The sequence below is a fragment of the Anabrus simplex genome, chromosome 2 (assembly GCF_040414725.1).
Source record: "Anabrus simplex isolate iqAnaSimp1 chromosome 2, ASM4041472v1, whole genome shotgun sequence".
Taxonomy (NCBI): Eukaryota; Metazoa; Arthropoda; class Insecta; order Orthoptera; family Tettigoniidae; genus Anabrus; species Anabrus simplex.
In genome coordinates this window covers 1,032,233,750-1,032,364,918 of record NC_090266.1, presented here as the reverse complement: position 1 = coordinate 1,032,364,918, position 131,169 = coordinate 1,032,233,750, and the positions used below count along the sequence as shown (strand labels likewise).

General features: G+C 41.8%; 1 protein-coding gene across 1 annotated transcript; it reads left to right on the top strand.

Annotated features, from left to right (window-relative positions):
* Window positions 1-21,709: 21,709 nt before the first annotated feature.
* On the top strand, window positions 21,710-111,538 carry LOC136863765 (ionotropic receptor 21a). The gene is made up of 6 exons (XM_067140118.2): window positions 21,710-21,836; window positions 50,125-50,273; window positions 62,293-62,710; window positions 79,193-79,479; window positions 87,364-87,723; window positions 110,824-111,538. Exons 2-6 carry the CDS (start codon window positions 50,128-50,130, stop codon window positions 111,536-111,538), a joined length of 1,926 nt encoding a protein of 641 aa, XP_066996219.2. The 5' UTR covers window positions 21,710-21,836; window positions 50,125-50,127.
* Window positions 111,539-131,169: the final 19,631 nt, after the last annotated feature.

Sequence of the window (131,169 nt, the reverse complement as noted above, 5' to 3'; positions counted from 1 at the left end):
CGTGATGATTTACGGAAACGGAAACTGAATGAAAAACTCGTCCGGCACATCCTAACGGACGACCAGAAAGAGGAAAGACTAAGAATTTCTGTGGAACTACTGGATAGAGCCAGACGTGATCCCACATTTCCAACAAATATTATTTTTGGGGATGAAAGTTGGTGTTACCAGTATGAGCCCCACATGAAACGTCAAAGTGCTGAATGGCGGAGTCCTGGATCACCAGCCTTGAAAAAAGCCAAATGTCAACCTTTGTGAACAAAGACAATGTTGATTGCATTCTTTGACAGTAAAGGGTTAGTTCACCATGAGTACGTTCTACTAGGTGAAACATTGAACCAAACTCTTTACATCAAAATCTTGAAACGTTTGCGACAAGCAATTCGACGTCACTGCCGTGGTTTGTGGCAGTCGCAGAACTGGTTCTTACTGCACGACAATGCAAGACCTCGCACTGCTTTATCTGTTACGAAGTATCTGGCCAGACATTCTGTCACTGTCGTCCCACATCCACCATATTCGCCCAACCTCTCGCCTTGCAATTTTTTCTTGTTTCCACGAGTGAAATTGAGACTAAAAGGGAAGCTTCATCAAGATATCGCAGATATCCAATGGGCTGTGACACATTAGCTTACAAGCATCGCAGTTGACAATTTCCCTGCTTGCTTCCAAGACCTCCAGAAATGCTGGCCGTTATGTATAGATAGCTAAGGGGTCTCCTTCGACAGGAGCAAAGATCATTACTTGGTAAGTGCAACTTTTCTACTTTTTACGACCTCAGTCCTGGAACTTTTCTGACAAAAGTAATTGGGCTTATCACAATGCGTTGGATATTATAAAATTGCTATTAATATTTCCGCAGCACATGATGTAGAAAGTGGCAGCATCACAGTCTGCTGCCAATCTGATGTTGTATGTAATGATATACCATTAAATTCCATTGCGGCCTTCTGTGAAGTTGTATTGAAATCATTGCTCTTATAAATATAATTTTGCACAACATTTATGATGCTTAAAGTGGATGGACCGGTCTTGGCCCTTGATATAATGTTGTAGTATTGAAAAGCAATACTGGCAATAGCACAGCATCTCTTTGTTGTTCTATAAATACCTCTCTAATAATAGTTTCTATGGCTACTGGTGCGGCAGGTACGGGCTAGGAAAAGCGGCGGCCCGAAGGGGCTGGATAAAGGTCGTATTAAGCGAAAGATACCATCATCAATTTACAAAGAGATCTCGCCAAGCTTCTTTAATTACAAGTTCGAAAACTTTAACTCCTTTAAGAACATCAAATAACAACAATTTACAATTAAGAAGATAATACCCGTATATACATTCAAAATTATTACAAAATACTAAAGAGGGAGCCAGCCCTCCTTATCAGGTACAAGTTCACATGCATACGTGAAGGGTTTTGCATTGCAACTTCCCGAACATAAGCCGGGGATCAATAAGAAATATGAAAGACCTTCAAATATTACGATAAGATTGAGGATAAATTAAACATGGCCTTCCAATATCTTAACCAATGCAACGCCCGAAGGCACACAGAAAATTCGTAGTGGATTACAATAACGTAGAAAAGCAACACCTACTTAACCCCACTATGGAATGTTTCGGCCATGAAAGTACTTTCTTTAAGTTGAATCAAACACATCTACTAGAAGTCTTAAATGAAGATTAAATCCAAAGCACAAGGTTCCTACCATTACACAGTGACAAATCTCGTGTTTACCTCAGGCACCTACCTAAATTTCAACATCTTTAAGGGGACAGTACAATAACAAGATCCCTCTCTCTCTCTTACCTCCGCGCTAGCGTGCCGGGTTCGACGGGCTAGAAGGCAAGCCCGGGAGATAACAGACTGCACTCAGTGCGAACAGCAGAATCACCCGGCCAGCCGAGGACAACGACCGCGAGCCGAGCAGCGGTCACGTGGACCGAAACTCCCCTCTAGAAGAGAGGGGAGTTGGAGAGGGGCGCGAAGCGAGAGAGAGAGAGAGAGCTCGGAAGGGAGGTAGGACTCTTCAGGGTGAGAAAACTTCTACATTTCCCTGAAGACATGCGGAACGGGCAGAAGGACATTTATTCCATAAGAGGGGCAAGGATAGAAAATAAAATACATGTAAATACATCAAATTACACAATACATAATACAGCTTGCAAGCACACACAATGTAAAAACACTGAAGAAAGATAGTCCGGAGTTGGGGGGGGGGAATCACAGTTTACACGGTCCAGACCCTCCCCGCCTTAAAGCCGACGCCGGAGAAGATGAAAGTATACTTTAAAGATAAAATATAAATGCAGTTCTTCTTAAAGGAGTTTCATGCCGTTGGAAAATTTTCCTGGTTCAAGGAGCACACATTCCCAAAATCACTTCAAAATTTCAAATTCAAATTTGAATAGAAATGCACATAAATAGGTTCTGTGCCTTAAAAAAAATCTCCTGTTACTAGGAGCAGACTTTAGTAGAATAACAAGTGGACTCGGAAGAAGGAATTTGAGCCACACAGAAAGTTCATAAGCGGCACGGGAACTTGGCGAATAAGTTACAGCGACGAATTTCCCACTCGGTCCTTCACATTGCTAGGTCGCAGCAGGTGAGCAACCAGAAAGAGTTCTGCACCATAAGAACAGATAGGCACGAAGATAGGGGCTCCGAAGGCTTAACATGGTCCATGAGGAGCCGAAAAACAGGTCACAGCCAGGGCAAGACGTACCAACAGCTCCACCGAGGGGCCCTTTCAGAGAGCTCGGCAACAGGATGCACCAAATGACTGGAAAAATTACAGAGCCAACAGAAGTCTGTCTCTTTGCACTTTTCAAGGAAGGACCGGGGGTAGGTCGACAACGCCAGGCCGCATAAGGACCCGGCAGCAGCGCGGAGGTATGCCGGGAGACAAAGGAAGGGAGGGAGAGAAAGGCTGGAAGGGGCGTGAGGTAAAAGGAAATACAAGAACAATTAATCAAAAGATACCATTTAACAATGGTAAACATTTTAAAATACAACAAGATATCATCCTTAACTAAGGAAACCCTCCACAAGTAATTCGAAGCGAGGCGAACTTTGTGCAAATGGCACCAACAATTTAGGCAGGCTTGACTTGAGAGAGGTGGACTCGAAACACCCACTCTGCCACGGGGTCCCTCAGGAGCAATGTGACAGGAGTCAAAAATTTAATGACAGTACAAGGCCCCCAAAAGCGGGGGGAGAGCTTACTCGAAGGTACAAAATTCTTCACAAAAACCTTATCACCGACGGCCAGGCTGACAGGTTTTCGCCCCTGATTGTAACGTTGCTGCTTCCTTAAATTAAAGACCTTAAGGTTAGCCATAGCACGTTTCCACGTAGCCCTAACATTAGGAGGATCGATATTCTCCGGCAACAGATCATTTATATTCCACAAATTTGACAAGGGTGAGTTAGGTATGAAACCAAACATGAGAGAGAAGGGGGAGGACTTATGCGCCTCATGAACAGCGGTATTGAAAGCATAGGTTAACCAAGAAACAGTCGTATCCCACCTCCAAATATCTTCATGATGGAAGGCGATAAGCGCGGAGCGCAAATTACGGTTTACCCTCTCCACTTACGACGGCTGAGGATAGTAAGCAGAGGTTGTAACGTGAGAGATAGAAAGGCTGAAACAGAATTTTTTAAAGCAATTGGACGTAAAAGCCCTCGCATTATCGGGAACTAAAACTTGACAAGGCCCAAACGTAGAAAAAATGCTTTTCAAACACCTTACCGTGGTGTCAGCAGTAGCAAGCTTGGTAGGAAACATCCAGGTAAAGCGAGTGAAAGCATCAACACAAACAAGAATGAACCTATTACCATCCCCTTTCGATTTGGGGAGGGGCCCAACATAGTCTATAAACATACGCTGCATAGGTCGAGTAGCTTGAGAAGAAGATAGAAATCTGACCTTAGTATTCAGCGGTGGCTTGCTAATTTTACAAAGCTTGCAAGCTCTAACCAATTCGCGCACTTCACCATCCAATCCCTTCCAAATGAAATTCTTACGGATTTTCTCTCTTGTTTTAAACACCCCAAGATGGCCCGCAAGGGGGGACTCATGAAAATATTTAAAAATCATGGGCACGAGAACGGCATGTACCACCACCTTCATCCTTTTATCATGGCGAGCCGTACAACACAGGACTCCGTTCCGTAACTCGTAGGGAGCAACAGGTTTACCTAGCTCTAAATCTTGGATGATGGGTCCCAAGTAAGGGTCTCCTCTTTGAATTTTTCCAATGTCATGATACAGTATGGGGGTATCTGACAGAAACGCCGCAGAAATCGGCATGGCAAGGGACTCAACAACAAAGGGTTGATCATCTTGAACCTCCTCGGGAGAGTACATACGGCTTAAAGAATCAGCCAAAATATTATCCGACCCCCGGATGTGGCGCACTTTGAACTGAAAGGCAGAGATCCTGATCTCCCACCGGGCCAAACGGCCAGTTCTTCGGGGACGACCCAGAACCCAGCTCAACGCCTGGTTGTCCGTTTCAAGTTGGAATTTAACGTGCTCTAAATACATCTGGAACTTCTCGAGGGCAAATAACACGGCTAAACCTTCAAGCTCGTACACCGAGTATTTCGATTCCAGGGCGGACAAGGTCCTGGATGCATAGGCAATCAGGCGTCTGCCAAATTCTGCCTCCTGTAACAACACCGCGGCGACAGCGGATGCAGAAGCATCAGTTTGGACTATAAACGGTTTAGAAAAATCGGGCATGGCAAGAATAGGCGCGTTGGAGATGGCCAACTTAAGATCTTCAAAGGCGGCCTGCTGAGAGGGTCCCCAATCAAATTTAACCCCTTTCCGACGCAAGGAGTTAAGCGGGCTGGCACGCTTAGCGAAGTCCGGAATGAACTTGCGAAAAAACCTAAACATGAAATTGTCATTTACCTCCAACATATGTTGTTCGCCAGCTATAGATTTTTCTACAGGTACGGTACCATCAGTACGTTCTTCTGGCTGGGACTGTTCAGTATCCGTAGTATGTTCACTGTGATCACTTTCACAGTCCGAGTGACTGGTTTTGCCCTCGAGTTGATCACTAGGAATTTCATCAAACCAAGCTAAAATGTCACGACTTGAAGCCATTGTCACGCACTAATTACACAACACATGAATACAATAAGTTGCAAAAAAACTGTTTCAAGTATGAAACATCATACAACAATAGCAAAACTATTACACACACAAATTAGTGCTTACGTGACTGGCCGCGCGTGAAGCAAAATGCTCACCCTTGACGGTCGTTGATAATTCCTCCCTCCCTGTTCCCTTCTCATGGTCACAGATGTGTGTTTCAATGCATCTGTCCTCTCAAAACTGCAGTGCGAAGCTACACCAGGGCTCAATTTCGAAACCATACACTGTTTAAAAGGGCAGATGATTTTCAATGACCGTGAGCATTTTGCTCATATAGCGACCACTGGCGGGTTAATTAAGGCCACGGCTGCTTCCTTCCAACTCCTAGGCCTTTCCTATTCCATTGTCGCCGTAAGACCTATCTGTGTCTGTGCGACGTAAAGCCACTAGCAACAACATTTGGTGTTGGTAAGCTATATCTAGAAAGCCTGCTCCTCCTCTCTTTAGCCTAAACCAATATTATATTAATTTCAAAATTATATCTACTTTTATTCTAATATCCATAAGCAGTAATCTTACACCACTATTTGCTGCACATCTTGGTAAACCTGTAATTGATTATGTTAATAAATTTACTTGTGATTGAATCAAGCATTGTGCTTTCCTTGTTTCTTTTTCTGTGCCTGTATTTCAGAATCGTAAACTTTTTAGATTTGACCACAACACTGAATACATTTCTTTGCATCCTAAAATCAATATGAGGCTTTCTATTGTCTAATATTCATATACTAGCTAGAGCTGCTTCTCCAATCATTTTTGCCCTCTTGACACGTTCAGCCCATTTTTGGTTTCCTGACATAATTCCGAAATATTCTATCTTATCAACTATATCCAGATTTACTCCTTTGAGATAACATTTTTGCTAATTTGTTCCCCATTTTACGAACCATTACTCTGGTTTTGTGTGTTAATTTTCATATTCCACATCTTTCTGTTCACAGAATCAAATGTTTTTTCTAAGTCTATTGATGTTATATTGAGCTCACCTTCTTTTTGCTTTACATACAGTAGTTGTCAGTAAGAGTTTTTACAGTAAAAACATTACTTGATATTCTTCTCTCTCTTCTGAAACTGTAACCGGACTTTGCTTAATTAAACAAGTAAAATAATAATAAAGAAATTTTAAATACAGTAAAAGAAAAACTTAAGGTTGCAGCAAAAGCATCGCAGCACAAAACGTAAACAAATAAGTTAGTAAACATGACAACTACAGAATGGATGTGGAAGGTAACCCTAAGAGGTATTGGAACATAGCCTTTTGCAAAGAAAGAAAACAGAGAGGGTAATTGCCCTTGCATTACACGTATTTATTTTAAAAGGAAACTAAGCAAAAACTCAAGATAGAAATTTGGACATTAAATGCAATTTAGAATTGTTAAAACCCCATCATAAAATAAAAATGAAACACTGTAAAATACACTGAAACTAACGGCAGGATGTAGACAGCGGAAGGAACCCTACGAGGTTGTGGATCGAAAAACGTTTGTGACTGAAACTTCGACCAAAGAATAATTTAGTTATTATCTATGTATAGTAAATACTTATTTATTATAAAAACATCAAAACAGGAAATAGGGAACACTACCCGTAACATAAACAGAAAATAGAAAACAAACCCTCATGTAATTAATTTGCAGTCTTACAATCTTTCCAGTACTGAGCTTCATGTAAAATACTTTTAATGTGAAGCGACTACCTTCACCACACAAATAAAAATACAGGTCATAGGAAAACGTTTTATAATGAAGCAGAATTACTGGGGTCAGTCTTAATGAAAAATGAATTTATGTTACAAAGCTGTTAGAAAAAGCATACCTCGTGCCGACGTGAACATGGATGTAAACCGTGTTTTAAAGCCCTGAAACCAACCGTTATGGAGATATTGGCACCACACTACCCCTATTCTTGGAATCGGATAAAGAAATGAACTGCCGTAACCATGGCAACGTCAGCTCAAGGATTCTACATGCCAGTAAATGTACCAACAAAAGGCTGATGTATTCAAACACCTTCAAATACCACTGGACTGAACCAGGATCAAACCTGCCAATTTGGGCCAGAAGGCCAGCCCTGAACTGTCTCAGCCATTCAGCTGCTCCAGCAGAAAGAAGTGCAGTATATAACTTGGGCAGATTTTCAGACATTCACATGATACATCCCTTGAAGAAATAACAAAATATATACATCATTATCTTCTCGACTGCTAGGATACTACGGGAAATCCCTCCTCGACACTAGCCGAGCTTGTACGAAATTACTTGAGATAGAGCAAGGTCCATTGTCTCCGACTTGTAGAACAGCATGACTCACTACAGACAATTGAATGAAAGAATAACTGTCCACCCGCCAGGCAGACAGTAGGTGATGCATATACTAGCAAACATGCAGTAAAGGAAATCATCACTAGGTCACCACATAAGTGGTAGATCTGTTATAGCATTACTGATTGCTCTTGAATAATAAAGTTCACGAGTCTGTAGTAGCAATTAAAGCAAGTTCAGGCACACAAACGGTGACGCAAATTTCAAACACAGATTTTCCGTCCAAAATCATAATAAGGGTTTCAGTTTTAATGCCACAACTATTATATGAAAAGTATAAATTGTGCAACATTTTCTATACCACCTGCATCCACAACCATTGCTATTGGCTTGAAATTCAAAATACAGATTCACTCCTGTAATTCAACACAGATAGGTGTCACTGCCAACAACAACTCAATTTAAAAAACTCCTGAACACGTTATGCCTCTGTTCACTTGGCAGATATGCTGTAAGCAAACCAATGGTGATAGATGTGCACACACACATGCACTGCTAATCAAAGTCTTATGCCTTATGCTGTAAAAAAATTTGCAGCAGTTTGTAGCAAGTAACTATGCTGCTTGCAACAAAACAGCATCGTGTTGCAGTGAGCTACAGTGAAGCAGTTAGCAACTTGTCTCTGATGCATATGAGAAAGTTCTGGTGGTAATGATGTGAAAGACTCTCATATAGTAGTATACAACATTACATACCGGTATTAGATATTTTAATATAACATCAGCCAGAAAGGGAAAAAGAGGACTGAATGATTTGGCTGAGTAGGACAGGTCATATAGCTGTAAGCTTGCATTCAAGAGGTGAAGAACTTGAGCTCTAATTATTCAATAGTTCCTTATTTTCACTCCTGGAAAGTGCCAGGTCTGTACCTTAATTATAGCCAGGGCCACTATCTTCCCAGTCTTAGCCCTTCCCATCACATTGTTGCAAAAATTCTACAATTGTTGGTGTGATGTTAAATACAGAGTTGATACAGTTAACTGTCAAGCATTCAAAAGGGGATGGATGGAATCTGTAATTATAGTGAGAGAGGATTTAGTGGCCACAGTGGGGTTATAAAATGTACAGGCCTGGTTTTACTCTACATCTAAGAATGGACTGGTGTATAAATAAATTCAGAAGGTCTCTATACTGAAAAGCAGTACAAGATCTGTAGACCTGTGATTACTTCGAAAGTGTATCATATTTCAATGGAACCATTGTTGGTATGGATGTTTTGGGGAATTAGGAGATAGTTGTGCTATTTGCTATTGCTGCTTTGCTTGTAATAATAATGTTGCAGGGATATGGAAGTGAATCCTATGTAGAAGAATTGCCATTCTTTGCAATGGAGTTTGTAGATGACATTTTTGGATGAACAGTCTCTTGAACTTCAGATGGGAGTTTTATTATTGTGAGATAAAAATGAAACTGTTTTAAAAACGTTCATAGTATATACAGTTGTATCAACCACAATACAAAGTGGTAGGGCTAAGACTAAATATTTGTTTAATTGGCTTTGCAACAGGCTGTGATCTGCTCACGGCAGTCTCGTTCTTGGTGATAACACCATTTGATCACAACAACCACTCACAGAGTTTGTGAATTTAAAACAAAATTGTAAACCTAAATATTGATACATGGTTACTATCTCCTCAAGAGGAAGTTATTGCAAGGGTGATATAATTTGTCAAAAGGAAATTCAACTTAGCCAAGGTAAACTCGTGCTCATAGTTGTTCCTAAACAGACTGTTGAACCATTATTCCTTTGTTTGTGTGGCTCACCAATATTGATCAATTTTCAATTCCCTAATTACAGATGATTTCTGTACCTTGAATCTTGTATATGTCTGTTGATATCCATTTGAAGTCCCTAAAGACGTCCACTTTTAGCCGGCTGACTGCAGCGACTTCAGTTTGCATTTTCCTGGTTCGTTTTCCTTGCCTTCTCAGGTTTTATATTTTCTCTGGGATTGCTTTTTACGGTCCAGAGGTGAAGATTGTGGACCTTATTAATGAAGGAGCATGTTAATACTATAAGAGAGTTTAATCTCATTTTAAATGGGCCTTAATTTGTCTGCCCACTTCTGCCACGATATTTCTCTATTTGTTGGTGCAGCGATGTAAATTAGCATTATATTTAATTTTTGGTCTGGCTCTATTCTTCTTATTTGTTAGGGTGTGTTTTCTTTCTTTCTCAGCTCCTAGAACATACCTAGTATTTGTTGACTGCCTTGGTTATATTATTTACATTTTATTTCTTCACAGAGTCACATATGTACCTTAATGTTTGTTTATTTGCATATGATTATATTTCTCAAGCGAGCATTAGCTTCCAAGCTCATGGGGAGGAGGAAAGTGATGTTGGTGGAATTATGCTTGAGGAAGTGGAATGGATGGCAAATAAACTCCATTGTCATAAAGCAGCAGGAATAGATGAAATTAGACCTGAAATGGTGAAGTATAGTGGGAAGGCAGGGATGAAATGGCTTCATAGAGTAGTAAAATTAGCATGGAGTGTTGGTAAGGTACCTATGCTGACGACTTGGTCTTAATGGCAGATTGTGCCGAAAGCCTGCAGTGTAATATCTTGGAACTTGAAAATAGGTGCAATGAGTATGGTATGAAAATTAGCCTCTCAAAGACTAAGTTGATGTCAGTAGGTAAGAAATTCAACAGATTTGAATGTCAAATTGGTGATACAAAGCTAGAACAGGTGGTTAATTTCAAGTATTTAGGTTGTGTGTTCTCCCAGGATGGTAATATAGTGAGAGAGATTGAATCAAGGTGTCGTAAAGCTAATGCAGTGAGCTCACAGTTGCGATCAACAGTATTCTGTAAGAAGGAAGTCAGCTCCCAGACGAAACTATCTTTACATCGGTCTGTTTTCAGACCAACTTTGCTTTACGGGAGCGAAAGCTGGGTGGACTCAGGATATCTTATTCATAAGTTAGAAGTAACAGACATGAAAGTAGCAAGAATGATTGCTGGTACAAACAGGTGGGAACAATGGCAGGATGGTACTCGGAATGAGGAGATAAAGGCTAATTTGGGAAAGAACTCGATGGATGAAGCTGTACGCATAAACCGGCTTCGGTGGTGGGGTCATGTGAGGGGAATAGAGGAGGATAGGTTACCTAGGAGAATAATGGACTCTGCTATGGAGGGTAAGAGAAGTAGAGGTAGACCAAGACGACGATGGTTGGACTCGGTTTCTAACGATTTAAAGATAAGAGGTATAGAACTAAATGAGGCCACAACACTAGTTGCAAATCGAGGATTGTGGCGACGTTTAGTAAATTCACAGAGGCTTGCAGACTGAATGCTGAAAGGCATAACAGTCTAATGATTATGTATGTATGTATTTATGTATGTATGTATGTATGTAGAGTTCACCAAAATGGATCCTTCAGAATTTACATTATAGCGCGATTTTGATATCTTTTAAAACTTAACCTCATTAATAATAGAAGAAAGGAATTTCATCGAAAACAATTTGGGTTCTATGGAATTCACCAAAACACAAAACACAATAACATAACGCACGTTAAATAAAACATGACAGGTTTCCCTTAGTATACAATTCATTTCTGAAATAATACATACAGTATTTACATGTAAATATGCACTGATCACTTCACTGTCACATAGTCGTCGTCTTCTATTGTCGATTGGATTAACCTTAATGACAATGGTCAGTATCTGTAATGTCGTTTAAATAAATATTCTGCACTTGATAGCAATAACCATAACACTTCATTTAGCATAATGGAAGAATAATCATTTCATCATGTAGATTCTACAATAACGAACCCACTAGCTCCATTAGAGCCGTCTTTCGCACCCAACCATGTATTATTTCTGTAGAATACTACTACTTCTAGACCAAACCAAACCCCACAGTGCAACGGCCCCGAAGGGCCTTAGCCTACCAAGTGACCGCTGCTCGGCTGCAGATTACGAAGTGTCGTGAGATTGTCACGACGACTCCTCTCGGCCGTTATTCTTATTTTCTAGACGGGGACTACTATTACTATCACTCAGGGGCGTATTCTCCTTGAATGCAAGGCGTTCATTGCATGCGTTATGATAACACAAAGAACTGTCTGATTTACGATTTTAGGTTGTTTCAGGTCAAATATTAACGATTTCATCTCTCAGAAGTTCAAAAGGTCCGCGTAACTGTACTAGTTCCGTTGCTTGATTACGTGTGGTGCTGGTGTAGTCTCGCCGTCTACTCCACTCTCGGAAGAAAGAGACAGCAAATGGAGGAGTTAACGACGTAAGGCATTCAATCTTAAAATTGCATTCAGTGGCAGACGTAGTTCTGAAACCCTCCGAACGATGTCGCTACAATTGAAACTTGGTCAGAATTTGTCACCCCATACCCGTGCTACCCTCTGCCATCTGTTAGCAACTTGGAGAAAGTCGACATGTTTACAGCGAACGGGACACACAGATTACCCCCTAGCGAGAACCCAACGTGACGAAACTGACCAATGCCACTGGGGTGACTTATCTCCAGTGCTTGAGTTGTGGCTAACTAGTGAGTTAATTCATTGTGTGTTTTGCTGATTAGTGAGTTCATTCTGTGTGTGCTGTTCCTGTGCTATTCGTCGTTTTCGGAGTTTTATTATATTTTGCGCAATGTGGTATTAACGATGGATGAGTCTAAAACGGATATAATTGTAAATCAGTTTGAAAAGCCATTTACTGGCCGTTGGTTCGATGAAAAGATGCAAATAGTTAAAGCCGCGAGACTTCTACCTTCCCTCGTAAATTTCTTCTTCTTCTCCTTAATCTGCTTACCCTCCAGGGTTGGCTTTTCCCTCGGACTCAGCGAGGGATCCCTCCTCTACAGCCTCAAGGGCAGTGTCCTGGAGCTTCAGACTCTGGGTCGGGGTATACAACTGGGGAGGATGACCAGTACCTTGCCCAGGCTGCCTCACCTGCTATGCTGAACAGGGGCCTTGCGGGGGATGGGAAGATTGGAAGGGATAGACAAGGAAGAGGGAAGGAAGCGGCCGTGGCCTGAAGTTAGGTACCATCCCGGCATTTGCCTGGAGGAGAAGTGGGAAACCACTTCGAGGATGGCTGAGGTGGGAATCGAACCCACCTCTACTCAGTTGACCTCCCGAGGCTGAGTGGACCCCGTTCCAGCCCTCGTACCACTTTTCAAATTTCGTGGCAGAGCCGGGAAGCGAACCCGGGCCTCCGGGGGTGGCAGCTAATTACATTAACTACTACACCACAGAGGCGGACCCTCGTAAATTTAAAAAGATAAAAAGAATTGTGTACGCACGTTCAATCCAGAAACTTACAGTAAAACTGTTTGGCTCGAGTTCACCTACATGTAATTAGGGTGAGTAGAATTGAAATTTACTTAATACATTGTGTTAACTGCATGGTTACTAGTTGCATGCCTCAGTGGAGATTCCAGGATACGCCACTGCTATCACTACCACTTCTTCTTCATTTACTTGAATAGTGTCACACAACGTCGGGTAGCATCACGATGAACTAACTCTAAATAATAATATTATTTGTTCTTACGTCCCACTAACTTCATTTACGGTTTTCGGAGACGCCGAGGTCCCAGAAGTTTGTCCCGCGGGCGTTCTTTTAAGTGCCGGTAAATCTACCAACTGATGGCTGCTGTATTTGGGCACCTTAAAATACCGGTACCACCGGACTGAGCCAGGACCAAACCTGCCAACTATATTGAATATTTATACATTTGTTAATTCATTTGTTGTTAACATTAAATTCTTAAGAAATGCTGGTTTTCTTCCCTTAGAATCCATCACCCGGTATGATTATACCTTTACCAACCCTAATCCATTTTCCAAAACAATTAGGCTAGTCCTATAATCGGACTCATTATTTTCCGGTATGAATGAAGACCTCTTCCACTGATACTTGAACAATGAAAGTCTATAACAGCGATCTTGAATTATGGGTAGAAGACCGACGGTCGTCCTCCTTATATACTGTAGATAATGGAGACGTCTTCTTTCTCCACCAATTAATCCTGACTCCGTATCTTGTGTAATATGTTTAAAAATAACTATGTCATCACGCTGATGAGACACACATGACTGAAAATAAGTTATATTCATTATGGTGCAATATTTCGAAATGTTTTCTGACTCTCTGTACCACCTTGTACAATGAATTACATGAATCAAATATAGAATACCTTCCAGCTTCATATAATTAAAATTACTGATTAATAATAATAATAATAATAATAATAATAATAATAATAATAATAATAATAATAATAATAATAATGCGTTGTATGAATACATCGCAGATGTGCGATATATGTACAATAACATCGTACTGAAATGGCTGTTGGGTACGTGCCCTTCGCTGTCATTCAGAAAAGATTGCAGAAGATGTCATTTTTTAAACTCTAGAGCTAGGTTGTGAGAGGCGGCCATTGGTGGGTTTCGTTCTCGTTTTGGGCCACAAGTTTGTGCCCTTAGCCCATGCGTCATCACACCCAGAACTCGGTCAGCCCTTTTGCCACGCCGGTTGTAAGACAGCAGTGAGTTGAGGTTGACATTGCGTGAATAATGGCCGAGTAGTAAGCTGTGGATATGAGGTGCCAGGCATCTGTTCCTACAGATGTGTGATTTTGCTGAGCCAATACGACTAAGACAGTTTGCTACAGTAAAATTTAGTAATCTTAAATAATTTAAAACAAAAGTCATAAGAAGTCGTTTTCGTGTTTCAGATTCACGCAGTGAAAGTAATGTTTATTATTATTATTATTATTATTATTATTATTATTATTATTATTATTATTATTATTATTATTATTTTATTTATTTTATTTATTTTTATGTTTATGTTTCATACTTACTGAAGGGAATGATATTATTATTATTATTATTATTATTATTATTATTATTATTATTATTATTGTTACGGGGGCTACCCGTGGAACAGAAAGAGGTTAAAGAAGGTGCGGGTGTTGAATGGATCTAACTACCACATCAAAATTGAATTAAAACTTTAGCAAAGGTTATACTTCTTTAGAATTTCAAAAATTAACAAATAACAACATGACAGGTACAATTGGCAATCTTGAAACAAGTCTTGGACAATCCAAGATTATTGAATACCGTATTTACAGATTTGGGGCTTCAAGCCCTTAGTCTACAATTCCGAGCAACGAGCTCAATTTTACAAAATTTTCGATTCAAAATGAGAAAATAATTTAGTCCAGGGCAGAAATCCCCTAATTCAAGAGCACTTGCTCCCAAAATGACAGTGTCAAGCCTTCCAGAGGCACCCTTCACAATTACAAAATTTTGAAAAGAGCTAACAGGCTCTCAGTTTTTTCCAGCCTACTCAAGGCAACATTACATGAAAATCTGACAATCTCTGGCCTCTCAAGGCACTATTTACAAGTTGAAATATTTTCTTTACACAGGGGTATCTAGTACCCAAACTACTGGGCCTTTGCGAAAAAAGAAGAGGTTAAATAAACGGCCCGAATACAAACTGAATGGAGGTGAACACTGCGCTCCAGATAATGAAATGTAAAATCCTACAGGGTTCTCGGCCGATGAAACAGGGGTTCTTCCCAAACTACTGAGGTGGCTCGCATGGAAATCACTTTAACACATTACAGGAAGAAAACAGTTACCGTAAACGTAGTCACCTCAAACCAAGATGAAGGGGAGCTCGAGAGGGTAACTCACTCTCTATCCCCGATTTGCAGTTAAAACTTTAGCCGAAAGAAGATTTACATTTTAGAAAGTTTTGTTACATAATTAAAGATTCGGACCTTCCCCTCGGATTAATAGGCGGATACAGCAAGAAAGATAGAATTTATGTGGCCATTACCTTGTAGATGTTCTGCTGGCCGAAGAAAGAGGCACCCCGCCTCCTGTCTTAACACACACACTTAGAAAGACGGCGATCAATTGACAAGGAGACATGAAAAGCAGCAGTTTATATACCCTCAGGGAAGGTTCGAGAGGATTCTGGGCTAAACCGTACACACCATCTCAATTTTATTGGTTAAACTCAAAAGTTACCCTCAAAATCGAACAAGAAGCCTGTGATAGGTTGAAAATTAATTACAGAAATTTTTCATTGGCCAGATTCAAAACTGGCGGAATGAGACTGAAGTGTTGCAAACCTAGAGTTAAAAAAAAATGAAAGTTGAGAGAACCTATAAACACAAAATTTCTTTCAATAACAACTTTCTTTACTTTCAACCAGACTGCATGATTATAGTTTTTTGAGTAGTGTCATCTGTGGAAAAATGTCCAAACTTCGTGATGTATAGCAAAACAAAACAAGGAGAAATTCCATCAGTTTAGGAAACTTCACAAAAACGCAATTACTTAATATTTCTGTAGTGACATCTTCTGATTAAAGTTCCAAGTTCATGTAGTATCAGTTCACCTTTTGATCAATAGAGGAGTTTATTAAGGCGCTGATTTTGAATGAGCGGTGTAGAGGTGTACCTCCCGGTACAGTAATAATAATAATAATAATAATAATAATAATAATAATAACAACAATTATACAGCAATATTATTATTATTATTTAAATACAACATATGCTTAAATATATCAAATGCAAACTTCTGTCTATCATTTCGTTACCCTATCGTTATTGTATAAAAATGTACGGAAAACATAAGTTTTACGTTCGGACATAGTCGTGCGGACGCCAAAGTACACAGTATAGGGGCCGATGACCTTCGATGTTAGGCCCCTTAAAACAGCAAGCATCATCATCATCAACATACACAGTACTTGTACTGCTATGCTTTGCCTCTACTCACTGAACCTGCTGTTGTGTCATCTGTCGTGAACTTTCACGCTTGCATTGTATGTGTTGTGATGGCATTTGAGCTTGCCATAACTGATCTAGAGAAATGAGTACATTCTGTGCCTTAGACCTCCATTAATGTTGCTTAACTCTTTTTGGTTACAGCCAAGAACAAGGCCACCTGGTGTGCTAAGTTTGTAGTGGAATTATTTTGCATCCATAGTTCATTATCTTTCTTTAATAAGCACGCCCTCTACTTATCGTATCCGTCGTAATATTGGGCACGCTATCGTGTGTGTTCAACCAAGTAGCCTCTCCACAGTGATTTTTATAAATACTTAAAGACTGCAATGAGTTACCTGGTCTTCCGTATATTAAGTATTTAACTTCACTTAAGACCTTAGCATGCGAACTGGCTGACAGTGGAGTGTTTTGTATTCCTTAGAAATAATAGATCACCTTTTATTGGGTTCTGTCCGCCTGCATGCTATTTATTCTCCTTCAGACTGTGTTTCTGTTTGTGCACACCCAGAACATGAAGAAACTTGAAGCTTGGTGTTCGTTATCTAAACTTATTTTGCTATATTTTTTTCTATCTTCTGCTATGTTTACAAGAATAGCTTCCAGATCAAGCAACGGAGCAACAACTGGAAGGAAATGGCGGTAAGGGATCACAAAAGGACGCGGAAAAGTTTCACCAACATGCTTGGTTCTAAACTGGCGTCGCGAGGTATATAAATATAACGGAATTGTACTTTGTAGCGAAATATCTTTGTGAATTAAACATTATTAGATCCGCTGAAGGCCACTGAGTAAGTTGAAATACATTAAAACTGTTAAAATATCGTGTCATTCCACAGACTTTTACCTAATATTTCCACCAGTGGATCCTGGGGCTCCCTTTGCTATTATTGGAAGCGATTGCCTTAGAGTACTTCCACTTCCTTCGCCGATGCTTGGTCGTCACATCTTGTTAATTCACCGGATAGTGACACCGGAACTCATCAAGCTGCGTCTGTTCCTATGTAAGGCGCGGTATTGATAGGTGTCTGTTGATCCATATCAGGAGCGGCACGATCAGCTGCTTGCAGTGGGTTTAAAATGCCCGTGGGAGCGCCGATTCCAGTGTAATAATAGCCGAAAAACATGATAGAAACTTTGAATCAGCCTTGAAGAAAGCTAGAGCGTTTCGGACCCGGCTGGAGGAGGATGAGGATGAGGAGGAGGAGGATTGAACGGACGTTTACGGTACGAACAGTCCGGTGCCAAAACGGGTTGGCTCCATTTACATAAACTTGTGGGAAACAACAAAGAACTTCCCAGAAAATTAAAATGATAACTACATCTTTTGTTCTTTTCCAGTGCACATAATAATTACGTAGACTTCTTATTGCAGCATCTACTAACGTATCACAATCATAAATTTATATGGCTAAAATATAAACACAAGTTGGAACTGCCCCTTTTTGTACTGCCACAGGACAGAATATAACACATTTTCACTGATTGCGCTGTTTATTCTACTAATAGTTTGAACTACAAGGTGAAAGAAACAGTACATAATCAGCATAGTTAAGTGTCATATACAGTAATGGTAATCGTTATACCCCAACCGGCAAGTCACACATAACGTTCTTCACTCACACTTATCATTTTCGTTTACGGAGGGAGGTGGTGTCACTGTTGTCTTCTAAAGAACTAAGGACACTGTAAAAAGGAAGTTCATTTGGAGACAGAAGGAAAGAAAGAAAGAAGGAATAGGAGTTTCAGTACACCGACAGGTGGCTTATATGTGCTCATTAACACGCGTTGTTCAGTTAATATATTTACATTTACCGGTATTCAAAAAATGGCGCAACAGCCCCCGGAGGGCCATGTCCTACCAAGCGACCACTGCTCAGCCCGAATGCCTGCAGATTACGCGGTGTCATGTGCTCAGCACGACGAATCCTCTCGGCCGTTATTCTTGGCTTTCTAGACCGGGGCCGCCATCTCACCGTCAGATAGCTCCTCGATTGTAATCACGTATGCTGACTGGACCTCGAACCAGCCCTCAGATACAGGTAAAAATCCCTGACCTGGCCGGGAATCGAAGCCGGGGCATCCGGGTAAGAGGCAGGCACGCTACCCCTACACCGCGAGGCCGGTATTTACCGGTATTAATAATGCCTAATTATCTAGAAGGCAGAGACTTCCGACGTACTTGTTCACGAGTGCAAATTTGCTGGCAAGGAGGCCTTCAGGTAGACGGATCACGGATTATTTTCCATCCTTATTCCTGTTGTACACCTTAAAATACGTATTTCTTTCAGTTCAGTGCTTCACAAGAAATATTGTTAAATCTTGTGAAAGATTGTTCAACATTCTAAAGCTGCAGTTGCGGTTCTTGTACTAACAGTGTGATATGTTCTTAAAAAGAAGAGAAACGAGCAATAAAGCATAATTTGCACGGGGAGAGATTAACGTGGTTTCCTTGAGCATAATTTTTGCAATATATTTACTGTCGTAATATCATTTTCAGATGTTATATTGCATTTACTCACATGAATTGAATAAAAATTACAGCACTGCAGCGGGAATGCATGTCTTATTACATGAAAATCTACTAATAATTCGTCATAAATTGAAAATTCGTGATAATGCTTAGGTATAGGTTACCGCACGGTCTTCTTTTCTTCTTCTTCTTTATCTACCTCTTTTTACCACATCTGACGCCAACCCTATATGGAGGGAGGTAATCACTATTGCGTGTTTCTGTGGTGGTTGGTAGTGTAGTGTGTTGTCTGAATATGAAGAGGAAACACAAACACCCAGTCCCCGGGCCAGAAGAATTAATCAGAGGCGATGAAAATCCCCGACCCAGCCGGGAATCGAACCCGGTACCCTCTGAGCCGAAGGCCTCAACGCTGTGTAGGTTACCATACGGTAATACACATAAAAGGTGTTCACTCCCTTGAGATATTTCTCTTGCAATCTCCTCGTACGCTGTTGTTTTCTTAATTTTATTGTGGTACTTACTGAGCCCACTGAATATAGGCAGGGATGTGCCTCGTACGTAGCAGTTAATACTGAACCTGTACTCTACTACCACTGACGCGGGCAATCTCTTCGCAGGCGATCGTTAGCATTTACAGGCTTGTACAGACGTGCACATTAATGGTATCCCGACATAAACAATCAACACTGCCCCACTCCAGTACTGAAAAGAAGAGGAGAGAGTGAAGGGGTAGTGTTGAAGGCCAATCCAGTACAAAACATGGGGGAAGGGAGAGAAGGGGTAGTGTCGAAGGCACAATGACCCACCTTCTCGCTTAACGCATTGCTGCATGGCCTGCATGCAGACAGCCCGCTACAAGACTTCGTTGTGATCGAAATGGGCACAGTGGCGGATGTATTGAAGTACAGCATTAGGTTACCTACTCGTCCGGCCCCACGGTGTACGGGGTAACGCGTCCGGCCGCCCTGGGTTCGATTCCCGGCGGGTCAGGGGGTTTAAATTGTAAATGATTATATCCCTGGCCTGGGGACTGCGTGTTTGTGTTGTCCTTAACGTTTCTCACATTCAACACTCAACACTTCCGCAATTCCAATTACATGCAGGTTCGTATATTGTGCAAGCATGGGCAAAAGAACTCTATAGTTCGACGCCCCGAACAAATAGCATTTTAACATAAAAAAATTAAAAAGTAACCTACTCTGTTAATTACAGTATTAAGAGGTAAAGGAGGTTTTTAACCGAAAAGTATTTTATACTAGTTAGGAATATTTTGTAGCTGCGTTATATCGGGTCTACCAATCCTTCTTCACCTCGTTCTTGCCATATTTCTATCCATCTCCAAACTGTCTTAAGACTGCATGGTATTGCTTGTGCTATTGCTTGGGACCATGTGAGCCTCCCACATGCCAATAATATGTTACAGTATAACGCCGGAATACACACACTGTGTATTCAGCACTACCTGTCCACTCTCTTCCCCTCCTTTTCAGTACTGGAGTGGCCTTCAACACTATCCCTTCACTCTCTCCCCTCCTTTTCAGTACTGGAGTGGGGCAGTGTTGATTGTTTATGTCGGGACACCATTAATGTGCGTGCGTGTACTTGGTCCACTGATAGCGTTAGAGTTTCAACTATTCATTTAGGCTATGTATATCGGTCGCTGAAGGACGAGCAAACTTTCCCTGCAAGGAGCACTTTAGTGATTTTCCTTACGTGTTACATTGTGGTTTTTCAATTAATTCGGGGTTCTTAAACACAATAAAGCAATTGAGCTTGTGGCCCTCTTAACTATCAGTTGCTGTGTTTTATAACCGTGTTAGAGGGGTAATATCACCTCCGGCGAGGATAGAAGGGGAGTCGTCTACCTGCTTGCGTCCGCATGACTACGCTCAGTTCCGAAAGCATCGCGTTAGTGTGTTGTCGGGCACACGGTGTTCCACCGCAGGCAATGTTTTCCGTTTGGACAGTACCGTGCTGCACCAATAGCAGGAGCTCTCTCTGTGGATCAATGTGTAGAGTGTCAACCTCCGGATCCCAACATAGCGGGTTCAAACCCGGCAGAGGTGGTCGGATTTTTGAAGGGTGGATAAAAGTCCATTCTGCACTCCATCTCGTAAGATGTCGTCATGTAAAAGAACTCTGGTGACATGTCATAATGGTACAAGTAACAAGATGGCAGACGGTTCCTACAAGCATGATTGTGTTTTCGTTATCAAGCCATACCTCCGTCAAAAGTCATGGGAATTCAATTTTGTATGATTTATTTTGTGGCAATAGTTTGACAAAATTAATTAATATCATCACTTTCCGTGATCCTAAATTTCATATAGTACTTCGAAGTTTCTCGTGGTTGGTCGACTCAATATCTTTCTGATATCAATCAAAGATTGGAGAAATTCATTGTGTTTTGAATATTCATATTTGTAATGGTAGAGGATTTATACTAACATTTTTCTGTATTTGTTAAGACTCGCAAACTTGGCTGAGGCAATACAAGATAAGGGCAACTTAGAAGACCTCGAACGCATTTTAATTGAAATTATTGGGCCACTTTTAATTGATCTCAACTGCCTGGCAATTAATCCCATTTCAGGGACACCAAAATATTGCGCGAGGCATTGTATTTCCTTAGCTTATTCGCTTTGCACGGACCTCCTCAGCAGATAGCCAGGTTGTTATTTTTATGCTTGGATGTTTTTTAAAAATATCTTCACTTTCCGTGACTCTAAATTTCATATAGTACCTAGAAGTTTCTCGTGGTTGGTCGACTCAGTATCTTTCTGATATAAATCAAAGACAGGAGAAATTCATTGTGTTTTGAATATTCATATTTGTAATGGTAGAGACTTTATACTAACAGTTTTTTTCTGTATTTATTAAGACTCACAAACTTGGCTGAAGAAATACAAGAGAAGGGCAACTTAGAAGACCTCGAACGCATTTTAATTGAAATTATTGGGCCACTTTTAATTGATCTCAACTGCCTGGCAATAATAAGTGATCACTTTCATCAAGATATATTTAAAGCAGTCTTATTCTCAAGACATCACTTTCCTCCATTCTTCAAGGTAAGATTCCAAATTATTTGTGCCGTGTTTACTGTCATCACTTGTGTGTGTGTGTGTGTGTGTGTGTGTGTGTGTGTGCCTCATTCATTTAATAACATTTTAGTTTAGACTAGTTACACTACACTTGACGTGCGAACCCTCTGGCCCGTATGCCGGAGTTGTTCCTTGCACACGTAGAAATGTAATTATTCGCGAACTGTTAGAGTTACGAAGAAAATACAAATGGAACTTTTCGTAGGAAATTATAATTTTAAATCCTGCATATATGCTTCTTCATTGAGACTGTTATCAGTTTACCCGTCCTTTCGGTTTTTATCGGATTAAGGATGCAATAATACTGTAATGTGTTGGCGGGGTGGCAAATAAAGACACAGCACTGGCAGCGTATACTCCAAGATTTACTGACTAACAGTAGTTGCTTATACGACTACTCAGGCGCACAATCACACCATTTCGCGCTCTCTCTTTACTCTCACTGCTCGGCCACATTAATTGTTCATTGTATCGCTTACAAACTAGGACAGCCACGCGACACACTCTTCCACAACTGACATTTATGGTCTAAACCAGTTCCAAATTTATTATCGCTGTCACTATCACAGCCATTCATTTCACAGACCGCGCACAGCAGTCTGACAGTCTCGTATGACGTACACTGCCCGTTCACTCCCAACAGTCTTTGTTCATAGTCCCTTGCAGAACCCACGTCGGACTCTCCCACGCTGCATCAGACACAATGTTCGCTTCACAGCAGCAGGGCCGAGAGACTCAACTCCTTGACAGCAGACAGACAAATAGACCACCCAGTTCCATGGACAGAACATTCACAGAGAATGACACACCGACTGCCTTCTCAACTCAGGCTCGAATTGTCTCTGTCCACTGACTGAACCAGTGATCCACAGTGGCACTCATCGACAGCACTCACTGCCAGATTACTGACTGCACTGCCCAACTGTCTGGCCCGCCTTAAATAGGGGTCCAGTGGTTCCAGAACTGTCCGGAGGCTAGATACGCCCAGAAATCTCTCGGCCTCCTATCATCTCAATGTTTCACGTAATCGCCAGAGGCTCCCTGGGAAACTCCAGAGAGAGAGAGAGAGAGAGAGAGAGGCCGACACATGCCTCCTTCCTGGAGTAGACGCGCAGACAGTGGTCAATAGCCTAGTTCCACTCGGCTGGGAATCAGCATGGCAGACACCGTCCTAATACAACGAAGATATTTTTCCTCGAAAACTGCTAGAGATATCATGCTCAGGAAGTTATTCGTAGAAAATTAAATTTTAAGTGGACTTGGTCGACTCCTTCGTTAATGGAGCTAGCAGTTCAGGCAGCGTATTTACTTTTAAAGGTCCCGAAATCACAGTTTTCCTGACTTGCTCTACTTCTTTTTAAACTGCCTGCTTCCCAAATAAGTCAACATAATTGTATAGCCTAAATATATCTGGAATTGTGAAAGAATGAATAAAGACGGTTGAATTGTTGCCGATATTAATTTTCACATACAAACGCACTTGTGAACTTTCCATCTTTATAATATTAATATAGATTGTACTACATAGGCAAGTCAATAAGTACCTGAAATTTTGATCCAATTGTCCTTAGGTTTGCTCTATGGCGTTCTGTACTCACCAGCCGCTAGATGGCACCGTTGTCTACGTCAGTGGTAGGTTTCAGCGTTATCTGATCAGTACAGCTTGCGCTGTTGCTATGTAAAGATGGCCGCGCCTCTCTCTGTTTGCACCAAGGATGAACAGCGTTCCGTAGTCCGGTTTTTTTTTGTGGTCTGAGTGTGTACTAGAAGCGGAAATTCATAGAAAACTTTCAGCACAATACGGGGACAATATTTTTCCACAGGGAAGTATTTACCAGTGGATTGAACAGTTCAAAACGGGTCGCACGAGCGTGAAGGATGAGTAAAGATCCGGGCGTCCATCTGCAGCCGTAACTGATGTCGATACTGAGCAAGTGCGTGATATAATCCTGAATAACAGACGAGTGACTGCTGACGACGTGGCAAACCATATGCACATTAGCCATGGTTCTGCATAGGATATGATGCATAACAGGTTTAACTTTCACGTAGTCTGTTCGAGATGGGTTCCAAAACAACTAACTGAAGAGCAGAAGCGCAATCGTGTGAGAATCTGTCAGCACCTTCTGAATCGTCATAATAACGAAGGTAAAACGTTTCTGAAAGGGATCATCACAGAAGATGAAACATGCGTTCACCACTTCGAACCAGAGGGCAAACGTCAGAGCATGTATTGGAAGCATCCCGTATCCACAGTCAAAAATAAATTCAAGAGTCAACCTTTTTAAGGAAGAGTGATGCTCACGGTGTTTTGGGACTCTCAAGGGCCAATCCTGGAACATTACCAGGAAGATGGGGAAACAGTAAACAATGAACGTTACAGTGATATGCTGGTAAACAATCTGAAACCTGCAATTCGCAACAAACGGAGAGGTCGATTGTCGGAAGGAGGTCTTTTGTTGCATGACAATGCGCGTCCACATACCGCCACCGAAACCGCTCAAACTCTTTAGATGCCGCGTTTCGAGGTGTTGGAGCATCCTGCGTACACTCCCGATCTCGCCCCGTCGGATTGCCATCTGTTTGGTCCACTTAAAATCCTCTAAGAGGCCGTCGATTCACCTTCGATTGACAGGTGAAGGACGCGGTGCATACGTGGCTTGCTGCGCGGCCAAAAACAGTTTTTTTTGCAGAGGGTATCAGAAAACTTGTGAAACGGTGGACCATATGCATTGAAAAGCAGGGTGACGGTTGAAAAATAATATCTTTAAAAAGTGTGTACTCTTTTTGTAATAAATTGTAAAAATTGATTGCCAATACTTATTGACTTGCCCTCGTAGTTCTTGGACTAGTACAGTATTACATTTCATTAACCTTATCAAAACGTGGCCCTATAGTCATTGCCCCCAGCCAGTGGCAAGAGCTTATGGTGATAATTTAAAAAAAAATCTTATTCATTTTATTAATTTGTGGTGTTTTGTCTTTACAGTTTTGCTACAAATTCTCACTAATTTCTAGCTGGTTTTCGGGTAAAACTATTGAGTAATGACTGGATTGTAACTGAATAATTAATAATCATTAGGTAACACTTAAGTTCAAAACTTCAGTGCCAAATGAAAACATTTATTCACATTTGTTATCAAACGTATTAATCAACCGCCACGAAATTGCAACATACAAGAGGTAGTGTCATTTTTCATATTACAACTAAACTGTATTTAGAGAAAAATCTCTCGCTGTCATCATTTGATACCCGCAACCAGAGGCTTTGAAGGGACTTTAGACAGAAAAGATGGCACGAATCACGTTTCGCTTTCAGTGCTAACGGTGCTGTTACAGTATCAAATTTATTATCTTTGTCGTGGCTTAACTGTTCAGCATTGCTACAAAGTTCTTTGTAACAAAGAAGCAAATCAAAATTATTAAAACCTCTTTTGAATGTATTTCATTTGTTGAACTCTGCTATGACATTTAAATCACCGATGCTTGATTTGGTAAATAATCTTGAAGGGTCAAAGAAATGATGTAAAGCTTTAATTTCTGTTACACCATCAAAGTCCTTCATCACTATCGAATCCAGTTTAGATATAGTCATACGACAACAGGCTTTAGAATTATTTTCTAGTTGGTTTTTAGCACCTAATGCCATGCTTTCTACAAATACTATTATTCTGTTTCTAAAGTGGCCATTATATAATGTTTCACACTTGGTTTTGAATGAACTAATTCGAGAATTAATAAAGAAAAGTGTGGGGCTTTTCTTTAGAGTGAAATTCCAAGATATCAGTTGACACTAACGGCAATCGTGAGAAAAAATATTGCTTGTATCTTTACAATTTCACGGTGTTTAGCATCATTCAAATAAGTATCTAATACATTTTATGCAGTAACTGAAGGACTTTCTTTCTTAGAAAAGAAATCATCTATTACATCTAAGCATTGAAGGGACATAAGTTCCTAAGGTATTCCATCTAATGAAGCCAGCTAGACCAGCGTATCAGTATAGGCAGTGGGATGGTTATCAATGATGCATTATTTATTTTCATTTTTTTAAACTTTCATGCATATCTTAACACGTTCTTCAGCCCGGACGAAACAATGTTCAGCTCTTTGAATATTTTTCTGCTATATTATATTCTCCTAACGAATTGAACTTAGGGCATCAACAGGGGTAACCATACAAATGATCCCCAATTACTACTTTAAGAGACTTTTCACATTTCAGCGCTTAAGGCTCACTGTTAGTACAAATAGCATTGAAATCAATATTGAAGATATATAAAGTCTATAAAACTGCCTCCGATGTTGTTGTTGCTGCTTATAAGGAACTGCAGGACCCTAGATATAACTGCTGGCAAATTTCAGCATCTTAAGTTCCTAAAGTACAGTGAAAACGCAGTTACCACTGCGTTCTGTTCTTTCATCGCAAAATACATAAATTGGCTTAGCAGCAAGTCAGTCCTTCAATCAATCAATCAATCAATCAATCAATCAATCAATCAATCAATCAATCAATCAATCAATCAATCAATCAATCAATCAATCAATCAATCAATCAATCAATCAATCAATCAATCAATCAATACTGATCTGCATTTAGGACAGTCGCCCTGGATCTTGATTCCTAGCCTTTTCCTAAATGATTTCAAAGAAATTGGAAATTTATTGAACATCTCCCTTGGTAAATTATTTCAATCCCTAACTCCTCTTCCTATAAATGAATATTTGCCCCAGTTTGTCCTCTTGAATTCAAACTTTATCTTCATATTGTGATCTTTCCTACTTTTATAAACGCCACTCAAACTTATTCGTCTACTAATGTCATTCCACACCATCTCTCCGCTGACAGCTCGGAACATACCACTTAGTCGAGCAGCTCTCCTTCTTTCTCTCAGTTCTTCCCAGCCCAAACTTTGCAACATTTTTGTAACGCTACTCTTTTGTCGGAAATCACCCAGAACAAATCGAGCTGCTTTTCAGTGGATTTTTTCCAGTTCTTGAATCAGGTAATCCTGGTGAGGGTCCCATACACTGGAACCATACTCTAGTTGGGGTCTTACCAGAGACTTAATATACCCTCTCCTTTACATCCTTATTACAACCCCTAAACACTCTTATAACCATGTGCAGAGATCTGTACCCTTTATTTACAATCCCATTTATGTGATTACCTCAATGAAGATCTTTCCTTATATTAACACCTACAATGATCACCAAAAGAAACTTTCACCCCATCAACGCAGTAATTAAAACTGAGAGGTCTTTTCCTATTTGTGAAACTCACAACCTGATTTTAACCCCGTTTATCATTATACCATTGCCTCCTGTCCATCTCACAACATTTTTGAGGTCACGTTGCAGTTGCTCACAATCTTGTAACTTATTTATTACTCTGTAGAGAACAACATCATCCGCAAAAAGCCTTACCTCTGATTCCACTCCTTTACTCATATCATTTATATATATAAGAAAACATAAAGGTCTGATAATACTGCCTTGAGGAATTCTCCTCTTAATTATTACAGGGTCAGATAAAGCTTCAACTCTAATTCTCTGAGATCTATTTTCTAGAAATATAGCAACCCATTCAGTCACTCTTTTGTCTAGTCCAATTGCACTCATTTTTGCCAGTAATCTCCCATGATCCACCCTATCAAATGCTTTAGACAGGTCAATCGCGATACAGTCCATTTGACTTCCTGAATCCAAGATATCTGCTATATCTTGCTGGAATCCTACAAGTTGGGCTTCAGTGGAATAACCTTTCCTAAAACCAAACTGCCTTCTATCGAACCAGTTATTAGTTTCACAAGCATGTCTAATATAATCAGAAAGAATGCCTTCCCAAAGCTTACATAAAATGCATGTCAAACTTCTCTCTCTCATTCTCCTCAACCTGATGGTTGGTGGGTAGCATGACTGTCCTCGTTCAAAGACCTTCTATCCTGAGCCAGCTGCTTGATTAGTTGATGTGGACGTCGCCCTTTAATGCCATCGAGGAACCCTGCTCTTGGTCGTCCTCTTCTAGTCTTTCCTTCCAGTTTCCCTTCAAGCAGTGTGGTGCAGCATGATGAGTGTCGGAGTAAATGACCTATCCAACTACATCTTCTTTTCGCGATCTTTTTCTCTAGACTGATGGTTTCTTCAGCTCTCTTGAGAACTTCTTCATTTGTTAGCCTGTGAGTCCAGAGAATTCGTAACATTCGACGCCAGCACCACATTTCAAATGAATTTATTCTTTTCATATCAGCCTCTAATAGAGTCCAGGTTTCAGAGCCATAGGTCGCAATGCTCCAAATGAAGCTCTTAATGAAATGCTTTCTTACTGGTAGGGATATTGCCTTGGAGGTCAATAGGCTTTTTTATTTTTATTGAAAGCTTCTTTAGCCTGGGCTATTCGAGAACAGACGTCCTTTTCACACCTCCCATCAGATGTAATGATGCTTCCCAAGTAACTGAACTGATTTACTCGAGTCAATTTTTCTCCTTCCAACCAAACATTAACATTCTGTTTACCATCCGGAGTACATTTCATTTGGTTTTGGTTTTGTTAACCTTCAAACTTACTGGCCTGTAATTTTCAGCTTTATGTCTATCACCCTTTCCTTTATACACAGGGGCTACTATATCAACTCTCCATTCATCTGGTATAGCTCCTCTGACCAAACAATAATCAGATAAGTACTTCAGATATGGTACTATATCCCAACCCATTGTCTTTAGTATATCCCCTGAAATCTTATCAATTCCAGCCGCTTTTCTAGTTTTCAACTTTTATATCTTATTGTAAATGTCATTGTTATCATATGTAAATTTTAATACTTCTTTAGTATTAGTCTCCTCCTCTATCTGGACATTATCCTTGTGACCAACACTCTTTACATACTGCTGACTGAATACTTCTGCCTTTTGAATATCCTCACATACACACTCCCCTTGTTCATTAATTATTCCTGGAATGTCCTTCTTGGAACCTGTTTCTGCCTTAAAATACCTATACATACCCTTCCATTTTTCACTAAAATTTGTATGACTGCGAATTATGCTTGCCATCATGTTATCCTTAGCTGCCTTCTTTGCTAGATTCAATTTTCTAGTAAGTTCCTTCAAATTCTCCTTACTTCCACAGCCATTTCTAACTCTATTTCTTTCCAGTCTGCACCTCCTTCTTAGTCTCTTTATTTCTCTATTATAATAAGGTGGGTATTTGCCATTCCTTACCTCCTTTAAAGGTACAAACCTGTTTTCACATTCCTCAACAATTCCTTTAAACCCATCCCAGAGTCTGTTTACATTCTTATTTACCGTTTTCCACCGATCATAGTTACTTTTTAGAAACTGCCTCATGCCTGCTTTATCAGCCATATGGTACTGCCTAATAGTCCTACTTTTAAGACCTTCCTTTCTATCACATTTATTTTTAACTACGACAAAAACAGCTTCATGATCACTAATACCATCTATTACTTCAGTTTCTCTATAGAGCTACTCTGGTTTTATCAGCACGACATCCAGGATATTTTTCCCTCTGGTTGGTTCCATCACTTTCTGAATCAGCTGTTCTTCTCATATTAACTTATTTGCCATTTGTTGGTCATGCTTCCTGTTATTCGCATTTCCTTCCCAATTGACATCTGGCAAATTCAGATCTCCCGCTACAATCACATTTCTTTCCTTGTCGTTTCCTACATAGCTGATTATCTTATCAAATAATTCTGAATCCGTGTCAGTGCTACCCTTTCCCGGTCTGTACACTCCGAATATATCAAGTTGCCTATCATCTTTAGAAATGGGCCTTACACCTAGAATTTCATGTGTCTCATCTTTAACTTTTTCGTAGCTTACAAATTCTTCCTTCACCAGAATGAATACTCCCCCTCCCACCATTCCTATCCTATCTCTACGATACACACTCCAGTTCCGTGAGAAAATTTTTGCATCCATTATATCATTTCTCAGCCATGATTCAACTCCTATTACAATATCTGGTGTATATATATATATATTGTGACCGTTCGTGGACGCCGTGGTTTGTAGATAACCATGAACTATCAAATTATTTGCCGACTAGTATTCAGAAGGTTCGCATGATACTCCACTCAGGGCATGGCCCTTCGAAGAGTATTCGGTCACATTCAGATAACGACGACTGAGCTATAGATACTGCCAATCATAAAATGTAAATTATACACTAAGGCAAAGTTTTCAAATAAATCGCAACAGAAATTGGAAGGATCACATTTTAATTTAAAAAAATCAATTGATTGAATATGAACAACTGAAATGAACAACGTAAAATAAATCATATGCATTCATTAACATTAACTAAGGACCGAGTCCATCTTGCATTGTCCATCATAAACCGGAAACAATTATTTAACATAAATTCACAGAAACGTAGAATCTTATGGATATATCAAAGTCTATCGGGTCATATTATGTCATTCACTCGTCGTCGCAAATGTTAATTGTACCTGTCCACTCCGCCTTGCCTTTCATAGTTATCATTGTTCCTATCTGACTAACTAAATATCAGTTAACTTGAACCCCCCAACAGATTTCAGCATTTATAAATGATCACACATAGCAACACAATACACATAAATGAGTAAAATGCACGTCGTTTCCACCCATCGAGCTGTTGGCTGCACCTGAAATGAATCTTTATCTACTGGCATGAAAATATAAGTTGGTACAGTCTGGACTGCGTCGAGGTCTGCCTTCACCATCAGCTGAAATGCTACTACAGCATGAATCTACTACAAGCATCTACTACATGTACATCGATCGCAATAGGTGATTCTGATCTTAAACATAACTATCATTGAATTGCATTTTAAGACCCTAACCGTGCGCACATTCCAACATTTCGTTACTTGCAACTACGAATCTTAATTTATTAATTCATGTACTTGATGACTCTCTTCAATACCAATGCCTAACGCTGGACTAGCTTGTTCAATCATCTCACAAAATATGCGGCGGAAATTCTATTAACAACACCATTAACAACTTAACACGTCTCGAAACTCAATATAATTCGACACGCAAACCATAAAAATCAACCTAAATTATCTCGTGTCCGCCACGCTTTATGACGACCCTACGTTCGTCATCACATTGTATACCGCACAAATCATCACATCCTAACTGCACAAGCAATATTAAGGAAGAGCCTTATCAACATTATACATGAACATTACCTAATACACCTTAATGAACATCCATATCACATCATGGGAATTATACCAAGATCACGCACCAATATTTCACACACACTGTCACACTGCAACTTACCTGTAGTAAATGATATTATTTTTGTTTCACAGCGATAAATAATACGGACACAACGCAGTAAAACGTCTCATCCACGGTAATTGACGGCATACACTATTTACCCACGTATGATCAATCGCAACCCGACAAATACAACCGAAAATCTGTTAGATCGTTCAAGTTAACACACCCTTGTCACCTACGTGACATTGACAAAAGGACTAACGCTACTAAAGCATTCTAGGAAAGCAAAAGATAGACAAGTACAATAACTTATCTGGCTTCTTCATGGTAATTCCGCAGCGGTTTAATCATCATTTTTGTAATTCCGTCCATTCCGGCAGAGGCCTGAGTCCGCCAGGGCACTATATTGGTTTAGCACTTCATGTTGTTCATTTACATTCCCTGGTCAGATAGTGATTTAACATCTCCGGCCGCCACCTGAAACTTGTACAATATCATTAGGAATACAATTTCACACTAATTGTATTTTCACTATTCCAGTTTGATACTGGCCTGAGGAAACATATAATTCGAGGTTTGCAAATGATTTTGGCTATTATATAACTTATATCTGGGCTTATTCTTTATGTTTATCAATTACAGAACCAGATCCTTAAGCTTGCTTCTATTATCTTCCTTCATACAGTAATCAGTAAGTAAAACACGAACTCCTTCCATTATTATTTACAATAATAATAAGTTGCTTTCCATAAGCAGAGAAATCCTATGCTAGCTATACATGTGTTTTTGACATTTGAGGAACTGAATAACAACTCTAACCTTCATCATAGAAGTTGCTAAAGGAAAACACACACTATTGTTCTTCTTCTTACTATGAAACACGTCAGCACGGGCCCATTAGATGATTTGCCATATGAAGTTTCATGCTAATCCATGGCCCCCTTATACAACTTCAAACTAGATATCATGTCTAGCCACATTCTTCTCAGCTGATGCTGACATTGTACTGAGCTCTTGCTTGTAAATAAAGCTGATCTTGACGTAATTCGACATGTACCACGGGGTCTTGAGTTCGATCCACCGGCTCTCATCCATTATGTCTATTCTACACTTACGAGTTGTATCGGTTCTTTTTATCAATATGCGCGTAAGCCGCATATTGACACGTTACACCTTTTTCCAAGTCATTGATACACATTTCATTTCACTTATGACTTTCAATGACCGGCCGACATATTGCTACAGGTCATTGAAAGGTCATATTCCCCCTCTACTTGGAGAAGAAATTTCGAACATGGGGAGAAATTTCTTATTATATCAGTCTTTGACTGGCTAAATCCTTCCTTTCTTAAAATATCAATACTTCCAAGCCTCATTTCCGAACAACTCGTGCTTATCACTCAGATCAAAACCCGTGTATTTATTTGCTACGTCTCATCATTCATCTTCAGAAGTATGCATTGGTATCAGCTTTATGAACATCTACTTCCTCGCTCGTGAGATCGTTTCCACTCAAGGTATCGTCTGTTATATCGTCCTCAAAAACGAGATTATTACATTATGTTGAATCCTATCCATTACCAAAAATGGATGTTCGAATGTAACTTTGCCAATCTCAACTGGAATGAACGTCTGCATCTTACAATTGGCAACCTTATCTGGAATAATCCCTCTTATCTTTATGTTGGCTACTGGCATTATGGGGACTCGTGCTCTGCGTTGGAGTTCTGTTAATAATACCTTTGAAATAATACTAATACTGGCGCCTGTATCCAACAACGAGTAAATTTTAATACCTAATATTGTGACCCATATGACCGGAAGTCCTCTTTTAATTTCAGATTCGCCCAATTGGCGGTCTTCCAACAACTCTTCGGGTTCAAATTCCCAAGATTCTATGTTTCCAATCACCCCTTCACGTTGCTCATTCAGTTGCTGCTTGAAATCTATCTTATTCTCCTTAAATTCTAATTTGGCGTTTTTTTTTCACCCCATTCCTCTCGTGGGAGTTATCATCAAATGAGGTTGCATTAGGATTAAGCATCCGGTCTGCAGCATCTTTTCTTTGTTGCCGCTGATACTCGAGACTCGACGCACCAATGCAATCTGCGTTCATCTCTTGACTCCTTATCGCTTCTTCCCAACGTTTAGTCTCTTGTTGGCGTTTTAATTCTTCTACGTATTTCCTCTTTTCTTGGTCAACGTCTCCTTCTTGATTTTCACTTCTATATCCTATCCTTCCTTGACTTCTATTCCTCCGGTACGGCCATCTATCTCGTTGGTAACCCCAACGTGTTCCTCTTCTAAACCGTGGATATCTTCCATTACCATTCTGACATGATGTCCATCTCCGGTCGCGTTGGTTGTCTTCTGAATTATCATGTCTCTCCTGCTTCTCTCTCCTCATGCAGTAGCATTGATTATTCCCCCGACATTCATTTTCCTGTTCCACTGTTGTTGCGACGTTTACCACTGGATCTACATGCCTTATTATTCTATTTCCGACTTGCGTGTTTGTGCTGTCAAGCTGCCTCAAAATTGCCTCTGCTTGCACCGCGGACTGTACGTTCGCTGTTGTCATCAACCGTTGAACATCAGGTGGAAATTGTTTAATTATGGCTCGCACCATTTCGAGTTCTGTTGGGGGTGAGTCAAGCTCTTTCAAACGGTGGAACTGCATGGTAAAATAGTCCGAGAAACAACTCGGTCCGCTGAGAGAATATTTTTTTGAATACAGCTCCAATCTGACATTTTGTTGAACGTCAATTCCCCAAAAACGTTCTAAGAACGCGCTCTTAAATCCGGCGTAGTCTTCAAAAATGTACCTGAACGCTTTGTACCATATCAGTGGTGCTCCGTCCAAATGTCGTTCCACTGCCTTTAATTGCCTCTCCGGCATTATTTTTGCCTCGCGGAAATACTCTTCGATTTCTCGAATGAACCCTCGAGGAGTCATTCCCGACTTTATATTTCCGGTGAACTTTTTTGGTCTATCTTCGTTTGTGCGTATTACATTTATTATTTGGGTTCCGTTCGCTGTATGCGCAACACTATTCTCACTACTGTCGGTGTTATATACCGGTATTTCAAACTGATAGTCTAGCTCAGTTTTCCTTTCATTATCGACCGATGACTGTTTCTCCAAAGTCGTCAACACAAGTTTCTTGGTTGTTTCAGAATCAATCCTCATATTCTGGATGTTCTTCTGTACATTTTCCAACTCGTCACTTAATTTCTTTATCTGCTGATCCGTTTGGGTCCTGTTTCTATCTGTCTCATCAATAATGGACTGAAATTTACTATTAATGTGTTCTTTCGCCGTATCCATCTCCTCATGAACTCCTCTATTGATTTCTTCAATATTTTCAGTCACTTTCCTAAACTTATCGTCCCAACTAGTATCCGATTCGATAATTTTCCCTTGCATAATAATTACTTCTTCTTTTAATTCATTAATATCACGGTCAACTTGTGTTTGAATATCGTTCACGTTGACCTTCAATTCAGCTTGAAGTTCGGTGAACCTCTCGTTAATCTCTTTTCTATTCTCATTTATTGCTACTGTCACCTCACTTCTCAAGCTTTTCATGTCCTCCTGTATGTCCGCCTGTATTTCGGCTATTCGCGACCCTAGTGCTGATATTTCTTCCTGCATCACCCTTGAGTTCTGCATGACTAATTCTGAAACAACACGCTGATTCTCTTTAATCTCTCTACTGGTCTCCTCCTGCCTTTCTCGTATTTCTCTTCGCATCTCATTTGCCACTGCTTCCTGTGACTCTCTAACCTCCTTTCGCATTTCAATAGCTGCCATTTCCTGTGACTCTCTAATTTCTTTTCGCACCTCATTAGCGGTCATCTCCTGTGATTCTCTAATTTCTTTTCGCATTTCGCTCGCCGACATTTCCTGCGATTCTCTAATTTCTTTTAATGCGACTCCCTGCGACTCTCTAATTTCTTTCCGCATTTCATTAACGGTCGTTTCCTGGGATTCCTGTACTTTCGTCAATCTACCCGCCAACTCTTCTAGCAGTAACTTTACTTGCGCTAATGACGCCATCACTAATAACACTGATATTCAAGCAGTAAATGTCTTTATCCTACGTTCCTCAAATATCACCTAACCTATCACTATTGCTTTAGCAGCCACAAAATTCACTGATTAAGCCCTGACGAGCCCAAGCTCATACCGAAATGACCGAATAATTACCATACTCACATGAATGAACGAATAATCTGACCCTGATTAATTTATCCTTCCAACTTCTCATTGCCAAACTAAGTCTTTACCATCATCGCTCCGTTGCCTACTATACGCATCATCATCGAGCGGACAAAATACATCATTATTTTCGTTCAATGCCTCGCGATTGACAATCAAAATATAATATATTAACCTGCTCACTCGTCAATACTCAGCCCAACGGTGGGCGACCAAAAACACTAATACACTATGTGACCGTTCGTGGACGCCGTGGTTTGTAGATAACCATGAACTATCAAATTATTTGCCGACTAGTATTCAGAAGGTTCGCATGATACTCCACTCAGGGCATGGCCCTTCGAAGAGTATTCGGTCACATTCAGATAACGACGACTGAGCTATAGATACTGCCAATCATAAAATGTAAATTATACACTAAGGCAAAGTTTTCAAATAAATCGCAACAGAAATTGGAAGGATCACATTTTAATTTAAAAAAATCAATTGATTGAATATGAACAACTGAAATGAACAACGTAAAATAAATCATATGCATTCATTAACATTAACTAAGGACCGAGTCCATCTTGCATTGTCCATCATAAACCGGAAACAATTATTTAACATAAATTCACAGAAACGTAGAATCTTATGGATATATCAAAGTCTATCGGGTCATATTATGTCATTCACTCGTCGTCGCAAATGTTAATTGTACCTGTCCACTCCGCCTTGCCTTTCATAGTTATCATTGTTCCTATCTGACTAACTAAATATCAGTTAACTTGAACCCCCCAACAGATTTCAGCATTTATAAATGATCACACATAGCAACACAATACACATAAATGAGTAAAATGCACGTCGTTTCCACCCATCGAGCTGTTGGCTGCACCTGAAATGAATCTTTATCTACTGGCATGAAAATATAAGTTGGTACAGTCTGGACTGCGTCGAGGTCTGCCTTCACCATCAGCTGAAATGCTACTACAGCATGAATCTACTACAAGCATCTACTACATGTACATCGATCGCAATAGGTGATTCTGATCTTAAACATAACTATCATTGAATTGCATTTTAAGACCCTAACCGTGCGCACATTCCAACATTTCGTTACTTGCAACTACGAATCTTAATTTATTAATTCATGTACTTGATGACTCTCTTCAATACCAATGCCTAACGCTGGACTAGCTTGTTCAATCATCTCACAAAATATGCGGCGGAAATTCTATTAACAACACCATTAACAACTTAACACGTCTCGAAACTCAATATAATTCGACACGCAAACCATAAAAATCAACCTAAATTATCTCGTGTCCGCCACGCTTTATGACGACCCTACGTTCGTCATCACATTGTATACCGCACAAATCATCACATCCTAACTGCACAAGCAATATTAAGGAAGAGCCTTATCAACATTATACATGAACATTACCTAATACACCTTAATGAACATCCATATCACATCATGGGAATTATACCAAGATCACGCACCAATATTTCACACACACTGTCACACTGCAACTTACCTGTAGTAAATGATATTATTTTTGTTTCACAGCGATAAATAATACGGACACAACGCAGTAAAACGTCTCATCCACGGTAATTGACGGCATACACTATTTACCCACGTATGATCAATCGCAACCCGACAAATACAACCGAAAATCTGTTAGATCGTTCAAGTTAACACACCCTTGTCACCTACGTGACATTGACAAAAGGACTAACGCTACTAAAGCATTCTAGGAAAGCAAAAGATAGACAAGTACAATAACTTATCTGGCTTCTTCATGGTAATTCCGCAGCGGTTTAATCATCATTTTTGTAATTCCGTCCATTCCGGCAGAGGCCTGAGTCCGCCAGGGCACTATATTGGTTTAGCACTTCATGTTGTTCATTTACATTCCCTGGTCAGATAGTGATTTAACATCTCCGGCCGCCACCTGAAACTTGTACAATATCATTAGGAATACAATTTCACACTAATTGTATTTTCACTATTCCAGTTTGATACTGGCCTGAGGAAACATATAATTCGAGGTTTGCAAATGATTTTGGCTATTATATAACTTATATCTGGGCTTATTCTTTATGTTTATCAATTACAGAACCAGATCCTTAAGCTTGCTTCTATTATCTTCCTTCATACAGTAATCAGTAAGTAAAACACGAACTCCTTCCATTATTATTTACAATAATAATAAGTTGCTTTCCATAAGCAGAGAAATCCTATGCTAGCTATACATGTGTTTTTGACATTTGAGGAACTGAATAACAACTCTAACCTTCATCATAGAAGTTGCTAAAGGAAAACACACACTATTGTTCTTCTTCTTACTATGAAACACGTCAGCACGGGCCCATTAGATGATTTGCCATATGAAGTTTCATGCTAATCCATGGCCCCCTTATACAACTTCAAACTAGATATCATGTCTAGCCACATTCTTCTCAGCTGATGCTGACATTGTACTGAGCTCTTGCTTGTAAATAAAGCTGATCTTGACGTAATTCGACATGTACCACGGGGTCTTGAGTTCGATCCACCGGCTCTCATCCATTATGTCTATTCTACACTTACGAGTTGTATCGGTTCTTTTTATCAATATGCGCGTAAGCCGCATATTGACACGTTACACCTTTTTCCAAGTCATTGATACACATTTCATTTCACTTATGACTTTCAATGACCGGCCGACATATTGCTACAGGTCATTGAAAGGTCATAATATATATTTATTAAATTACTCAATTCTATTCCTTTGTTTACAATACTTCTACAGTTCAACACTAACAATTTAATGTCATCCGTACTTGATTTCCAGTTCCCTGTTCCCTTATCACCGCTCCTTAGGCCACCACGTTTCCCTGAATCTACCTCCTTATTACCCTTCCAAACAAATTTCCGAACTTATACGTACCACTGCGGTTTAAGTGAAGGCCATCTGAGCGCAGATCCCTATCTCCTACCCCCCATTAGGATCTATAAATTTCACTCCCAGTTTCCCACATACCCACTTCATAGTCTCATTTAAATCCCCATTCACCCTCCAGTTAGTATCCCTCCTACACAGTATTCCACTAATAACAATCTCCGCTTTCTTAAACTTCACCCGTGCTGCATTTACCTGATCCCACACATCTCCTACTATGTTGGTACTTATATCAGCTTGCCTTACGTTGTTGGTACCAACGTGAAACACTACCACCTTCTCCTTCCTCTCCTCCCTCTCTTCTACTTTCCTCAACATCTGCCTCAACCTAATTCCTGGATAACATTCTATCCTGGTTCCCTTTCCTCCACACACTTTCCCCACGTGTCTAGCGATGGAATTCCCCATGACCAGAGCCTCAACCCTACCCATCTCATTTGATCCCCTCCCCTTCTGGTCAGGCTTGATTATCCGTCTCCAGGTCGAATTTGACATGTTCCAGATAGAGACGGAACTTTTCTAAGGCAAATAAGACTGCCAAACCCTCGAGCTCATAGATGGAATACTTGGCTTCTTGAGCCGATAGAGTCCTAGATGCATAGGGGATGGGTCGCCTCCCTAGTTCAGTCTCTTGAAGAAGGACTGCAGCTACCGCTGACGACGACGCGTCGGTTTGGACGATGAATTTCTTCGAGAAATCTGGCATCGCAAGGACAGGGGCATTACAGAGAGCTAATTTCAGGTCTTCAAAAGCGGCCTGTTGAGAAGGCCCCCACTCGAATTTGACGCCTTTCCTACGGAGTAAGTTCAAGGGCGCCGCTCTATTAGCGAAATTTGGAATAAACTTCCTGAAGAAATTCACCATACCAATGAACCTGGCGATACCTTTGATGTCCTTAGGAGGTTTAAAATCACGGATGGCCTGTGTTCTAGAATGATCGACTGCAACACCATCAGGTGACACAATATGCCCTAGGAATGACATGGAGGGCTTAGCAAAGGCAACCTTGGACAACTTCACAGTTAACCCAGCCTTACGAAGGCGATTGAGAACTTCTCGCAGATGATCTAGATGTTCTTCGAACGTCTCCGAAAATACGACGACATAATCAAGATAGTGATACAAGTACTCAAATTTGATGTCGGAGAAGACCCTATCTAGCAGTCTAGTGAGTACAGCTGCTCCCGTGGGGAGCCCGAAAGGCACGCGGTTGTATTCATACAAATTCCAATCCGTGGCAAACGCTGTAAGGTGTTTAGACTCTTCGGCTAGGGGAATTTGATTGTAGGCCTGATTCAGGTCCAAGATAGTAAAGAACTTGGCCTTACGAAACTATGAAAAACAAGAATGAAGGGCGGGAAGGGGCACAGATTGTAACACCACCTTCCGATTGAGAGCCCTATAATCAATGACAGGCCTGAAGCCCCCTTGGGGTTTCGGGACTAGAAAAATAGGTGAAGAATACGCCGACTTAGAGGGCCGAATAATACCATCCTTCAAAATTTGATCAATGATTTCCTTCAGAGCCTTCATTTTAGGTGGAGACAGCCTATATGGTGGAAAACGGACAGGAATCGAATCCGTGACCTCAATTCTGTATTCGATCAGGTCAGTAACACCAAGAGTATCCGAGAACACCTCTGGAAACGACTGACACAACTTGCGAATACTATCAGCCTGCTCCTCAGGTAGATGTCTAAAGTCTAACAACATCTCATCCTGGGTAGGCGAAATAGAGGAACATGATACAGAATTACACTTTAACAAGGGGATTTTACAATTGGAAGCAAATTTGAATGTGCACGACTTACTCTGAAGGTCGAGCACTAGACCGGAGTGAGAAATGAAGTCAGCTCCCAATATTATGGGGCAAGACAAGTGCTTGGCCACAAACAATTTAATTTTCCATGTAAATTTAAAAATACGAATTTTGACACTTAAAGAACCTAGAATTTCTAATGGAGATGAATTAGCCGAAACATATTGGACCGAAGACGAACAATAGTCAGGAAGCTTACAAACAGATTTCAATTTTGAATACCATTCAGTCGAAATAATAGAACAAACACTGCCTGAATCTAATAGAGCTGTTACAGGTTCATTATTTAACTCAATTTTGAGAAAAGGTACGGGTGCGGTGGAGTCCGCCGCAATCCTAAGACATTCTTTGGGGCATTCAAAAGATGAATTTGAAGACTGAATTTTCCCTGATTTTTCGACCTGTTTACCGGGAGCTGAGCCTTGGGAAGCTGAATTAGTCGACTCAGCCGAAGCCGCTAGTCACTTATTATTAGTGACATTGGTGGAAGTTGCACCAGAAGTTGAGCAGGAGGGGGTGCTATTTGAATTTGGGCAATTCTTGGCGATATGTGAGAAAGCCCCACATTTAAAACAGCCTTGTGATGAGCCAGCTCCATTATTTGCCCTACTAGATTTGATCAATGGGCACTTGTTCCGAAGATGGTCAGGCGACCCGCAAGCATAACCTTTACGAGGTGTGACTGGTCGGCGAGGTGGAGGCCGAGGATTACTAAAAGAAGGAGGGGGTTCTTTCGCGACACGCAAGGAATCGGCGTATCTGACTCCTTCCGCTGAGACGGCCAATGCTTCAAGTTCAGAGAAGGTTTGCGGGCACGCCGTGAAACACAAATATGACCTATAGGATGGTGAGATACCTTCCACAATAGCTTGTACAATCTGATCCTCAGGGAAGTGAAGCGCAAACGACCCAGTATAGAACTTAATATCTTGGATGAAATCTGCCAAGTTTTCATCCAACCGTTGTACACGATAATAGTACTTCTGAATAAGTGAAGACCTTGCCCTAGCCGGAATGAAGTTAGCTAGCAAGTGGGCGTGGAAATCTTCAATAGATGATTGTTCCGCTATTGCTCTAACAATTTTGTCCGAGAGAACACCGATTGCATAGGGATAAATTATCTGCAAAATTTGACACGGAGAAAGAGAAAAAACAAGTGCATGGTCCTGAAACTCAACTAAAAACCTTAAGAATGAAATTACTTCACTAGTGGTATTAACAGAAAACTTAGAGATACCTCTGAGCAACATTGCTAATGGATGAGGCAAGCTGCTGAACCCAGGTGACATAGTAGGTAAAGGTTTAAGTGGCAAAGACTTAATTCAGAACGTACATTATTCAACGAGGTACGGCGTTCAGACTCGTTGTCCAATGGGGCAGAGATTGTTTGAGTTCCAACGGTTTTCCTATTGACTTCTCCCTTAGGAGGCTCTTCCTCGCTACCTACATTCACCGGGGTGGGTTGATCAGTTTTGGGAGGAACTTCTCCAGTTAACAATTGGGTAACCTTACTGGACAATTCAGAAAGATTTTCAAGAACCATACTAGCTTCCTTCCTCTGAACGTCATTCAACTTCAGAGACAACAGATCGTTAACTCTATTAGAAAAATGAAATAACCTGGCTTGCACACGTTTAATTTGATTAGGAGAAGGATCATTTTCTTCAAAAAAACTAACTACAGATGCTAGCTCAGTAGTATTGTCAGTGATCGTGGAAAGAGAGTCGTCAATTTCTTTCTCTCCCAAAGTGGGGATGGAAATGGGCAAATCAAGGGACTCTCTAAGCTTATTTGTGTCTACCGCAACCGTGCCTCCAGATTGCACATTTCTAATAGTTAATTCATAGATCAACTCCTCCTTGCGCAAATAGTTAAGATGGAGAACATCGCGAGGGCCGGGCATGATGACAGAACAATTTTGAAAAAAGAAAAATAAAAAAATTCCAGCAACTGAGAAAATTGTTAGAGTTCGGATCAAAGCAATGTTTAGCCGTCAAAAGGGGCTAAATTGAGACCCATTCAACCACGCTCTGCTACCACTTGTTCCGAGGTATCTGTGGAACAGCAGAGGTGAAAGAAGGTGCGGGGGTGAACAGGTCTCAGAATACGAAATTAAAGTTAAGATAAAATTTAACAAGGTTATATTTTCTTAGCAAAATCAAGAAATAACAAGAATGGCAGGTACAGAGTAGCAAGGTAACAAATGTACAATTACAGTATTCACAGGATTTGGGCTTCGAGCCCCGGACTCACAATTCTTGAGCAATTAGCCCAACTTTACCCAACAAACAAGATTCGACAAAGGGGCAGAAGACTCCAATCATGTTCAGAAGCACTTGCTCCCAATTACAAGGTAAAGCCTCCTCGAGGCACCCAAAATCAATTTCAAAAGAGCGATCCGCTCTCAAAGTTTAAGCCTAACAAAGGCCACACCAAACTCAACTTTCAAGCTGTCCTCCAAGGACATAGACACAGGGGTAAAAAGATACCCAACCTACTGAGGCCTATTAAGTGTAGAAACAGAAATATTACATGGCCTCGACAATATCAATTTGAGAGGAGGCGAAGCTGCACTCCTAATACATTTTGTTTAAAACCTACTTGGCACTAGGCCGTTAATGCAAGGGCTAATCCCATACTAAAGAGGTGATTTATATGAGAAGACAATTTACATTACGCTAGACAGGAAGAAACGGTTGAGAAAATAAGTTCACCTCGAAGCAAAATGAGTGGGAGCTCGAGAGGGTTAAGCACTCTCTATCCCAATTTGTAGTTAAAACAGAAAGAATAGATACCGAGGGTCTTTACATTTTAAAGGAAATTTACATGGAAAAGGCTTCGGACCTGCCCCGAGAGTTAAACTGCTGAGCTAGCAAGAAAAGAAGTTATTAAACGGCCATTACCTTGTGGATGAACTGCTGCCCGAAGAAAGAGGCGCTTCCCGCCCCCTGCTACGTACTTTACACACTGAAAGATGGTACTGAAGTGGCGCGGAGACCCGAAAATCAGCAGTTTATATACTCTCGCGGAAAGTTCGAGGCGTTTCAGGAATGAGAACACCCTCCCACAAGAATTTTATTGGTTAGGGTTAAGCAACATATCCAAGTTGAAGAAGATACACCTGATTGGTCATAAATTAATTAAAGAAATTCGGGATTGGCTAAATTCAAAACAAGGGGAAAGAAAGGGTTAATATTGCCAACTTAAACAATGACTGAAAGAAATTTAACAAAGAACAAACTTATGAATTCAAAATTTCTCCAAAAACATAGTTCTTTCACTTCGCACTAGGGTGCACAATTGTAGTTCTTCAGTAGTGCCATCTGGAAGAGAATGTCCACACTTCTTACTACAGGCAAAACAAAAATACATCGAAAACAACCCAGTTCAGAAACTTCAACATTTCCAAGTAGTGACATCTTCTGAGAAACTTGAAAATTAACACAGTAGATAAAGTTCAGGCTTCCTCCAGTAGGGGAGTTTCAACTGGCGCAAAGTTTGAATTAGCGACGTGGAGGTGTACCACCCGGTACAAAAGTAACCATAATTAAATTATGCGTAAACTCAAAGCTTGGGAGAGGGAATAGCTTCCCTAAGTTACGGCAATGAATGCATTTATTGTCACTTCTTATAATAAGTAAATTTTTAAATCACAAAATCTAGTTTCATAAAATCAAGCAAGCATGTTTAAACATTGTAGTTGTCTGAATGTACTTCATTATGTGATTTAAACACGTCTCATATTTCAACGTTTATACAATCATTACATCACGCAGATGTTAAAATGGTCGAATAATGTTCTACTTCTAACAAATAAGCCAACGGCCATAGCCGTGTTGAAACACCGGATCCCGTGAGATCTCCGAAGTTAAGCAACATTGGGCGTGGTCAGGAGTTGGATGGGTTGCCACGTGCTGTTGGTTGGGTGTAAGGGAATGGAGGAGCGGAAAGGTACTGGCTACCCTACCGCACGTAAACTCCGGCTCAGGAACACCTCTGCGGAGGTTCGGTCTTGCCTTCGGGCAGAATAACCCTTACCTACCTAACAAATAAGATTATCTTAGGAATAATTAGCAATATTAATAGTCTTAACGTGATGAACATTTCTGCTGTTTGCATAATAAATTCCATTTTGTCAACTTGAACATTTTTTCTGCGTTTGAAGCGAACCCTCAATTCTCAGTTGTTTCTTAGGCGCATTACTTGCTTTAACCGCATTCTGCATTCGCTTTATATGACCCTTGGCTTTTATGTGCTTTTCAAAAGCATCACACCTTTTCCATTCTTGTGTCGCAGTTTTTACTAAACAAAAAGTATTAGCGCTTAGACCTATTCTCAGCATTGTTCAACACATGAATTCGCACTGATTTCACTATGCCTTCTCACATTTAATTTTCATATGAGCACACTATCTCACTTCTAACCAGTTACAGTATTCTCTAGTCTGGAAACTAAACAACTTTTTTTCAAAGATTCGCAGGAGAGGTCAAATCCTAGCAATTTTCAAAAATATCCTTTTCCAAAGTAGAATACAGGAGGTAACCGAAACAGCAGATAACAGTCCTAAAATCAGTCTCACAAAAGTAGCAGGAGGCAGGAAAAGTCAAGCAAAATATCTATCACCATCTGTTAACCATTGAACAGCAAGAGACGTGTTCAGTGACGTACGTGTGTTCCAACCTACAGCTTAGGTCCTTCACCACAATTTCAAAAACAAGTATATATTCGTTGAGTTGCCAATATACAAAGAGCCTTAAGTCCATTATAATTTTTTCACAAACAAAGAAAAACGTGTCTTTTTTATGTGCAAGAGATAGGATCACAATTCTTTCAGCATAAAATGAGAAAAAAAATTGATTTTAAATTCATGCGTGAGAGAAATAAAATTCCTATGATTCTCTAGATATTTAAATGTTTAGTTTGGACATAAGGCATTTTGCTACATTGCATTGTACATACGGTTATTTGGAACAGTAAACAGCTTAATGTAATTAATGGCATATGCTAGAGTACTTGGGAACATAAACTTAGGTGGACTGGAGGAAGGAAGAAAAACTTTAAAAAAATTGAATTACTATATATTATTTCCATTTGTTTTATTCTGTTTACATTTCCGTTATTTTGTGACAGAAAAACAAAACAATATTTCACATGTTTCACAGATTTTCTGTTTGACCAACAGACCTATACGTTTGTCCGTCTCCCGTTCGGTATTAAGACAGTTTCTTCGTACATTTAATTTAATATGTCAAGTTTCAGCGGATCTAGTTGTCATTCTTCAGGCTGTAATAAAAGTATATGACAGGGTACTGAGGGAAAAGCTGTTCACCATACCGGGGGACTATGGGATAAAGGGTAGATTATTAAAATCAATCAGGGGTGTTTATGTTGACAATTGATCTGCAGTGAGAATTGATGGGAGAATGAGTTCTTGGTTCAGGGTACTTACAGGGGATAGATAAGGCTTCACCTTTGTTTTTCGAAGTTTACATGGATCATCTACTGAAAGGTATAAAATGGCAGGGAGGGATTCAGTTAGGTTGAAATGCAGTAAGCAGTCTGGCCTATGCTGACAACTTGGTCTTAATGGCAGATTGTGCCGAAAGCCTACAGTCTAGTATCTTGGAACTTGAAAATAGGTGCAATGAGTATGGTGAGAAAATTAGCCTTTTGAAGACAAAATTGATGTCAGCAGGTAAGAAATCCAGCAGAATTGAATGTCAGATTGGTGACACAAAGCTGGAACAGGTAGGTAATTTCAAGTATTTAGGATGTGTGTTCTCCTAGGATGGTAATATATAGTAAGCGTGATTGAATCAAGGCGCAATAAAGCTAATGCTTTGAGCTCGCAGTTGCGATCAGCAGTATTCTGTAAGAAGGAAGTCAGCTCCCAGATGAAGCTATCTTTACATCGGTCTGTTTTCAGACCAACTTTGCTTTACGGGAGCGAACACTGGGTGGACTCAGGATATCTCATTCTGAAGGTAGAAGTAACAGACATGAAAGTAGCAAGAATGACTGCTGGTTCGAACAGGTGGGAACAATGGCAGGATGGTACTCGGAATGAGGAGATAAAGGCTAATTTAGGAATGAACTCTATGGATGAAGCTGTACGCATAAGCCAGCTTCGGTGGAGGGGTTATGTGAGGCGAATGGAGGAGGATAAGTTACCTGGGATAATAATTGACTGTGTTATGGAGGGTTAGTGAAGTAGAGGGCGACCAAGGCGACGATGGTTAGACTCAGTTTCTAACGATTTAAAGATAAGGGGTATAGAACTAAATGAGGCCACAGCACAAGTTGCAAATAGACGATTTTGGTGACGTTTAGTAAATTCACAGAGGCTTGCAGACTGAACGCTGAAAGGCATAACAGTCTGTAATGATAATGTATGTATGTATGTATGTATGTATGTATGTATGTATGTATGTATGTATGTATGTATGTATGTATGTATGTATTTGCTTTCTATTTATTTGGTCATTAATTTCAAGAACAGGAGCAAAAATAACTTTCGTAAATATAATGGTGTTTGCTGCATTTCCACTAGTATATAGAGGCTTATGGATATGGCCATAATGGTACCTGCATCTCTCTTTAGTGATATGCAGCAAGCTTGACAGTGGACATACGGGTCTCTGCAGCAGTCCATGATTTTTAACCTATGAAATACGCAACGTAGAAGGCATTTTTAAGCTCTAAATGATGTGAAGGAGGAAATGGTGGTCTTATCTCAATGTTCAATTTTTGTGGACCTAATGCTCTTTGCATATTGACAACTCAGTTATTACTTCTGACTTAATGGAATCTAACGCTAATGTTTAACTGAATATTTATTTGCAAATTGTTCTTTCATCCCAATATGAACCGATTGCTGTTGTAGTAGAAAGGTTCCTTGGCGATTTTATCGTTTTAATCCTTTGATAGCGAGGACAAAGTAATTCACACACCAAGATAGGTTAGTTTCATTGGGTACAGCACATAGTGGCTTCCTCTTATGGATTCGAGTGAAATGAAATGGCGTATGGCTTTTAGTGCCGGGAGTATCCGAGGACAAGTTCGGCTCGCCAGACGCAGGCCCTTTGACTTAACGCCGTAGGCGACCTGCGCGTCGTGATGAGGACACGTAGAGTACACTCAGCCCACGTGCCAGAGGAATTAACCAATTAGGTTAAAATTCCCGGGAATCGAACCCGAAGATGAAGACGACACATACACCCAGTCCCCGTGCGAGAGGAATTAACCAATTAGGTTAAAATTCCCGGGAATCGAACCCGATGATGAAGATGACACATACACCCAGTCCCTGTGGCAGAGGAATTAACCAATTAGGTTAAAATTCCCGGAAATCGAATCCGGGATCCCTGTGACCAAAGGCCAGCACGCTAACCATTTAGCCATGGAGCCGGACAGGGATTCGAGTAATCTATCACTATGGACTAGATCAAACCAAACCCCACGGCACTTAACGACCTTGAAAGGGCCTTGGCCTGCCCAGCGACCGCTGCTCAGTCCAAAGGCCTGCAGATTACGAGGGGTCGTGTGGTCTCCACGCCGACGCCACACTGGTCTGCGGTGACTATAACTGACAGAACAGAAGCGTGACTCATCGGAGAACACGACGTTCCGCCATTCCCTCATCCAAGTCGCTCTAGCCCGGCACCATGCCAGGCGTGCACGTCTATGCTGTGGAGTCAATGGTAGTCTTCTGAGCGGACACCGGGAGTGCAGGCCTCCTTCAACCAATCGACGGGAAATTGTTCTGGTCGATATTGGAACAGCCAGGGTGTCTTGCACATGCTGAAGAATGGCGGTTGACGTGGCGTGCGGGGCTGCCACCGCTTGGCGGCGGATGCGCCGATCCTCGCGTGCTGACGTCACTCGGGCTGCACCTGGACCCCTCGCACGTGCCACATGTCCCTGCGCCAACCATCTTCGCCACAGGCGATTTGACGAAGCGACCAACCTGCCCTTCTCAACCCGATCACCATACCCCTCGTAAAGTCGTCTGTCTGCTGGAAATGCCTCCGTTGACGGCGGCCTGGCATTCTTAGCTATACACGTGTCCTGGGGCACACGACAACACGTTCTACAATGACTGTCGGCTGAGAAATCACGGTACGAAGTGGGCCATTCGCCAACGCCGTGTCCCATTTATCGTTCGCTACGTGCGCAGCACAGCGGCGCATTTCACATCATGAGCATACCTCAGTTACGTCAGTCTACCCTGCAATTGGCATAAAGTTCTGACCACTCCTTCTTGGTGTTGCATTTGCTCTGTCAGTCAGTGTATATAATATCCTAATAGCACTCTGCATGGAAATGGTCAGAAGATCATATCACAAGGAAATAGTTTTTTTAATTTTATTTTTTACACTTTGTTCGTAGAGGAATTGGCATTTGGCTGCATGTATCAGCAGTTATCGGATTTGTGTTGAGTGTAACACGGCACAGTTGTAGTCAATGCTTGCCCTTGCCATCTCTCGGAACATCGCGACATGCTCTTCGCAAAAGGCCTGCACCAAATTATTAAAAAATAATTACAGCAGTGAAAATTGATACCAAAATATTATATTTTAGTTAGAAAATTATACTTTCTTGATTGTAGTGTGCGTGAGATCGTATTATGCACAAATTTTGTTTTATCACTTAACTTTTTCACATATTTATTCGACAACAATATATAATTCCAACAGTAACTTGGTGTAGTAACAATTAGTCAACTCAGTTTCGAGCGAGCTCTCTTTGGTGTACTTATACCATCAATAAGCTTATCAGTTGTGCGGTTAGATATTTTTCAAACTTTATCTGAACATTTTTTCATTGAATTTTGTTAGCATATTTTTCTGGGTTACAATCGAATAAATTATTATAATTGTGACTTCAGTATCGGTTACAGAGTATAGTTCTGTAGTTACTGAAAAATAAAACCAATTTAAGTACGAATATTATCTACCTGGTGTACGGTTGCATTGGCAGTTCAGCTGCTTAGCCGTTAAACCACGGGGCAGTTAAATAAAAACTTATTAAAACATTATTTTTTAATAATCTTCCAATAGTGAACAATCCCTTTGTTCATATAATTTGACAATATATTGTATTAGTTCTACTTTCTGTAATTACATTTATATTGGTTTTTGATAGGTTTTACATTGCATTTGAGGGGGCCGGAATTTTTATTTTTATTTTGACAAGCGGGGCCCTGTCACATTCGTTATGCCCCTGCACAGTGGGTGCTATGGAGGCTGGCATGTATCGTTCGCCAGGCATTCGCCAAACCCAAACCTTTCCATCTGACTGCCGCATGGTGTAGCACCATTCATTTCTCCAAATTACTCGTCTCCAGTCATCCACGGACCAATGGCAGCGGTCTTGACACCACCAGCGTTCACCGGCAGTCTTTGGGAAGGTGATTGAGCCTCGAACCCCAGTCTTCTTATCTCCTGGCGCACAGTCAAGGGGCTGACTGCACAATTAGTGGCAACGCGGATCTGTCGGGCGATTGTGTCACATGATGTCATGCGACTTTCCCGTACCACCTTCTTCAACGGTCGATCTTCCTTGTCGGTGAACACACGTGGCCTACCCGGCCAAGGATTTCTTGTGATTGTGTCTTCACAATCGCGTACAATTACAGTCGACATTGGCAACTCCTCTTGAGTTCAAAAAAATAATTTTCAGCATAGTTTCTTCCTCAGTTTATCTTGAACTTAAGTACTGAGTTTCACAAATTTACGTGCCGCTGTCTTTCCGTGATGCTGTTGAGCAGAGCCGTTCGAAATGGCAATCCTGTTGTCATAAAGCGATACTGTTTTCTTAGCATGGAATCACCTATAGTTTACGTGTACGAAGGGGTGTCTGGAACACTTCTGCTCAGGCAATGTGTGTACTTTTTCCCCCTTGAATCCTAATGGAGCTAAGAAGCATTTTGTTATTAAGAAAAGAAGATCCCTTCTTACTTATTTGCTGAAGATTAACTGTAGTTTTATGTATAATAATGACCGGAAAGATTAACTGACTATTTACTCTTTCCTTCATAGTTAATGGTGTCGGAAAATGAAGATCTTCTAGAGCCAAACTATAAAACTTTAAGTGTCGTTGAAAAAGTCAGGCACTGTGGTTGCCAAATTTACATTATTCTGATATCGAACGGGTGGCAGCTGTCTCGGCTTCTGAGATACGGAGACAGGTAAGAAAAATTACACCTTTTTAAAATATATACATAATATTTTAGCTCTATTCTTCCATTACGGTTGAATACTGTATAATAGAATAGACTATTTCCGATTCAAGGATATCCCGACAGTATTCCCTTACTACAATCTTAGCTGGAAATATATTTCAGTGTTAAAACATGATGCAACTGCTAAAAATGTTACTTTTACAAATTAATTGTCGTTTAAAAATGGGAAATGTTTCTTTCTGCCAGTTTTGTGTGTATACTGTTTACGGACCACTAAATGTCAGGCAGATTACATCACTTGAAAACAAATTTTATAGGACCATCACATGCTAAATCCGAATCCTGTTTAGAGGAAGTCAAAGTTTGGAATTCATGAATTTCTTGGTAATAAAGTGAATCTTTTAACAATAAATTTTCTGACTTAAGAGTAAGAAAATAAAGTCTAAACGTTTATTTTCGATTTCTGAGTACGCAACATAATTATTCATAATACATGGACATACTGTACTCTGAGAGTTTGCTTAGAATGCGTATAGTGTCGGAAATAAATCATAAACACTTTTAAAAAAGGCAAAAAAAAAGGGAGATCTGGCTCCTACACAATGTGCAGAACACTGACCAGTATGAGGGTGGAAGTATCACGGTTCAAGACTAATCTGCAGAAATAGAAGTTCGGAGGGAGGAAAGAATGAAGGAAAGGAAAGGGAAAGGAAAGGAAAAGGAAAGGAAAATGAAGTGGAGAGAAGGTAAGAGATTACATACAAATATTTTTTTACTTGGCAGGTTCGATCCCGGCTCAGTCTGGTGGTATTTCAAAGTACTCAAACATGCCAGTCTAGGGTCGTTAGATACCTTCACGTAAAATAATTCCTGCGACTGAAATTTCGACACATCGATGTCTCAAAAAACCGTATAAAAGTAGTTACTTCAAAGTAAATTCAGTCTCTTTCCATTTCTTTTTTCCAATTTATTATGGTCGATTCGTGATGGAGAAATAGATTAATTTTATACCTGAATGCCCTTCCTCGTACAAACTCTGTGTGGAGGAATATTACTGCGTGTTTTTGTGGTGGTTGGTAGTGTGATTTGTTGTTGTGAAGATGAAGATACATGTACTATTTGTGTTAAGACGAACACAAATACCCAGTCACCGAGTCGAAGGAGTTAACCACACTCAGTTGAAATCTCCGGCCGGGACAGGAATCGAACCCTGGGCCACCTAAGCCGAAGGATAGAACGCTGATCATTCAGCCAAGGAGCTGGTCATTAGGGTACATCCAAAGGCATTATTCATATCACTTATCTTACTAGCGTTTTTATTTCTATTAACACTTGAAAAGATGGCACCTTTTCTCCCTGTAAGCTAAAATTCAGTTCATTTTACACCCTGAAGTATCTGTTAAATACGTCAACTTTATAAACGATGAGAAATCATTGAAGTAATCTTCCAGGTGAACTTTGGGCTATATTAACAATAACTATAATTCATTACGCGGTTCAAAAATGCGATTTAAGAATTTGATTGCCACTTAATTTGTGCACGCATCATTTGTCCATACAAAATTTCAAGTGTCGGATAATGAGTTGGCTAGACTAATTACTGTGTACCATAGTAATAATTTCTTCAATATTTTGTTCACATATTCAAGTAAATATCTATACAGCTATGTGTGTTTGCTTCCACGTGGGTAAAATCCCCATTCCGGCCGGTAATCAAACCTAGGGCTCTTAGGGCCGCTACGCCGTCCATTCAGCTAAGGAATCGAACATAAAGAAAGGGATTATGTACGTGATTAAGTGTCAGACATGGCCAGGAGTCTTAATTTCACTTCACGATAGAAGCCTATCATAAATAAATAAATAAATAAATAAATAAATAAATAAATAAATAAATAAATAAATAAATAAATAAATAAATAAATAAATAAAATTTCGTCAGGTTCAGTTCGATCGAGTGATTGCCCAGTCGAGGCGGTAAAGACGCGCTTAAAAGGTAGGTTCGATGCCCCAATTGGGAAGTTAAAAGAAACAGAAACAATATTTCTACTTTTGGAGATGCACATCAGTCTGAGGTACACTCAGATGTACCAATTTAATTTGTGGGGGCAAAGTTGGCCGGGCATGGAGCTAATCACTCTTTCCCACTTAGTGGGCCAGTGCAAGAGTGTCGACCTGTGGATCCCAAGATTATGGTTTCAAACCCAGCAAAAGTAGTCGGTTTTCTGAAGGAAGAAAGAAGTCCATTCGGCACTCCTTGTACGATGTCGGTGTGTGCGGGGGTCACTGCTGACATATTCGATGTTTACCCAGCAAAAGTTTTTTTACTAGTTGCTTTACGTCGCACCGACACAGATAGGTCTTATGGCGACGATGGGACAGGGAAGGGCTAGGAGTGGGAAGGAAGCGGCCGTAGCCTTAATTAAGGTACAGCCCCATCATTTGCCTGGTGTGAAAATGGGAAACCACGGAAAACCATTTCAGGGCTGCCGACAGTGGGGTTCGAACCTACTATCTCCCGAATACTGGATACTGGCCGCACTTAAGCGACTGCAGCTATCGAGCTCGGTCCCAGCAAAAGTAACTAAGCCATAAATCACCCAACAGAGTTCCGTTTTTTGGCCATCTGATAGAGTAAAACATAATGTCAAAATTGTCGCACACGCAGCCTAAATGACGAAAATAAAAATGCCTCCACACGGCAGCCGAGGCCATACGATTTTATTTTTTTCTTACAACTTGCTTTACGTCGTACCCGCACAGATGGGTCTTATAGCGACGATGGAATAGGGAAGGACAAGGAGTAAGAAGGAGGTGACCGTGGCCTTAATTAAGACACAGCCGCAGCATTTGCCTGGTGTGAAAATGGGAAATTACGGAAAACCATCTTGAGGGCTGTCGACAGAAGAGTTCAAACTCACTGTCTCCTGAATGCAAGCTCACAGCTGCACGCTCCTAACCGCACGGCCAATTTGCTTACTCATACAATTATTACTGTTCCGGGGTATCTGTGGAACGCAGAGGTGATGAAAGAAGGTGCGGCTTGAATGGGTCTAACTACAATATCAAAATTAATTTAAAAGTCACACTGAAGGTTATATTTTCAGAACTTCAAACTTAACAATTTTTCATAACAATGAAACATCCGGTAGAGTGATAATCTTAAAAACAATCTAGGAAAAGACAAGATAAGTGGTCTTAACAGATCATGGGCTTCAAGCCCCTCGCTTTACAATTCTTGAGCTCCCAGCTCAAATTTACAATTTAAAAAAAACTTTAGTAAAGGGCAGAAATCCCCTAATTCACAGAGCACTTGCTCCCTAAATACAATTTCTAGCCCTCTAGAGGCACTCTTTACAATTACAAAATTTGAAAAAGAGCTTACAGGCTCTCAGGTCTCCCAGCCTACTCAAGGCAACATCAGCTTACAATCCCTGGCCTCTCAAGGCACAACTTACAATTTGAAAATGATTTATACAGGGGTATTTAATAACCCAGCTACGGGTCCTTCATGAGAACAGAACAGGGTAGGTAACTGGTCCAAACAAAAAATGAATGGAGGCGCACACTGCGCTCCAAGATACAGAACACTTAAAAACGTAAAGGGTTCTAGGCCGATGAAACAGGGGCAATTCCCAAACTACTCAGGTGACTCGTATAGAAATTACTTCATCACAATACAGAATGAAAAACAGTTATAAAACGTAGTCATCTCAAACCAAGATGAAGGGGAGCTCGAGAGGGTAATTCACTCTCTATCCCCTATTTACAGTTAAAGATTTTATGAAGGTTTTACATTAGCCGGAAGAAAGATACATTTTAGAAAAGCTTGTTACATAACTAAAGAGTCGGACCTTTCCCGCGGGTTAAACTGCGGAGGTAGCAAGAAAGAAGAAAGTTATGTGGCCATTACCTTGTAGATGTTCTAGCTGCTGACGAGAGAGGCCGCCCGCCTCCTGCTTAACACACACACACACACTCAGATAGACGTCGATAAATTGGCCAAGAAACGTGAAAAGCTGCAGGGAAGGTCCGAGATCATTCAAGACAAAACCAGCCACACCCTCTCAATTTTATTGGTTAAATTCAAAAGTAACACTCAAAATCGAACAAGAAACCTGTGATAGGTTGAAAATTAATTACAGAAATTTTTCATTGGCCAGATTCAAAACTGGCAGAAGAAAAAGGAAATATTGCCAACCCAAAAATAAATGAACATCAGTCAGTTAAGAAACCTAGAAATACAAACATTCTTTAAATTATAAGTTCTTGCACTTTGCACCAGGGTGCATGATCATAGTTTCTTGGTAGTGTCATCTGTGGAAAAGTGTCCAAACCTCTTGATGAATGGCAAACAAAACAAGGAGAAATTCACTCAGGTTAGGCAACTGCACAATAACAAAAATTACATAATATTTCGGTGGTGACATCTTCTGATTAAAGTTCCAAGTTGGTGTAGTTTCAGTTTCACTGTTTTAATCAATAGAGGAGTTCATTAAGGCGCTAGTTTTGAATGCGCGGCGTTGAGGTGTACCTCCCGATACAGACCTCCCCCACCAAATGTCCTTCCTTGGGGTGACAGAAGAATTTTGAGAGAACATTTTCAGTTGAAGAGAGAAAAAATATCTAAGTTTTTTTAAGTTGATCGATAGAAAGTTGTTTAACTTCAGCTTTAGAGTGCCCTTGTTGTTGTAGAAAATTAAATACATGTTGATAGATATGACGGCCAGGCCTGCCGCCGCTTGCCGATACCCAGTTGAGGTCGCCCGGACCCCCCGAGTACTCTGAGATACATCTCTCACGTTACTATGAGAGGGGTAGTCGTGGTGATGGTCGCCGCAGATTAGAAGTATATGTACAGTCCCCAGATGAGTTGGCGGTAGGGAAACCGCACTTCAGCCTTTGCCGGGAGATGGACTCCGGCGCGCCGTTCACAAGGAGTCTTCACGGGAGTGGAGTGGGCCCTTACCCCACTTCAGTTGCAGTACGGCGGCGAACGGCTGAGGGGGCACTGAAACAGTGAGATCTAGGCGACAGAGAAGTGTTGTTGGAGACTTGAGAGTACGATCTTTATTGGCGGTGCAGAGGGGCGGGCGGCGTGGAAGGTGCTTTAGTGCCAATGGTGCGGAGATGCAGGAGACGGGGCTTGGTAATGGCCACTAAGGAACTGACAGCAGGAAAACCAGAGGGGAGGATCGTACATACAGATCATATACAAAATGTAATAACATAATCGGGGCAGAAGGCCTCGAATAATAATAAAAATATATAACATTCAAACTCCTGCTAAATTTAGTGGCAAAAAGGTACTGTTATTATACAGGTTTCACCTGAGAGAGGTGCGCTCTAAAGATCCTCTCTGTGGCTGAATTGATTACCAATAATGTAACTGGTGTCAAAAAATCTAAAATAATGCACGGCCCATGAAATCTGGGGCAAGCTTGCCCGCGGGAACAAAGTTCCTAACCATGACTTGATCTCCGACTTTTAAATTGGTGGGCCTCCGTCCACGATCGTATCTTTCCCTAACCTTTTCATGGGACACTTTAAGATTGGCCTTAGCCTTCTTCCACAGATCTCTAATATTATCGGGATCTATTGTCTCTGGTAATACCTCATTAAGTGACCAAAGGTTAGAGATCGGCGTGTTAGGAACAAATTTAAACATCAGAGGAACTGGAGTACACTTATGGGACTCATGAACCGCCGAGTTTAAAGCAAAGGCCAACCAATGCAGGGACGTATCCCACCTGGAATGATCTTCATGATGAAATGCGATGAGAGCCGTTCTGAGATTACGATTGACCCGCTCAGCCAGAGATGGTTGAGGATAATACGCCGATGTAGTTACATGTGATATAGACAGATCAAAACAGAATTTACGGAAGAGGTTGGATGTAAAGACTTTAGCATTATCAGAAACTATATATTGACAAGGACCAAAAGAAGCAAATATAGTATAGAAAACAAGAAATGATGGACTGAGCGGTAGCCAGCTTAGTCGGAAATAACCAGGAAAATCTAGTGAAACCATGTACACACACAAGAATGAATTTATTGGCGTTTCCCTTTGATTGGGTGAAGGGTCCGTCGTAGTCTATAGAGATACGTTCCATGGGGCGCGACGGTTGATGGGAAGATAATAGACCTAGCTTAGTGGACAAGGTAGGCTTACTAAGCAAGCAAGATTTACAAGCTTTCACCAATTCTCGAATTTCGCCGTCCATACCTTTCCAAACAAACATTTCTCGGATCTTTCCTAGAGTTTTGAAGATGCCTAAATGCCCCCCTAATGGGGTCTCATGATAGTACTTGAAGATCATAGGTACAAGCATGGCTAGAATCACAACTTTCATCTTTTGGTCATGTCTCGACGGGCAACACAAAACCCCGTTCCTCAACACATAAGGGACAACATGTTCCCCGGATGAAAGGTTTCCCATAATTGGGGCCGGCACGGGATCTTCACGTTGATATTTTTCAATATCCCTAAACAACATGGGGGCATCAGTTAGAATGGAATTAACGCCCGAAGGTATGGGCGCGGGAAGAGAAGAACTATCATCCTGTTTGGTGGTCTCCACATCACGAGAAAACATGCGGCTTAGTCCATCCGCAACAACATTTTCAGATCCTCTGATATGTCTTACAGCAAACTGGAATGCAGAAATCCTGATGGCCAGCGGGCTAAACGACCAGTACGTCGCAGCCTAGCTAAGACCCAACTTAAGGCTTGATTATCAGTTTCCAGGTCGAACTTGACATGTTCCAGATAGAGTCGGAACTTCTCTAGTGCAAATAAAACTGCCAAACTCTCAAGTTCATGGATGGAATATTTGGCCTCTTGAGCCGATAATATCCTAGACGCGTAGGCGATGGGTCGCCTTCCGAGTTCAGTTTCCTGAAGAAGCACAGCAGCCACCGCCGATGACGAGGCGTCGGTTTGAACGATGAATTTCTTCGAAAAATCAGGCATAGCAAGGACAGGACCGTTGCAAAGAGCTAATTTCAGGTCTTCAAAAGCGGCTTGTTGAGACGGCCCCCACTCATATTTGACGCATTTTCTACGAAGTAAGTTCAAGGGCGCCGCTCTGTTAGCGAAGTTAGGGATACATTTTGTGAAGAAATTCACCATGCCGATGAACCTGGCAATACCATTGATATCCTTAGGGGGTTTGAAATCACGGATTGCCTGTGTTCTGATGATGATGATGATGATGATGATGCTTGTTATTTTAAGGGGCCTAACATCGAAGGTCATCGGCCCCGCCTGTGTTCTAGAGTGATCAATAGAAACACCATCGGGCGACACAATATGTCCTAGGAATGACATGGAAGGCTTAGCAAAGGCTGCCTTGGATAACTTGACAATCAACCCAGCTTTATGAAGGCGATTAATTACTTCCTTTAGATGATCTAGGTGTTCTTCAAAGGTCTCAGAAAATACGACGACGTCATCAAGATAATGATACATGTATTCAAACTTGATGTCGGAGAAGACCATATCTAGCAGTCTCGTGAGCACAGCTGCCCCCGTGGGGAGCACGAAAGGCACGCGGTTATACTCATACAAGTTCCAATCCGTGGCAAAAGCTGTTGGATGTTTCGATTCTTCAGCTAAAGGGATCTGGTTGTACGATTGATTAAGGTCTAAGATGGTGAAGAACTTAGTTTTCCGAAACCATGAAAAACAAGAGTGAAGGTCGGGAAGAGGCACAGATTGTAACACCACCTTCCGATTTAACGCCCTATAGTCAATCACAGTCCTGACGCAGCCTTGGGGTTTCGGCACCAGAAAAATGGGCGATGAATACGCCGACTTAGAAGGTCGAATAATACCGTCCTTTAACATCTGGTCGATGATCTCTTTAAGAGCCTTCATTTTAGGTGGAGATAGCCTATATGGTAGAAACCTAACTGGGATCGAATCCGTAACCTTAATCTTGTATTCAATGAGGTCAGTAACACCAAGAGTATCGGAAAATACATCTGGAAACGACTGACACAATTTACGAATACTCTCAGCCTGCTCCTCAGGTAGATGTCTAAGGTCTAACAACATTTCATCCTGGGTAGGCGAAACAGATGAACATGATACAAAATTACTTTTGAGCAAAGGAATTTTACAATTTTTAGCAAATTTGAAGGTGCACGACTTGCTCTGAATGTCGAGCACTAGACCTGTAGAGGACATGAAATCCGTTCCCAATATTACGGGAAAAGACAAGTGCTTGGCCACAAACAATTTTATTTTCCAAGTTAATTTAGAAATGCGGATTTTGGCAAGGATGAAACCTAAAATTTCTAAAGGAGAGGAATTAGCCGAAACGCATTGTACCGAAGACACACAATAATCAGGAAACTTACAGACAGACTTTGATTTGGAATACCATTCAGCCGAAATAACAGAACAACACTCCCAGAGTCTAATAGAGCGGTAACGAGTTCACTATTCAACTCAATCTTAAGAAATGGTACGAGTGCGGAGGACTTCGCCCCAATTCTGATTCATTCTTTAGGGCATTCAAATGCGGAGTTAGAAGAACTTCTACCCTGTTCCGAGCTTTCGGTGGGTTTAACGGGGCTAAGCCTTGGGAAGGTGAACTTGCCGACTCAGCCGATGACACTAGTCACTTTCGATTATTAGAGTTCGTGGAGGTTACACCGGAAGTTGAGCAGGAGGGGGTGCTATTGGCATTAGGACAATTCTTGGCGAGGTGATTAAAGAAGCCACACTTGAAACATCCTTGTGATGACCCTGCTCCATTCATTGTCCCACTCGATTTTGTCACAGGGCACTTGTTCCGTAGATGATCCGTAGACACACAAGCATAACATTTGCGGGTGGTGAAAGTTCGGCGATGTGAAGGCCGAAAACTATTAGAAGATGGAGGGGCTCCTTAGCGACTCGTGAGGTGTCGACATACCTAACTCCTTCGGCTGAGACCGCCATAGCCTATAATTCTGCAAACGTTTCAGGACGCGACGCGAAACACAGATACGACTTATAGGGCGGGGAAATGTCTTCAATAATCGTCTGCGCAATTTGATCTTCGGGGAAATGAAGAGCGAATACCCTGGTGTAAAACTTAATATCTTGGATGAAGTCTGCCAGATTTTCATGCAGTCGCTGTATTCTGAAGTAGTACTTTTGAATTAATGATGACATGGCTCGAGCCGGAATGAAGTTAGCTAACAGATGGGCATGGAAGTCTTCTGTGGAAGATTGTTCAGCTATTGCTTTGACTATTTTGTCCGAGAGGACACCTGTGGAGTAAGGGTGAATAATTTGAAGAATTTGGGAATGAAAGAGAGAAAACATTAGCGCGTGATCTTGAAATTCAACTAAAAACCTTAGAAATGAAATGACCTCGTCAGTAGAATTTACAGAAAACTTTGAAATTCCCCTAAGCAACATAGCCAATGGATGAGGCAAACTACTAAATCCAGGTGACATAATAGGTAACGGCCTAGGGGGTTGAGAAGCTTCAGACACAGCATTATTTAAAAAGAAAGGTGGAATTGATGTACGACGATCAGATTCGTTTTCTAATGGGGGAGAAGTTTGTTGAGTTGCCACAGATTTTCTACCTTCTACACCCTTGGAAGAATCCTCCTCACTTACAATGTTTATCGCAGGGGCTTGGTCGGTTTTGGGAGTAGCTGCCCCATTCAACAGTTGAATAACTTTATATGACATTTCTGAAAGGTGCTCAACAAGGTTACTAGCCTCCTTAGCATGAATTTCCTTTAGTTTGAGAGACAATAGGTCCCTAACCCTGTTATAAAAATGGAACAGTCTAGCCTGTACTCTTTTAAGTTGATTAGGAGATGGATCACTCACTTAAAAAAAACTAACTACAGATACTAGCTCAGTGCTATTGTCGGTGATAGTGGAGAGAGCCTCATCAATTTCTTTCTTCACCAAAGTTGGGATACAAATTGGTAATTCTAATGATTCTTTAATTTGGTTGTATCTGCCGCAACCGTGCCTCCAGATTGAAATTTTTAATAATTCATAAATCAATTCCTCCTTGCGCAAGTAGCCGGGATGGAGGACTTCACGAGGGCCAGATATGATGACAGAAAATTTACAAATTTAGAAAAAAATTCCAGCCACCGAGAGAATTCTTAGAGTTTGGTGCGGATTCTATGTTTAGCCGTCAAAAGGGCTTAATTGAGACCCATTCAACCACGCTCTGCTACCACTTGTTCCGGGGTATCTGTGGAACGCAGAGGTGATGAAAAAAGGTGCGGGCTTGAACGGGTCTAACTACAATATCAAAATTAATTTAAAACTTAGACTGAAGGTTGTATTTTCAGAACTTCAAACTTAACAATTTTTCATAACAATGAAACATACGGTGCAGTGATAATCTTAAAAACAAGTCTAGGAAAAGACAAGATAAGTGGTCTTAATAGATCATGGGCTTCAAGCCCCTCGCTTTACAATTCTTGAGCTCCCAGCTCAAATTTACAGTTAAAAAACTTTAGTAAAGGGCAGAAATCCCCTAATTCACAGAGCACTTGCACCCTAAATACAATTTCTAGCTCTCTAGAGGCACTATTTACGATTACAAAATTTGAAAAAGTGCTAACTGGCTCTCAGGTCTCCCAGCCTACTCAGGGCAACATCAGCTTACAATCCCTGGCCTCTCAAGGCACAACTTACAATTTGAAAATGATTTATACAGGGGTATTTAATAACCCAGCTACGGGTCCTTCATGAGAACAGAACAGGGTAGGTAACTGGCCCAAACACAAAATGAACGGAGGCGCACACTGCGCTCCAAGATACAGAACACTTAAAAACGTAAAGGGCTCTAGGCCGATGAAACGGGGGCAATTCCCAAACTACTCAGGTGACTCGTATAGAAATTACTTTACCACATTATAGAATGAAAAACAGTTATAAAACGTAGTCACCTCAAACCAAGATGAAGGGGAGCTCGAGAGGGTAATTCACTCTCTATCCCCGATTTACAGTTAAAGATTTTATGAAGGTTTTATATTAGCCGGAAGAAAGTTACATTTTAGAAAAGCTTGTTACATAACTAAAGAGTCGGACCTTTCCCGCGGGTTAAACTGCGGAGGTAGCAAGAAAGAAGAAAGTTATGTTGCCATTACCTTGTAGATGTTCTAGCTGCCGACGAGAGAGGCCGCCCGCCTCCTGCTTAACACACACACACACACACACTCAGATAGACGTCGATAAATTGGCCAAGAAACGTGAAAAGCTGCAGGGAAGGTCCGAGATCATTCAAGGCAAAACCAGCCACACCCTCTCAATTTTATTGGTTAAATTCAAAAGTAACACTCAGAATCGAACAAGAAACCTGTGATAGGTTGAAAATTAATCACGGAAATTTTTCATTGGCCAGATTCATAACTGGCGGAAAGAAAAAGGAAATATTGCCAACCCAAATTAAATGAACATCAATCAGTTAAAAAGCCTAGAAATACAAAACTTCTTTAAATTATAAGTTTTTGCACTTTGCACCAGGGTGCATGATCATAGTTTCTTGGTAGTGTCATCTGTGGAAAAGTGTCCAAACTTCTTGATGAATGGCAAACAAAACAAGGAGAAATTCACTCAGGTTAGGCAACTGCACAATAACAAAATTACATAATATTTCGGTGGTGACATCTTCTGATTAAAGTTCCAAGTTGGTGTAGTTTCAGTTTCACTGTTTTACCAATAGAGGAGTTCATTTAGGCGCTAGTTTTGAATGCGCGGCGTTGAGGTGTACCTCCCAGTACAATTATTATTATTATTATTATTATTATTATTATTATTATTATTATTATTATTATTATTATTATTGTTGTTGTTGTTATTATTATTGCCGAGGTTCCGGACAGTGGAAGTCTTTACCTTCCACTCTTCCCAGGACCTTCATGACCCGTACAGAGATGACTTTGATTTTGACTTCGATGAAGTCTTCCTAATAGTGGAAATTATTTGTATTGTTCTTTAGATAGTATTCCTTCAACATGTGAATGTTAATGCGTTCTATTTCTATTTCAGACACCGGGTTCTCAATACACGAGCCAAGTTTGTGTTGCTACACGACGCTCGGCTCTTCCGATCAGATCTTCATTATTTGTGGAAAAAGATTGTTAATGTTGTCTTTTTACGTCGTTATGACAATTATCACAAAGGAGTTAAAACTTTTGGAAGGCAGAAAGGAACCTCATCGTATGAAATAAGTACAGTGCCATTTCCTTCACCTATACGGGACATTCTTGTTCCATTCCGCTTAGATGTTTGGCACAATGGCAAATTTCATTCCGGAGTGGATTTATTCCGAGAAAAGATCTCTGATTTATGGAAGCAGTCACTACAGGTAGTGACATTCCAACATATACCATCTGCTATAAAGGCAAGAAACAAATCTAATCTTCAAGGAAGTGAAAGGATAGGATTTGGTGGTCTGGAAATAGAGGTAAAATTTATAATAAATAAATACTTCTGTCTCAACGGTCTATCAGGGTTGTTCAATTGAAACATAGACAGAGCCGGCAACACTGCAGATAACTTACATGACAGCCAAAAGAAGGCAGCACTAGATAATCATTGGGTGTTTGTAGCAATAGTCAGACCGTGGTCAGTGTGAGATACGCGTTCGCCAAGTAAAAAAAAAAAAAAAAACGTTGAAGTAACTTTCGTGGTTAATGGTTACGACCAAACGAATACGACGTGGCATGAACCAATACTTGTTGAAAGAAGGTACCTTGACCAGGAAAACGGTCACTAAGAGAGGTCATGTTCAATGGTAACGCATTTTAATATGTTGCCAACGCAACGATGGACAGCCGGTGCTATTTTCGCTGGGATCTTGTGGATCACTTGCCTTACAGGAAGATCTCTCCCCTTGCGATAGTCATGTCTTTGGTCTGCCGAAGAAAGCACTGAGTGAGGCCGAGTAGAGTCAACTACGGCTTAATAATGACTAGCTTTGGCTATCCTTCCAGCTGTACATTCGGGAGGCGGAGGGGCTGGTGCCCACCGTCTGCTGTCTTAAGAATGGTTTTCCGTGGTTTCCGTTCTCGTGCACTAAGGTGAATGCCGGGTCAGATCTTTTTTCTAGGCCACGGCCGCTATCACCTCTCCTTCTCCGCACCACAAATCTCCTAAACAAATCTCCCTTGTTTGAGGGAGGGCGTTACCCTCTAGGAGGCCCGCCGTACCCCTTCAGGGCAAGGACTGGAAAGCTCCGAATAGTAAGCATGTCACCACCGATCAAGTGGTTCCTGATGCTGTAGAAAAATGTCTCAATCACTAATCAACGTCCTTCTTTGTGGAGGATATAGAGAAACTTGTTCAGCATTGGTATAGGTGCCTAAGCGGTGGGTGTTGTTAACAGTAGATTCTCTCAAAGTATCGTCAGTACTCGGTATGATATAGTGTTTGTTGTCCTAAATATACACCGTATACAGAGTGTCCCAAAACCACCGACAACGCTTAGTATGTTGTGCAGGAAGGCAAACAGATCCGTTTTCAAGAAGTAACCCATATCCAGAAACGCACGGCTTAGACGCTGTAGCGCATCGAAGTGTAAGATGGGTGTTCGTTCCGCATGTCGTCAATAAACCCAACATGAGTAGCGCATCGGGGTCATTATAAGCAGGGTTCGAACTGTGTACCACCCACGTCATTGCAGAGCCTACATCGGCGGTGCTGAGCCTCACGCACATGACCCAGTAAGTGCGGTTGTCTTAGAAAAATTTCAGTCGCTCCGTGGACTCGAGCAATAAGGTCCTCCACTGACGTTACACGGGTGTCAAACACCCTACTCTTCATATTACCTACGTGGAACTGTCCGGCTTCTCTTAATCGTCTTTCGATGGCCGCGAACATGGAGTGATGTGGGGTACAATCGTGCAGCAGCTCTACCATTGCAATCCGCTTTGCCGTATGCAAGCAGCATGTCGGTGATTTCCGCAACTGTGAACTGGTAAATGTCGTACTGCTGTTAACAGCGTTACTGCACTGGCAGAATACAGTACACAAGTAACTCAGTAGGATGCGCACCAAGGACTGTGTGGAGGAATGTAGGGCATCCGCAGGATTGTCATTAGGATGAAGTCGTCCATTCGCATTGCACAGATGGCTAAAGGGTTGCATACCTCCCGTATTAAGACACCAAATAGGAGCAAATTGTCACAACCGTTCTCAGATTTCGACGCCCTCCAGCGCCCGAACTGTGCATTTCCGGACAGGGGCTCCTTTCTTGAAAACCGATCAGTCCGCCTTCCCGTACGACATACTGTGTCTTGTCGGTATTTTATGGAGACACTCTGTATAGTGTAAGTTGCTAGACACTAGTATTTGTTTCAATTGAACAACCTTTACTACAGCGGTGGTCTACAACAGGTGTGCCGGAGAACTTCCGAGCTTTTGTAATATTGCTTGTAATAATAATTATCATATCTTCACTCAGTATTTATTTTCAAACAAGAACGAGAGAAATACATTGTTACTAATAAAACACTGACTGTTTTATAGTACTAATTTAATCGAGGATGACCCAATTAGAACACGCACAAATATACTTCACAGTGAATAACAACACTTCACTAATTAGAGGTTATTTACAACCGTAACCTTGATTGGCAGGTCTCATCTTTCACTTCGCTTCGCAAGCACCACCGCCAGTTTACACAGCAGTTCCATGCAGTCAGGTTCGAGCACGCGGACGTTGGCTATCACAATGCACTAGGACTTGGCTCGACTCCAGACGAGACCGATAAGCTCGCACAATCAATGCGCAATCAACAACTTGTATATGACTGCTCCACACACTGAACTCATATTTGACTACGTAACACTCAGCACAATAACACAACACAACAACTTAATGTGAACACCCTGTTTGCGGCTAGCCTGATTTTATATACCTGGTTATGAAGTTGCAGTATCTTGGGGGTGCGGCCAGAGTAGGAGCGTTCTAGTTTCGCCTTCCAGAAAGTCCGCGGACAGACCAAACGAAAAGCACAATAGAAACAGAGGCCATAAGATGCCCTCAGGCCTGCCAGAGCTCCCTAGCCTGACACACTCATCCGTTCAAGAAAATGCTGGTGGGGGTTGGTGGGGGGATGACTTCCAGAGGAATGACAGTCGCATGTCCCCGTAACGATATTCAAGAACTGGAACATATTTACTTTCCAAGGGAGTTGTTGGCTTACACCTTACAATAAAAGTTTTGGGTTATTAATAAGGAACTTTAACTTTGCGTTTCTTATTCGAAAGCTCGGTCCATGGTGAAATTGAAGAGAAACACACATGCATTTACTGTTCAGCGAATAAAAGTCTCTCACGTTTTTTTGTCCCACTTGCTTTTCTCTACAATTTGGAATTCCAGATTTCGAGATGGCAAATAAAGAACACTTTGATTTCTTACCTTATATCACATCAATGAAACACCGCGGCCATTTACTGAATAAAGAGGTATATTAACTAATCAATAATAACATATCAGTGTAAAATAATACGCATTGCAAACTAATAGTTACTGGTAGTTGGTATACATTTACATATTAAGTACTTGTCACTAGAACATGTCATGTTTAACAGTTTCTTGTATCAAAACATTTTTGTGAAATTCATCACAATTCTGGTCATCGTTAAAGTACATAAACTATTATTTTTTTTATAAAATCTACACAACTTTCGTATCTTGCATTCCTCCATTTATTGCTCATCATGTAAATGTTCTTTCTGTATATGCATTAGATGGAAATATGCTTAATAATAAAAACTAAATTACCTATTGTTAACCACATTATCCCACTTAGTCCCTTGGTTACAGGAAGCGGAAGTCTGCAGTTACATTCATCCAGTACCGGTAGTCTTCAAGACTTGCACGGAGATGATTTTGCTTTCTATTTTAAAGTGTTATTATTATTATTATTATTATTATTATTATTATTATTATTATTATTATTATTACTACCCTAACCCCGTGGTGTAGGGGTGGGAGGGGGATTTACACATGCTCGTGGGACCAATTGCGGAGCTGTCACTAATACGAGGGCAGCGGACCCGGTCAAGAAAGCCAAGCAATTCGCTTAGGATATCGTCACACTAACCACGTTTGACTCAGTAGAAGTCATTTTGGCAGGCACAGGCCCTAATGGACTCATCATATACCCCATTACACAAGGGCTGTTCCCAACCTACACTTACAATTACAGTATTTACGAAGAGGAAATGCAAACAAGCTTGTAGTTTTACGTCACTGTTGATATCGTGATGAGAACCACGGGACATTCAGTTTTAAGTGGATTCTGAATCACAGGGACGTGCATTAGCCGGGATTTGAACCGCGATCGCTTTAATGACAAATTAGTTATAGTGCCACTCGACTACCATGTCCTCCCTCTCAAAAAGATACGAAACATGGGGAATATTTTAGTAGAAAGTCAGGTAATGCGAGGTCCATCAGATACTCCAGGGCTAATCCCATACTACATTTTCAAATATCGAAGTAAATTTCAAGTTCCCTGGAACCAGTATACTTGCTATGTTACGTGTCATATAAGCCTATACCGTTCTATCTACCTGATAATGCTCAAGAGATAATTTTTGAGGAGTAGGCTAGCTATATCACAGCTGAAAAAACATTCCTTATGTGAATCAAAGTAACATGCCACTATGACGGTACACAACAGATCGGGCATTCCAGAGCTCAGCGAACTGGTCGCCAGGGACACCACTCGAGAGGGGGTAATATCGAAAGTACCAACAGATACCATATCGAAAAGATCACAAGGCTTACAGCTGTTGACAGGCAGAGAAGTCTATGTCCATCAGGGGAATGATGGCTTCGTCAGCAGTGGTGGCGCGTGACTTCCATCACTGGGGGTTCAACAGAAGAAAAAAAAGTCCCCTCCCCCAACTTCTCCTCTCCCCTGCCACTTCTTTCATCGTGGACCGTAACCTCATAAAATAAGATGACAGAAGTTTTAGAAATGTGATCAAATACGAGAGAAGCAGACGATACATGCCGAAATTTACCACATGCAAAATAAGAAATGTTTCACAATCAACTTACCCTATGCAGACAGCTTATAGAAAAAAACAATTCTGCGCTCCTTGAAGGACGCAAACGTATCTATAACTGCTTCATTGAAATCCGCAGAGTCTCGAACCAAGCCCCTTTCAATTGACAACATAGCAAGAGCATTAAGTCTATCCTCGGTCACTGTGCTGCGCAAGAAAATCTTTATTCTCTTGAGGATGAGAAGCACATTTCTGCTTCCGTTGTCGTCATGGGAATAGTAATAACTATATTTAGAAGTTTTCATTGGTATTACCTTGCGGCTATTCTTTGCTTCAATTATTTTAAAGTTAAGTTTATCTCCAAAAAGTAATTATTCCAAAAAAATTCGTGTGGCTATTTCTAGCCGAATGCAGCCCTTGTAAGGCAGACCCTCCGATGAGGGTGGGCGGCATCTGCCATTTGTAGGAAACTGCGTGTTATTGTGGTGGAGGATAGTGTTATGTGTGGTGTGTGAGTTGCAGGGATGTTGAGGACATCACAAACACCCAGCCTTCGAGCCATTGGAACTAACCAATTAAGGTTAAAATCCCCGACCCGGCCGGGAATCGAACCCGGGACCCTCTGAACCGAAGGCCAGTACGCTGACCATTCAGCCAACGAGTCGGACATTATTCCAAAGAAGCCAAATTAATAGATGTTTAGTATGTATTGATATATTTGGGACAAGATATCAATTGAAATTTGGCAGTTTAATGTGACATTTGGTAGTAATGATGCTTTTCAACACTAGCGCTAGTTACGTGCACTATTCTCTGCTGCCTAGTTCACTATTCTCTGCTGCCTACTTAAATTCCCGTAAGGACAACAGATGGCACGCACAAACCCCAACAGCACGACTTCCGAGAGACTTGAGAGAGTGGCATATTGCGCATGCGTAAAGCACAGATATCCGTTTCTGCGATATCCTGGTCTTGCTTTAGTGCTGGCCGATGTACCTCCATACCTCACCACTCCCTTCGCCCATGTACGGTCGGAGAGATCACCTTGCAAGGGGGTTCATTCCAGACGAGTATCCAGCCACGGACCTTGCGCAGCTCACGTGAATAATTATTGAAAGCCAGTACGAGTATATTGCGGACAGATGGACTTAGCAAGAGCTTCGAGATTGACAAGGGAGTTACGAAAATTACGTAGTTGAATACAATTTGATCTAAACTGGAGGTTCATTGCTCCATTGCGCTATACCAGAAACCGCCACTGTTCGTCAGTATTGTCCCAGGAGCACCGTTGTAGGAAATCCAGACCGAGATGATTAATTCATGGCATATGACCTCCGCAGAGACCTTCGGCGACCAGCGCGTCTGTGAGGATTGGCCCCTACGTAGGATGAAATCTGATATTGAGGTCGGCACAAACGCCCAGTCCCGAGCTAGATAAATTAAACAGTGAGGGTTAAAATTCCCGACCCGGCCGGTAATTGAACCCGGAACCCCTTAGACCGAAGGACAGAATGCTAACCAGTTAACTACGGAACTGGGCAGGGAGATGATAATACCTCTCGGTGAAGTCAGTCTCACAGACTAGACATAGTATTTCCGTCGCATTTTATTATTAATCGTCATCTTCTTCTTTCTTTCTTCCTTCCTTATATCCGTTTACAGAGCGCTTTGAAACTTGTTAGCTTGATGATGGTTTCCTTTCTTCTTCTCCTCCTCTCAGAATCTCTTCATGAACTCACTATGCTGTTTCTTACGTTCTTCCGTCCATTGTTTCTCTGCGGTTCTTTTAGCCATTTCCGTGAACGTGTGCTTTGCAACAAGATTTCCAAAAGCCTTACGATCTCCGATGGTATCTTCTGTGATGTTAATGTCTTTTAAGTCCTGCTTTATTTCCTCTAACCAGCAGATTTTGACCTTCTTTTAATTAATTATACCAGCTCAGCTCAGCTTGCGCATATTTTTGCATATTTAGTGTCGTCCATTCTACAGATGTGGCCATAGAATGCCAATCGTCTCCTGCGTGCGGAATCGGTGAACTTGTCGATTGCTTTGTACAAATCTGCAGTTTTCCTTTTGATCCATATACCATTTACATGAACGGGGCCATATATTTTCCTAAGAATTTTTCGTTCTAGTTGTTCAATTTCATCAGTTTTAGAGTGGCCTCCTAGAGATATGGTTTCTAAGGCATACAAAGCTTCCGGAACAACAACAGTCTTGTAATGTCGAAGTTTTGCATTTCGTGACAGTCTTTTATTATAGTTAGTGATTCAATGTTATTCGGTATGCTTTCAAGAGTTTGGTGGCTCTTTCTAAATTAGCTTTCCTGTCCAATCCGGATGGTACAATGATTTCTACTAGATATTTGAAGGAAGGGACCTGTGTGATTATTCCATAATTTGTGTGTAGTAGGGATCTTTGGATATTCTGGTGTCCATTAGCCATGATATGAGTCTTCTCATAGGATATTTGGAGGCCTGTCTTTGATGCTATCTCATGTAACTTCTCTATGGCATACCTGGTTTCTTCACTAGTCTTGATAAAGATAACTAGATCATCAGCAAAACTAGGCACTTCACATTAATTCTTTGTCCCCGAGTACCAATGTTTATACCTTCGATTTATTTTCCATATTCCCTGATGACTTTGTTTAACACCAAGTTAAAAAGGATTGGTCAGAGGCCACCTCCTTCTCGAACTCCTGTATGCACCTCAAAAGGCTCTGATAGTTCACCTAGAAACTTCACCTGAGATGTTATGTCCATGAGAGTCTGGCGGATTAATTCTGTGGTCTTCTTGTCCATATTGAGCTCTCCTAGGATGTCCACAACAGTTTGTATATCGCTAGAGTCATACGCCTTCTTAAAGTCCACAAAGGTGACAAATGTGGTGGTACTGCGGCGTGTCCTTAATATCGTCTTCAGACTCCAAATTTGCTCAGAACACGAGCTACCTGTTCTGAAGCCTGCTTGGCATCAATCAAATGATAAGTTTGTTGTTCTACTCTTTTTAATAGCGCTTTAGATAGAACCTTGCATATAACTGGTAAAAGCTATATGCCTCTGTAGTTGTTGGACCGGGCGAGTTGCAGTGCGGTTAGGGTCGCGCAGCTGTGAGCTTGCATCCAGGAGATGGTGGGTTCGAACCCAACTCTCGGCAGCCCTGACGATTGTTTTCCGTGGTTTCCCATTTTCACACCAGGCAAATGTTGGGGCTGTACCTTAATTAAGGCCACGGCCGCTTCCTTCCCACTCCTAGGCCTTTCCTGTCCCATCGTTGCCGTAAGACCTATCTGTATCGCTGCGACGTAAAGCAAATAACAAAAAATATAGCTGTTGGGGCCCGCTCGATCGTCTTTCTTATGTAACGGATGGATAATGGCATTCATCCAGTCCTTCGGAATCATCATGATCCGCCATATTTCTGTTAAGAGTGTATGAATTCTTCTGATGAGGTCATCTCTTATTTTCAACATCTCTGCAGTTATGCCATCGTTCCCAGGGTCTTTATTATTTTTGAGCGATTGGATGATCTCTTTTATTTCTTGAGTTGTTGGGGTCTGTGAGTCTGGGTTTGGTGGATTTTTTTCAAACTGCAGTCTTTCAATTGGTGGATCGCAGTTCAGTAGAGTTTGGAAGTAGCCAGTATCTTGCTGTTCTCCTTACTGTTTGTCTCTAGTGATCCGTTAGGTCGACGAAAACTTAATGTTGGTGGTTTGTACCCTGATAAGTCCTCACGGAATGTCTTGTAGAACGTCCGAGTGTTGTTTTTCTGGAAATCCTGTTCTATCTCTGCTAGCGTGTTTTTCTCGTATGTACATTTTTCACGGCGGATTGTTTTTGAGATCAGTTTTTGAGTCTTCAGGAAATTCTCCCATTTGTCGACTGTTCGGTGTCCATTCCATTGATTCCATGCTTTGATTCTGTCATTGATAGCTTCATCACAGGTTGTGTTCCACCATCTGTGTTTACGTTTCCTGGGTGGCTGTCCGAATTTCATTGTTGATGACTGTAATGTGTTGTGAATGTCTGGCCACACCTTAGGATCTTGATCGTGTACGTCACGTACGAAAACGTCAGCGTTCTTCCTCAGGTTGTCCGGATCAAGTATTGGAAATCGGTTACCTTTAGGTCTGGATCTGTTTGGTTGGAACCTAACCTTGATTTGCATAAGGTAGTGATCCAAATCGACAACTCCCTTCCGTACTATTATCATTCTGAATCTCAAGCATATTCTTTACGGAAATAGCAACATAATCAATCTGGAATTCCCCTAGTAAAGGGTTAGGTGATTTCCAAGTTTTCTTTTTATGTAAACGTCTCATAAAGTGCGTGGACATGAGTCTCAGCATGAATGATGTACAAAAGCTTATTAGTCCGCCGATGTGCAGGATGAAGTCCTAAGATTGATCTGTATTTCTTCTCTCTGCCAACCTGTGCATTGAAGTCCCGTAATAAGATTTTAACGTGATGTTTAGGGATCTTGCTAGTAGTTTCTTCAAGTAGTTCCCAAAAGTCTTCTACTTTCTTGTTGTCTTAAATATCCTGAAGTTTTCAGAGTCAAAGTGGTTCTCATCTTGGAATCTGGTTGTCTTGAATCGCTAGGATTAGCATATCAAATTTGTCCAGGGCGTCACTCAGTTGTTTAAGCTTTCCAGTTTTCAGCAGTGTGTTGATGTTAATAGTACCAAGGAAGTTCCTTTTTTGGGGCGAAGTGATTTTGAGAAGCTCCGATCCTTCTCTGAAGCATGATGTTTCCGATCCCCCAGAATCCGACGATCGGGAGAAACCGGACCTGCGTCTGGAGCCAGGGGTAGTTGCATTGGTAGCGTGTGTTCCATCATGCGGGTTACAAGTTGAAAATACAACTAGTGGTAATCTTTTGGGAAAGATCACAAAAATACAACTCGATTGTTGAGATCGATAGGTGACTCGAGATGTTCGTGGCTGTGGGTAGGCATTTCCTCCTAACCCAGGGTTATGTTTTTCCCGCCAATACTCGGGTGGCTGATTGCAGTGGTTTCCCACTGGGCGATGGGGTCGCCACAACCCTACGCCAAATTATTATTATTATTATTATTGTTATTATTATTATTATTATTATTATTATTATTATTATTATTATTATTATTATTATTCTACCGCTTTTCCCACATCTGTGGGGTCGCGGGTGCGAACTGTATCGCACAGGTGGATTACCGCTTTCTCCTCTACATCGCATGTATGTTTTTAATAGTTTTAATTTGCTGATAACGCACTTCTTGCCATAAGTATAGCCAAGAAATGCGGAAGGTACAACGGAAACTATATGATACAATAAATCAATTACGATATTTAAGTTCCTATTTTGAAATAATCCTATGGAGGGACTAAACTACTGGAAATAATTTTTGCTATAAAATATATATTTCATTAAAATACAAATGTTTTACGGCCGGTTGCCCTTCCTGATGCCAACCCTATATGGAGGGATGCAATCACTATTGCGTGTTTCTGTAGTGGTTGATTGTGTACTCTGTTCTCTGAATATGAAGAGGAAAGTGTTGGAACCAACACGAATACACAGTCCCCGAGTCAGAAGAATTAATCAGACGCGATTAAAATCACCGACCCGGCCGGGAATCGAACCCGGGACCCTCTGAACCGAAGGCCTCAACGCTGACCATTCAGCCAATGAGTTGGACTATTATTATTATTATGTCCGCGTCCGTAGCGTAACGGTTAGTGTTATTAGTTGCCGTCCTCGGGGGTCCGGGTTCGATTCCCGGTACTGGCAGAAATTTAAGAGACCGGGCGAGTTGGCCGTGCGCGTAGGGGCGCGCGGCTTTGAGCTTGCATCCGGGAGATAGTAGGTTCGAATCCCACTATCGGCAGCCCTGAAGATGGTTTTCCGTGGTTTCCCATTTTCACACCAGGCAAATGCTGGGGCTGTACCTTAATTAAGGCCACGACCGCTTCCTCCAACTCCTAGGCCTTTCCTATCCCATCGTCGCCATAAGACCTATCTGTGTCGGTGCGACGTAAAGCCACTAGCAAAAAAAGAAATTTAAGAATGGCAGTACGGCTGGTATGTGGTTGAAACGGTACATGCAGCTCACCTCCAATGGGAGTGTGCCTGAAAAGAGCCCGACCACCTCGGGACGAGGACACGAGTTTACTTATTATTATTATTATTATTATTATTATTATTATTATTATTATTATTATTATTATTATTATTATTATTATTATTTATTTAGCATATTACAGGGATGCATTGTCTAGAGCACATTTGATAACAGTCTAGTTTTTTCTTTTACGTCATTCCCCTCCAGGTTCGACTGATCCTCTCGGAGTCAGTAGAGAGATCTGTTCTAAAGACTGCCCCAGAGTGTCCCGGTGCTGAACATAAGCCTATTTATTTTCTTCTTTTTCCTGTCTCTTTTACGTCACATTGTCACATAAAGACAGGCACAGCTCAAACGAATTTCTTACGTAGACCTGCTTATTATATTCGTACCCCAGCCAATATTTCACTTTTGGGTCTCTTAAACGATGGAAATTAAATTATCCATAAAGTGAATTACCAGCTACACCCATGATTGAATTGATATTATTTTAGGTCAGACCATCTAACTACAATGTATATTTTTCAAACACATACACGGTATAATTTTAATTTAACGGAGATCCACGTTCTTAACGATTGCTTAAACAAGCTTCTCTGAGAATGCAATTGTTGTATCAATCCTACTCCTATCCCTATCAGTGCATCAACATCTTATGCGAAAATACAAAGGTCTAGGCGTAAGCAGCACTCTGAAATTCTGACAGCCACACCCAGAAAGTCAATATTAGTGGAGTTGGAAAATAAGAGAGAGAAACGAGTACACAGTGGTCAAGAAGACTTTAGTTGCAAATTCAAGAAAATGAAGGAGAGAGAGAAGGTACTTTTTCAAGACAACAGCAGTTCGTCAGATGAAATATGTGATGATGAACTCTGTCAAGATGATGATAATGATGATTACACGGAAAAAGTGTTGTCTGGATTGCCATAGAAGAACACCACCAACGATGTTTGTCTCTTCTGTGGTGAAAGAAGTACATGCGTGCGTGCCGTTGCCCCACATGGGTGAGTAAAAAAATGAAATGAAATGGCGTATGGCTTGTAGTGCCGGGAGTGTCCGACTACAAGTTCGGCTCGCCGGATACAGGTCTTTTGATTTGACTCCCGTAGGCGACCTGCGCGTCGTGATGAGCATGAAATGATGATGAAGACGTCACATACACCTAGCCCCCGTGCAAGCGAAATTAACCAATTATGGTTAAAATTCCCGACCTTGCCCGGAATCGAACCCGCGTCCCCTGTGACCAAAGGCCAGCACGCTAACCATTTAGTTATGGAGCCGGATACATGGGTGGCTAATGGTACGCAAAACCAATTTCTATATTTTGATAGAAGACTCGGGAACTTTACTGCTTGTATTCCACACTCCGTATTCCTAAATATATTTCCTATTATACTGAAGTACTGTAGAAATTTTGGATCCTACAAAGTACCTTATACAGGTGTTTCGCCTTAGATGCGTGCAATTGACACTCTCTCCTCTACATCGCATGAATATTTTAATAGTTTTAATTTGCTGATAACATAGGCCTACTTCTTGCCATAAGTATAGCCAAGAAATGCGGAAGATACAACGGAAACTATATGATACAATAAATCAATTACAATATTTAAGTTCCTATTTTGAAATAATCCCATAGAGGGACTAAACTACTGGAAATAATTTTTGCTATAATATATATATATATATATATATATATATATATATTTCATTAAATACATAATGCATTTTTTCATTATCATGGCACCGGGTCAAGCCGGCGCCGCGGACCGTCGATCACCTGAGACACGCCCCTGGCACCCGCCCTGCAGAAAGGAATTTTGCTAGGATGGGAAAGGAAAGGGTTATAACAGAGAAGGTAGTGGCCCTGGCAGTGGCGTGTACCGAGGGCTACCAATGCTATCGGTGAAGCCCAAACCTCAAATGAAAACGATGTAAATCCAATGCACATTATAATGTAAGCACCTGGCACATTGTTCCATTTACAAAACTTGAAAGTAATGAGAAGAAACGTCGCACGTATTTCTGAGAGCAAGGCATCGGAGACGGAGACTGATATTGCATTCCAAGCGCTGCGTCCCTCACCCCTTGCCACTCACCTAGCGCGGCATGATGCTGAATGTCATGCAGGACCGGGGGGGATAGATGTGCTAGGCTTCGCTCCGTCAGATCGCCACTGCCAACGAACAATCATGTGTTACTCATCGTATACTTCCTCATCTCATACTTCTGACTTAATGATATAGATAACAGAGTGCTGGCATTTCACTACCATTTACGTCTGCATCTTTGTAGGAAGACATCGCAGGGCTGCTGTTATAGGAGTAAAATAGTTTTCTTTTTACAGGTAGATCTGCTAAAATGAAGTGCTATCTTTCAGGTTTAGAGTTCCCTTTCGTTGATTGGAAGAGAACCCGTGATCATGGGTCAGACACCACTACTGATCTCTCGAGGAATCTAATAAACCAGTGAACGATGGATTTACTACTACTACTACTTCTTTCAATAGGCTATGCCTACTAGTTCAGCGGATGATGAGGAAATCGAAGGAATATATGAGGAGTTAGGAGATTTAATACAACATGTAAAATGTAACGAGAATCTAATTGTGATGGGAGACTGGAATGCGGTGGTAGGCTGAGGAAGAGAAGGTAATGCAGTAGGAGAATTCGGATTGGGACAAAGGAATGAAAGAGGAAGTCGGCTCGTTGAATTCTGCGCCGATCATAATTTAGTCCTCGCTGATAGTTGGTTCAAACATCACCAACGACGGCTGTACACAGCATACGTGGATGGGACCTTGACACTTCAAGGTATCAAATAGACTTCATTATGATTAGGCAGATATTCAGAAACCAGGTGTTGGATTATTAGACTTTCCCAGGAGCAGACGTGGACTCTGACCATCTGAAGTTGAAGAAATTGAATCTACAATCTGTTCAAAAATCAGTCTGCAGTGATAAGAATTGAGGGCTTTGAAAATAAGCAGCAATCCAGAAGGGAGTGAGGCAAGGCTGCAGTTGGTCCCTTTTCATTGTTTACATAGAACAGGCGGTAAATGATATCAAAGGGAAATTTGGAAGGGGAATCACATTCTAAGGAGAGGAAATCAAAACTCTGAGATTTGTCTATGATATTTTATTTGAGTCTGCAGCAGTAGCGTAGCCAGGATCGGCCGATGTATTTTCTTGTAGTTACAAAATGATGGTAGAACTCAATGAAGGTGCATGAATGTTTGTCATTATAATGACTCTGATACAAATGAATCACACATCTGTTGGCTCTACAATTATGTCTCTGAATGTTTATTTAGTTTATTGTTTATTGTCAGTTTCTGTTTATTTTATTTTCGCATAAATTTCATGGCGGAGGGGGATTCTAACCCCCAGTTACCCCCCCCCTGGCTACGCCACTGGTATGCAGAAGATCTGGAGAAATTACTGAATGGTATGGGCAGAATCTTGGGGAAGGAGAACAAGATGAAAATAAATAAGTCCAAAACACAAGTAATGGAATGTAGCCGAACGAAGTCAGGTGATGCTGGAAATATTAGATTAGGCAATGAAGTCTTAAAGGAAGTAGATGAATTTTGTTACTTGCGTAATCAAATAATTAACAATGTGAGAAGTAAGGAAGACATAAAATGCCGACTGGCACAAACAAGGAAGCCTTTCATAAGAAAAGAAATTTGCTCACCTTCGAACATTAATTTAGGGACAATTAGAAATATGTTTTTAAAGACTTTCATCTGGAGTGTGGCATTGTACTTGAGTAAAACATGGGCGATAACAAACTCATAAAGAGAGTAGAGCTCTTGAAATGTGGTGTTACAGAAGAATGCTGAAGGTGAAATGGATAGATCGAATCACAAATGAAGATGTACTGAATCGAATTGGTGAGAGGAGATCGATTTTGCTGAATTTGACGAGAAGAAGAGATAAAATGATAGGATATATCTTATGACAGCCGGGACTTGCTCAGTTTTGTTTTTGAGAAAGTGAAGGCTGTAAGAACGGCAGGGGTAGACCAAGGTATAAGTCTGACTAAGAGATAAGAGCAGATGTAGGATGTACTAGTTACGTAGAAATGAAATGATTAGGACGGGATAGGGTGGCATGGAGAGCTCCATCAAACCATTCTATGGACTGATGACTCAAACAACAAACATATTATTATTATTATTATTATTATTATTATTATTATTATTATTAGTAGTAGTAGTAGTAGTAGTAGTAGTAGTAGTAGTAGTAGGCCTAGTAGTATATCACGGGACTGGACCGGGATCGAACCCGTTAACTTGGACTCGGAAAGACAGCGTTTGAGGCATTCATCCCGGCTGTTTCTAGTTAAAGAAGGAAACCGAGTAAAGCCACTTCGAGGAAGGCCGAGGTTTGAATTTTGAACCCACCTCTACTTATTGTTAGTTGTCCTCACGATGCTGTTTGCACGCTATTCGAACTCACACCAAACCAAACCCCATGGCGCAACGGCCACGAAGGGCCAAGGCCTACCAAGCGACCGCTGCTCAGCCCGAAAGCCTGCAGACTACGAAGTGTCATGTGGTCAGTGCGACGAATCCTCTCGGCCGTTATTTTCGGCTTTATAGACCGGGCCCGCTATCTCACCGTCAGATAGCTCCTCAATTGTAATCACGTAAGGCGGAGTGGACCTCGAACGAGCCTTTAAATCCAGGTAATATCCCTGACCTTGTCGGGAATCGAACCCGGGGACTCCGGGTAAGAGGCAGGCACGCTACTCCTACACCGCGGAGCCGTCACGTTCCTGTCATACTCACTGTAAATACATACCATTTACGTCGGATTTTATCTCAAACTCGAACATTGACTTGTTGAAGTTTTAACCCAACATGAAGGAACATTTTATCATTATCATTATCATCATCATCATCATCATCATAAGTGTTTTTTATTTCGTTTATGCCAATTTTTGTATCTTTCTTTAGCTGAAGATGTTCCACGTTAGGAATGAAACATGTACTTTTTGATATTGTAATTAGGTTTTAAGCTGGATTATGTTTCATTAATACATAGATGTTGGGTATTCAGCCCAAGGGCTGGTTTGATCCTTTACAGCTCCATCAACAGCTGTTATGGATAGCCTAGGTGTCACTGAAGAGGCATACTAGGGAAATGAGGAGTGAGGTAGTTTCCCGTTGCTTTCCTCACCGTGCCAAGCCCACTGAAATGCATGCACCAACCGACCCTATGAGCGATATTTTCACACCATTCATAACAGGACTGGCTGCATAAGGAACGGTGTTACTAGAATCGCTCATACCTCGGTTACTTTAATGTTGTCAAAGCCAAGGATGAGACTGAGACAGGTCAATGAAAGTAACAAATTTATTCTAGTTCATACCAGAAGGCTTAGTACACTGTAAACACTACATCCTAGCAATTAAAACAAATAAGTATTGGAAGGTGGGATTCTCCATTCAACGTAACCTTAGGAAAACAATTACAACTAGAAGAGGGTAAGTGATTATAGGCCTACTTTTTCTAATTAAGACACCGTAGAAATTTGTTTTAAATTCTCTCCAACTTCAGTTGTGACTTGTGTTACAGCATCCAACTATTGCAGCATATTCTTCTTTACTGCGAATGAGGCAATTAAGCTATAATGTTGAAGGAGAAATGTGTGATATTATCCCTGGTTGCTCCCCAATGCTCGTGCGGTTCTAATCCCAGGCTAAACATGGATACATTTTTGAAATGGACATTCATATGCCAATGGTTTGGATTCCACAGAAACTGTAGAGATCGAGCTAATAATCGAATGTTTTGTATTCTGTTACAGCTCTTACAAACAATTGCGAGTAAAATGAATTTTAAAGCGGAGATATATGAGACAGAGAACGCTGATGATGAAAAATGGGGTCGTTACGGCCCCAATGGCTCGCTGACGGGCCTGCTTGGTGAGGTGGTGCGTGGAAGAGCGGAAATAGCCTTGGGTAATCTTCACTACACGCCATATCATCTAGATCTCATGGACCTGAGCATCCCGTACAACACGGAGTGTCTGACATTTCTAACGCCGGAAGTTCTTGCAGATAATTCATGGAAGACTTTAATTCTTCCTTTCAAGTACGTATAATTTAGAATAGAACGTAGCTGTTGATAGGAAAGTAGAAAATGCATATTATATTTTGTGCACTGTTATTCATAGCAATCAGGAGAAATGTGTAAACAATTTCACACCGTCTACACCCATCTAATCTCACAACTTATATAAATCTTATCAAATATATGATATATTTGGAGAGGCGGACTTCTGTCGTTTTTTTTAAATTTATATTTGTTCGTGGCATCGACCTCTGTAGATCTTTTGCCACTACTTTCGCCATATGATAGGAACCTGCGTGTAAGTGTAGTGTGTTGAATGTGAGGAAAGGAACGTTAAGGACGACACAAACACCCAGTCCCCAGGTCAGGGATATAATTCATTACAATTAAAAAACACCGACCCAGCCGGGAATCGAACCCGAGTTCGCCGAGTAACAGACGGACGCGTTGCCCCCTACACCGCGGGACCGGACGGACTTCTGGTTAGTGTGATTTCCTGCCACCCCCGGAGGCCCAGGATTGCTTCCCGGCTCTGCCACGAAATTTGTGAAGTGGTAACAAGGACTGGAACGGGGTCAACTCAGCCTCGGGAGGTCAACTGAATAGAGGGGGCTCGACTCCCACTTCAGCGATCCTCGAAGTGGTTTTTCGTGGTTTCCCACTTCTTTACCAGGCAAATGCCGGGATGGTTCCTAACTTAAGGCTACGGCCCCTATCCTTTCCAATCTTCCCATCCCCCACAAGGCCCTTGTTCAGCATAGGAGATGAGGCAGGCTGGGTGATGTACTTGTCCTCCTTCCCAGTTGTATCCCAGACCAAATGTCTCACGATCCAAGACACTGCCCTTGAGGTGATGAAGGTGGAATCCCTCTCTGAATCTGACGGAAAAAACAACCCTGGAGGGTAAACGGATTAAATACAATCTTATAAATAAAGTTGTTGGGAGTCCGCTGTCTGTACTTTAATTTTTAGTCCATATTTTAATATAAAGTAGTTATCCGTTTTAGGTGAACTCATGACTGCATTAGTGGTTTTTAGCTTTCGCGTCGGTTTGTCTGTCTGTCTGTCTGTCTGTCTGTCTGTCTGTCTGTCTGTCTGTCTGTCTGTCTGTCTGGCTGGCTGGCTGGCTGGCTGGCTGGCTGTTTGTTCCACCATCACGGGTAAACGACTGAATAGATCTCGACCAAACTTCATATTTAGATTCTACTAACCCAGGAGCTGGTTTGGTATGCATTTCATTAAAAAACCACGCAATAGAGTGGTGATTTATAGGAAGACCAGAAGCGTTTATTTTCAATTTTCTCTTATACTATTGATTTTCTGTAATATATGTAGACTATATGTGAAACGTCTATTTTAAATCATTTTTGTTGTGTATATAATTTCACTTACTCTTCAAATGACGGAGAAAATGACTATTTTGTACGGGCTTCGTGCTCTGCAGCTAGTGATGGACACACTAGCAGAATTACAGCAAATCTACCGGTTGTCATGACAGCGTCTACTTGCCAGCAGGGATGCAACGTAATGCAATTTTCGTCATCATTCCTGTAAACTCGTGGTTTATCATTGGGTAGAAGGCGAGAGGCATATTGTTCCATCATCACGGGTAAACGGCTGAATAGATCTCGACCGAACTTCATATTTAGAGTCTACTCATCCAGGAGCAGCTTTCGATATGCTTATAGAAGACCAGAAGAGATTTTTTTTAAATTTTGCTCCTACACTGTTGGTTATATGTAAGGTCTGTACACCATATGTGAAACGGCCCTTCATTCTAAATCATTTTTGTTATGTACATAATTTCACTTACTCTTAAAATGACGGAGAAAAATACTGTTGCTCTGCAATCAGTGACGGACACCCTCGCAGACCTACAGCGTATCTACCGGTTGCTATGGCAACGTCTCAGTCTGCTTGCCACCAGGGAAATAACGTAATGCCATTTTTGTCATAATTCCTGTCAACTCGTGGGTTTTCGTTGGGTAGAAGACGAGAGATGCATCAAGCTGCCATTCTGAGGTATATTTGCTGAATACCGGTGTGGAGGTTACAGTCGTCTGTTAATCAGAGATATAGAGATCGTTTTTAAAACAGTCGTGCGAGAACTAGGACAACTTCCCTACCAGCCCCATTATGCACTTCATTACAGTGTGTGGACTTCCGCAGGTTGAACGAGATGACCGTTAGTGATTCCTACCCCATGCCTGACCTGAAAGACTCGCTGAAACAAGTAAGTTGGTCTAGGATTTTCAACACGCTGGATCTCAACTCCGGATACTGGCAAGTAGAGGTCGAGGAAAGTTCTGGACCACTGACCGCTTTCATGACACCAAGAGGATTGTACCAGTTTGCAATAATGCCCTTTGGATTGAAGAATGCTCCTGCCACCTTCATGCGACTGATGGAAGAGGTAATTATCAGGATATGTTGGAGAATTTTGCAAAGTGTATCTCGACATCATTTTAATTCACAGCAAGAATTTTCAAGAACACTTTGTACATCTGAGGAAGGTGCTGGAACGACTGCAGATTCATGGACTGACTTGCCAGCTGGAGAAGTGCCACTTCGCCCAGTCCCGCGTAGAATATCTTGGCTATGTCCTAACCTCTGCAGGCTTAGAAAGGCAACAGGAAAAGAATCGAGCTATCGAAGAAGCTGAACGCCCGCGGACCAAGCGACAAGTACGTCACTTCCTTGGCTTGTGTGGACGGTTTAGCAGCTTCGTGCCACACTTTGAAGAGAAAGCAATACCACGTACCGATCTACTCCATAACAACTGCTCGTTCCGATGGACCAGCAAGGAAGAGGCAGCATTCCAAGGCATTAAGGCTGCGATATGCAACGCTCCCGGTCTAGCCCATCCCGACCCTCAACGGATGTGCCTTCAGACGGACGCCAGCGACTACGGCTTAGAAGCAGTGTTATTCCAGGAGAGGTGTGACAGCGGAAGGGACATCATCGAGTATGCCAGCAGGAAACTATCTTCCACCAAACAACGCTACTGCACTGCCGAGAAGGAAGCCTTAGCTGTGGTGTGGGCCGTGGGCAAATTCAGAGGCTACTTGGAGGGAAGGAAGTTCCAGCTGTACACTGATAACGCCGCTCTCAAACGGTTGAACTCGGTCTCTGGCTCAAAATCTAAATTTATGCGATGGGTCCTGTTAATCGGAATTTGATTTCGATGTGTGTCACGTTTCAGGACCGACGACCATAGGAGTAGACAGCTTATCTAGGCACCCGGCGATGGAACCTGAAGCTAGGTGCACCATTGTCAAGAGGGAGTTCCCACAAAAACACCAGAGTGAGCCTAAGTAACCCTGTCCTTATGACCATCAAGAAGGAACTTGATCTAGGAGTGTTCAAACAGTGGCAGGAAAATGACAAGCCCTGTAGGACCATGGCGAAGTGGATTAGGAGACAGAACACCGACAGTGACTTGTACCGAGGGAATTCAAGATGTGCTACAAGAACTTCCGGGTTGACGGAGGACTCTTGATGTACAGGTCGCACCTCTCCGACACGCCTGCAGTAGCGGTGATCCCCAGACAGCACACGACGGACATCCTCGAGAAATTCCTCGACAGCACGGAAGCCGGACATCCAGGAGGCGAAGAGACATATCAGTCTATCCGACGAAGGTTCTTTTGGGTCAACATGCGGAAAGACATCCTGGACTACGTAAAGGGGTGCTACATCTGTGCCTGCACCAAGACGAAAACAGGAAGGCAGATTCCAGCCAACGAGTAAGACGGCCGCAACGCCCGTGGGAGGTCATAGCCCTGGACTTAATGGGTCCTTACTCTAGAACACCACGGAGTAAAACAGGACTCATAGTAATCACTGACCTCTTCACAAGATGGATTGAGGCCTTTCCGATACCTGAAGCCACGAAGGGACGCATCACCAGCCTGCTACAAGACGAGGTATTCAGCCGCTATGGTTATCCACGGTGCGTTCTGTCAGACAACGGGAGTCAGTTCACGTCGAGGAAGTGGCAACAAATGATGACGGAATGGGGTGTGGAGCTCTGGAACACCCCTACCTACAACCCAAGGGCAAATCCAACGGAACGACGGAACCAGGAGGTGAAAAGGATGCTACGATTCCACCTGATAGACAAAGAACATCGACTGTGCGACCGTCAGATACCGCAGTCGCTCTTTGCCCTGCGACGACGTATCAACCATGTCACCGGCTATTCCCATGGAGAGCTGTTTCTTGGTCGACAGCTGTACGGCACTGACGATTGGGAGCTTCGTCCACCATCCACTTCAAGTCAAGATGAGGCAGCTGTTTCTCTGCCAGAGTGGCAGCAGCAGCAGTAGAACATCAAGCAGAAGCAAGCTTTGGCCGAGAAGAGATCCCTTACCCAGGCCAAGGCTCATGATGTCGAATATACCCAGATCTTCCTACCAGGCCAACAAATATTGCGACGTAACCACCCAGTCAGTAATAAGATTGGAGGGTTTCACGCAGGTCTCGCACCTAAGTGGGTTGGTCCCATCGAGGTGGATAAGCGGCTGGGCTATGGGGTCTACTTACTGAAGACCAACCCTCCTGGCAAGGTCCACGCATCGGAGTTGCGGCGAGTCACCCAACCGCTGCGCGTACATAGTAAGCCGGGAGGAGAGGCTACTAATGGCACAGCATCATCTGGTCATCGTAAGGAGAACACATCGACTATCATCGAGGAAGAGGCTGGCAGCGAGGCAACCCCGTCCCCCGAAAAGGCACATGCTGGCCGAGAGGAGGAGAGCACATCCAGCGACATTGAGGAAGAAAGAAGGTACAATCTACGTCCAAGGCAAAGTCGACGAGAGTGACAAAGTGTGGAAATTGTTTCAAATTACAGGGGGGGATATTGACGCAAGTGCGATAACAGGTATAACTTGAAAACAATATTCTCTCACCCATTGGTAACGAACACAAGTATCGAGCTCGAATTATTATTATTATTATTATTATTATTATTATTATTATTATTATTATTATTATTATTATTATTATTATTTTACGATCGTGATTATTATTATTTTACGATTATTGTTATTATTTGTATGTATGGCTATGAAGTGATGTACATTCATTTAGTATTATTATTATTTACGTAGTCGAATGATCGTATTGTGTGTGAGGTTATGTCATGAAACTGTGTTGTACATAGACATTCATATCAGTTCCGTTAATGTAAATACCTGTAAATTAATGTTATAATTTATTCATACCCATATACACTGACTGACAGAGCAAATGCAACACCAAGAAGGAGTGGTTCGAAAGGGATGAAAGTTGGGGAAAAAACAGAGACGGCACGGACGAATAATTGATGTTTATTTCAAACCGATATGCAGGTTACACAATGCGCACGGCATCGACTCAGTAGGATGTAGGACCACCGCGAGCGGCGATGCACGCAGAAACACGTCGAGGTACAGAGTCAATAAGAGTGCGGATGGTGTCCTGAGGGATGGTTCTCCATTCTCTGTCAACCATTTGCCACAGTTGGTCGTCCGTACGAGGCTGGGGCAGAGTTTGCAAACGGCGTCCAATGAGATCCCACACGTGTTCGATTGGTAAGAGATCCGGAGAGTACGCTGGCCACGGAAGCATTTGTACACCTCGTAGAGCCTGTTGGGAGATGCGAGCAGTGTGTGGGCGGGCATTATCCTGCTGAAACAGAGCATTGGGCAGCCCCTGAAGGTACGGGAGTGCCACCGGCCGCAGCACATGCTGCACGTAGCGGTGGGCATTTAACGTGCCTTGAATACGCACTAGAGGTGACGTGGAATCATACGCAATAGCGCCCCAAACCATGATGCCGCGTTGTCTAGCGGTAGGGCGCTCCACAGTTACTGCCGGATTTGACCTTTCTCCACGCCGACGCCACACTCGTCTGCGGTGACTACGGTGACTATCACTGACAGAACAGAAGCGTGACTCATCGGAGAACACGACGTTCCGCCATTCCCTCATCCAAGTCGCTCTAGCCCGGCACCATGCCAGGCGTGCACGTCTATGCTGTGGAGTCAATGGTAGTCTTCTGAGCGGACGCCGGGAGTGCAGGCCTCCTTCAACCAATCGACGGGAAATTGTTCTGGTCGATATTGGAACAGCTAGGGTGTCTTGCACATGCTGAAGAATGGCGGTTGACGTGGCGTGCGGGGCTGCCACCGCTTGGCGGCGGATGCGCCGATCCTCGCGTGCTGACGTCACTCGGGCTGCGCCTGGACCCCTCGCACGTGCCACATGTCCCTGCGCCAACCATCTTCGCCACAGGCGCTGCACCGTGGACACATCCCTATGGGTATCGGCTGCGATTTGACGAAGCGACCAACCTGCCCTTCTCAGCCCGATCACCATACCCCTCGTAAAGTCGCCTGTCTGCTGGAAATGCCTCCGTTGACGGCGGCCTGGCATTCTTAGCTATACACGTGTCCTGTGGCACACGACAACACGTTCTACAATGACTGTCGGCTGAGAAATCACGGTACGAAGTGGGCCATTCGCCAACGCCGTGTCCCATTTATCGTTCGCTACGTGCGCAGCACAGCAGCGCATTTCACATTATGAGCATACCTCAGTGACGTCAGTCTACCCTGCAATTGGCATAAAGTTCTGACCACTCCTTCTTGGTGTTGCATTTGCTCTGTCAGTCAGTGTATACAAATTGTAATCCATAATTGTGAAACGCTGTAACTTCCAGAATGGTAATAGGCACGAGAACAATTGAGACTATTCTATACATTACAACCTATGTATTTGACACTCGAGAATTTTCACGAAGATATTTTTTGTAATGTAACTTTCTAGAAGCTTGGCTATGCACCTATATAAAGAGACGATCTTGACGGTGAAGTTAGTTACTGCTGAGTTATTGACAGTTAGTGTTTGGAAATAGAGTTATGGTGTAACAAGGTTATACTTGATGATGCTTGTTTAATGGGTGCTAACATCTAGGTCATCGGCCCCAAGGTTATACTTGTGACCACGTGGACGACATGATTTTAAGCAGTCAACTGTTTTATTTGTGTTTCAATGTTGTCATCTCGATGTGCGGCGAATGGCAGTTGTCTTTAAATGGCGGTTTGTGATGTGAATGTTTTGTTTTTGACAACAGTGATTAAGGTCATGTGTGTGTTTTGTAAATAAATGTGAATAAAATAACTGTACCAACTGACAGCATCTCGTGTGCATCTTTGTGGATACGTTAATACCACCATATCGTTAGTCCTCGTCTGTAAAATTAAGCTTGTGTGTAAATGATTTTCCGAACGAAGGACTATCAACAGATGGTGTATTAATTTCTTGTAATACCTGCCAGGAAACACAGAAAACACGAATCCAGCATATGTGAAAAAATCATTGCAAGGTTGCAAGATTCAGAATGATTCCTATAACATCTTGTGATGCTGAAAGATTTTTTGTAACCCACTGGTTCGCAAATAGGCAATTCTCATTAAAATATTGAGATGTGCTCTCACAAAACAAGTAAAAAGTAAATAAAATAAAAATGTACCAATACTCAGAATAAAATCCCATTTATATATGTAAGACGGTCTAACATTTTTTGTGACTTCCCTGTAAATTATTGTGTGGCATACATGTAGTTCATATTTTACTCCATATTTTGAGACTTTTTAACCGATGTATATGTAAATGTTTAGCCATTTTATAAAACCTAACCCTGTTGAGAATGTAAGTATTGTATAAGATTCTACCAATTTGTCGGTCAACATTCTGATTAAGTTAAGTCATTATTTAAAGTAGTAAAACGCTGGTTATTTAAAAGAAGCTTCGAGTATTACCTCATAAAAAGTAAGCAAGTTTTCGCCAACTTAGCCTATATTAGATTAAGAGAAGAAGTGAACATGTGAAGTTGTTCTGCAATTTATTTCTTTGCAGGCCATACATGTGGGCAGCAGTGCTGGTAACACTTATCCTGGGAGGCTTCATCTTTCACGCTCTTTCTCGCTTTCAACAATGGTTGATGACATCCAGTTCTGTGAGAGGCGTTGATGGGGACCCAACTCCATCAGTAGCTGCAGGACCAGCAATGGACCAACCTGAGGGCCTTTATTTATTTGGTGATTTATGTAACGGGATTCTGTACACGTTTGGGATGCTCCTGCTAGTATCTTTACCCAAAGTGCCCTCTGGCTGGAGCCTGAGACTTTTGACTGGCTGGTGGTGGCTCTACTGTGTCTTGGTAGTTGTTTCATACAGAGCCAGCATGACTGCAATCCTTGCAAACCCAGCCTCCAGGTAACATTACAAGTAGAATGGTTATGCGCTGACAGATTTACTTCTTTACTACTATGACTACTATTTAGGTACAAGTGAGTTAAACAGTGAGAAGTTCCACACCCTAAGTAGTGCAAGGATTTCATGGCTAAAGCTGACTCACTTCGATTAATCTAGCACTCGGCTTCCCGGTAACAAAATAAGGATATACGTGCAGATATTTTGCTAGTCGGTAAAGAATAATACATTTCAGAACATATGCTATTTACTTTTTACCTTGTCATATTACTTTAATGAGCCAAATATTTCAGGACCTAATGTGTTTTGAACGGCCGTAGTTGGAAACGCCGGTTACGTCATACTGCCCTCGTGTAGCAGAGTACAGTAGCAGAGTATAGAAGTTGTTGACCGGGCGAGTTGGCCGTGCGGTTAGGGGCGCGCAGCTGTGAGCTCGCATTCGGGAGATAGTGGGTTTGAATCCCACTGTCGGCAGCCCTGAAGATGGTTTTCCGTTGTTTCCCATTTTCACAGGCAAATGCTGGGGCTGTACCTTAATTAAGGCCACGGCCACTTCCTTCGCATTCCTAGGCCGTTCTTGACCCATCGTCGCCATAAGACCTATCTGTGTCGGTGCGACGTAAAGCAAATAGCAAAAGAAAAGTTGTTGAACCTGTTTGTTATCGAAGGCCAATACATGTCGCTGTGCCTTCCCCTAGCCGCTGTGCAAGTAGGGGTGGAAGAAGCGCATGCCAGACCACTTCTTGTAGTCGAAAAGCGGTCTAGGGTACTGTGTGAGAAGTACACGTAATCCTTACCTGCGTATCCACTCTTGTACCTTCTCATGTTGCCGCCGAGTGATATTTTGTACTCGTACAAACTTTTTTCTATAAAAGTAATTATTGTGTTATTCGGATTTGTTTGGACACATTCGTTGGTTGAAATGGAACTGATCTGATTCATTTGCTAGTTGCTTTACGTCGCACCGACACAGATAGGTCTTATGGCGACGGTGGGACAGGGAAGGGCTAGGAGTGGGAAGGAAGCGGCCGTGGCCTTAATTAAGGTACAGCCCCAGCATTTGCCTGGTGTGAAAATGGGAAACCACGGAAAACCATTTTCAGGGCTGCCGACAGTGGGGTTCGAACCTACTATCTCCCGAATACTGGATACTGGCCGCACTTAAGCGACTGCAGCTATCGAGCTCGGTGATCTGATTCATAAACAATACCTAAGGATAATTTGTTTTAAAATTGTCAAGCTTCAGGACTGTGGCCGGTAGAAATTCAGCCTTTACTACGGGCTACGACAATTAAAACAGTATGTGAGGTGGAATATCCGTACCAGCGCATACATGCGAATCAAGAGTTGTGTAGATGTGTGTGATTTATAAGATGTCAATGACATTACTCACTGCAGGAGCGTAGCGTGGTTTTCTACTTAGAAGAAGCTATCAACTAAAACATGTTGTTGATTTCATTTGCGATTATCGTTAAAACTAGAGCCGCCGTGGCTCAGACGGAAGCGCGCCGGCCTCTCACCGCTGGGTTCCGTGGTTCAAATCCCGGACACTCCATGTGAGATTTGTGCTGGACATAGCGGAGGCAGAACAGATTTTTCTCCGGGTACTCCGGTTTTCCCTGTCATATTTCATTCCAGCAACGCTCTCCAATATCATTTCATTTCATCTGTCAGTCATTACTCATTGCCCCAGAGGAGTGCGACAGGCTTCGGCAGGCGGCACAATTCCTATCGTCTTCCCTAGATGGAGGCTTCATTCATTCCATTCCTGACCCGGTCGAATGACTGGAAACAGGCTGTGGATTTTCATTATCGTTAAAACTAACACAGTAGCTTTTTTAGCGTTTTAACTGTTAATGAATGCTTATGAAGGCATTTAAGTAAAATATTGCTTATCCCACTCCTTGTAAACTAGATCAACTCTTCGGTTTTTCGTGGATAAATAATGTAAGAATTAAGGAAACAAAACGCACCTGAGATAGTTAACACCTCAGAGAGAGAAAGAGAGAATTAATATTAAATCATTCTCAACGTCGGGGGAAGTACCATGAAAAACTACTATAGAGTCCGAGTAGGTTCGAAGTTGATTGTCGTAACGTGCCGGGATGTTCAAAATCTGAACAAAGATATCTTGGTTAAAATACATACACAATACTTTCTTTTGACCCCTAAAGTAAGTCCCTGAGAGTCTAGAAAGTAAACAGTAATTAAAAGACACACCATTTTCCTGTTCTGTTTACGTGTTCGGTTGTTCTTTCTCATACCTATTTTATGCTGCTCTCTTTAACAAAAGCCGGGCTGAATGGCTCAGATGGTTGAGGTGCTGGCCTTCTGATCCCAACTTGGCAGGTTCGATCCTGGCTCACTCGGGTGTTATTTGAATATGCTCAAATACGTCAGCCTCGTGTGGGTAGATTTAATGGCACGTAAAAGAACTCCTGCCTGACTAAATTTCGGCACCTCGAAATCTCCGTAAACCGTGAAAGTAATTAGTGGGACGTAAAGCAAATAACATTCTTGTTAAATAATGTGCCGCAGGGTATTTGTAACAGAAGGCGTATTATTGGACAGTACGTGCCGATAGGTAAAATGACGACTGTAATTGACCCGCTTAATTTACTACTATTACTACTACTACTGCTACTATTACTAGACCTACTACTAATAATAATAGCTTTTACGTTCCACTAACCACGTTTGAGGTTTCCGGAGACGCCGGGGTGGCAGAATTTTGTCCCGTAGGAGTTCTTTTACATTCTAGTAAATCTACCGATAAGAGATTGACATATTTCAGCACCTTCAAATACCACCGAACTGAGCCGGATCGAACCTGTCAAGTTGGGGTCAGAAGGCCAGCGCTTTATCGTCCGAGCTACTCAGCGGGGAATTACGTAGAGCTTAGAGCAAGTTGGTCGTTCGGTCAGGGGCGCGCAACTGTGAGCTTGCATTCGGGAGACAGTGCGTTCGAATTCCACTGTCGGCAGCTCTGAAGATGGTTATCCGTGGTTTCCCATCTTCACACGAGGAAAATGTTGGGGATATACCTTGATTAAGGTCACGGCCACTTATTTCCTCCTCTTAGCCCTTTTCTGTCCCATCTAAGACCTACCTTTGTCGGTGCGACGTAAAGCCAATAAATGTATAATGTCATCATATTTAGGACACTTACACAACTGTTGTGATCCATGGTTATAAACGTCGAGAAGTGTTTTCTGGGAAGAACATTATTGACGGGTAGTCAATTATTATTATTATTATTATTATTATTATTGCATATGACTTTGCTCCACTGATTCATCATCATCATCATCATCATCTGTTTACCCTCCAGGTCCGGTTTTTCCCTCGGACTCAGCGAGGGATCCCACCTCTACCGCCTCAAGGGCAGTGTCCTGGAGCTTCAGACTCTTGGTCGGGGGATGAAACTGGGGAGAATGACCAGTACCTCGCCCAGGCGGCCTCACCTGCTATGCTGAACAGGGGCCTTGTGGAGGGATGGGAAGATTGGATGGGACAGGCAAGGAAGAGGGAAGGAAGCGGCCGTGGCCTTAAGTTAGGTACCATCCCGGCATTTGCCTGGAGGAGAAGTGGGAAACCACGGAAAACCACTTCCAGGATGGTTGAGGTGGGAATCGAACCCACCTCTACTCAGTTGACCTCCCGAGGCTGAGAGGACCCCGTTCCAGCCCTCATACCACTTTTCAAATTTCGTGGCAGAGCCGGGAATCGAACCCGGACCTCCGGGGGTGGCGGCTAATCACGCTAACCATTACACCACAGAGGCGGACTCCACTGATTCATTCCAAAATATATTCTTATTGTTTACGTTAAATGTACCCTTTTAACCTCAACACACTTATAACTCTACGTAAACCAATCACATGAGGAAACGGTTTGACGCAGCTGTTGCACATTCAGCTTTGGCGCGTGAACAAGTGGATGCGGTGCTGGATGTAGACTCCACCCACTGCTCCATTGTCTAGTGATGTGCTTGAGCCCGGCTCGAGCTGCTCGAACAGATGACGTCAGAGTTCGAGCAAGTTCGAGCTTTGCTCGAGCTTTTGTACGCGCCGCATTCTGGCGCCTTGCTGTTACTAAGATCCAGCAAACTTGAGAAGGATGTGTAAGAGTATTATGCTGGACAGTACCGGTTCGTCCTCTTTACTGTTACTTCCGTGTCTTTTGTACATAATATAATTTCGACCCATACCTATATATTGGGGACAATCAAAATTTGTGTTTGTGCGATGATTCGTTACAAATGCCTCCATCCGAATAAACCAACTGTCTATTAAAACGTGTTGTTTGGGCCGTATAAATACAGAAAAAGGAAACCATTCACGTGTCATAATAGTTACATATTTGAATGGTTATAAGACTAAATATGTATGATATTTTATCTTCAGCTGTTGTTGACACATTTCTCTCTCGGCTGCATGGCTCAATGGTTAGCGTGTTGGCCTTTGGTCACAGGGATCCCGGGTTCGATACCCGGCAGTGTCAGGATTTTCAACACCGTACGATGTTGTCTTGTTTTATTTGTTCCAGTTGGGTTCCAAAACTACCGGACCGATTGACCTGAATTATGGTAAAGGATACAGCTTGAAATCTCGAGTCACTTTTGATTTTCATATACATTTCACGCAATCAGACAGTAACATTGCTGCATAATAATATTTATTCATGTATTTGTGTACACTATTGATGAGATGTCAATCCTTTCTTACTCATATTCTTCTATACGAGCATAAGAGGTGATTCTATCCCAAGGAGTGGATTCAAAGCCCCGAACATTGAGGACAGAAGGAGAACATCGCCTGCCGCGCAGCACAGCTGTCTTAGCTGCCCAAAGCATGACATTGTAACAATAATATTACCGTATTCATAATTTTGCACGCCCTAGAAAGCCAAGAATAACAGACAAGAGGATCTGTCGTGCTGACCACACGACACCTCGTAATCTGCAGACCTTCGGGCTGAGCAGCGGTCGCTTGGTAGGCCATGGCCCTTCGGGGCTGTTGCGCCATGGGGTTTGGTTCGGTTTTTTATTCATAATGTTGCGTCAAACGTACAGTTGTTACAAGGCACACAAGTACTGCCTTGAGAGGAAATACTTCTGTTAATACGCGGGGAATATTACGGATACATGCTTTGTCCTTTTCATTGCATATTATCATAATCTAAGCATTCTAATTTTATGACCAATCTTTATTCCCCATAAGATATACGTCAATGACTGAATGTAGTAATATGTGAAAGCACGCACCTTCGTTATCGGTAGTGATGGGCAAACGATACCCATGTTCGAGCGGGATCGAGCCGACCCGATATGCGCTGAGGTTCGAGCCTGTTCGAAGCAAGCTCGAGCAGTCACATGACCGAAGGAGGATTCTGCCTCGGGCTACAGCAAGTGATGGGCAAACAATACCCGTGTTCGAGCGGGATCGAGCCGACCCGATACGCGCCGAGTTTCGAGCCTGTTCGAAGCAAGCTCGAGCAGTCACATGACCGAAGGCGGATTCTGCCTCGGGCTACAGCAAGTGATGGGCAAACAATACCCGTGTTCGAGCGGGATCAAGCCGACCCGATACGCGCCGAGGTTCGAGCCTGTTCGAAGCAAGCTTGAACAGTCACATGACCGAAGGCGGATTCCGCCTCGGGCTACAGCTAGTGATGGGCAAACGATACCCGTGTTCGAGCGGGATCGAGCCGACCCGATACGCGCCGAGGTTCGAGCCTGTTCGAAGCAAGCTCGAGCAGTCACATGACCGAAGGCAGATTCTGCCTCGGGCTACAGCTAGTGATGGGCAAACAATACCCGTGTTCGAGCGGGATCGAGCCGACCCGATACGTGCCGAGGTTCGAGCCTGTTCGGTCACGTGGCTGCTCGAGCTGATTTGAACACGGGTATCATTTGCCCATCACTAGCTCAAATACGTCAACCTCGTGTTAGCAGATTTAATGACACGCAAAAGAACTCCTGCGGACTAACTTCCGGCACCTTGGCGTGTCCGAGAACCGTAAAAGTTGTTAGTGGGACATAAAGCCAATAAAATTATTATTCTTTCTTGGCTCTTATGTTTTTCTAGACCGATATCCCCAGCGCTTTAAAACGAGGATGTAAGGGGTGTTTATTTCCTGTTTGGGCCCATGACCATAGAAGTAAAAAACTCCATTGTTCGTTGTTGACTTTACGACCCACTAGCTACTTTTTCGGTTTTCGGCATCGTTTTCTTTAATTGCCCATCTTCTTCATCGTCTTAATCTGTTCACCCTTCAGGGTCGGTTTTTCCCTCGGACTCAGCGAGGGATCCTACCTTCACCGCCTCAAGGGCAGTGTCCTGGAGCTTCAGGCTCTGGGTCGGGGGATACAACTGCAGAGGATGACCAGTACCTACTTTGCCCAGGCTGCCTCTCCTGTTATGCTGAACAGGGGCCCTGCGGGAGGATGGAAAGATTGGAAGGGATAGACAAGGAAGAGGGAAGGAAGCGCCCGTGCCCGTAAGTTAGGTACCATCATGGTAATAGCCTGGAGGAGAAGTGGGAAACCACGGAAAACCACTTCGAGGATGACTGAGGTGGGAATCGAACCCAGCTCTACTCATTTGACATCCAGAGGCTGAGTGGACCCCGTTCCAGCCCTCGCACCTCTTTTCAAATTTCATGGCAGATCCGGGATTCGAACCCGGGCCTCCGGGGGTGGCAGCTAAACACACTAACCACTACACCACAGCGGCGGACTAATTGCCAATGAATGAATACATTGATGGTTTCATAACGTAATGCTTACGCACGTAAAATCGGTATAAACTGTATACATCAACAGTGGAGTAACCATGTATACCCTGTCTAGGCGGACGTTCTGAGCCTTTCACCAGTCTAATGCGAGCGGCCGTCCACTGTGCTGAAAAATAGAAGAAAAAAAAAGAAAATCGGAGCCTATTAAGAATTTTTTTACCTGCATATGTCGACGTCGTTTAAGTGGAGGTGTCTCCCCCTCATTTGGAATGGTGTCATTCGACGAAGGAAGAAGATTATGAATTTTTAAGTGTCTTATCATCGTCGATATATTTTTACTATCGGTTTTAAATATTTTATCACATCGTGTGCATTTTACTCGTTTGTCTGGAAGCTCTTCAAAGTAGTCGCAAGTCCATGACCTTTTTCTACAGGCCATTGTCTGCTCTGCCTGAAGTAATAACAAATTCGTCTGTTATAATAATGTATTTTCTTTCTTTCTTAATCTGTTTACCCTCCAAGGTCGGTTTTCCCCTGAACTCAGCGAGGGATCTTACCTCTACCGCCTCAAGGGCAGTGTCCTGGAGCTTCAGACATCGGGTCGGGGGATACAACTGGGGAGAATGATCAGTACCTCGCCCAGGCGGCCTCACCTGTTATGCTGAACAGGGGCCTCGCGGGGGGATGGGAAGAATGGAAGGGATAGACAAGGAATAGGGAAGGAAGCGGCCGTGGCCTTAAGTTAGGTACCATCCCGGCATTTGCCTGGAGGAGAAGTGGGAAATCACGGAAAACCACTTCCAGGATGGCTGAGGTGGGAATCGAACCCATCTCTACTAAGTTAACCTCCCGAGGCTGAGTGGACCCCGTTCCAGCCCTCGTACCACTTTACAAATTTCGTGGCAGAGCCGCGAATCGAACCCGGGCCTCCGGGGGGTGGCAGCTAATCACACTAACCCCTACACCACAGAGGCGGACATAATAATGTATTACTGGGAGATAGTGGGTTCGAGCCCCACTGTCGGCAGCCCTGAAGATGGTTTTCCGTGGTTTCCCATTTTCACACCAGGCAAATGCTGGGGCGCTACCTTAATTAAGGCCACGGCCGCTTCCTTCCCAGTCCTAGCCCTTTCATGTTCCATCGTCGCCATAAGACCTATCTGTGTCGGTGCGACGTAAAGCCAATAGCAAAATAATAATAATAATAATAATGTATTACTAATTAGCCAACGGCCGTAGCCGTGTTGAAACACCGGATCCAGTGAGATCTCCGAAGTTAAGCCACATTGGGCGTGGTGAGGAGTTGGATGGGTTGCCACGCGCTGTTGGTGGGGGGTAAGGGAATGGAGGAGCGGAAAGGAACTGGCCACCCTACCGCACGTAAACTCCGGCTCAGGAACACCTCTGCGGAGGTTCGGACCTGCCTTCGGGCAGAATAACCCTTACCATTACTAATTATTAATGAGAAAATAATAGCTCGTAGCATACGGTACGGTACTTGAATGTAATGATAAACAACATTAAGTCTGAAAAACACGACAAAGTTATACAGAAACGCTTTTCTGAAGAGCGGACAGTATGTAAAATGCAAAGGTACATATTAACGAAATAAATATTACCAATCTATTGTTCGTACTGCCAGAAAGACATAAACAAATGCTCTTTCCGTTCACTGAGAACGTTGTGTTCATACCCCACCCCCATGCACACATAAATATACTGAGTGTACCTAGTAGTAATCTAATACGACAAATGGTCCGTCCGCGCTCCGCTTAGTCGATATGTGGTGTCGCCTGACAGTTCGAACAGGTTCGATACGGCATCGAGCCTACTTAGCGTATCGGGCCGACTCGATGCTGCTCGAACTTCCGTATCATTCGCCCATCACTACCATTGTCATTGTTGGCACGTTGTCGCTTGCTGTCCCTCGGGTGTGGGACAGTTGTAGAGCTAACATCACTGTACCGATCTCGATAGCTGCAGTCGCTTAAGTGCGGCCAGTATCCAGTATTCGGGAGATAATAGGTTCGAACCCCACTGTCGGCAGCCCTGAAAATGGTTTTCCGTGGTTTCCCATTTTCACACCAGGCAAATGCTGGTGCTGTACCTTAATTAAGGCCACGGCCGCTTCCTTCCCACTCCTAGCTCTTCCCTGTCCCACCGTCGCCATAAGACCTATCTGAGTCGGTGCGACGTAAAGCAAAAAAAAAAAAAAAAAAAAGCACTGCATCCAATTGATCACATAATGGGAACATTTACTTTTTCAGAATTAGCTGATATTCACCGCGTTTACGGAGCAGCAGGGGAATGTGCACATGCAGCTAGGGAGCTGTACAGAAAACGATTTCCAAACCGCCGTATTCCCAATAGCCGAACGTTCGTCGCTGTGCACCAAAGACTCCGGAACACAGGCTCGCTTCTTCCTAGGATCGAGGGTCGTGGACCGCATCGTGATCCCGCGGAGCTTCGGCGGGAAGAAGACATTTTACGACTTATCGAAGAGAGACCGTAAATAAGCACAAGGAGCATGGCAAGGCAAGTAGGTACATCTAACCGTACATTGCGTAAACAGCCATTGTAACCGTACCACTACCAGAGGGTTCAGCATCTCCAAGAAGCGGATTACTTACCATACCAAGAGCTGAATTCTGTACCTGGATCTTGCAACAATGTGAAGGTAATGCAGACTTTCCGCACGATGTGTTGGTTACAGACGAGACATATTTTACTCGTGAGGGTATCGTTCATTTTCACAATGCCCATACATGGGCAGAAGAAAACCGTCATGCCATTCGCGAAGGTCATTTCCAGCACAGGTTTTCTATAAAACTTTGGGCCGGGATATTGGAAGATCAGCTTCTTGGACCATTGGAACTGCCTGTATGACCAACTGGCTCTATTTACCTCCATTTTCTGCAGTCTTCTCTATCAGAGCTTCTGGACGACGTTCCACTACAGATACGTCAGCAGATGTGGTTCATGCACGACGGCGCACCTCCTCATGTCAGTATGGGCGTTCGTCGATTTCTAGATCGCTGTTTTCCGAATCGGTGGGTTGGTCGGTATAGTCCCGTCAGCTGGCCATCGCGGTCCCCCGATTTAAATCCACTAGACTTTTATTTCTTGGGGGCACCTCAAAGACTTGGTTTACCATGTGGAAATTGCCGATGAAGCAACTCTACAACGAATCTGGGATGCCGTCGCAGCTGTGAGAGCTGACGTGGATGTGTGGAGGCGGGTGAGAGCTTCGTGGTGTCACCGCATGGAAGCTTGTCGTCGAGCTAACGGAAGGCATTTCGAGCATTTCCTATGAAGGAATAGATCTGTAACTTTGGACGTTCAAGTACATGTTCGCCCACCTCTGTGGTGTAGTGGTTAGTATGATTAGCTGCCACCCCCGAAAGCCCGGGTTCGATTCACGCTCTACCACGAAATTTGAAAAATGGTACGAGGGATGGAACGGTGTCAACTCAGCCTCGGGAGGTCAACTGAGTTCAGGGGGTTCGATTCCCACCTCAGCCATCCTCGGAGTGGTTTTCCATGGTTTCCACTTCTCCAGGCAAATGCTGGGATGCTACCTAACTTGAGACCACGGCCGCTTCCTTCCCACTCCTACCCTTTCCTCTCCCATCGACGCCATAAAACCTAACTGTGTCGGTGCGACGTAAAACAATTTGTAGGTACATGTTCTACTAATCTCGGAGACATGTCCGGAATTACAAGATTAATAATTCGGACTTGTCAGTTCAGTACTTTCTTTAGTGTTTTCTGACATATGAGCTACGAAGTTTGAGTGTAGCGGTTAATTGTTATTTTCATAATAGTAATAGTAATAGTAATAGACTAATACGGTTATAATAATAATAATAATAATAATAATAATAATAATAATAATAATAATAATAATAATAATAATAATAATAATAATAATAATAATGTCGTTTACGTCCCATTGCAGACGCGAGGTGCCGCTCGCCTTCTGATCCCAATTTGTGACGTTCGATCGTGGTCAGTCCGATAGTATTTGAAGGTGGTCAAATACGTCGGCCTCTTGTCGATAGATTTACTGGCACGTAAAAGAACTCCTGAGGGACTACATTCCGGCACCTCGGCGTCTCCGAAAACCGAAAAAGTAGTTAGTGGGACGTAAAGCCTATACAATTTTTATAGATGCGAGGTGTTGGAATTTTGCCCGCTGGTATTCTTTAACGTGGCTTTAAATCTGCCGACCAGCAGCGGGCGTATTTGAGCAGCTCAAATGCCACCGGACTGAGCTAGGATCGAGAGCTGAAACACGCGTATATCGCATAGTACAATGTGCGTGGTTTAGCGGTAAAAAAGTTTAAAATATGGTATTTAGAGTTCTCTAGGAAACTAATCGGACGTCCTGTAGGTTTTGTGTTTGCGCTATGTTGTGCATTATAACAAAAGAAGAAATGAAGTCCGGGGTGTTTCTGCATACTGCGAGTAGTTCTCCCAAAAATCCATGATAATGAAATCACATAGTGGGAGAACATTCAACGTAAGCACTTCGTCAAAAGCACTAGACGTCACGTGCCGGTTCGGTTGTCTGCTGTTCCTAGCGACGGGGATGTGGTTAGACGGGTTCCCGCCCCCTACATGAAACCGGACTAGAGGTATGAGCTGCCTGCCTGACCTGCACATGTCAGAGAGGCGAATTATCCTCCATACTAGTCGTTCGCGAGTTACTTCTTAGTAGTAGTAGTAGTAGTAGTAGTAGTATTGGAATAATGCCAGCGAATGAAAACCACGAATACAATGATATGCTGCTAGTGTATCGTGAGGCAGAACAGAATACGTGTCGCGCGCAACGAATCTATTGGGAAAGGTTTCCCAAGATAAGGGTGCCGAATCCAGCAACGATACTTGTTGCAGTGCAGCGTGTTCGCCGTACAGTCTGTGTTACATCGTGCTATGAAAAGCGAGGGTCTGAACGGCCACGTGTAATCCTAGACGCGGAAGACATCCTGACAATGGTAAACAATGATCCCGGGCGCCGTACTCGTAGTATAACACGTGCCTTTGGTATACCAACTTGGGCCATGCGTAGAACACTGCATGAAGAGCGAATGACCCTGACCACTTTCAACGGGTGCAGTGTCTTTCACCAGCTGATTACCATTTTTTTTACAAGTTGATGTACGTCGCCACGGCACAGATAGGTCTTACGGCGACAGATATATCTAAGGGCTAGGATCGGGAAGGAAGCAACCGTAGTCTTAATTAAGGTACAGCCACAGCACTTGCCTGGTGTGAACATGACAAACCACGGAAAACCATCTTTAAGGCTGCCGACAGAGGGGTTCGAACCCACTATATCCCACTCATGGGCTGTGGAACATCCCCATTCAGTAGGACGAAGCAATTTCGAGCACCGGTTCTGAATTAATATCTGAGTGGGTGTAGTAGGAGGTCGGTTACGTGGACTAATCATTTTTTATTAATGTTATATTGCTCCTGTAGTCACAGTACGTTGCTGGAGCTTTCAGAAGACGTGTCGCTTCGACTACGCAGAACCACGTGGATTTTACACGATGGTGCAGACATTTCCTCAACGGTGGACAGGACGATGTGGAACTATCAATTGGCCAGCCAGATATCCAGACCTTATTCCAATGGATTTTTATGTCTGGGTGGACATGAAAAACAAAGTATATCAAACTGAAGTAACCACTTCGGATGACCTCCGTGAACGTATTTTTTAAGCAGCAGAGTATATTCTGAACCACCATGGTGTATTGGCTCGAATGCGTGCAACTTGATTCGGAGAAGTGAAGCCTGCAGAGAAGCCCAGGGTGGTCACTTTGAAAAATTGCTACGAGTTTCACTTTGGTATAACAGATGTTACTCCATTTCTGCAGCGTATTTACTTGAGAGTACAGTACAGAATCGATATAGTATTTTGAGTCTCGATAGTTCGATATTCTCATAAATCCGACCAGAGAAATTGATGTACTGGTAACAAAAATTATAAATCGAGAGTTTCAGTGCGCGAGTGCCTTGTACGTGGCGAAAGCTGAACACAACACACGGAAAACGTGCTTGTTAAAAAACTAGACATTGACCTTGAACGCAGTTAGGCAGTTCCTCAATCCTATCCTGCACGTGGTTTGGGTTCATTACGTGTGTTCGAGCAGTTTATATTTTGTTTTTTATTCACTATGAGTTTAAACAGAAGACACTTTGCTTTTTTAACGGCCTATGACCTGAAAACAGCAATCATCATTATCGCATTTAAAACATTCAATAAAATGCTTGTTTTATATTCATCACTACTGAAATAGGAACTCTAAATTAACATTTAACTTAAGAAGGTTGCCTAGAGCGTTTTTGTTTTAATTTACAAAAGACAATTTAAAATTTCTTTTAGTGTAAGGCAATCTGTATGTTTTTGTTTTCTAACCTGTTGTGCTGTAATGATTAACATAGGTAAATTTTTCGTGTACACGGACGTTTTCGTGTACGTTCGTATATCTGTGCTTTTCTATTCGAGATAGTCTTGTTACCGTCCACCTTGAATTACGGATCCTCTACTGTATGTTAGTGTTCATCCTTTTCTACAACAGAGTGTTACTATTACGACTGTAGTTCCTACGACCACGCAACTCTTATGTCTGTGTCACTAATGTGAGCCTTGTTCGGCTATGTCCTGCTTGACTGTGTGGCTCTCGTTACCTTCTCCTTCTTCTTCCTCTGCTTCTTATATTTCTTCTCCTTCTTCTTCTACTGGAACCTTATGTCTTAACAGGTTTATTCTACCGGCATCATCTTAACACGCAATAGCGTAATCTGTTGCGATTTGTTATTAGCACCAGTAGTTAAAAATACTAATTACTATGCGTAAGACGAGAACCAGGGGATGGGGATGAGTCAGCTGTAACCTCATATTGTGGTTAGCACGAGAGGATGAAGTGTGACAAACAGGTTTTGTGTATAAATATCAAACATACACATCAACAAATCTGAGAAACATAAACAAAGTTACACGTGAGAGGCATGTGGCACCATCATAGTAAAATGTAGGACGCAGTTGTGGCGGAATCCTCTTAGATACGTACGACATCTGCGAATTCTGTATAATTTGATAACTCATCTTGTACCCATGAAAGCGACCGTCGGCCTGGCGTTCAGTTTAAAAGCTACATGTCTCTCTCGTGTAACCTTGTTTATGTTTCTCAGATTTGTTGATGTGTAGGTTTGATGTTTAAACACAAAACCTGTTTGTCACACTTCGTCCTCTTTTTTTCACTTGCATTTTTAATTCACCTTTTCAAAATTACAAAGTACAAATCACATTGGAAATTAAGAAATCAAAAAGAAATCAAAAGGAAAAAAACAACATGACAGTTTAAAGAAAGGTAGTGAGCTGAAAACCAAAAGCTCGCCTGTAGAATTGTATACGAGTGTTGAGACTAATAGAAACACTAAACTGCATGTTATAATTTAAAGAAATAAGTCAAAATTAGAATAACACTCTGTTGAAAAAATATGCAAAGTCATCTCATTGTTGTCAGTTCTCAGTACATCACCGTGTAACATAAAATAAATTACATTTAACAATGAATTAGATGTTTCGTAAATTTCTCTATGTTGCGGTTTTTTACCATTTCCCAACGAGCAGTCTTGCTCTCCATCCACTCTTATCGTATGATGTCAAATTCCAGTGCACTGCCGCCGTTAGCAACCAAGTTACAACATTCACTTTTGATTTTTCCTCCAGTTGAAATTCGCCAATCATTAACTGCTCAGTCGATAAAGAAAACAAACTTCCGTGTCTCTCGTGCTAACCACAATACGAGATTACAGCTGACTCATCCCCGAGAGCTTTACCTGGTTCTCGTCTTACGCATAGTAATCTGTATTTTTAACTTCTGCGACCGATGTTGCCTCACGTGACGTACATTTCATCCTGTTTTCTCCTAAACCACGCATATTTTACTATTTTCTTCCACGTCTTTCAGCTCTTAATGACCTAATAATAATAATAATAATAATAATAATAATAATAATAATAATAATAATAATAATAATAATAATAATTTCTTTACGTCCCACTAACTACTTTTACGGCTTTCGGAGACGCTGAGGTGCTGGAGTTTAGTCCCGCAGGAGTTCTTTTTATGTACTAGTAAATATACCGACACGAGGCTGACGTATTTGACCACCTTCAAATACCGCCGAATTGTGCCAGGTTCGAACCTACGAAGTTGGAGTTAAAAGGCCGGCACCTCAATCGTCTGAGCCACTCAGCCCGGCAAGAAGTACGAAATGTAGGTACGTTTAATTTATTTAGTTGTATAACATGTCCATTATTCGTTTGAAACAAAACGTTCGATGTGCTTCGATAACTCAGTTCCGATGCTACGCATTTGGACGTTCTATCCCATGCATGCTTTCGTTGGCGTTTCTTTCTTCTCTTCTACCTTTACGCAATGCACAACAGGGATCGTGCTGTATTTCACGTCCCAGCGCGCCTATCCCAACCAATAATTATATCACACGGTCGTACAGGTCCCGTACCGACACAGGTTTTCAGGTCATTTCCATACTCACTAGACCACGGGGCTGATGACCACAGATATCCCAATCCCCTAAAGGACGTAACAGCAAATGAACCAGTATTAACTCTGACAATTCGATTCATCTCCAGGATCCGAAACCGATGACCAGGGTTGTCTGAAGCCCCTAAGACGGAAACTAAATACTAACAACCAGAAAACCAGTCTGGCGAAAATGTAACGTAACATGACGACATACACTAGTAGCAGCCTTCAGCTGTTATCGTAGTTCAGTTGCTCTTCAACATAAAACCAGTTTGGCAAGTATGTTACGTAACATCTCGTGGCATTACATAGGTAGCGTTGAGCTGTTACAGTACGGTAGTACATTTGCTCTTTAACATAAACAGAAACTAGTTTGGCACGGATGGCGCGTAACATGCCTGATATCATAGGAAAGCTATTCATTCACAAAAACAAGGCATACTACCTATTCTAAAAACATCGTATCTCTTTGCTCTCGAAAATAACTTCCGAGGATAAATAAAAGTTGCACGCATACCCCTAACACTCTCTATACCTGTACGTAAGTACTGTATATCATAATGCCATGGCTCCTCACCAAACTAATATTATATTGACTGCCTGATCCAGTTGCGAGTTTAAGTCGAACGCATGTACAATATTCAATAACTATAGCGCATCAATTTTTCACGCAAATTATAATTTTCTAATTAATTTAAACACATTTTATTATTGTAATTAACGTAATTTTAATTTTGTAATTATAGTATTATAATTCATTTCATATTTTTTAACATTATAATAATTAATACAATAAAATAAGTTGATTTTTATTTTTAAGGCTGTCGCCCAGGAGGCAGATTCCCTATCAATTTTTCCCTAAATTTTCTTAAATGTCGTAAAAGAACTTGGAAAATCATCGAACATTTCCCTTGATAAATGATTCCAATCCCTTAATCCTCGTTCTACAAATGAATAATTGCCCCAATTTTTCCTCTTGAACTCCAACTTTATCTTCATACCTACTTTATAAAGCTCATCACAAGCTTATTCATCTACTAATGTCACTCCACGCCATCTCTCCAGTGACAGCTAGGAATATGCTACTTAGTCAAACATCTCGTCTCCTTACTCCCAAGTCTTCCCAGCCCAAAGTTTTCAGTATTTTCGTAACATTACTCCTTTGACGGAAATCACTCGTAAGAAATCGTGTTGATTGCTTTTGAATCTATCCTGTTCTCGTATCAAGTAGTTCTGGTGTGGGTCCTGTGCACTGGAACCATACTCTAATTGAGGTCTTACCAGAGACTTACACGCCCTCTTCTTTCCATCCTTACTACAACCCCTACATGCCCTCATAACCACGTGAAGAGATCTGTAATCCTTCTTTACAACCTCGTTAACGTGATTAACCCAAAGTATACACTTAGGCACTTACAGTGGTTCCCATGAGATACTATCACTCTATCAACACGGTAATTGTCCGACTCGTTGGCTGAATGGTCAGCGTACTGGCCTTCGGTTCAGAGGGTCCCGGGTTCGATTCCCAGCCGGGTCGGGGAATTTAACCTTCATTGGTTAATTCCAATTGCCCGTGGGCTGGGAGTCTGTGCTGTCCCCAACATCCCTGCAACTCACACACCACACATAACACTATCCTCCACCACAATAACACTCAGTTACCTACACATGGCAGAGTCCGCCCACCCTCATCGGAGGGTCTGCCTTACAAGGGCTGTACTCGGCTAGAAATAGCCACACGAAATTATTATTATAACACGGTAATTAAAACAGAGAGGACTTTTACCATCATACCATTCTCTGCTATCCACCTTACAACATTGTATAAGTTCTTTTGTAGTCGCTCACATTGCTGTAACTCCAGAAGTAACGCCCGCGTTAAAAATGAATAAAATAGAAATGTCCTATGATTCACGTCCTGGAAATGGCAGTCCTAACTCCGATGTTTTTATGCATGCAGTGGCGTTTCTCGCAGTGCATTTAATTAGTTGACGATCAAACCGGTTCTGGCTATTAATAAATCCAGAAAGGCCCCACTGAAGAAAGCTCTGTCCAAAACGTCGAAGTAATTGTCAGTTGATGAACGACTGCAACCACTGACGATATTGTACTCCCTTCTCATGATCTGCTTCTTTTAATTCGTGGACAACTGAAAATTCATAAGGATGAAATTTAAGTTCCTTATGTACAGTTCTATGTGCTGACCTCACAAAACATTTGTCCCCTGCACTAATTTCCGTGTTTATTTAGTGGGGTTCATCAGCATATCAAAAATTCTCTCCAGTTTTTCCTGAGTTAAATTTTAGACCTACCACTTTTCAGAGCGTCATATACAGGTCCGATTATTACGAAATGTATTAATTATATCTCTCGCTGTATCATTATAAGGGCATACCTAATGTGGAAAACGTTCACGAAATTTTAGTTTTAAATTTTCCGAAGACTTATTACCTTGAACGAAGACTTACTCTACTAAAATCACTCATTTCAGTCGTTACCATACTGACTTCAAAAGCATAACCACTTGTTAAAAGCACAACTTTCATACTAAGTGGAATGCTATTCAGTTCAAGGGTAGTACTTGCTCGAGGTACTGACTCGTTGCCAACTTATGCACACCCGCCACACCTTCGAGTTCAGTGCAGACAGTTTTGCTATTTACTGCATTTTCCATACCACCAAGAGAGTTGTCGATGTGGTATAGGGGTAGCAGAACGTCAGTAACTATACCAACCTCACTGCACCAGAGTGGGACAGCACGCCCGGTCAGTAGTTAAAGGTGTGGCGTCTCACATATGGATTGGTTACCGCCCGTGTGAGGGGTCACAAGATTAAGTTAAGGTATTTAGAGTTATAGGGGCGATGCTTATATAAGGCTCGGTTTTTCGGCCGTGTGAGTGTCCACATAGTATAGGGGTGGCGCTTACATGTGGCTCGGTCTCCCGCCCATGTGAGTGCCCACATAGTAGATTAAAGATTTTTAATTTTTAAATTTTATTTTATTATTGGTTTGTATGGGAACATGTATTTGGGCGGAAGCCTGTAATGTTCAGCACATAAATCATATGCAAAACTAACTGCGAGAGAAAGCTGTGGACGGGAACGGAGGATGCTGATCTGCTTGCCTTAAGAGCTTACTGAGGTCACCAGACAATGCTACCAACTCTTGAAATAAACACAGGTTGCAAGGTGAAGATAACATTTCATCATTGATTTCTCTACACTTGCATAAGTGGTTAAACTTCATATCAATTTAACACCATTGGTTTATTTTCGGCTTGAGGAATTAGAAAATTTATGACCAATGGTTTATTATCAGTTATAAGCAGTTAAACTTTGTTTTTTCTAGTGACTTTACGTCGCACCGACACAGCTAGGTCTTATGGCGACGATGGAAGAGGAAAGGTCTAGGAGTTGGAAGGAAGCGACCGTGGCCTTAATTAAGGTACAGCGCCAGCATTTGCCTGGTGTGAAGATGGAAAACCACTGAAAACCATTTTCAGGGCTGCCGACAGTGGGATTCGAACCCAATATCTCCCGGATACAAGCTCACAGTCGCGCGCCCCTAACCGCACGGCCAACTCGCCCGGTTAAAATTTTTGTTTAGGTGTGTGTGTGTGTGTGTGTGCATACATTTAATTTTCAAGATGTATAGTTCAATTCACTACCGGTACCGCTTTTGAACTCCAAATGAGTGCTACTAAGGGGACCTACATCTTATGACGCTAGAGCAATTGTTTGTCCTTAGTAATCACTATTTAAATAAATGGCTTTTGGTCTTGTCGACCATGCAGCCAGCTATAATTCTGCATTTTTCTTGTTATTAATTATGAATTGATTTGATGAATTGGTCTTATACCTTTAAGATTAACAGAAATACCCATCCCCCGAGCCAGGGAAATTAACCAGACGAAGTTAAAATCCCCGATCCTGCCAGGAATCAAACCTGCCCCCCCCCCCTCCCCCCCCCCTCCCGAACCGAAGGCCGCTACGATGACGGTGACCATTCAGTCAAGGAGCCAGACCTAGTATCACTCACAGCTAGGCAACTTAAGCGTAAGTGTGAATAGTGGGTGTGTACGAGACCTTTTCGCACTGCAGTCTGTGGGTAGACGTTGATGAATGCGCCTCGTGTAACAGGGTCTACACGGAGACGAGCGAGAAATAATTGTCACAGGAAAGATCGAAGTGACTTCCGTCGGCACGCTCGCAAGCGTCACTGCGTCGCCTGATGGAGCGGACACCGCTGCTCATCACCTGCAGCATTCCATATGCGATTGAGGAGGTCTTCAGGGGAACGAACGTCCGTGGCGTGGATCGTTTCCTTCATAGAGCCTCACAGAAAGACATCCAAGGAGTTAGATCAGGGCTTCTTGGGGACAGGCCACTAGTCCACCACGACCAGTTCATCTTCAGCGATAATTCACATTCACCCATTGACCAACACTTCGGGACTAAAGGGGAGGTGCGCCGTCATGTTGAAACGACATGAGGGGGCGTACGTTGAGACTAACCGCCTCCAAGAACCACGGAAATATCTCTACAATGAAGAGAAGATAGTAATTATCGATACGTCCTTTCAGTTCGTAGGCTCCAATCAAAGCATTACTGATTATTCCCGCCCAGACGTTAATTGAAAATCTTTCCCTATAGGAGGAATATCGTGCAGAATGAGGGTTCTCCAGATACCATACGTGTGCTTGTGGACGTTTCTTGTGTCGTCCGCAGTGAACTGTGACTCATTTGACCACAATGCATGGTTAAGAACGTCTAGCTCATTACGCAGTGTATACAGTATCCACTGAGAGAAACCGAGTCGTTTTTCATTATTCGCAGGCTGGAGAGCTAGCACAGGAAATGGGTATAGCCCATTCTAATGTAAAAGCCATGCCGTAATTTGTAATATGCCGATTTGTGCTGCGGCTTGGCGTGTGCTGATCGAATAACTAGCATACACTAAGTCGAGAACGTCTTCCTCTGTTTTAACGTATCGTCCTTACTGATTTCCTCCATACTCTACTGATTTCTCACATGTTGCTGTGCATTGTCTCAAGCAAATGTCTGTGAAGTGGCCGTCTATTCGGAAATCGACGCCGATATTCACTTATGGCTGCCAGAGCATTTCTATCACACAAACTGTACACTTAATGAATATCAGTGTAGTCTGCATTTGTAAACATCGCTATCGGTCTCTGCGTTCTACTGTCTGGCTCACAGCACAGACAGGGGAAGGTGAGAGGGAACTATATTCCTCTGCACCGTGCGCGTGACTTGTACCGGGCTGGCACACAACACAACACAGCAAAAAATAAAAATGGAGTGGCGTATGACTTTTAGTGCCGGGAGTGTTCGAGGACATGTTCGGTTCGCCAGGTGCAGGTCTTTCGATTTGACTCCTGTAGGCGATCTGCGCATCGTGATGAGGATGAAAATAATGACGAAGACAACACATACATCGAGCCCCGTGCCAGAGAAATTAACCAATGATGGTTAAAATTCCCGACCCTGCCGAGAATCGAAACCGGGACCCCTGTGACCAAAGACTAGCACACTAACCATTTAGCCATGAAGCGGGACACAACACAGCGAAATTATCATGTGTATATTCACGTTTGCAATGAGAGAGGAGCCTTGTGGTTTATGCACGCTACGATAGCGAAGGTCGAGCAGCGTGGTGGTAGCTTTCACCACAGTCAACGTGGAGTAAACTTGTTTCACTTGAAACAGGCAACGCAACACGATGCGCATTCTTCTTCAACTTTGATAAACTTTAATTAACAAACAGTAGTAGTGTATTCGTCCGCCTTTGTTTGTAGTAGATGGTATGATTAGCTGCCATCCCCAGAAGCGCGGGTTGGATTACCGGCTCTGCCACAAAATTTGAAAAGTGATATGAGGCCTGAAACGGGGTCCTCTCAGCCTCGGAATGGGGGTTCGATTCCCACCTCAGTCATCCTCGAAGTGGTTTTCCGTGACTTCCCATTTTTCCTCCAGGCAAATGCCGGGATGGTACCTAACTAAAGGCCACGACCGCTTCCTTCAATCTTCCTTGTCTACCCCTTCCAATCTTCCCATTCCCCACAAGGCCTCTGCTCAGCGCAGCAGGCGAGGCTACCTGGGCGAGGTACTGGTCATTCTTCCCAGTAGTATCCCCCGACCCAAAGTCTCACGCTCCAGGACACTGCCCTTGAGGCGATAGAGGTGGGATCTCTCGCTGAGTCCTGAAAGGTTAACGGATTAAGAAGAAGTAGTGTATTCGATCATACTTCTTGGCTCCCTATTTTTCTTGTCATCACCCCAGTCACCTTCCTGCGTTTTGCCATAGAGGAGAGGCACTAGAGGTGGATTTGGCCCAGTTTTACGACTGAATTCCCTTCCTGACGCCAATCCTTTGTGTGGAGGTCTTCATTCAGTAATGCGTGTTTCTGTGATGGATAGTAAGTAGTGTGGTATGTAGATGAAATGAAGTGTATTAAGACGGAGACAAACATCCAACTCCCGAATCATAAAAATTAACTACCCACAGTTAAAACTCGCAGCTCGAACGGGAATCGAACCCGTTGCCCTGTGATCTCAAGGCCAATACGCCTTCTATTCATCCAAAGAGCTGGACTCCATAGAGGGTAGACTCATCCTTTATACATACCGGTACAGCATATACAGGGTGGTTGGAAACAATGTGAATCGGGTATATGAGCGTTAGAGCGTTGGTCATACTGATGGGTAATTTGAAAAAAAAATACGTCGATATCTCGCGTCATTGTCATTTTATCAGCCACCGAAGTTAGCCAATCATATCGTTTCGCGGGCGAATTCAATTGGGTTTTACGAGGCGGTATTGCTAAATCTCCACGTGGCTTGGTCAGGCTTGAGATCCGTGCCGAGGAATGTGCATCAAACACTAGCACACCGTGGGTTTCAGCCAATGCCACTGCAGCGTGCTTGCTATGTGCCTTTTTCAAGCCCCTCTCGTGGAGAAGTTTATTTCTTGTATTGGCGCTCTCATGTCTGTCATAAGCCACGTGCATATTTTACAATACCGCCTCGCAAAGCCCATCTTAAGTCGCCCGTGAAGCGATCTGATTGGCTAACTTCAGCAGCTGATAACATAACAACGTCCCGAGGTATCGACGTATTTTTTCAAATTACTCATCAGTATTATCAATGAGCTAATGCTCATGTACCCGATTCACGTTGTTTCCGACCACCCTGAATATATCTTTTGTGAGGTATGACCCAGGGAAGTTTCTTAGGAACTAGGCTTGCACCACACACTATCTAATTCGCGTACGTAATATTAGCTGCTAACAGAAAAACCTTATCCACAGGATAACGATGGAAAATTTACCTTTTGTGAAGCATAAAGCATCTGCTTAAGCACGAAGGTGGTCCATCTAACACGAGAGTTATAAAGTGATCATCATCAGAGTTCACAAAATGATCAAGACTGACCTTTAACTTGCACCATGAGCAGTGAATTAAGAACGAGTCATTGCTCTGATCACAGCCATAAAAAGGCAAAAACAACCTCGTTTGATACGGTAAATTATTCAGGACGATCAAATGAGTAACCAACCTTGGCCGTCGCATATTGAATAAACACGGTATAGAAGTATGATTGTCCTGAACTATTTACTGTAGTACGCGAACCTTTTCTTCATCCCAAGTTCCCATTCAGCACTATAGAACTCAGGGATCAAGACAAGGTTCGCGTACTATACACTGACCTCGAATAGGATGGTGTTCCATCAGTGATTTCTGTCTTTATGGATTGTCCAATACGTGTTTTTTTATGTTCTAGGGTTACGATAGATACAATAGATCAGCTCGCAGAAAGTAAGATAGCGTGTGGAGGATGGGGAGAACAGCAAAAGATTTTTTTCGAAACTTCTCTTGATATGGCAAGTAAGAAGATCGGTGAAAAGTTTGAAGTAATATATGACAGTGATCAAGCTATTGGAAGAGTTGCCAGAGGTGATTTTGCTTACTATGGGAATATACATTTTCTGCGCCATGTACGAATTAAGAGGATACTCTTAACAGAAAAATTTGGACTGGACTTCGAGGCTAAAAATGATTCTGATAGCCCTGAAGAGCAAGACGGTCAAAATGCGAATGACCGAAGTTTGCATATCATGCGTGAGTGCGTAATAAACATGCCAATATCAATTGGACTTCAAAAAAATTCTCCATTAAAACCACGCCTGGATAAGTTCTTGAGGAGAATAATTGAGTCAGGTTTGGTGAAAAAGTGGCTGAATGATGTAATGTTGTCTACTACTTCCAGAGAGCCAATGTTTATGGAGGAAAGTAATTCAAATGCTCTCATGGATCTTCGTAAATTTTACGGGGGATTAGTAGGTCTTGGTATGGGCTATTTTATCAGCTCTTGTGTTCTTTTTGGAGAGCTGCTGCACTGGAGGTACGTCGTACAAAGAAGCCCATTATTTGACAAATACGCAGTGAATATATATCATAAGAAGAAGAAGAAACCGATGATTAAAACAAAACAATAGACATAATCTAAATGTGATACCTTGGCTTATGTTTAATATGTTATATAAAGCTAATTTGAAGTAAATCGAGTACTTTTCATTTAATCAATATTCCAAAATAATTTATCCTTCGTTACACAGTTAAGATTTTTCAATCCAGTCCTGTCCAGCCTTGTCTAAAATAATAGAGATATCAGGCTCTCTGTTCGAGAATTTTTGTGTTATCATACGGTTCTGTGTACCTCTATGCTTGTAGAACTATAGAATAAAATAAATAAGGTTAATCAGGTCGTTGAATGTTGTTGTCATTTTGTAGCTATTGCTCAGTTTAAGAACCACAGACAGTGTGACCACTATTCCTAAGTAGTTATACGCTCAATTCATAACTGATTGAATGTGCCATTGCAATAGATTTGAACAGATGTATTTTTGATATTGGGTTTGATATGCGAGATCTAATGTTCATAGTGCACTATGTCTTCTGGTATGGGCTAGAGCAATTTTGTTACTTTCATTGATCTGTCTCTGTCTTATCCTTGGCTCTGACAATATGAAAGGGACTGAGGTATGAGGACTGAACATACAATTGTACAAACGTCCGCGTACGTAGCGTATTATTAGCTGCCGTCTTCAGAGATCTGGGGTTGATTCCCGATACTGCAAGGGATATGTAAGAATGGCAGGGTTGCAGATATGTGGTTAAAATGACACATGCAGCTCATCTTCATTAGGGCTGTGTCTGAAAGGGGCTGCAACTCCTCGGGTTGAGCGCCCGAGTTTACTTTCACTTTTATGTATGTATGTTTGTATGTATGTATTGCAACCTTACCACCTACGCCATTGCCCCATAGAACCACATGACAGCATCATAGTCCCTATAATGCCGGACTACCGCCATATAGCACCATACGCCAAGGCGTTCGATGGTATGGGATCTTTTTAGTCTAGAGTCAAATGCTACCTCATCTGGGAAAACGAAGAAAAATAAACTTCAAATGATGGGTGAGCAAAAGCTCTATCGACCGTGCAAGGATCAACTGCACTCCTCCGTCCCAAAGAATCAAACGAACGGCCTCCCAGGGGTATGGTGCCTTCGCGACAAAAGACCATAATATAACACTTAACTAACTTAAAGGCATAAATGAACGGAGGAAATTAGGATGCAATGTTTTCCGGCAAAATGACAGGCAACCAAAAAAAATTTTTAACCTATTTATTAATCCTTGATAAAATCACGATTAATTGAAATTAACCCTGAATAATTCTAATGTAACGAAATTAAAATATACAATGTCCGATGGACTAATTACACATTTGGAAATGTCACTCCTTTCATTGACAAAATTAATGAATTCATATTTTGTTAATATTTATTGATTAAATGTCGAAATTGTATGTTCCATTTAATTTTTGACATGACGATAAGTATTACATGAAATAATCGGTAAAAATATTTTTAAGAAGAGAAATATCCTTATAAATGCGACGGTTCTCATTACATTCCTTCTTCACTATTAGAAGAAACAATTATCTATGCGAAAAATTGGAGATAACTTGGAGTGGTCACCTAACTAAATAAATAAATTACTAAATAAGTAAACAAAAGAATAAGCGAACACTAGTTGATAAAATCATAATCATCAAAATAAAATTTGACTGATGTCGGGTCTGGAAATCGAACCCACATTACAATGAATCCGATGACAAATAACGAGACAGAACTCGTTTTGGAATCCAAATTAAAAAAATTAAACACAACTCAAGGAGCATATTCAAGAATATATGTGCACATATTTTAAAACAAACATTAAACAGTATACGCATGCAACTGGCTGTATTACGTAAAAGAAATATTGTGTGACAAAGAAAATCCATGGTCTGTCTTGGAGTTCGAACCGATGATCACCCGGATGACATCGACAGAAGGGTCTCTAAAAACTCCCTTTCTTAGTTATTCATAATATCAACAAATCAATAATAATTGTACCGTGAGGTACACCCGTACGTCGCAGTTTTAAATCTTGCGCCAATAAATACTCCTCTACAGGAGAAACTCCGAACTTTAAAAACTGGATTAACTTATAAGTTTCTCAGAAGATGTCACTACAGTAAAATTTTGTGATTACAAAGTTGTCAATACCGTGTGGATTTCATAGTGTTTTGTTTTCAATTGATCAAGAAGTGTGGACATTCTCTTATAGATGTCTCTACAAAAAAAAAACTATTATCATGCACCCTGGTGCGAAGTGAATGAACTTTCTTGAAGAAATTCCGTATTCAGAAGTTTTCGTCTTTACTAAATTTTGTTCTTTCATTTGTGGGTTTGCAATATTAATATTTCTTTCGGCCAGTTTTGAACTTAGCCAATCCCGAATTTCTTTAATTAATTTTTGACCAATCGTGTCTGTCGTCTTCGATTTTGAAGTGTAACCTTAACCGACCAATAAAATGGAGTGGGTGTGGCTGTTTTATTCATGAAAGGTCTCGAACTTTCCCCGAGCGTTTAAAAACGGCTGATTTTCACGGCTCTTCGCCACTTCAACAACATCTAGCTTAGTGTATGGACGTGTAGCAGGGGGCTGGTAGCGCCTCTTCCTTCGGGCAGCCGCTCTTCAACAAGGTAATGGCCGTTTAACAACTTTATTTCTTGCTAGCTCAGCAGTTTAACCCGCGGGGCTGGTCCGAAACCTTTAATATGTAACCTATCTCTGGAAATATGTAAAATCCTTCCTTCCTTGTAAAACTTCACATATCTTTAACTGTAATCCGGGGATAGAGAGTGCTTTACCCTCTCGAGCTCTCCTTCATTTTTGATTTGAGGTGACTACGTTTTCATAACCGATTTTCTTCTCTTCCTTAATGTGTTAAAATTTCCTATACGAGTCACCTCCCTCGCTTGGGAATAGCCCCTGTGTCATCAGCCTAGTGCCTCTTAGGGTTTAAAATGTGTGTTTAGGAGTGCTAATTCTCGCCTCCTTTCCTTTCTTGCATTTAGGGCCATTTAAATTAACCTATTATTTTTCTTTTAAGGCCCTGTAGGCTGGGTACGAGATACCCCTGTTTAATTCTTGTAAGTTGTGCCTTGATGGCAAGTGATTGTAAAGTATGGGAGACGATTTGGTCTCGCCTTGAGTTGTTGACAAGAAGTATTCTGCGGTCGGCCATTATTTGGTGTGGTTAGACGTTGTATGATTTATGATTTAGAGAGGGGTGAGTAAGCACTTCCCTTTGAGAAGGGTCATTGCCAAGTGTATTGTTCATGCCTGTCCACTAAGACTGAATGCAGGGAGGTTCTCATAAACCCGATTATATTTAAAGGATTCTTTTAACTCTTTCAAGTTTATTTCTATAATGGAATTAAATAACAGGAACGCCAGTATTATTGTCACGGATTTACCCATGGAAGGCAGAGGTGAAGGAAGGTGCGCGCTGGAATGGGTCTAAATACAAGGCCGAAAGATGAATTAAAATTTCAATAGCCTCTCATGGCGCTGACGTGGGTCACAGGTTCGAATCCACTGCTATTCCTGCTGAGCACGTTCATAATCCCAGGGTCCTCTTCTGCACAGTAACAACTCTAATGATGTTAAAATACGTTGCGTCACTCAAACACCTGTAACAACTCTAATGATGTTGAAAAAAGTTACGTCACTCAAGCACAATTAAAAGAACTGTAATACAGTTCTTGCGGTCACGTTATTTAAACACATTCAATACTATCACTTGGACAAGGTTTTTAACACCGCGTATTTGCAAAATGTATATTATCACTCTCAAATACAGGTAAGGTCAGAACACCGGCGAACCGTGGGTCTGCCTTGAATCTTTCTCGTCAAGTGGATGTTGTGTCATCAGGGCTGCCCCTTTTATAACTTTACCCCTACACACACTATAGACGGCGGTCAGTCTCCACCACTTTCTTTTTCAATTAGTAGTTCTACATGTTGTATGACATCGGTAATGCGCTCAAATGTGTGACTCAGATTCTTAAGTACTCTAGTTATGTGCGGAACATTCATCGATCGGCCGTTTCTTTAAAATTTATCATCAAAATGATGCCTTTACAGAATCCCCTGTGAGGATTCTGCGTACTTAGCGTGGTACGCTATTAGTAGTTATATAATCAGACGATCGCGTAGTTTTCCACACGTTAACATTTTATAAACAACTCGAATTTTGGCAGAGGTCTATTATGAAAACATATGACATGCCGAGGTTTCCCGTACTAACTGTTATGCATTTCTTGAAATCATACCATACAAATCAAGCTTGCACGTTGGCATTACCGTGTTTCGGCCATTTTTTAGCGGGTGGAGGTATTAGTATTTATTTTCTTTCCTTGTTATTTTTCATCTCTCTCTCTCTATCTAGGGATTCCTTTAGTTACGACGGAGTCGTGTTTACCAAGTTAGAAGCGTTGTGCAAGCAGGTGCAACCTAATGCAACTTTCTGTAATATGTACAAGGGAGCTTAACGAAAGTTTTTCACTGCCTAAATATAATTAATAAATATATGCATGACCGATACGGTCACAGTATGCATGTATGTATGTATGTTTGTATGTATGTATGTTGGGTATTCAGCCCAAAGGCTGGTTTGATCCTCCACAGCTCCACCAACAACTGCCATAGATAGCCTAGGTGTCACTGAAGAGGCATACTAGGGAAATGAGGTCTGAGGTAGTTTACAGTTGCTTTCCTCACTGAGCCAGAAGTTGCTATTATGTATCAGTCTGCCAGGCCGACAGAAATGCATGCACCAAACCGACACTATGAGCGATATTTTCACACCATTCATAGTAGGGACCGGCTGAATAAGGAATGGGATTACTAGCATAGCTCATACCTCGGTCACTTTCATGTTGTCAAAGCCAAGGTTGAGACTGATACAGGTCAGTGAAAATAAATTTATTCTAGCTCATACCAGAAGACATTGTACTGTAAACACTATACCTTGCCAACCAAGACAACACTTTATGTAAGAATACGTTTTTAATCACAAATAAAAGATTCAGTGCCCTAGTGCCGAGATGCAAAATGTAAGTAGAAAGCAAAGAAACGTGTAACTGGAACGTAAGTCCTGCTTATCTAAAAGTTAGTTAATGGAAAATTGGAAATCCTTGTACAAGTGGTGTAGTGTTCAATACGATAGTGAAACTCCATTATTTGTGTGGACTATGGGGGAAAAATTTACACTATAAAAAAGACAAACGAGAGAACAGCTTGGCATCATCATCAGGTAATTTCGAAAGCGATACCATATCAAGAAGCAAATTACGATTTATTTTTCTGCCAACCTCATTCATTGTTTCTTTCTGTATTACACCCACTCAATGCCTGAGTCCCAACCAGCATTTATCTCAGGGGGTGTTACGGTTCAATCTAACAGTAGCGTAGCCAGGATTTCAGTTTGGGGGGGGGGGGGCATTTATTTTGATAGGTGACCAAACTTCCAGAGTTTATGTGGTATAGAATACCTAAAAAGGAAATGAGTGTCCTTGGATCCAAGTAAGAGTGGTGGATTTATGCGGATTCCGGAAGCTAATAGTGATCATCATCATCATCATCATCATCATCATCATCTTCTTCTTCTTCTTCTTCTTCTTCTTATTATTATTATTATTCCGTTTTTCCTACATCTGTGGGGTCACGGGTGCGAACTGTGTCGCACATGTGAATTTGGCCCTGTTTTACGGCCGGATGCTCTTCCCGACGCCAACCCTATGTGGAGCGATGTAATCACTGTTGTGTGTCTCTTTGGTGCTTGGTAGTGTAGTATGTTATCTGAATATGAAGAGGAAAATGTTGGGACAAACACCAAGTCCCCAAGCCAGAATATAAATAGGGTAATTTTATTATAATAATGGTCATGTGATAAGCTATAAAGAAGTGACATTTTATACGATTAATGCGGCAAAGAAACACACACATACACATCGAATAAAGGTTTCTCGCCCTTCTCCATGGCTAGATGTTGAAACCAAGAGAATGATGGCCCACCGTGACTCGTTATTTCGACATTATAAACAAACCTTAGATAACACAGACTTCGAATCTTACTGCATCTTAAGATATCGCACAAAGCAGTTAATCAGAAATTTTAAAAATATGCATATTTCCGGAATTTAGCTAACAACTTTAATTCCAGTCGCGCATGGGACCAATTTAGAGCTCTGGGAATAGGAAAACATCAACAGAGCCAGACAACTCCTGCCATTCTACTTGACGAACTGAACGATTACTCTAGTAGAATAAATATTCAACCTACCCCAATTAACTGCACCGAATCACCGCCCTCCCCTCCAGCCAATCCACCATTCACATTTCACAGTGTCACAGAAAATCAGGTTAAAAAGGCTTTGTACTCGATTAAATCAAAGGCCACGCGTGTAGATGATAATCCTATTACTTTTATACATAACATTATTGGTGCTGTCCTGCCTATACTGACGCACATTCTGAACTACTGTTTTCTAAAAGGAATTTTCCTTACTGTCTGGAAAACAGACAGTATTGAATATTACACTGGTACCTAAAAGTTTAGACCCACAATCTCTCTCTGACATTCGTCATGTGTTCATACTCCCTACGCTTTCTAAAGCCTTTGAACGTTTAGTATATGAGCAAGTTCTGGAATACCTAAATAAAAATGCTCCTTTGAACCCTTTGCAATCTGGATTTAAGAGGGGTCACAGTACCGCGACAGCACTTTTGAAGGTAAGAAGAAACGCTATAGAGAAACGACTGCTCACTAAACTTATAATTCTTGACTTCAGTAGCACCTTTGACACTATAGAAATTCCGATTATGATAAAGTAAATGGAACTGCTAAATTTCGACCTGGCTGCGCTTAAGTTTCTTAGTTATTATTTGAGTAACCATCAACAGCGTGTAACAGTAAACGACAAGGCCTCTAAATGGAAAATGAAACTTAGTGGTGCCCCGCAGGGCAGTATTCTAGGGCCCTTACTTTTCTGTATTTATATCAGTGACATACCATCCGTAACAGGAAATAACATATCGACACTGCAAGACAAGATATTAACAATGACCTCTGATGACTCAGTATATATTCACAACGAAATTCTCTTATACTAAACTCCACAAAATTTCAGGCAATCATAATTGGACCACGAAAATTACTGAGCTGCTCAAACAATGTCGCAATCCCGCCTATCCTACTGAATGGGAACATTATTCCCCACAGTAAACCGGTTAAAAATCTTGGCTTAATTATGAATGAAACACTTGATTGTTCTGGTCACACGAAAGAAATACGTAAAAAAGACTTTTGGAGTGCTTTACCCTCTTAAACGGCAGAGGGATATATTTCCATTTGAGCTAAAGGCAAAACTAATACACTCATTCTCCCTATTCTTGATTACTGTTACGTTGTATTAGTTGATATGACGAGAGAAGAAACACTTAAACTTCAACGAGCACTGAATTCCTGCCTGAGATTTATTTACAACATCGGGTACGGTGTTCATACCACCCCATACTATCAGGCTGTCTCATGGCTGAAGCCTGATAAACGTCGGCAGCTACACACTTTAACGATGGTGTTTAGGAGTGTTAGCTGAAAGTCAGCCACTGTATATTTCTTCTAAATTCACCTTTTTATCATCATTTCACAACTTAACTACACGTTCTAGATCCTATCATTCTATTCCACTGCACCGCACAAATACAATTAATAGATTATTTGTGGTGATCGGCGTCACATTATGGAATTCCCTGTCAGCTCAGGTCAGAGAAACTAGCTCTTTATTAAGATTTAAGGTCACCTGCCGAGACGTCCGACTCGTTGGCTGAATGGTCAGCGTACTGACCTTCGGTTCAGAGGATCCCGGGTTCGATTCCCGGCCGGGTCGGGGATTTTAACCTTCATTGGTTAATTCCAATGGCCCGGGGGCTGGGTATTTGTGCTGTCCCCAACATCCCTGCAACTCACACTCACCACATAACACTATCCTCCACCACAATAACACGCAGTTACCTACACATGGCAGATGCCGCCCACCCTCGTCGGAGGGTCTGCCTTACTCGGCTAGAAATAGCCACACGAAATTAAATTAAACCTGCCGAGACTACCTGCTGAGGACAGCTGACTGAATGGTTGACATGTGAATGTGTGCGTGCCTGAGGATGTCATTTTTAAGAGTTTTTAATATTGAAATGAAATGGCGTATGGCTTTTAGTGCCAGGAGTGTCCGAGGTCATGTTAGGCTCGCCAGGTGCAGGTATTTTTATTTGACACCAGTAGGCGACCTGCGCGTCGAGATGAGAATGTAATGATGATGAAGACGACACATACACCCCGCCCCCGTGCTAGCGAAATTAACCAATGATGGTTAAAATTCCCGACCCTGCTGGGAATCGAACTCAGGACCCCTGTGACCAAAGGCCAACTCGCTAACCATTTAGCCATGCAGCCGCACTTTTCAATATTAATTAGTTTTAATATCAATTTAGTTAGTAATGTATTTAAATTTATTTTTAAAACTATTAATTTATGTAGTTTCAACTGTTTTACGTATCTCAGTATTTTATTTAAGATTTTGATTAGTATGTGGTTAAGTATACGAGAGGGCCTCGAGCCCTAACTTCGCCACTGTAAAAAAGGCACTAATAAATAAATAAATAAATAAATAAATAAATATAGAATGTAAGGGGTATGTGTATAAATATTTTGTTAGTTGGTAAAGAAAAATATATGTCACAACATATGCTAGAGAGTGTTTACCTTGTCCTATTAGTTTCCCTAGTGGTTAGGGCAGAGCAGTTGTGAGCTTGCATCCGGGAGTCAATGGATTCGGCAGCCCTGAAAATGGTTTCCCGTGGTTTCCCATTTTCACACCAGGCAAATGCTGGGGCTGTACGTTAATTAAGGCCACGACCGCTTCATTCCCACTCCTACGCCTTTCCTATTCCACCGTCACCATAAGGCCTATCAGTGTCGTTGCGACGTAAAGCAAATTGTTAATTCGTTTCCCTCGCAAGCCTGGGGTGCAGAATATAGTAGCATTAAGTTACAGTTTTATGACGCTAATATTCGTATGTATAATTTTTATTAACGTGCCAGAAACCAACGACATGGAGCTGTTGCCATTTCAACACCGTTTTGAAGACCACCGACCAAAGTCGGGATTTGAACCTGCGAGCTCGGACTCAGAAGGAAAGCGACTCAACCAACTGAACCACATGAAAAGGAGGCGTTTGTGATTATTGTTATAAATATATTCAGTTAGTATGTTTACACAGGTTTTATGAAGAGCATTTATTAAAGCGTACGTTTTCCAACTGTCCTAAATGCACGAGACCGGACGGAAGAACTAGCTGGAAGCTAAAGAGCCTTGCAGGGGTGTCGCTTCCTTCTCTGTACACTTTTCCAAACCAAACTCCATGGCGAAACAGCCCCGAAGGGCCATCGCCTACCAAGCGACCGCTGTTCAGCCCGAAGTCCTGCAAATTACGTGGTGTCCTGTGGTCAGCACGACGAATCCTCTCCGCCGTTATTCTAGGCTTTCTAGACCGGGGCCGTTATCTCACCGTCAGATAGCTCCTCAATTATAAGCTCGTGGGCTGAGTGTACCTCGAACCAGTCCTCAGATCCAGGTAAAAACCCTGACCTGGCCGGGAATCGAACCCGGGGCCTCCGGTAAGAGGCAGGCAAACTACCCCTACACCGCGGGGTCGGCTTGTTACTTTTAGGTCACCTTATTTTAGAATTAGACTTAAGGTATCCTGCATTCGATGCCCGCCACTGACAGAGTTAAGGAAGGCATGGGATCGGGAAAATACAGCCTTGTTTGTGGCTGCAATAGATTTGGCCATGAGTCTCCCGTGATCGAAATATCTACGACCTGGCAGGTAGTCACCTTCACGGGGCGTAGTACCAAAGTGGTTCTTTTTTTTTAGAAGAAAAATTAAATGAAGATTCTACTTCCTCACAAACGAAGAACGATATTATCAATTTTACGAACAGTTTCAATAATGGAGCCGGTTTAGAGTACAGAAGCTATGATTTCGAATGTTGGATATAATTACATGGTAACAACCAAAACCATCAATATCTACAGAAGATCCGTCACCGCACTCGGTAGGGGCGGCTTTCTTTTCATATCCACCGGGCGAGTTGGCCGTGCGGTTAAGGGCGCACAGCTGTGTGCTTGCATCCTCTTCGAACCCCACTGTCGGCAGCCCTAAAGATGGTTTTCCGTGGTTTCCCATTTTCACACCTTAATGACAGCTGATGGCGGAGGTGTTGAGGATCCAACCAGTCTTAGGGCTGAAGACTGAACATACAACATACAATTAAGGCTACGGCCGCTTCCTTCCCACACCTAACCCTTTACTTTCCCATCGTTGCCATAAGACCTACGGTGCGACGTAAAGCAAATTCTAAATACAAAATAAAACATCATTTCACAACCCCTTCCATGGAAAAGTTGTATCCACGCTACTGGCCTAGACTTGGCCACTGATATTATTTCGTGGGTACGCCACTGCATCCTCTCACCATTTAAGGTACAAGGTAAGCCCGAAGAATGGTTGATACTCAAAATACACCATCATAAATGATGCGGTTATTACTCAAAAGTACTAAAGAAAGGTAAGACACGCGACCTATTTAAGCAGAATCTGTATCAAAAGAACGTGACTTCCCATTTTAAAAATGTTTCATGCATCGACTGCGACTCAAGCCTCGGCCGTCTTGATGAGAAGATAGAACCATTGGAACTGAGTTATCACGTCCGCTAATTACAAGATAGTTACAAGCAGTACAGTGCCATTTGAAGTTCCAATCAGTCCCCGGGCATTTGACAAAATATATGGACCTACCTATAGAACTAAGGTACGCATCTGCGATCTGTCTTGCTATTAGAATTTTTAAAAAAATCATAACTTACCGAGGATGCACATTATTTTGCCCTTAGTGACAAATAAAGTTATTATATGGCACAAAATGAGAAACTAACGTGCAGATCACAATCCTGTCACAGTCTTCCGAACGCTGCAACTTAAACACAGCACATCTTTCAACCACGGTACAACCCCAGTTTCCTGGAACTGATCTTCAAAAGCTGACACGATGTTGTTCAACTGTTTCTGGCTGTGGACCCCGTTATCTCGGTGGTCACGTTCCGGCCCCCTACTGAGTAATCCCTGGCTAATTGCCCCTTTCCTCATCTTTTGGCATTTGTCAACACATTCCCAATACTGAGGCCTCTACAGTGAAATATCCTCGCGCATCACAATCCTAAGTGACTTCCTTTCATTCAAGCAGTACAAATATTGAGAATTATGAATGGCCATATTGAGCCCTGCTAGTAGATTCTTTGTCGCTACGTTAATTCGTAATTTAGGCGTAAGTTTTAAGTTGGTCGTATCGTACGTAAAACAACGGCTGATCCTCGCTCTAGTTTCAGGAGACATTTTGGGGGGGGCCCGGCCCCAGTGGGCCCCCCCCTTGGCTACGCCAGTGCAATCTAACGCAACTAATATATATATATATATATAATATGACGATATGGAATCTCCAATAAAATATCTGGGCACCATCTAATCAGTACGATAGGGTTGAACGGGGCACTCAAATATTTAACGTTAGGACTCATCATAAAACCAAACAAAAATACATTAAATCAGATCAAAGAGAAAAATGGGAGGCTCCGTCCTAGGAGAGGGGACGGATATTTTAAACGGTCACCAAGGGTTTACTATTCTACAAGAACAAGAACAAGAACAAGAACAAGAACAAGAACAAGAACAAGAACAAGAACAAGAACAAGAACAAGAACAAGAACAAGAACAAGAACAAGAACAAGAACAAGAACAAGAACAAGAACCTGGAACTGTTTCCTTGCAAATGCTAAAGCAGCATTTTATTAAAGATAGATAGGAACACACACAACAATTTGTTGACCCTTATTTTGCCCATAATTTGGCAATTCATTCCTGAAAATTCACATATTAAAATTTTACAGTGTAGACCGCCCACCCACTTGGGTGGTTGAACCGTTGATTGCTGAGGGTGGAAATACGACCCTCGTGACAACACCATGACCATTTATGATCATGGACCGATTACCTGTTGGTCAGGTGGGCGCGATCACATGAATCATGTCATCGCCTCCACCTTTATTGAGATGGGACCAACCCGGGATAGTAGCATACCGTCCCCGGGTTCCTAACTCTGGGGGAGCTTGCACAGGGCTACCTCAGGGTCTCATAACTTGTAACCTACAACCTATTGATCTTACTGGACTAACTCTGGAGAGCTTTTCTAGGACTACCTCAGGTTCTCGTAACTTGTAACTTAGAACCTACAGGTCTTATGAGAATAGCTGGTGCAGGGGGTGTAAGGTGGTTACTAACCTGAGCTCTTATACAATGTCTCTTGGATGTAAGGTAACATCTCTCTTTCAGAAACATCATAGCCATCTCCACGTGCTGCTCCGACATGAGGTAAAGTCCTTGCAAGAGTCAGAAATGTGGTTAAGAGACAAAGAATCTACACCTACATTATAGGGGGACCAAAACAGCATTAACAGAGAAGAAACATGAATCTCTTTTGTTGCAGCTATATCAAATACAAGAAACAGCCTGCAACATCATCTGTAACACTGAATTTCTTCATGGTCTCCTCATGCATTCTCACCATAGTTTGCTATGACAAGCATTAATGTTCATATGTAAGCAATAAATGAAAATACCATTTAAAATTTCTTTTTGAATTTATGTCACATGCATAATAACCTGGTTCTCTTATCGAAATCTGGATTTCAGTGGCATTTTCATTGACTCCAGCTGTCAAAATATCACTGATCAGGCACTCCCAGTTTAAGTTTTCTTGCTAACAGCACACAGTCTACCCACTGCTGAAGAAATCATCGATGAAAGTGGTGACGCTCTCACCAAAAATCCTCGCAATAACTTAGTCATCCTTGCAGGGGATCTTAATTGCCGCATTGACTACCCAAACCAAAAATCAACATTGGTCATTGAATACCTGGAAAGTGAAGGCCTCACCTTAATTAAGAAAAATCACATGAAAACATACATAAGCTCCATTGACATAGTCTTCTCGAATATGAAAAATGCATCCCCAATTGTCATTGCTATTAAACACCTTCCAGTTGTGACATCATTTTCTCTGAATGGATTCCAAAGGCGATCCATTCCAGCAATTAAAAGACCATCAAGGAAATTGAATAAAACGTTAATAGGCGCAGATCACATGAAGGCCTTATCAAAATCACTTTACGCGGATGACATAAACGTAGCAACACATATATTGGAACAGCTTATAAATATGGCCACAGTTCCTATACGATTAACAGGGAGAGAATCAAAACCGTGGTTCAATAAAGACTGTTACGTCGCTCGGAAAGTAGCCTTAACTGTTCTTCATAACACGAAAAACGCTCCTTCGGATAAAACCCGACAGATCTACGTCACAGAAGCAAGAGCATATAAAGAGCTGGTTAAAACCCATTTATGTCCAGCGGGTCGTTTGCGACCCACTCAAAATAAAACATTCTGCCGAGCGTATTTTTTATTGTTTCGCGTTGGTAGCATATTCAGTGTGTGTAGTACGATTGCCCACACTGCCGTGTCTTGGTTGGAGCAGCTTTCCCGCCACAACGCAGATGTTGCGCGGCGGCTAGTTGAGTCATGGTAGAACCTGCATCGCGCTCTCGCCGTTATTGATAAGTAGAGTGGTTAAGAGTTTTAAAATGTTGTGTTAAGTGTGTTGATATTATTCGAGGATATCTGACGCATCTTTAGATGCCTTTACTATTTCAATATGTCAATTGGTTTTTACAATAAACCACGAATAATATAGTGTGGGTCGTAAACGACCCACTGGGCACAAACCACAGAACAATAGTACTGTAGCGTATTTTTGCATTTAGATGATTACAACACAAGGGATTGGCAGAAAATGTTCTAAATTAGTGTTTCTGAAACAATACCAACCATTCAGAGCACATTTAAGTCATATTTTAATTAACTAATTAGCAATTTTTTCCGTTTTTAAAGTATTTATTTCGTCCTTTTCAGGCAATAAAATTTAACTAATGCTGAAATTCTGTCCGAACTTGAGGTATTGACTGCCAGCGATATTCCTGGAACATTAGTGGATGTTTTTATTACTCCACCGGACGATACGGGTCCTATATCAGACGCCGATTCGGGCGACGAAGATGATTCCTGCAATGCAGAAAAAATAAGTAGGTCACAACTAGGGACTGAAGCACAAGACTAATTATCAAGGTGCAAAAGCTAACGTAAAACGCTCTATAGATGTTGGCTTAGGGGAAAGCGTTGTTTTGAAATTCTGCGATGTTTCATCGAAGTTTTACCCCAGCGTTTGCTTCTCTTTTTACTGCGATACATTTTTTACTTGCCCAAAGTTGTCGGAATTAAAACAGCGAGGAATGCGATGCACTGGCACGGTTCGGGCTAACCGGATGAGGGCTGCCCATTGCAAGATAAGAAGACGATGAATAAAAAAGAAAGGGAATACTTTGAAAGTGCAGTTGACAAAGAAAACCAAATAGTGGCTGTGACATGGAAAGACAACAACGTTGTGAACATCTTGTCAAAAGAGCATGGCGTAGAACCTGTTGAAGAAGCTAGGCGGTACTCATTCGCGCAGAAAAAAACCTGTGAAGATACCGCAACCACATTTTGCTTCTAAGTACAACAAGAACATGGGAGGAGTAGATCAGACAGACAACAATGTATCTACTTTCGGCATCAACATAAAAGGCAAAAAATGGTATATGCCAATTATGCTCTGGCTTCTAGACGTTGTGATGAGCAGTGCCTTGATTTTGTCGAGATCTCACGGTATGAAGCTTGACGCCCTGGCGTTCCGACGATTCATTGGGACCAGCTTGTTAGAGAAGTATGGAACCTCTCCTCGCAATGTTAACATGAGTGCACCAGTGACTGAAGCCATGCAGGAAAGCCACGGTGGTCATCTTCTGGTGGAAAATCACCCCGGCGACGTCGCGTCAACAAAAGTAAAACTGTCCGAGCATGCCAAAGATGTGCTGTTGCCTTATACCATTATTGTTTTGAAGAATTCCACAAGAAGTAAAATGCACTGTGTAAATGAGAACGTATTTTTAGCTTCGTAGTTTTAGTAATTTTGAGTGATTCGATTTTTTTTATTCAAGACAATTTTTTATAATAATGTTGCCAAAGCCTGTTGTGCCATTTCAGTACTGAGTATTCAAAGGAATATGTAAGTCTGACTAGGAAACTCGACTGATAGTCTATTTTATATTCTTAATGTTAAATGTTAATGTTAAATTTTTATACTCTTTACGTTGTTAGGAAATATTCCTTCTCATGGCATTTAGTGAAGAGCGACTTCTTATTATCATTTTCTATGTACTTTATAACACTTACATCAGTACTTACCTCTGTAGTAGATATGTCATTTTCATTTTTAAATAATAATGAGTCATAAAATACACCAGTTGTTCTTCTTTAATCATTAAAATATACCATGATGAACCCAAACATGAAAATAGCCAAAGCCCATGTTGGATACATGCCCCTGGGGTCCATGCCCAGTGGGTCGTTCACGACCCATGCTATAATTTTAAACAACAACAACAAACATTTTAAAAACAATTTTCGGGGCGTTTTTGGACATAAATAAACTGATTCCAGCAGTCAAAACCATAAAATTCGAAAAAAAAATTCTTGGGCATAAATGGGTTAATAAAGCTAAAAGAAACTTCCAAGATGAAAAAGAGTGGAAATTAATTGAAGACGCTGAACAAAACCCCTACGGAGTATTTAACCGGACATACCCATTTTTTCCTAGTCATATCCCCATGAATATCTGGGAAGAACACCTAACATCAATAGTACATTCAAGAAACACATGTCCCACAGTTGAATCTGAGAAAACACATACAGTTTTCGAAGAAAGTTACTTATTCTCGGTAGAAGAGATAAAGGCTGCAATCATAAGCTCCAAGGATAGAAAAGCATGTGACCCAGATGAAATTTACAATGAACACATCAAATAATTGGGATATGACTTCTGGGATAAAATCACAACCTTATTTAACAGATCCCTTCGCTAGGGAGTAATCCCAAACAACTGGAGAAAATCGACTATAAAAATGTATAAAAGAAAGGGTGATTCAACGAACCCCAACAATTACAGAGGAATAGCACTTGATTGTTCGCTATTTAAGATATTCACACGTCTATTTACTAGAAGACTCACGGATCTAGTAGATACTTACCTACCTGAAGAGCAATTTGGTTTCCGGAGTGGAAGAAACACTACGCAAGCTGTTCAGTGTCTTCGAAGGGACATTGAGGATGCATTATCAAAACCGAAAGGGAAACTTCATGCCATTTTCGATGATTTCTCAAAAACCTCGACACCATCAGTAGAGACATCATCATAACTAAACTGGAAAATCTAGTTGGCCAAGAAAATCCCATATGCTCCATTATAAGAAGCATACTAAGCGAAAACTATATAGTGATAGACGATGGAATCTCCCGATCAAGAACCATAAAGCAAACCGTAGGGGTGTTACAAGGTGACCCACTCAGTCCCCTTTTATATACAGTGGCCACAGTGGACGTAATAAATGTGGTACATTCAGAGAAAGTTAAAATATATATTTATGCAGATGAAATTGCTATGGCTTGAACATCGATTGAGGATTTGCAAACCTCTTTCGATCAGTTGGCAGACTGGGCGGAGAACAACGAGCTATGTATTAATAAAGAAAAGACAAGGACTATGACATTTAGAAGAGGTGGGAAACAGGAGACATTCTTCCATAGAACAGTTCCTCTAGCAGCAGTGTCACACGCGAAATATTTGGGAGTAATCATGCAAACAGGTGGAGACAAATATTCTTATCACATTAAGGATTAGTGTCAGCGCAGCCTTTAGAAGCACAAATAGCATAAAGCACCTGAGAATATTGTCATTAAAACACCAGTAAAATTGTTTAACGTCAAGGTTTCACCTGTCATCACCTATGGAATAGAAAACATCTGGCCATACCTAACAAAAGATCAATTGTAAAGTATAGAAAAAGTTAAAGCATCATTTCTAAAGAAAGCTTTATATGTCTCCAGGTACACTCCATCTCGCTTGGTGTACGTATTGGCAAGGGAACCATTTTACTTAGAGGAAATAATGCTAAAATTTCTACTTCCAGCCGCACCCACCTACAAATCTATCATGATGGAACTTACATCAAAGAGAGAAGAAATCTGGGAAGAGTTCTATGCCACCGACGCCATGATCATACAAGATTGGGGGGCCGATGACCTTCGATGTTAGGCCCCTTTAAACAACAAGCATCATACAAGATTGGAAACAATCAAACTACGACCTCAGACACGAGACGACTCGGTTTGCAAAACATGGTTTTCACCACCTATTATGGCAGAAAATAGGTTTCCATTCTCCAGGACAAGAATGTGTGTGCAAGCGCTGTGGTGGGCTATATGACAGATACCATGCGATGGTTTGCAAGCAAAGGTCCGAATCACTATGTTCTGTGCTAGAGTAAACTAGCCATGTTTTGTCTGTACCATGTATGCACATTGTGCGAATTTCTCTAATTAATTTAAAAGTACTTCCTATTCTTCAAGGCGAAACAGTTTTGTGAATCACTATCTCAAGCGAAATCATTATAAATGATATGCCACCGTAACCTGTGAAAGCAAGGAAGTTATAAAGTACCTATACAACACAAAGTACAAAGTGAGGCAAATCGAGGAGGATAGGTTACTTCGGAGAATAATGGACTCGATAACGGAGGGAGGGTGGGAGGGTGGGTGGGTGGGAGAAGCACGTTTAGTTGGCAGTTTATTACTTATAGGCCAACTGTCTGTGCCTAGAATTCTAAGTGCTTAAAAGGGCCGTATTTTGGGACTGTAATGTCCGTCGGGCCCAGAGGGAGCAGTGCAGAGCATTCTGACCGCTGTCACCCATTTAGCACTCTCCAGAGAGCACATGTAGTTTAACGAAAGTTACGGACAGGGGTAAATTAGTCCTCAGCAACAAACATATGATTTGTGTAGTTTTTTTTTTTGCTAGTTGCTTTACGTCGCACCGACACAGATAGGTCTTATAGCGACGATGGGACAGGAAAGGGCTAGGAGTAGGAAGTAAGCGGCCGTGGCCTTAATTAAGGTACAGCCCCAGCATTTGCCTGGTGTGAAAATGGGAAACCACGGAAAACCATTTTCAGGGCTGCTGACAGTGGGGTTCTAACATACTATCTCCCGAATACTGGATACTGGCTGCACTTAAGCGACTGTAGCTATCGAGCACGGTTGTGTAGTTTTTCAGCCCCATGATGGAATAAGGAAAACTCCACACAATCTCCAGGAAGACTAGAATAATTAACTACCTAAGGCCAGGTAAAGACCCACAAATAGTCACATATTTATATACCATTAACTTTAATCTGCGTCACTGTCAGAACGATTGATCCTGAATAGAACAGCGTCAGCAAGTGGAGACCTGATTCCAGCCGAGAGAACTTGTGTGCCTCTTGCTCACGGTAAAATTTTCTGTCAAATTTATTGTACAATAATTTAATTTTATAAAATTTCTGTTGCTCACGGTCAAATTCAAGTTTTACAAAACCTTTGATAAAACTTTTCATAAAATAAGACATGTTCTATTCCGTAAAATTAATTTTACGAAACGAACCAATCAGCGAAGCTGACATCACCGTGAACGTCGTGAGAAGATTGCGAAGCTCGATTGTAAACAAACACCTCTTTCTAAAATGGCAGGATCCGGGTGGACTAAAGAAGCTGCTAGTGTTTTACTGACGAAGAGGATGGTTGCCTAGTTGTACTTCCTCTTAAAACAATAATCACCACCATTACTGACAAATACCAGAAATATCCTTGTTTGTACGAAGTTAAAACGCCACTTTACCACAGCAGAAATGCAAGAAGAGAGGCAAAAAGCACAATCGGTGAATTCCTATACGAATACTGGTCTTCTAACCTCAACTAATTTTCGACCAAGGACCTTTTTCTCTTCTTTTGATCCAATCCCGGGTCCAGCATTTCCTGGCATTTCTTTTCTTCCTTTTTACCACTGTACAACATATAATTGCAGCTAAAGCAGCAAGTTTTGCTTTGTTTGTTGGAGCCATACTCTCAAAAACATTGTAAGTTGAACAGCTGATTCTTGGTTTAAAAGTTTATCGATAGATGGCAACACATACATATCTTAGTTCAGAAGTAAGTTCATAGATGGCCATCTTGATGTTTCCACGGATTTTATAAAATAATTTTACCGTGAGCAACACAACTTGTTTTCACCAAATTTTTATAAAATTAATTGTACAACAAATTTTACGAAACATTTTAACGTGAGCAACAGGCATTGCATGGGCGCCCGCAGGATCTTTTCCAGGGGGGGGGGCCACATCAACAATTTTCTTGAATATAAAAACCAATATAACGTCAGCAACATTAAAACATTAAATTGTTTACAGAAACTTCCAGTTATAACATATGCTAGCTGACTGTCAGTAATTTCAGTTTATGAAATAATCTAGTATGATATTAAACAATTGAACATCAACATCTTTAGAATTCCAGGGGGCAAGTCCCCCC

Bases quoted from the DNA above. Each gene is read 5' to 3' on its own strand.
- LOC136863765 (XM_067140118.2), top strand. From the start codon at position 50,128: ATGGTGTCGGAAAATGAAGATCTTCTAGAGCCAAACTATAAAACTTTA. The intron at 79,480-87,363 runs GTACGTATAATT...ATTTCTTTGCAG, and splicing joins ACTTTAATTCTTCCTTTCAA to GCCATACATGTGGGCAGCAG. The intron at 87,724-110,823 runs GTAACATTACAA...TTTATGTTCTAG, and splicing joins CTTGCAAACCCAGCCTCCAG to GGTTACGATAGATACAATAG.